This window comes from Chiloscyllium punctatum, chromosome 6, assembly GCF_047496795.1.
Source record: "Chiloscyllium punctatum isolate Juve2018m chromosome 6, sChiPun1.3, whole genome shotgun sequence".
Taxonomy (NCBI): Eukaryota; Metazoa; Chordata; class Chondrichthyes; order Orectolobiformes; family Hemiscylliidae; genus Chiloscyllium; species Chiloscyllium punctatum.
Window position 1 is genome coordinate 73,812,160 of NC_092744.1, and position 144,179 is coordinate 73,956,338.

The following is a 144,179-nucleotide window of genomic DNA, read 5'->3' on the forward strand; positions in this document are numbered from 1 at the left end:
GTAGATAAGGCATATGTAATATTTGACTTTATTAGCCAAGACATTGAATACAAGAGCAAGGAAGTTATTATGGAGTTATATATAGTGTTAGTTTGTCCACAGCTAGAGTATTGAGTGTGGTTGTGGCTGCCATATTTTAGGAAAGATGTGATTGTACTAGAGAGGGAGCAAATATACTCACCAAGCTATTGGTTTGTCTGGAGTGTTTCAGCGATGAAGAAATATCAGATAGACTGGCTTTATTTTTCTTGGAGCACAGAAGACTGAGGAGCAATATAATTGACATGTACAAAGTTCTGAGGGACATAGATATGATTTAAAGGGAAAAATGTTTTTTCGTTAGTAGAGGGATTAATAGACATAGGGCAATAGTTTGAGATATGAGGTAGGAGTGTAGAGGGAATTTGAGGAAAATATTTTTTCACCCAGAGCTGGGGCATATCTGGAAATTGCAGACTGAAAGATGATAGACAACATTTAAGAAATATTTAGATGAGCGCTACAAATCCCATAGCATACAAGACTGTGAGCCAAATGTTGGGAAATGGGATTAGACTACGAAGATATTGATGACCAGTGCAAACACAATGGGATGAAGGGCTTCTTTTTGCACTTCAAAACTCAATGGGCTGAACTTCACATTTTTTGGCTAAGTCTGAGTTGTGTCAGATTTTTTGGAAGATATCTCATTGTGAGTCCAAGCATATTCACTTTCCAAATCCTACCAAGCGCCTATGTTGTCTCTCTGACAAATTTCTGCCCCATCTCACCACATTCTGCTCCTGGCGCAACCTGCCCTTTTTTGCATATCATAGAATTCACCAGCATTGCTTGCATATATGTGCACCTGGACAAGTATTGCCCTGCGGTGATTTCTGACATTTGCCCTCGAGATGGCAGACAGGGAGAAGTTGGCAACCTACTGCCCGGGCAGGGATTTGGAGGTGCATCCTTAACAGGAGAGACCATGACAGCAGATCTATTCCGAGGTAGCCAACTGGGTTAAAGCAGTCTAAGCCATCTGAAGGAATGCTCAGCAGTGTAAGAAGAAAGTAAATGTCCTCCACTTTGCCAGTTACATTCCACCTTACATCTTCTCTCTAATACCTCACACACACTCCACCCCTGCCACTGTAAGAAGGGAGAAAGTGAGCACTGCAGATGCTGGAGATCAGAGTCAAAGAGTGGAGAGCTGGAAAAGCACAGCCGGTCAGGCAGCATCCGAGGAGCAGGAGAATCAACATTTCGGGCATAAGGCCTTCATTAGGAATCTAGCCATTGACCAGCTCCACACTTTTCGACTCTGCCACTGTATACATTTCCCACTGACACTCATGCTGTCTTCACACAGAGGGTAGTGCATGTATGAAATGAGCTGCCAGAGGAAGAGGTGGAGGCTGGTACAATTACAGCATTTAAAAGGCATCTAGATGGGTACATGAATTGGAAGGGTTCAGAGGGATATGGACCAAATGCTGGCAAATGGGACTAGATTAATTTAGAATATCTGGTCAGCATGGATGATTTGTTTCCATGCTGTATGGTCCTATGACTGTATGAATCTCCACTCTCAATACTGTCTGCAACATCTTCCCAACTTACTGTCACCCATTTCAACCCTGAAACCATTAACCTGCATACCGTCGGTGCTTCTCACTCACTCGCTCAGGGTAGCACACTAGCTACATCAGTAGCTGTGCCACCTACTTTCATCTCCTGTAATAACCATCTTCCTGTCATCCAGTGAGAAACACCGCCCACAACTGGTCACAAAGGGTTAAGACTGGCAGTGCACTGCCTGTAATTCAGCTGCTCACCATTAATAAGGAAAGGATTTTGGTTCTTGCCCACTGAACAGAGACTGGGCTGATTTTGGAGGATATCGTTGACTTTTGTGCCGGAGACACCCCCAAGTGAAAGCTAAAGCTATTCCCTTTGATTTGACGGTGTCCTGCTGTAAAACATGATGAGCCTTCTGGCTTTGTGTCTGTGCAATTGGTAGTGTCCAAGTAACAGTAACATCAGACTGCTGTCTCGGGTTTAAGGGACAGTGTACAAAAAGACAAGGAAAAACAGTGCAAGACAGGGACATCATGAGCATCCAGGCCAGGAAGGTTTGAATAAGAGTGATATGACAGTGAGTGCATAATCTGGAGACGCAACCTGGTCGACTACATGAGCTTCTGATGTTGAGATAGCCTCACTGAATTTCTAATTCTGCCACATCCTGTTTGAAAATACCACAGTCCGATATCTGTTCATTTTGAGCTATGTCACACTTTATTGATACAAGATATATCTTTTTGTGAGGTTTTGCAGTTTCTAAAATTTCTAAGTCCACGTCCCTATCCCACACTTTTCAGTGCACATTTACATGGTAGTCTTGTGGTTATGATATTGGACTTGAAACCCAAAGAAGTTTCATTCGTTTAACATATGACAGCAGTTGTGAAATTCTACTGGTCATCAAAAAGATTGACAGACCAAGTCAATTTAAAGATTGAGATTGACAGAATTTATTAGGTCAAGGTGTTGATCATGATCTAAGTGAGTGGTGAATTCTGCCCGAGAAAGACTCTGGTGTTTTCCTGTTCTGATATAGTTGAGACACTAACACTGCTGGGGATCATGATCTCTTACATTAACTTTCAAAGTAACAAATTTGGTATGCCACAGCTGGCTGCAATGAATGTATTCAATTTTTAGTTTTCTCATCATGTTGGACATTTAAAGTTTGACCTGAACAAAAACTGGGCATTGGAGGTAACTACACTGTCTGTGCTGTATCAAGTTGCCCTCTCTGTCCCCAACTCTTCAACTCCCCATAGTTTCACCCTAGTCTTGTTTTCACTTATAAACTGCCACGTCCACATAGATAATTGACATTTCCTATTTGAAATTGTCAATTTTTTAAACGAATAATGATGCCAAAGTGCTCGGATATATATTTTCAAACTCTTCACTCTGTTCCCAAGGTTTCAACCAATTACGTCTTCACCTTGCAAATTACAATGAGTTTAACTATTTAATAATAATAGTATAAAATTGATACATTAAAACAAAAATAACTGGAAATATTGTTTTAAAATCGTTACCAAATTAAAAGCTAAGTATTTCATCGCATTAAATTTGCAGACAATCTTTCTCTTGATTTCTTAGATATAATCCATGGGAGACTGATTTATATAGTATAAATGTCACATCCATTCCATTTATTTGTTCTAAACCACATTAACTCTGTTTATGATGACTACTTGGCTAAAACTAGTCTTAATGTTTTTGAACTATGTGACCATAGTACCCAGAAAAGACCAAACTTGAGCATAATTTTAAATAATTGTTCTGTCTTGTCTATCGTTACAATTGAACTTAGTAAACACTTAATACTTTAAAAAGTCAGTAAGAGCATAACTTGAGTTTTTGGTAAACACAAAAACTTCAACTGCTCTCAAAAATAGCCAAATCATTTTCTCTGTGCGTTAATGCAGAACAAAATTATAAATCTATTCTTCAAAATCGATTGCAATTTCATTATACATGATATAAGAGAAAATCTTTCCCATCTAATTTATAATGAAGTTTTACATTGCACACAGAAATTTAGTGGCTGCTTCATATCTTCTGTTTTATTTCCAGAATGGATGTCTATGACTTATTTATTTAATATCAGCAAATCACCTCTTTTCTTCTTCATTGGCTTTTTTGCAAGCATTTTCGCCTTCTGTTTTTGGGCTTCCGTGATGACAAAGCCTTTAAAAAGTAGCATAGTGTAATATATTAATGCAACTCAAAACTTTTGGAATAAGTTTTCAAATGTCTTTATTTTTAATAAGTACAAAGTAATCCAATTCAATCTGTTCTATATGCATCTGAGTATTTAATATTTAAACTAAGGTAAGTAATGGAAAGAAAGAATGTATCATTAATAACAATGTAATATCGAGCTAATTGTGTAGCTGGGAAATTTTCTGTAATTGTTGGGGTGGATTACTTACCACAGGAAGAGACTTTGTTACATTTTCTCCTTGTGAGTGACAATTTCAAGAAACAAGTGCGGGTATTCTTTATTTACCAAAGTGAATTCTGTTCCCTTAAATAATATTGTGGTTTTCAGCATCTCTTTCTCCAGTGTCTTTCTTCTGTCATTGTAATACACCTTTCTTTCACAGTCAGTATGGAAGGGGCATTTCAGTGCAGTTTAGATTACAAAATGACGATTGACTTGTGAAAGATTTTTGTGATTGGCTCATCATGTAATTTGTTTTGTGGATTCTGTCTTTATTTACATGTTAATCACTAACTTCATCAACCTTGGTAGATTGCTGTGTTTCTCCTTACAGATAATGTCGGGTGGATGTTATCTTGATCATGGCTACTGGCATTGAGGTAGGGGTTTTCTTCCAAATAAAAGAAAGTGGCTGGTACATTGAAGGAGTTGTTAAAGGTGCTTTGTGTTCTGTGTTTGTCAGAGTGAGAAGAACAAGACATAATAGAAGCTTGAGAGAAGTCTCTATCTTCACCTTTCCCATTCAGTTGATGCTCTTAGAGGTAAGGATGTTCCAAGATGACATCCTGAAAGAGACTGAAAAACACTGTGGCCTCGTGATGTTCTCCAATTTGTTGGTGTCTTGAACTATTATGAGCACACGATGAGTCTAAAGTCCAAATTATAATTAGAATTAGCTTTATTGTCACATGTACTCAAATGTATACAGTGTAAAGTTAACAAGTCGTCATTTACAGCTGGCATCTAGCCTCTAGTCCATGTCGGGTCTTGAATCCAGACCACACTGGGGTTACCTCGAGGCTCTCATGGTCACTCTGGAACCAGCTCAAGGCTGTATATCCACAGAGACCATCCAGGCTGAAAGACCACCACACCAGGCCACCGAGGGACTGCCATGCCAGGCCACCAAGAGACGGTCATGCTGAGCCGGGACACTGCCACACCTGGCTGTCAAATGGGGCTGGGAGACCACCACACTGAGCCGAGAGATCACCATGCCAGGTTTGTGCTGAGGCCAAGAGTTCAGGACGTCACTGAGAAGAAAGAAGGGAAAAAAACACAAATGATGAAAAAAAGAGAAAAGGAAAAATAATGGACAGAGTGGACAAGCTCCAGCTGAGGGCTCCTATTCTGTCACCATCTTGGAATCACTTTGTTGTGTTATTCATTCAGTGGTGAGCTTAAAACATGGATTGCCCTTTAAGAATGGTTTCGATCTCTGATCTATGTCTTTTCGGTTCCATGAAGTATACCATTTTCAATATCGTGCAATGTAAAAACCTCTCCACCAATCATGTAACTTGCAGAATTTTTAAAAAATTATATCTCTGCCACATGTTTTTTTACTGATCCTCATTTAATATTTCCATGAATCGCTAATACGATGTACACATTGATGAAGAAAACTGACTTCTCATTCCCTGTGAGACTTTTAACATTCAAGCATTGTAGCTTAGTTGCAAGTTCACTGTATTCATCAAAAACTGGACTGTTCATCGTGGGTTTGTAATCTATAACCTTGCCATCAGGTGTAATGAAAATAGCTTCCGAGTTGAAGTCTCTATAGTTCCAGCATGTTTAAAAGCAGAAATTTTATCATACTCTGCTGTAACGTCAGTGTTTTTGTGATGCAGTAAACGCATGCTCTATCAATCCGTACCATATGTTGATGTCTTCAAATTCTTTTCCATTTAAGGGATTCAAAAACTTTTGCCCATCAAATCTTTTGCTATATCAATTGTTGCAGCTTATACAAGGTTTTTGACTTCCATCAGCCAGGTAACAAATTTCTTCTCAATGAAGGTATTTTGATGCATTTTCAGACAAGACCACTGATTGCAAATAAGACCACGTTCCTCAAATTCCAAGACCAAGCCTGCATATTTATCATTTTTGCTTTTCAATTCTTCAAGTGGTGCTTTTTAGAGCTGTTCTGAGTTCAGGAACTGGAGGCACATCAGGAACTGTGTTGACCAGCCTGTCAAACTCATCTTGTCACGAATTCATGCAATCATTGTTTCCACTAACATGGATGTTGTTGAAGTAGAAATGAGGTAATGAAGAAGGAGATACAGTTACAGATACACCACTAACCTGTAATCCATAATATGGGTCAGTACTTGGGTCATGTATTCTAAACATAGGTTGGGTAAGAGTAATTGCGTGTGAAGATATCAGTGCACAAATCCTTCAAGTATTGGAAGCTTCAGTGTTGAGGAGTACGTCTCTTTGGAGTATGGAAATATTCAGTAAACAATGAAAGAGTGGTAAAGTCTCTGGAATATTTGTACACCTAACTGTAGTTCCCAATTCCTTACTCCCAATTCCTCCGCCTTCGCTGCATCTGCTCTCAGGAGGACCAATTCCACCATAGAATATCCCAGATGGCCTCCTTCTTCAAGGATCACAATTTCCCCTCCCAAGTGGTCAATGATGCTCTCCAGTGCATCTCCTCCACTTCCTGCACCTCCGCCCTTGAACCTCATCCCTCCAATCACAACAACGCACAGAACCCCCTGTCCTCACCTTTCACCCACCAACTTCTGGATACAACACATCATCCTCTGCCATTTCTGCCACTTACAAACAGACCCCACCACCAGGGATATATTCCACTCCCCAATCCTATCTACAATCCACAGAGACTATTCCCTCCGTGACTCCCTTGTTAGGTCCATGCTCCCCACCAATCCACCCTCCACTCCCACCAACTTTCCTTGCCACCACACCCACACCTCCATCCAAGACCCCAAAGGATCCATCCACATGCAACAGAGATTTACCTATACCTCCACACAAGTTATTTACTGTGTCCGTCGCTCTCGATGTGGTTTCTTCTAAATTGGAGAAACAGGAAGCCAACTTGTGGAACATTTCGGAGAACTTCCCTGGGACACACACACACCCTGTTGCTGAACACTTCAATGCCCCCTCCCACCCCGCAAAGGACATCTAAGTCCTGGGCCTCCTCCATCACCAAACTCTAGCCACCCAACGCCTGGAGGAAGAATACCTCATCTTCTGCCTTGGGACACTCCAAACACACAGGATGAATGTTGATTTCAACAGTGTCCTCATTTCCCCTCCCCCACCTTATCCCAGATCCAACCCTCTAACTAGGCATCACCTTCTTGAACTGTCCTGCCTGTCCATCTTCCTTCCCACCTATCCATTCTACCCTCCACTCCGACCAATCATCAACACCACCACTCCCTACCTTCATCCACCTATTGCATTCCCCAGCTACCTTGCCCCCCCCAGCCCCACCCCCCTCCCATTTATCTCTCAGCCCCCTTGCCCCCTCTCCCTCTCCCCTCCCACCCCACCCATTCCTGATGAAGATCTCATGCTTGAAACATTGACTTTCCTACTCTTCGGATGCTGCCTGACCAGCTGTGTCTTTCCAGCACCATGCTTTTCAACTCTTTTCCCATACTTGCAGTGATTAACAAACATGTGCCATTCTTTCTTAAGCAATTGCATAGCAAATGACGCTGTTGCACAAATCCACCATGGCACATTACTAAATTCCCATCTTTTTACATATCTTCAGAGTATGTAGTCACTACCTGTCACATACAATCAAGTATAACTACATTGTTTCTCTTTAGGAAGTGTTTTCAAAGATCAATCTTCCTTGCATTTGATACTTGCAGTCGTACATCAGTTTTGCCTCCGACAGAAAGAGCTTTGGAACCAATGCTGTTCCAATTTTTGCCCATAAACTCCACTCTGCCACTACTATCGCTCTACACTATATTTAGAAAGGCAGTTGAAATGTCTAATGTCACATTCAACCTTGGGAAAGACAGACATAAATTCTAGCTTCAAACACAACCATTTCTCTTTACCTGCTATACCATATAACATGTATATTTAGAGTTAACTTCTTGGCAGATCAATTGTTTTTGCTTTGAATGAATGCTTTCATCATGCAGCGCATAGGAATTTAAGAGGGAAATGATCGGTGCAGTGTAATGGAGTACAGTCGGTTCTGATATAAAGCATGTTTCTTCAGTGCAAATTGACTTTCACACAATTGAATCATTTAGACTGTTATTTGTAGAACGTGAACTTTCCTTACCTGTATGGGCTATAATACAACTCTGGCCCCATTTGTTTAAATGGCGTGGCTATTGCATGATTTTCTTATAAAGCAAGATCACACAACAATGGAACTATCACGTCATATCAGGACCAACTGTAACTTCCACCCTTCTCTCTATTGTTTACTAATATATTTTTAGAGCCACTAGTGTAACTAATCGGCCAGAAGACTCAGGAATTTTGCATAAGCAAAGCAATCAAAGTTACTGTAATAAAACATAGCATCTTTATGCAGAGCTACTTCTTGGGTTCAGACAGGCTTGAAAAGTTCATTCATGAGATGTGGGTTGTCAGGAGTTAGGCCAGCATTCATTGCCTATCCCCAGTTACCCTGGAGATGGCAGTGGTGAGCTGTCTTTATCAGCCCCATTGTACTTTGCTCAAAAACTGCATGAATTTATGTAAAACTCTGTTATCTCACTTTTTAGGTTAGAAACAATCTAAACATCATTGCATAGACAGAGAACACAGGGGGCCAACACCTTCAACATATTGTCTAGCTAACACTATTGTTAACAGCTAACCCGCGAATGCAACTTTTTCAAAATGAAAGAAGTGAAAATATCACTGTATTCTAACAGATGAAAGGCTTAACAGATAATCAATTTTTCAATGTATAATTTCAGTTACATCACACTTGTAAATTTTTGCTATAAATTCTGTGTTAGGATTGAGCCCTCCACTATCACCTGATGAAGGAGCGTCGCTCCGAAAGTTAGTGTGCTTCCAATTAAACCTGTTGAACTATGACCTGGTGTTGTGTGATTTTTAACTCTATCAGCCTCAGAGAGGATAGATCCATCAAATAGGATTCTTGTCAGTTCATGGCCAAAGTTAACCTTTTTGAGAAATCAAGAGTGACTTAGAGCTTGGTCTCATGTTAACCAATTATAGATTTGCTGCACAGAATCCCGTTTGCCATAGGCCAAACTACAAGTATTCTTAACTCAAGCATAAGACATATTTTACCTGATTCTTCATCATTTCTAACCAGTTTTCTTTCATCCTCAAAGGCATGAAGCCACAGCAGTTTCTCTGAAGATTTCTTTGCACAGAATAGATGCACCTCATCATCTACAAGCTTACTTTGAATTTTGAAAGCATTTTTAACCTTGACATTGAATTCCCAATCTTTTCCATCGTTTATGTCTACCACCAGAATATTGTCAACATCTATTCTGTTCTTGTAGTACAAGATGTCACGACGTAGAATATCCTATGAAATATGGTACACAATGCAATTGATTATTTAAAATCTGTTGATCTATTAAACTTGACAAGCATTAGCAACCAACAGCTAAAACCATTTCACAGAATCATAAGGCTAGATTATACACTGAGTATAGGCACCCTGAAACCCTTTGTAGATTTGGGGAGTTCTCATTTTGGCCAATTTTCTCCATTTTAATTTTCCGGATGCTAGCTCTTTAATTAGAACAAGCCACATTCGAGAGAGGAAGTTCCAACATATGGAGATGCCAGTCAATTGGAAGCCAGGCACCCCATCAAGATCACTGGACATATCTGGTATTGTAGGGAGTATCGGATGAAGAGGAATCATGAGTTCTCCCATACCTGGGCAAGTCTGGAATCTCTATGGAGCTTAGTTCGTAGATCCTGGAGAGAAGCAATGGGGTCTTGTTTGACAGAGCAAGAAGGGATAGGGTGGAAACTGTTATGATCTAACTGAGTTTACATGTGTTGACAATGGAGCCCCCTGTTTCATAAGTCATCACACAAACAACAGCACTTTAACAAGGAGGAATAAAGACAAAGGCAGTGACCACATAGGCAGCAACACAAACAGAGCAGGAAACCTACACTGCTGTCTGACCCAGCAGTAACATGCAGAGCTGCTGCCTTTGCTGTCTGGTTTCGAGTATCTCTGGACATCAGAGTTCCTTCTAAGAAAAATAATCCAAAAGTGAAATTCACAGCTGACCTTGGAAAAGGCTGTGTGTGGGAGCTCTCAGCTGGGGAGGAGTTAGGTGTGCTTTCAAACTGTAACCTTACAGTTATTCTTTTGTAAATCTACAATAGGGTTCGAGGTTTTTTTATTATATGTTATTGAAATCTGTCTCTTGATTAAACTTTAAAAATATAAAATGTAGGTACTAAGTTAGCCTGGAGTATTGTTTTTAGAGCAGTAAGACTATGCTATTTTCTTGATCTGTACATTCTTAAGGTGCAAAGATGGTGTTTAGTAGAATGGTGTGCTCTTCCTGTCAGATGTGGGAGGTTAGGGAGAGTTTCGTATTACGGATGATTATATCTGCAGGAAATGTGTTTGTTTGTGAATCCTATCAGATCTCATTGTTCGGTTAGAGTGACAGTTAGAGGCAATGAGGAATTTACAGGAGCTAGGGGCTGTGATGGATGGCAATTATAGGGAGGGAGATAAACCCCAGATAGTCAGATAGATGAGTTACTACCAGGAAAGGTAGGAGAGGGAAGCAGGTAGTACAGGAGTCTCTTGTGGTTATCCCCATCTGAAACAAATAGCTGTTCTTGAAAATGTACAGGATGATGGACTCTCAGGGGAATGTAGCACTGACAGTCAGGTTTCTTGTACCGAGATTAGTTCTAATGTAACAATGGGTAAGTCAGGTTCCAAACAATTAATTATGATAGGAACTCCAGTCAGAGGAACAGCCAGACGTTTCTGCAGCTGGCAGTGAAAAATCAGAATGGTGTGTTGCCTCCCTGGGTCTAGGATCAAGGATTTCTTGGAGATGGTGCAGAATATTCTCTAAGGGAAGAGGGACCAGCAGGAGGTGATTGTACACATTGGAACTAACAGCATAGGAAGGGAAAAGATTCTGAAGAGAGAATATAGGAAGTTAAGAAGGAATTTAAAAAGTAGGCTCTCAAGGGTAATAATATCTGGATTTCTCCCAGTGCTATGAGCTAGTGAGGGTAGGAATAGAGGATAGAGCAGATCAATGCATGGCTGAGGAGCTGGTGCAGGTGAAAAGGGTTCATGTTTTTGGATCATGGGAATGTCTTCTTGGATAGAGGTGACCTGTACAAGAAGGACGGATTGCAGCTGAATTGGAAGGGGACTAATATACTGGAGGGGAGATTTGCTAGAATTGCTCAGGAGGATTTAAACTATTTAGGGAGGGGGTTGAGTCCCAGGGAAATAGTGAGGAAAGAGCTCAGTCTGTGACTGGTACAGCTGGGAAAAAGAGTAAGTCAAACAGACAGGGCAGGCAGGAACAACGTCGAGAATGAGGTCGGACTGATAAATTAAATGACATTTACTACAATGCAAGAGGCCTGACAGGGAAGGCAGGTGAACTCAGGGCATGGTTAGGAACATGAGACTAGGATATCAAAGCAATTACAGAGACATGCCTCAGGGATGGACAGGACTGGCAGCTTAATGTTCCAGAATACAAATGCTGTGGGAAGAATAAAAAGGGGATCAAGAGAGGAGGGAGGGTGATTGTTTTGAAAGGCAATAACATTGTGGCTGTATTTAAGGCGGATATTCTCTGGAATATAACCAGGAAAGTTATTTGGGTGGAACTGAGAAATAAGGAAGGGATGATCACCTTATTGGGATTGTACTATCGATCCTCCCCCCAATAGTCATTGGGAAATTGATAAGAAATTTGTAAGGAGATCTCATTATCTGTAAGAATAATAGGGTGATTATGGTTCAGGATTTTAACTTTCCAAACATAGACTGGGACTGCCATAGTTTTAATCACTTGGAGAGGAATTTGTTAGATGTGTACAAACAAAAAGACCTCTGATTCAGTACGTGGATGTACCTACTAGAGAAGGTGCAAAACCTGACTTACTATTGGGAAACAAGTCAGGGTAGGTGACTGAGGTGTTAGTGGGGGAGCACTTTGGGGCCAGTGACCATAATTCTATTTGTTTCAAAATGGTGATGGAAAAGGATAGACTGGATCTGAAAGTTGAAGTTCTAAATTGGAGGAAGGTCATCTTTAACGGTATTAGGCAAGAATTTTCAAAGGTTGTTTCAGGTAAACAGACAGCTGGAAAATGGGAAAATTAGATAACGTGAGTCCAGAGACAGTATGTTCCTATTAGGGTGAAGGGCAAGACTGATAGGTGCAGGGAATGCTAGATGACAAGAGAAATTGAGGTTTTGGTCAAGAACAAAAAGGAAGTGCATGTTAGCTATAGACAACACATATCAAGTGAATCCCTGGAAGAGTATAAAGGCAGTAGGACTATACTTAAGAGGGAGGTCAGGATAGCAAAATGGAGACATGCTATAGCATTGGCAAATATGGTTAGGGAAAATCCAAAGGGATACTACAAACATTAAGGACAAAAGGGTAATTAAGGAGAGAATAGGGCACTTCAAAGATCAGCAAGGCTACCTATGCGTGCAATGGCAGGAGATGGGGGAGATACTAAAGGAGTATTTTCCATCAATGTTTACTGTGGAGAAGAATATGGAAGAAAGAGAATGAGGGGAAATAAATAGCAACCTCTCGAAAATATCCATATTACAGAGGAGGTGGTGCTGGATTCTTAAATTACATAAAGATGGATAAATCCCTGGGACTCGATCAAGTGTACCCTAGAACTCTGTGGAAAGCTAGGGAAGTGATTGCTGAACCCCTTATCATTGATAGCCACAAGTGAGGTGCCAGAAGATTGGAGGTTGGCAAACCTGGTGCCACTATTTTAAAAAGTTGGTAAGGAAAAGCCAGAGAATTATAGGCTGGTGAGCCTGACATCTGTGGTGGGCAAGTTGTTGTAGGGAATCCTGAGGGACAGGATTTACATGTATTTGGAAAGGCAAGGATGATTAGGGATAGTCAACATGGCTTGTTTTAGGAAGTCATGTCTCATGAACTTGATTGAGTTTTTTGGAAGAAGTAACAAAGAAGATTGATGAGGGAAGAGAGATGCACGTGATCTGGATGGACTTCAGAAAGGCACTCAACAAAGTTCCTCATGGTAGACTGGTTAGCAAGGTTAGATCACATGGAATACAGAGAGAACTCGCTATTTGGATACAGAACTGGCTCGAAGGTAGAAGGTAGACAGTGGTGGTGGAGGGTTGCCTTTCAGACTGGAGGCCAGTATTGCACCACTAGTATCAATGCTGGAGCCATTGCTTTTCATCATTTATATAAATGATTTGGATGTGAACATAGGAGGTATAGCTAATAAGTTTGCAGGTGACACCAAAAGTGGAGGTGCAGTGGACAGTGAAGAATATTACCTCAGAATACAACAGGATCTTGGTCAGATGGACCAATGGGCTGAGGAGCAGCAGATGGAGTTTAGTTTATATAAATGTAAGGTGCTGCATGTTGGAAAATATGTTTTCTATATTCTAGCTCAGGATTGCTCCAGTTGCACTGCTTTCACCAATCTGTAGCAAACTACAGCTCTGAGGGCTATCATCTGGTGGTTTTTCTTTAACTCAAAGATTCTTAATGCTACTCTGACTGAATAATGAAACAATTTCACTGCTCTGCCAGCAATATTTTTCTGTGTCACCAAAAATGGGCATCACTTGACTTTCCAAGTTGCAAAGCGTTTCTGGTATTTCAGTTATCTATCAATCTAGCTTCCATTCCAACTTAATGTCTAATAAAGCAGATATGTAGTCCCTTCCAATGCACAGAAGCCATGGGGAGGACATCCATTTCTTCAATTTCATTGACCTGCACTGGACAGGATTAACCACCCGATCTACAAGTTGGGTGTAGACACCTATCAGCACCTGTTAAATAAGTGATCTGGTTGAATGACCTGGTTCTCAGTTAGGCATTAATTGCGCAAGTAGGGGCCAGAATTGGGCCATGGAGAGGCAACCCATTCAATGGCTCCCTCATGCCTGTAAAATCATGGCAGGATACAGAAGAGTAGTGTAATGATTGTAACAAGGTCAGTCAGATAGACGTCAAAGAATATGAGTTCCCTGATTGGGCCTGTTAATCAATTGTCAGGTGTCCTGTTCACTCCGAGAGCTGACTCTGAGGAAGATGGATTAGTGTCAGGGATTCTCCATATGTTAATAAAGGGTGACTTGGACATGGTATACTGGCCTCTGTGGAGTTATTTCAGTGGTGATGAGAGAAAAGCACACTCCGGAAGAAATTCATGTGCAACAGTCAGCTTTGAGTTGGGTTCAGCATTTTTGTCATCATGCCATTGTTTGGGAGGCCTGACTCATTCGATTCTGACATCAAAGACTGGGCCCAGTATGTAGAAAGAATTTTTTTTTTGCTGGAAAATTTCATTGGAGCAGATGAGAAGCAACAAATAATTCCCTTGACAGCTTGTGGGCCCACAGCTTTTCAGGTTATTAGGAGCCTGACTTTCCCTGAAGCACCAGATACTAAAACCTTTCAAGAGTAGATGGATTTGGTTAAGGAATATTACAACTCCATACCTTCTCTATTCTGAGACTATCAGTTTTATTTGGCAATTTAAGAACCAGGGGAATCTGTATCGAGATTTTTGACGAGGTTAAGACAACTGGCAGAGGCATGTGACTTTGGTTTAATGCTTACTGAAATACAGAAAGACTGTTTGGTATGTGGGATTAATGATGTAACCATTCAAAAGCATCTACTAGCTGAAGCCCATCTGGACTTCAAACAGGCACCACAACTCGCTTTATTGTTGGGGAATGAGGCAAAAAGTTGCAGTTTATTCTGATGGAAATGGAGACCTCCACCTGTCCAGCTAAACTTGGGGAACATCACTTGAGTGTCAGCATTGCATAGCCTCACTCTGGACATGCCCTGAACACAGGGAGTCCTGGTCAGCCCACAGTAAAACCCCAAAACAAAGTCAAGCCTAGGCCAAACGGTTAAAGTTTTCTTCAGGATCTGGGCTGGAAAGCCATTGTGTTGCTGCCAGTATGCAGACTTGAGACAGCAAAAGAGTCCCACTAGATCTAAACTGAGTAAGAGAACTCATAGGCGGGTATCAAGGAGACTGCACACCATGGAAAGTCCATCTACATCTGGTTTCGAACAGTAGAATTGCTTAGCAACATCCAAATCAGAACCAATCAAAATAAACATCTGGTTAAATGGTCACCATTTCTAATGAAGATCGATACCAGCCACTTCAGTGATGACAAAAACAATCTTTAACAAACTTTGCTCTGGATTCCAACTCTGATTTTTGTGCAAAATCTCAGCTAGACTGAGAGGTTATACTAGGGAACCTTGGCAGATTAAGGATATAACTTTGGTTATGGTCTCTATGAGAAGTAGCTGGTTCAGTTCCCACTGACTATAGTAAAAGGCTTGGCCCCAAGCTTGATGTGGTGAAATTGGTTGAGATTCACCTCAACATTGGCTCAACATTTTTCGATTAGAAAATGGCTGCCTGAGTGAAGTCCAAATTAAAACACCAGAAGTTTTTAGGAAGTTCTAGGCACTATTAGAGGAGATAAGGTCACCTTGCGTGTCGACCAGGAAACAAATCCACGATTCTACAAGGCCATGCAGTACCATTTACCTACGGTAAAACTAGAGGCAGGAATCAGAAGGCTTGAAAATGAAAGAATCATCAAACCGGTTCAGTTTGCTGTAATACCGACTTTGAAGCCTAATGGGTCAGTTCGCTTTTGAGGGGATTTTAAATGAACGGTAAACAGCTTTTCACAGCTGGATCATTACCCTGTCCCTCACATAGAGGATGTATATGCAAAGCTGGCAGGGTCACTGTCTGTCACGAGGCTGGACATGAGCTATGCATACCTGCAATTACACTTAGACGGGAGTTCCCAGAAGTATGCTACAATTAATACCCATAAGGGTTGGTACCAATTTAAGAGGCTGCCATTTGGGTATCATCAGCCTGTGGAACTTCTCAGCAGATGATGGAGAGCATTTTACAAGATGTCCCCCTGGTCACCATTTGCATAGATGATGTGTTAATAAAAGGGAATAACAATAAGGAGCACTTAGAGAACTTGTATATGGTCCTTAGATGTTTCTCCCAGGCACATGCGTGCCTCAGAAGGGAAAAATGTGTATTCCAGGCACCCCAAATAAACCACTTGGGCTACAGTGTTGACAATACCAGGTTACACCCGTTGAGAGATAAAGGGCAATTAAAGGTGCTCCGGCTCCCATATCTGAACCAGAGTTGAGATCTTTCCTTGGGTTGGTGAATTATTATGGAAAGTCCATACATCACCTGGCCTCCATCCTGGCATCAACTCTTAAAAAAGGGTCAGCCTTGGAAAGGTCATGGCTAAGAAGTTGCTTTCAGGGAAGTGAAGATACAGCCATCATCCTCTAAGGTGCTGGCACACTATGATCCCAAGCGACATCTGGTATTAACATGCGATGCCTCCCTGTAGACCATAGGTGGTCAAATGGAGAGGAATGCCCGAACAGCATATGTATCCAGGACTTTGGCTAATGCAGACCAGAAATATGCCCAGATACAGAAGGAAGATTTGGCAGTCATTGTTGGAGTCTGGAAGTTCTAGCAATATGTTTAAGGATATAAATTTGTAATATCAGACCATAAAGCCTGCTAGGTCTACTTAATGAGCTGAAAAATGTGTTGCTGGAAATGCGCAGCAGGTCAGACAGCATCCAAGGAGCAGGAGATCGACGTTTCGGGCATAAGCCCTTCTTCAGGAATGAGGAAAGTGTGCCAAGCAGGCTAAGATAAAAGGTAGGGAGGAGGGACTTGAGGGAGGGGTGTTGGGAATGCGACAGGTGGAAGGAGGTTAAGGTGAGGGGGTGGGGGCAGAGAGGTGGGGAAGAAGATTGCAGGTCAAGAAGGCGGTGGGTCAGAGGATTGGGACTGAGATAAGGTGGGGGAGGGGAAATGAGGAAGCTGGAGAAATCTGCATTCATCCCTTGTGGTTGGAGGGTTCCTAGGCGGAAGATGAGGCGGTCTTCCTCCAGGCATTGTGTTGCCATGGTCTGGCGATGGAGGAGACCAAGGACCTGCATATCCTTGGTGGAGTGGGAGGGGGAATTACAGTGTTCAGCCATGAGGCTGTTGGATTGGTTGGTGCGGGTGTCCCAGAGGTGTTCTCTGAAACATTCCGCTAGTAGGTGGCCTGTCTCCCCAATGTAGAGGAGGCCACATCGGGTGCAGTGGATGCAGTAAATGATATGTGTGGAGGTGCAGGTGAATTTGTGACAGATATGGAAGGATCCCTTGGGGCCTTGGAGGTAAGTGAGGGGGGAGGTGTGGGCGTAAGTTTTGCATTACTTGCAGTTGCAGGGGAAGGTGCTGGGAGTGGAGGTTGGGTTGGTGGGGGGTGTGGACCTGATGAGGGAGTCGCGAAGGGAGTGGTCTTTCCAGAATGCTGATAGGGGAGGGGAGGGAATATATCCTTGGTGGTGGGTTCAGACATGGTTGGCGATGCTCTCCACCGCATCTCCTCCACTTTCCGCTCCTCCACCCTTGAGCCCCGCCCCTCCAATCGCCACCAGGACAGAACCCCACTGGTTCTCACCTACCACCCACCAACCTCCATATATATCGTATCATCCTTCGTCATTCCCGCCACCTCCAAACAGACCCCACCACCAAGGATAATTTTCCTCCCCTCCCCTCCCCTCCCCTATCAGCATTCCGGAAAGACCACTCCCTCCGTGACTCCCTCGTCAGGTCCACATCCCCCAGCAACCCAACCTCCACTCCCAGCACCTTCCCCTGCAACCGCAAGAAATACAAAACTTGTGCCCACACCTCCCCCCTCACTTCCCTCCAAGGCCCCAAGGGATCCTACCATATCCATCACAAATTCACCTGCACCTCCACACACATCATTTACTGCATCCGCTGCACCCGATGTGGCCTCCTCTACATTGGGGAGACAGGCCGCCTACTTGCGGAACGTTTCAGAGAACACCTCTGGGATGCCAGCAGCAACCAACCCAACTGCCCCGTGGTTGAACACATTAACTCCCCCTCCCACTCCACTAAGGACATGCAGGTCCTTGGCCTCCTTCATCGCAAACCATGGCAACACGACACCTGGAGGAAGTGTGCCTCATCTTCCACCTAGGAACCCTCCAACCACAAGGGATGAACTCAGATTTCTCCAGTTTCCTCATTTCCCCTCCCCCCACCTTATCTCAGTCCCAACCCTTGGACTCAGCACCGCCCTCTTGACCTGCAATCTTCTTCCCGACCTCTCCGCCCCCATCCCCTCTCCGGCCTATCACCCTCACCTTAACCTCCTTCCACCTATCGCTTTCCCAACGCCCCTCCCCCAACTCCCTCCTCCCTACCTTGTATCTTAGCCTGCTTGGCACATCTTCCTCATTCCTGAAGAAGGGCTCATGCCCGAAACATCAATTCTCCTGCTTCTTGGATGCTGCCTGACCTGCTGCGCATTTCCAGCAAAACATTTTTCAGCTCTGATCTCCAGCATCTGCAGTCCTCACTTTCTCCTAGGTCTACTTAATGAGATAAGCAAGTGCCACTCATAGCTTCAGGCCGAATTCAGCGGTGGGCTCTAATAGTAACTGCATACAATTACAAGTTGGAACACTGTCTGGGAGGCCAAGTAGAAAATGCAGATGCATTGAGCCACCTCCCGCTGGCAGATACACCACTGGAAGAGTCCATAATGGTTTTAAATTTTCTGGGCAGACTTCCAGTCACAGCTGACAAAATCAGGCTTTGGACACAGGAAGATCCGATCTTGACAAAACTAAAATAGCTGATGGTGATGGGGGAAACTGAAGGGTCTTCACACCAAGAAACCAGATGACTGTAGAGGATGGTGTTCTATTACAGGGAAACAAAGATGGTTATCCTGCGCAAGGGCCACTGCCAGATACTGGCTGAACTCTACCAGGGTCATCCAGGTGTTTCCAAAATGAAGAGATTGGCAAGATGTTATGTCTGGTGGCCAGGATTGGATGCAGACATAGCCATGGTGGTAGGGCAGTACCCAGCTTACCAACAAGGACAAAACTTACCACCAGCAGCAAGTTTTTTTTTAATTTAAAAAATGTACTTTAATCATAAATTATTTTTATATCTATAAAATTGGTGATGCCATACATACGTATACATTCCATTTCTTAACATACAGAGATTGGAATTAATCATTCGTATATACAGGTCTGTATGTTTACCATCCATATATTTAGCTGAGGTGTCAGCAGAGCCCACTTACTGAGTGGGCCCCATGTTCTTCTTTGGCTGGCAGACGTTACACGGTGGTCTTTCCCCACCGCTTCTTGGCGGCACCTGCCCCAAGCTTTAGCGCATCCCTCAACACGTAGTCCTGGACCTTGGAATGTGCCAGTCCGCAACACTCAGTCAGTGTCAGCTCCTTCACCTGGAAGATCAACAGTTTTTGGACAGACCAAAGAGCGTCTTTGACCGAGTTGATGATCCTCCAGACACAGTTGATGTTAGTCTTGGTGTGCGACCCGGGTAACAGACCGTGGAGCATGGAGTCCCGCGTCATGGAGCTGCTCGGGACAAACCTTGACAAACATCACTGCATTCTTCTCCAGACTTCCTTTGCATAGGCACATTCCAGAAGGAGGTGTGTGACAGTCTCATCCTCCCCGCAGCCGCTTCGAGGGCAGCTTGTGGTGCGGCAGAGATTCCAGGCATGCATAAAGGATCTCACAGGCAGAGCCCTTCTCACCACCAACCAAGCCATGTCTTGGTGCTTGTTGGAAAGTTCTGGTGATGAGGCATTCTGCCAAATGACTTTGACAGTCTGCCCAAGGAACGGCTCAACAGGATCCACCCTCTCCTTTTCCCAAAGGGTCTCAAGGACATTATGTGCTGACCACTTCCTGATGGACTTGTGGTCAAAGGTGTTTCTACCATCAGCAGCATCTCCACTTCATGGGAATGGCAGAGTAAACCCTGCACTCAATTGCACATCAACTATGCAGGCCCTTGCATGCGCTCAGTGTTCTTAGACATTGTGGACATCTACTCAAAGTGCATCGAGTTCATTCAGCAGACACAAGGACAATGATAGAAAAACTATGCACAACCTTTGCATTATACGGACTCCTGAAAATGTTGATCACAGATAATAGGCCATTGTTTACCAGCAGGGATTTTAAATATTTCCTAAGGTCCAATGGGTTTCGACATATAAGGACAACTCCGTACTGTCCAACTGTCCATCATCCATTATGTGACAGAAGGAGCAGTCCAAACTTCAAAGGCAAGCCTAAGAAAAAGCCTACAGCTTCACTAGATGCAAAACGGTCTCAGTTCCTATTTGATTATAGGCCCACTGCTCATGCAAAATCAAGGATAGCTCCAACAGAGTTGCTAATGGAGAGAAGATTCCACACCAGTTAAAATCTGATCTTCCCAGACATAGGGGAGAGGGGGAAACAGCATGAGGAAAGCCAGTGCCAAACTCCAGAGTCCATGAAGCAAAAGAGACAGTTTACTTCATGAAAGGAAATTTGTCGGAACTAGGGGATTAACTCTGCATGGATAAGAGGCATTGTCGCCACGAGGTCAGGTCCAGCGATGTATAAATTTTGAGTAGGGGCAACAGTCCTGACCATGTGAGAGTTTCAAACTCACAAATAGAGTGGGAGCAAAATGCACTTGGCTCCTCAACAGCCTTTCTGACTGTTCCAGAACTCACGCTTTCTCCCTGTGCATAAAGCTTTGAGGATATGTCAGAATCTGAAATGGACATGGCAGTGTCGCCACTTCAACACCTTTGCCACCAATAAACATTGAACATTACAGCACAGTACAGGACCTTCGGCCCTCAATGTGCCGATCTGTGAAACCAGTTCGAAGCCCATCTAACCTACACTATTCCATTCTCGTCCATATGTCTATCCAATGACCACTTAAATTCCCGTAAAGTTGGCAAGCCTACTACTTTTGCAGGCAGTGCATTCCACTCTCCCCCCCCCCCCCCCCCAACCCACTACTCTCTGTGTAAAGAACCTTCCTCTGACATCTGTCCTATATCTATCACCCCTCAATTTGAAGCTATGCCACCTCGTGCTAGCTGTCACCATCCAAGGAAAAGGCTCTCAACACTACCCCTGTTCTGTTCTGGGTTCCTGCTTTTCTCAACATCCAATGCCTTTCACTATTTTGCAAGCTTATATATGTCACATACATGATAAGTTCTCAACTGAGTGAAAGCAAGTTTTTAATTTACATTAGTTGATGCTATTTCTGGCACTTTAGAGTAATTCCTCACTGTCACAACATTGTTGACATGTTTCTATCTGACATTGTGTGTTATGGCTAATTGTCTGAAAAAATGATTCTAAGTAATTCGTGGCATCCAGATTTATTTGAGAAGACATATGTGATATGTCCAATGTGATAGTGACAGGGCGTAATTGGCTCTTCTCACCATCAATGGGAGTGCCATCGTTCAGGAGCAGTGGATAGTGTATAATTGAAGATTTCCTAATGAGATTCGAGGGTATAGTTTGGAACTTCTTTTGAGATTTACTGTGTTGAATTTTCTCATCTTTCATTGAAAGTTTACTATTGCTTCTTTTGAGATAGTCCACTTGAGATTAAAGAGGCATAGCTGATTTTTTGGAGTCTATTAGGACCTCAACACTCCTGCCCTATCAGCTGGCACTGTGGCTCAATGGTTAGCACTGCTGCCTCACAGCACCAGGCACCCGGGTTCAATTCTAGTCTCAGGTAACTGTGTGGAGTTTGCACATTCTCCCCGTGTCTGCATGGGTTTCCTCCAGAGGCTCCGATTTCCTCCCACAGTCCAAAGGTGTGCAGGTTAGGGTGAACTGGCCATGCTAGATTGCCTATAGTGTTCAGGGATGTGTAGGTTAGGTGCATTTGTCAGGGGTAAATATAGGGTAGGGAAATGGGTCTGGGAGGGTTACTCTTAGGAGGGTCGGTGTGGACTTGTTGGGCCGAAGGGCATGTTTCCATGCTGTAGGGATTCTACCCAACCCAACACAATCTAACTGCCACTGCCACCTTTACCACCCTCACCAACTAATTTCCCACCTCAAATACTTCAATGAGAGAGGCAGGCAAAACTGGAGCTTTTGATTGGGAGAACTAGATAGAGAGTTGTAATCTCTTTACACAGAGTGTAGTGAGGAGGCCAGAGGATAAATTCCCATCATTGGATGTTTGCTCATCATTCCTACCCCCGTATGTGACTGCATTTAAATAAATGAGGAAGGCTTTTCTGGTGATTGACCAACTTTGATGTTCATTCACATTAACCCAGCTTCTTTACCTTCTGCCTAGCTCAGCACTGTTTACCTTAACCTTTATGGGGATTGCCTGCAGAGAAGCATATTCCTGGTGACCAATGCTCCCTGTGAGCTGTACAGCCATGCAACTGCTTGGAAATCCACCACATTATCCTTCACCATATGAATGCCACTCTTGATTAAGTATACCATGCACAAAACTCAGAGGTCCAAGCAGGAACAACTAAAATGAGAGGTAACATTGCTGGTGACCCATTGTCCAAATTCTAATCACCAGCATCAATAGCCTAAAGCTTCATTGTAGAACGTGTATTTTAAAGCTATAAAAATGTTTTGCAAACTAACACAAATAACATGCAGATGACAGAAAAGGTGAACCACATTTGCATCCCTAAAAGACTCAAAATCTTCTAAACCCCTCTACAAATTTTTATGACTATTCATAAGTAACACTGATGGACAGAATTTGCTCTTAAGCAAAGATTATTGCCTGGCTGTGATTTTACCTTCTTACATAAGATTGCTTGATGGTCAAAGAGGAAGACTATCATGTCTTTGCTCTTGCCTTGTGGCTTCATGATCACAATTAATTCACCACTTTGGATTAGTTCAGAGCTACGTTCCGTAAGATCTTCTCCCTAACAGAAATAAATCTATGAGGACCACTTTCCCATTATAGTTAGCACACAACATGTCATTTTACATTGAAGAATAGAGACTGAATCAACCAAAGGTTTCAACTAAATGCATATTATACAGGAGAAAGTTTGTAAAATGATTTTGAATTATTTGTATGATTTTTTTTCAAAATAGTAGGGTCTAAATTCAAGGATATATTGTCAATGTTAACTCTAGTGCTGACATAAAGTCTTACAAGTCATGAATGTGAGGTATGAATTGCATCTCTGTCTCTCGCAGGCTTTTTCCTCTGGATGAAATGGTTGTTGGCAATCACCAACAATTTTATCATCATTGCTAAGTAAAAAGTGAAGCATTAATTGGAAAATAAGGAGCCAATGTGAATGTGTGAGAAAGTGATTGATGGCTGAGGAAAATACGGATGCCTGAGGTTGCAATGTTTTGGTATTTATGAAGAAGGAATGCAATGTAATAATTAATTAAACAGGTGTCAAAAGCATGGCTAAGAATTTCAGTGGCACAATGATCAAAGGTAGAGAATATTTAATAGGATTAGGCTTTCTCGACAATATTCAAGCTCCAGCGGGATACCAAGGTTAACATCTCTTTATTTACTCTGGGGAAGTGGTAGGAGAGGGAATTGAAGCATCGACAATTGATCACAGTTTGTGTTAATGGCCTAAAACAAAGCTTTGATATTCCCAGTGTTAAGACTTGAAGGATGTTGTGACACATCCATGTTTTGATCTCAGTAAGACAGTCTGGTGACACGGTGTCAGTTACCAGATTAGGAGACACAGTGGAGGAATAGAACTAAAGTGAAATAGCATATTAGGTAAAGAAACAGGTCGATAGAAGTAACGTGACAGACATTGAAAGGGATATTTCAACAAACACAGATCGCATTCATTCCAACAAGAAAGAAAAAGTCCAAGGAAAGGACCCACTATCCAAGGTTAAATAAAACATTTAAAAGTAATACCAAGCCAGAAGAAAAAGCATGTAATTATGCATAGAACTGTGGCCAGTCAGAAGATTGGGCAGTTTATTTTAAAATAAACAATTGGCTAAAAAGTTATGAAAGCACAGCGGTGTAAAAAAACACTTAGTAATAGTTACTACAAATACTTAATAAAGAACAGTTAATAGAATGAATGGGGGTCTGAGAAAAAAGTGAGTTTGATAAATTTATAATGGAAAATGAGGAAATGGCAAATGAATTGACAAGATATTTTGAACTAGGTTTCACAATAGGGGACCTAGCAACATCGCAGAAATAGCTATAAAACAGAAAATGGAAGGGAAGGAGGAACTCAAAAAAATTACAGTCATTGGGGAAATGGTACTGAGAAATTAGTTGTGTCTGCAAGGTTAAAATATCCCCCAGCACCCTGATGGACCTCATCCTAGGCATTAAAAGAAGTGACTAGTTAGACAGTTAATGCAATGGTAATTTTTTAATTACCTGGATTTTGGGATAATTCCATTAGAATGGGAAATAGGAAGTGTAAGTCCTTTATTGAAAAAGGAGGGAGGCAGAAAGGAGAAAACTACAAGCCAATAGTTGAACATCTGTCAAAAGGAAAAAGGGGAATCATTCTCTCTACCATACATAGACTTCCAGAAGGCATTTTATAAGGTGCTACATCAAAGGTCGTTGTAGAAAGTAGAAGCTCATGGTGTAAAGATAATATTTGATATGGATAGGAAATTCTCTGGCTAATAGGTGCCGAGAGTATGTGTAAATGGGTCATTTTCTGGTTGACAAATTGTGTCACATTCCAGTGCTATGGCCTCAATATATTTCAATTTCTACGAGTGATTTGGATGAAAGGACAGGGAATAAGGACAGAAGAACATCTCATCTTCTGCCTTGGGACCCTCCAACCATACGGCATTAACGTCGACTTCACCAGTTTCATCATCTCCCCTCCCCCTACCTTATCCAACCCTCCAACTCAGCACCATCCTCTTGAACTGTCCGACCTGTCCATCTTCCTTCCCACCAATCTGCTCCTCCCTCCCCCCAACCTATTACCATTACCCCCCACCTGCATCTCTCTCTCTCGCCTTTCCAACTACCTTCTTTATCTCTCAGCCCCCTTGCCCCCCCACATTGCATTCCCGATGAAGGGTTTATGCCCAAAATGTCGATTCTCCTGCTCCATGGTTGCTGCCTGACCTGCTGTGCTTTTCCCGTGCCAATAACACAATAATAAATGGGAAAGGTATGAAGACAACATCAGGACACTGCAAAAGGGTGTGGTTAACTGAATCGGTAAAGGTGTGGCAAATGAAGCATATTGTAGGAAAATGCGAAACTGTCCTTTTTGGCAGAAAGAATTGGAAATAAACATATTATGTATGAGAGATAAGAGATTGCAGAGCTCTGGAATGCAGAGGTGTCTGGACATCCTAGTGTGAAAATCATATGAAGATATAGAAGGTATTAAGTAAAGCTAGTAGAATGGTATTTATTGTAAGGGGTGCTGAATACAAAAATAGATGTGAGGCTTCACTTATATAGGTCATTCTTGAGAACATATCTAGAGTTCTGTGCAATGTATTGATCTTTTTTTTAAGGAAGAAGGTAAATGTGTTGGAAACACTTCAGTGAGCATTTATTAGATTAATATCTGGAATAGGCAAACTGTCTTGTGAGGGAAAATTGGTTTGTATCTGCTGGCATTTAGAAGAATAGGAGATGCTTTATTCAAGGCAAAGTGGTTCCACAGAAGTCTTCAAAAGGTGCATTTGGAAAATATGTTTACAGGATCTAGTTGGCTGATGGATGCATCATAATTATGTTAAAATTTACAGTCTTCAGATCTGTGGGAATTAAGATAGTGACTATAACAGTAGTAAAAATAGATGTAGCATTGAAGAATGGTAAATTTGCAAATTAATGAGAGATCTAATGTAAAGGTTTTGTGAGTATGGGAAGGCAAAGCAATGTGATTGGTATTAGATGGTGAAGAAGACTTTTCAATGATTAGAGTTTGGGGGTGATTGACTGAGTCACTCTGCATCTGTGTAAAGAATCTTTTGTAATAGCGAGAGTGACTGTCGGAGGTAAAAGAAATGAAAGGAGAGGGGATTGGTTGAAGTTAATAAATGTTTGCAACAACAATTGATGTTGAGGTAAAAGATGGATGTCAGGGTTACCAAGTTGACATGAGCCTTCATAGGAACATGAAATGGAGTTTACAAGGTTGACTGAAAGGATAGTTAGCGAAAGGTGATGAAAGGTGTGATTTGGTGATAGTTATAACTTTGTGACTGGTGCCATGTTGGAATGTTAAATGTTGGAAGGTACACCGATTCAGTATGCTTGAGGATAAGAATAAAATATGGGACACATGCCATGTTTAAGTGATGATTAGTATATCAATAGTTCTTCCTTTGGTAAGTTTGTGTATTTGCAAAGGTTTTATTCAGTTTGTCAAGATGGAGGGAAGCAGTCAATAGGAGCAAAGGTGAAGGCCTTGAAAGAGTTGAGTAGGATAAGGAAAAGTTAGACGTGACTCTGAGGAATGTGCTGGATGAGATTTTCACCTGGAGTAACAGTGATTGTGAGAGTCAAATGCCATTTTCCAAAACAAATGATAGCGAAAGGCAACAGAAGCCAGGGGATCATTGGGAAGGTCTTAATTCTTAGGTGGTGCTAACAAGGATGATACATATAAGGAGCAATCGGGGCAGCTATATTATCTGAGAGAAGGCATTGATTGATTGATGTTAAGCAAGTGGGAAGCAAATGAATGATGAACATGCAGTTTTTAGTCCTTGATTCAGTCAGGACTGAAAAAAATTGAAGAAGTGTTATTACAGATTATGAAATTAGATTAATGTAGATTCATGTATATAAAGATATTGATTAATGCGCACAATAATCTCAATGAAAATGAAAATAAATGCATTCCTATAGTATTAGTTATATACTAATTTATAAAAGGGAAATAACAAAATTAATCTTACTCAAGAGAAGGGATTAAAAAGTAGAGAAGATTAGGAGGAGCAAGATTTATTGACTCATCCCAGTTAGTACCTTCCAGTTCATAACGGTATTCTGCCACCTTGGGAGCTTTTCAAGATTTTCAATTCGTCTCTTGCGTTCATTAATCACATTGGCAATATTCTTCATTGCTGTTGTGGCAGAACCTACGTTTTTGTAATCCCTCAATGAATAGAGAAGTGACAATTAGCATATTGTATGTCTCAGATGTTGAAAGTATTTTTATATTTATGGATAATGTGAAAAAATGGACGATATTGAACTGTTTGGACACTTTCTGATGTCACATCTTTTCAGAAATGAAGTCTACCTTTTAATTTGTGCAGTGATCTACCTGCTGATTACTGACTTTCAGCTAGTTAAGAGTTGAGTGTTGATGCCCTTAATTGCTGGAAAGCTCAGCTTTGTAAAAATATACTTTGGGGGCCTATATGCAGGTGATTGCCTAACAAAGCTTTTCTGTTTTCAGAGACTTAGACCTAGAAAGAAAGAAAACTTCAGAAGCTGCAAATCCTTTTCTGTCTCTCTAAATTGAAGTTCATAGAAATCTGAGAAATGTTTCTAAATATCAGTACTTCTGAATACTTTATAAACACTGAAAAGCTGAACTGTGACCGCTTTCCAAAGATATGGATCAGGCTTGATTTCATTTTGGAACTGAAGACCTTCATCAGTCAATAACTATCAAGCATTTGCTATCGATGACAAGAAACCTAATGGACTCTCAGAATTCATCAAATTCTATCCTTTGTTTTTGGACCTATGACCAACAGAGGTTTACTTTTGACCCTTTTTCACATTAAATTAACTGCAGAGTCTGTGGTCTTTTGTGTTGTGTGTCTGTATGAGATTAAAAGGATATAATTTTAATCCCAAATTATAATTTAGATATTAACCATTGTTTTACACTTGCTTTTAGAGATAGGTTTTGCTTTATAATAAACAGATTATTTTGAGTTCCTTTTAAAAGCCACATGAAAGTCACTTTTATCCTGGATAGTAGTACAAAAGGACAAAAAAAAAATTGGCAGCTGTTTTGGTGATTGAATCAAAGCTTTTATCCAAATGGTGAGCCTGGGAATTGTGGGGCTTGATTGTAATAAACATTTTGAAAAACAAATTGAGTGACAACAGTGAGGTAGACAATTACCTTTACATCTACTGCACAACAATGCCCGGAATATTGAGAAACTAAACAAAGCAGTGTCAAATTTGACTAATTTAGTTTGGACTTGCGTTGGCAGATCATGGGAATTGGCACTGGTGTAACACTTTCAGTCTTTGGAATAGTATAAATCATGTTGTTCAGTACAATGAAGATTTTCATCAATGTACGGCATTTGATTTTTTAATACTTTGCTTTGATAAAATCTGCTTGGTTCAATTGAAGATGTAAGTGATCAGGAATGCCAACATTGCTTTGCTGAATGCATCCAATGATTGTGGTCAGTTCATATTTGTTAAATAAAGCCTGAGCTACAGTAGACAATCCAGTCACTTCAAAGGTAAAGGCATGATTTTTGGTATTTGTCATTTTTTAAAATTCATTGCCGAGGTAACAATAAAAGCCACTGATCAAATGAATCTTTATTAATCAGTTGATCTACAGGTTCCCAAGCTGTGAGACTGGTAAGCACAAGCCAAACATGATTTTGAGCCTGTTGCTTTGAAATGAACAGGTCTGGCCTGTTGGATAATGGTAAATCCCATTATATTAATGCATTGTGCACATTGTCAGTGATGACTGTTGATGAGTATATTTAGAACCAGAAACGAGCTTGTATTGCTCTGTGAATTGCCCTCTCCTACCCCCCATGTGAATAATCAATAAGAGATTGTTGCTCACCAGCATGAGGATAGATTTGCCTTTTTATTTAACAACCTCAGCATAATCTCTTTAAATGGCCTGCACTGTCTTTCATCCATTGGTCATCTCTGAGAGCACCTTGACCTTAAGGCTGAGGTCATATATGATTATGTGGTAAAAATGGAACATCTTACTGTTCCTTTTTAGAAGTTCCATCCAATGTTGTGAAAATAAGCAAAATAATAGGACAGATTTAAATGATCGTTCATAAAATTGGATTGAGAATCAAAAACCTAGCTGTTAGATTGAATACAAAATTGATTACATGGGACTATTCCTTCTGCTATGATAATAGACTAATGAGCATTTTGATGCTTACATGTGACAGGATTCGGTGGCCTTTTGTAGCTCCATCAGCTGCAACGGGTATTTACAAATTTTCTGCACTGGCATTATCAGAAAAGCATCCAGTGAAAGTTTCAACATGTGCTGGTGCAGTCGGCAGGTCTCAAAAAATAAGGCATAATCTTGTATCTTCATGAGTTTACTGACTTCTGAGGCAGCATAAGGGTGGTTGTTGCAGTAATCAGAATAGATCAGGAAACCTTGAGCCTGCAAAACCAAGAAGAAAGTAACAAACCAAGGCAAACTCAATTAAAGGAAAAATCTTAGTTGTTTGCATTTAGTGTTGAGACAAACTAAGTGTGAACGAAATGCAGTCTTGCTGTACACTACAAAGTTGGTTACATAGTGTAATTTGGCCTTCACTGCATATACTTGGTACTTTCTGATGTCTCTGAGAGATTCTTAAAATTGATACATTGTGACGTGTTTGATCAAACTGAAGCAGTAAGAACAGAGTATATTTAAATTTTTGCTTTTCTTTTCAACTTACAGAGATCAAAGTCTTGACAATATTATTTTACCAAGGGTTTCATATAAGCTATAAGCTCCTAGCTATTTCCAGCTGCAACTCCTGTCACTTAAATTGAGTTAAATTTTAAAACTGAAGTGAGCAGACAGTGAGATGTAAGTCAGCCGTTCTGTGTCATACATGATTTACATTTCCTTATTGTCTTGTTTTGAGTGAGACAAAGCCCTGTACTTTTTATTTACTGTTAAGATGGAATTTGCAATGAATAAAAGTAAAGCCAATTTCTCACATTATTGTTCTGTATATGTGACTGATTGGAAACTTCTAAGCAAAGAAAAGTACGTTTTGCTAGCGCCTCCCTGAAACTGCACTTGATCAAACATGGCATCATGGAACCCAGGCAAAACTGGAGTAAATAGAAACTCCCTGCTGTTGGGAGTTATATCTGCCATGTAGGAAGGCGGTTGTGGTTGTTGGGGGTCAGTCACCTCAGCTCCAGTACACCTCTGCAGGAGTTGGTCAGGTGAGTGTCTCATGCCAAATCGTCTGCAGTTGTTTCATCAACGGCCCCTCCCTCTATCATAAGGTCAGAAGTGAGGGTGTTCACTGATGGGTGCACTTTTAGCATTACTCATGACTCCTTAGATTCTGGAATTTGTTGAAATATTCCTATTTGTCTGGATGAGTACAGCTCCAATAAGACACAAGAAGCAAATGCAGCAAGACCTGAGCAATATCCATGTTTGGGCTGACAATGACAATAAGCATTCATGCCATACAAATGCCAGCCAGTGACCATCTCCAATAAGTGACGATCTAACCTTGACATTACCTTCATTGAATCACTCACTATCAATATCTGAGGGTTACCACTGACCAGAAAATGAACTGGACTAGCCTTATAAATATCATGGCTTCAAGAGCAAGTCAGAGGATAGGAATCTTGCTTCAAGTAACTCACCTCCTGACTTCCCACATCCTATCCACCATTTACAATGCACAATTCAGGAGTATGTTGAAATATTCCCACTTGCCTGGATGTGTGCAGTTCCAACAAGACACAAGAGGCTTGACACCATTCAGTACAAAGAAGCCTGCATCATTGGTATAATATCTAAACATTCAGTACCTCTGCTATCAATATCAGTAGTAACTACAAAGATGCACTGCAGAAGGTCACTAAGGATAACACCATCAGATGCTTGAGAACATCATCATCTGCAAGTTCCCCTCTAAGCCATTCACCAACCTGATATGGAAGTACATCACTGTTCCTTCAGTGTTGTTGGGTCAACATCCTGGAGCTCCTTTCCTAACAGCATTGTATGTGAACCTCAAAGCAAATGGGCTGTGATGGTTGAAGAAAGTAGTCACCACCACTTTCTCAAGGACAATTCAGGATGAATAACAAATGCTGGCCCAGCAAGCAATGCCCACATCCCATGAGTGAATTAAAAGCATGGAATAAACTCACTGCTGCATGAAACCAAACCAAAAGAAAAAAATGGATTCTTGATAATCCAAGACGGAGGATGGGAAAAAGTTGTGGTGGTAAGAGCTGCTCCTTTTTGGAGGTATTTTAAGTGTTGGAGGTGATTTCAGGAGCAGCAATTACTATATTTTATGCTTTTGCATTATTTTGGAACTTTGGGAAAAAAGTCAACACAACGACACTTTTAAAAGGAAGACATACAGATAAAGGCATTGAGCACATGGTCAGGAGGAAGAGAGAGAAAGAAACCTACACTGCTAACTGACACAGCAGTGAATCTGCACAGTTACTGCCTTTGCTGTTTGAGTTCATGACATTGAAGTGCATCCAGAATAAAATTAACAAACAGCAAAATTCACAGCTGACCTTAGAGGATCCTATGTGGGACAGATCACAGCACAGGAACAGATAAGTGCATAGTTTTTAACGTGTAAGTCTGCAGTAGTGAAGAGAGTGGGTTCTTTCTTGATTATGTGTTTTATTGAAATCTGTCTCTTGATTTTTTAAAAAATGTAAACCATAAGTACTAAGTTAGCCTGGAGCGAATTTTTTTTGGGCAAAAGGACAGTGCTATTTTCTGGGTCTATAGATTGTGAAGGAGCAAAGGCGGCTTTTAGTTGAGTGATGTGCTCTTCCTGTCAGATGCAGGAGTTTGGGGAGAGTTTACATGTTACTGTTGATAATGTTTGTAGTAGGTGTGTTTAGATGTAAATTCTATTGGACCACATGAATCTGTTGGAGTGACAGTTAGAGGCAATGAGCAATTTACAAGAGTTAGGGGGTGTGGTGGATGGCAGTTAAAGGAAGGGAGAAAACCACAGATACAATCACAAAGATGGGTTAACTCCAGGAAAAGTAGGAGGGGTAGGCAGGTAGTGCAGGAGTCTCCTGTGGCTATTTCCATTTCAAACAAGTATGCTGTTTTGGAAAATGTAGGGGGTGATGGATTCTCAAGGGAATGGAGCACGAACAGCCAAGTTTCTCGTACTGAAAATGGCTCTAATGCAATCAGGGGTATGCCGGGTCCCAAACGATTGATTGTGATAGGGGACTCTGTAGTCAGTGGCACAGATAGACATTTCTGTGGCCAGCAGCAAAAGCTCTGAATGGTGTGTTGCTCCCTGATGCCAGGATCGAGGATGTCTCAGAGAGGGTGCAGAATGTGCTCAAAGGGGAGAGGGACCAGCAGGAAGTGATTGTATACATTGGAACCAACAACATAGGAAGGGAAAAGGATGAGCTTCTGAAGGGAAAATGTAGAACATTAGGCAGGAAATTAAAAAGGAGGTCCTCAAGTGGTAATATCTGGATTATTCCCGGTGCTATGCGCAAGTCAGGGTAGGAATAGGAGGAGAGAGCAGATGAATGCGTGACTGAGGTGCATGGGAGAGGGGTTCACATTTTTGAATCATTGGAATCTCTTCTGGGATAGAAGTGACCTGTACAAGAAGGATGGATTGTACCTGAATTGGAAGGGGTCTAATATACTGGCAGGGAGACTTGCGAGAGCTGCTCGGGAGGAATTAAACTAGTGAGATGGGGGCAATTCAGGGCAATAGTGAGGAAAGAGATCAATCTGAGACTGGTACAGTTGGGAAAGGGAACAAGTAAAATAGTCAAGGGAGGAAGGAACAAAGCAGAAAACATGGCAGGACTAATAAATTAAACTGCATTTACTTCAATGCAAGAGGCTGAACAGGGAAAGTAGATGAACTCAGGGCATGGTTAGGAACATGGGACTGGGATATCATGGCAATTACGGAGACATGGCTCAGGGATGGACAGGACTGGCAGCTTAATGTTCCAGGATACAAATGCTACAGGAAGGATAGAAAGGGAGGCAAGAGAGGAGGGGGAGTGGCGTTTTTGATAAGGGATAACATTACAGCTGTACTGAGGGAGGTTATTCCTGGGAATACATCCAGGGAAGTTATTTGCGTGGAACTGAGAAATAAGAAAGGGATGACACCTTATTGGGATTTTACTTTAGACACCCTAATCATCAGTGGGAAATTGAGAAACAAATTTGGAAGGAGATTTCAGTTATCTGTAAGAATTATAAGGTTGTAATGGGAGGGGATTTTAACTTTCCATACACAGACTGGGACTGCCATGGTGTTGGAGAGGAATTTGTTAAGCGTGTACAAGAAAGTTTTCTGATTCAGTGTGTGGATGTATCTACTAGAGAAGGTGCAAAACTTGACCTACTCTTGGGAAATAAAACAGAGCAGGTGACTGAGGTGTCAGTGGGGGAGCACTTTGGGGCATGCGACCATAATTCTATTAAAGTTTGTGAGAAGATTTGTAGCGCGGGTGCTTGTTGTTGTGGTTCTGTTCGCCGAGCTGGGAATTTGTGTTGCAGACAACTGGAAGCGGCAGAGACAAACCACAATAAATGCCTGAGGAAAGATCACAGAAGCACTTCACAGGAGGCTCCCAAACACTGAAGATGTCACCTAGACAGGGGACGAAACATCTGCAACACAAATTCCCAGCTTGGCAAACAGAACCACAATAATTCTATTAGTTTTAAAATAGTGATGGAAGAGGAAAGACCAGATATAAAGGTTGAAGTTCTAAATTGTAGAAAGGCTAATTTTGACAGTATTAGGCAAGAACTTTCAAAAGCTGATTGGGGGCAGATATAAAGGGATGGCTGGAAAATGGGAAGCCTTCAGAAATGCGATAACGAGAGTCCAGAGACAGTATGTTCCTGTTAAGGTGAAAGGAAAGGCTGGTAGGTGTAGGGAATGCTGGATGACGAGAGAAATTGAGGATTTGATTAAGAAAGAGTGGGGAGCGTATGTCAGGTATAAACAGCAGGGATCAAATGAATCTTTAAAAGAATTTAAAGGCAGTAGGAGTATACTTAAGAGGGAAATCATGAGGACAAAAAAGTGACATGAGATAGCTTTGGCAAATAGAGTTAAGGAGAATCCAGAGGGTTTTTATAAATACATTAAGGCTGAAAGGGTAGCTAGGGAGAGAATGAGGCCCCTCAAAGATCAGCAAGGTGGCCTTTGTGTGGAACCGCAGGAGATGGGGGAGACAATAAACAAGGAATTTGCATCAGTATTTACTGTGCAGAAGGACATGGAAGATATAGAAAGTGAGGAAATAGATGGTGGCATCTTGAAAATGTCCATATTATAGAGGCGGAAGTGCTGGATGTCTTGAAATGCATAAAAGTGGATAAATCCCCAGGACCTGATCAGGTGTACCCTAGAACTCTGTGGGAAGCTAGGGAAGTGATTGTTGGACCTCTTGCTGAGAAATTTGTATCATCAGTAGTCACAGATGAGATGCCAGAAGGCTAAAGGTTAGCTAATGTGGTGCCACTGTTTTAAAAAGGTGGTAATGACATCAGTGGTGGGCAAGTTTTTGGAGAGAATCATGAGGGACAAGATTTACATGTATTTGGAAAGGTAAACACTGATTAGGGATAGTCAGCATGGCTTTGTGTGTGGGAAATCATGTCTCATGGACTTGATTGAGTTTTTGAAGAAGTAACAAAGAGGATTGATGAGGGCAGAGCAGTGGACATGCTCTATATGGACTCCATGGGAGACTGATTAGCAAGGTTAGATCTCATGGAATACAGGGACAGCTAGCCATTTGGTAGAAGACAGAGGGTGGTGGCAGAGGGTTGTTTTTCAGACTGGAGGCCTGTGACCACTAGTGTGCCACAAGGATCCGTGCTGGATCCACTACTTTTCATCATGAATATAAATGATTTGGATGTGAACATAGGAGGTATAGTTAATAAGATAGCAGATGACATCCAAATCGGAGGTGTGGTGGGTTACCTCAGATTACAGTGGGATTTTGATCAGATGGGTCAATGGGCTGAGGAGGGGCAGATGGAATTTAATTTAGATAAATGTGATGTGCCGCATTTTGGAAATGCAAATCAGAGCAGGACTTATTTGCTTAATAGTAAGGTCCTTGGGAGTGTTGCTTAACAAAGAGACCTTGGAGTGAAGGTTCATAGTTCCTTGAAAGTAGAGTCGCAAGTAGATAGGATAGTGAAGAAGACATTTGGTATGCTTTCCTTTATTGGTCAGAGCATGGAATATAGGAGTTGGGAGGTCCTGCAGCTGTACCGAACATTGGTGAGGCCACTTTTGGAATATTGCATGCAATTCTGGTCTCCTTCCTAATGGAAGGATGTTGTGAACTTGAAAGATTCAGAAAAGATTTACAAGGATGTTGCCAGGGTTGGAGGATTTTAGCTATAGGGAGAGGCTGAACATGCTGGGGCTGTTTTCCCTGGAGCGTCGGAGGCTGAGGGGTGACATTATAGAGGTTTACAAAATCTTAGGGGCATGGATAGGATAAACAGACAAGGTCTTTTCCCTGGGGTGGGGGTGTCCAGCACTAGAGGGTATAGGTTAAGGGTGAGAGGGGAAGGATATAAAAGAGACCTAAGGGACAACTTTTTCATACAGAGAGTGGTGTGTGTATGGAATGAGCTGCCAGAGGAAGTGTAGAGGCTGGTACAATTGCAACATTTAAAAGGCATCTGGATAGGTATATGAATAGGAAGGTCTTTGAGAGATATGGGCCGGGCTCTGGCAAATGGGACTAGATTAGGTTAGAATATCCGGTTGGCATGGACAGGTTGGACTGAAGGATCTGTTTCTGTGCTGTACATCTCTGTGACTCTATGACTCTAAGTTTGTTTTTAAAATGTAAACAATGGGGATAATATTTACCTTTATCATTGGGATGTTTAACGCTTTGAGTGAATCAACTATCCATTGCAGCAGCTGCCCGATTTCCATTCCAACTGAATCAAAGCCAATTGAATTGAGAATTGGCCTGGTTCGATAATGGGCTGGCATGTGCATGTCCAATTTGCCATTTTGTTATAAAGTTAAGAATGATATCCCAGCCACAATTAAAACAAAGTATAAAGTTATTTAATTGTTAAGAGCTTTATTTACATAAGAAGCAAAAAAAAGTGTTTTCCATTCTGCATATAGTATCATTTCTATTTAGCTTCACACTTGTACAATGAATTTATTTGTCTATTTGCATGTTCTGCTGATGAGTGAATTTTTGACTTAGGGGAGGGAATTTTGAGTTGAAATTTCTTCCAAACTTGACAGGTCATCTTATTTTTTGAGCTGCAATTTTCTGGAGGTGTAGATTGACATCAGGGATGTGAGGTCAGTATGGTAAGTGAACGTTGAACATTGGATCCAACGGTCTATCTCATAAATAATGAAATTTAAGGAGATTCAGGATTGATAAGAATTAGATGGACAAAACAAAGAGAAAAAATAATGCATAGTGGGAGGGGAGATAGTTGAGATAGAAAAATTAACTTGAAAAAATCATTCAGAAAGGCTTGGAGACAGATAATGAACTCTTGTGAGAGTAATGACATGCAATGATTAAACAAATCAACTTGTATTTTGAAGCAATTGATGCATGCCTCTTTCTCACACAAAATATCGGTCTTCATCATGGATTAATGACAGTGGATGCTGTGAACTCCCAGATTAGGTTCCCAAAAATTGCGAGGATTTTCCACAAATATCTCCAACCTCAATGATGGGGGAGCCCAGTATATCAGAGCAAATGATAAGGCTGGAGCATTTGCAGCCATCTTCAGCTAGAAGTGCTGAGTGGATGATCCATCTTGGCTTTCTCCTGAGGTCCCAGCATTGCAGGTGCCAATATTTCAGTCAATTTGATTCCCTCGTGAAATCAAGAAATGGTTGGAAGCATTGCAATAGGATTGATGATATGGACTCCAAAAGTAACTGTAGTCCTAGGTAAGCTGTTCTGTCCTTAAATAAAAAGCAGTATAGTTAAAATGCAAAGATTGAACAAATTGACAATTGCAGTTTGAGAGTTTTGTCATACCTGAAATAGTGTTTTAAGAAAGGAAGTACCTGGGAGATAGTACAGCAAAGAATCACTGGATTGGTCCCTTTGAAGTGAGAGTTGGCCTATGATGACAGGCTGAGTACGTTGGTTGATAAGTTCATGAATTTAGGAAAATGATAGTTGATCTCATTGAAAAATGTAAGGTACTGAAGAGTCTTGACAGGATAAATAATGAGAGTTCAAGAGTCTGTGGTCTGGGGAATCTCAAACACAACATCAAGGTCTCAGGCTGAAGGGTCAATAATTTGAGACTGAGATGAGGAGTGTGAATATATGAAATTCTTTACCTCAGAGGGTTGTAGCTGTGCCATCATTGAATACATTAAAGTTGTGATGGAGAAATTTTGGGCTCTCAGGTAATTGAGGGAAGTGGGGGGCAAGTAGGAAAGTGAAGTTAAAGCCCAAGATCAGTCATAAGGTGCATACATGCCAAGCCATATGTTCTATTCTTGCTCCTACCCCTTGCATAATCTCTTGCATAGATTAGCAATGGTGCATCCTGAAATGGGCTTTATTCACTAATGAAGTGAGGAGAAGGATATATTGAATACATGTTCATCAAGAAAATCAGATTGTTTCATGAACAATTTGAAACTGTTCCATTTCTTCAAAATATTTCCTGTGGAGGAAAATAGATGGATTGCAGATTTTCATGGAATAATACTTTTTACCTCTCTTGAGAATTTTGCACTTTTAACTTTTGTCATTTTAAGTAAGTTCTTCATTTCAATAATTAATTCTAAATAATATTCTGGATTCAAAATCCTGAATGCAACTTAGCAAAATCCAGTCAAATAATCAGAATACTGTGTGTGTGAGATAATTGTTAATAATCGGGGGTACACGTGTATGTTAAGGACAGTTAATTAGGAAATTATAGCTTTTGAACTGCAGGAACAAAATATGCTCACAGAATTTATTTTGAGCTGCAACAGAGGTTTCATTAAAACTCTAATTTGTAATTATTACTGTCAAGTGATGGGAGGTGATATCCAAAGACTGCTCAAAGGTTGAATTAAGTCAACAGAAGTGAAAACATGAGAGCATATTTTAGAATCTTTGTTTGTTCATAGTTAGTGTTGTTTTGTAACAAAAATAATATACATCAATCCAACACTAGTGTTAACTTCATTACATCAAATCAAGCTGACAGTTGAATGTCATTCCTATGCAAGGATACAGGCAAATAAGCACAACTTGGTAAAGGAACAGTATCTCTTCTGACTTGGTTAAAAATCACACAACACCAGGTTATAGTCAAACTGATTCAATTGGAAGCACTGACTTGAAACTTGATAAACTTTGGTCAACAATAGTACAAGTTCTGTTATCATGCATTGATATATAGTATAGGGGTGGGGTGGAGGGGTGGGGGGGAGGTGCTCTTTCAGACCACACTGCAAGTTTCAATCCTTTGCTAAAGCCAAATAGCTCCAATCCCCCACTTTATTCCATTGCTCTGCAAATTTTTCCAGTCCAAACATTATGATCAATTTCCTTTTCAACATTGTCATTGAATTTACTTCCAACAATGTTTGAGGTGGTACATTCCAGATCACAATGATATGCTATGTTAAAAGAAAATTCCTCATCTCATCTTTGGTTTTGAATTAAATTCATTTATTTTTAGTTTAATGCAGATGGGAAGTACCTCAGAAAGTAAAAGTTACTGAGCAACTAAATTTGATATTTTATTCTGTATGTCCAGCTTTCAATAGAAATCAATGGCTGGTCTAGATCTAGATTTAGATTTAGATTTTATTGTCACATATGCTCAAGCACAAAAGTACAGGAATATCATCAAAAGTGTACAATATCACCACACATAGTACAATCTTAGGTACAACTATCTAGGTACAAAATCTTAAGAACAGAATAGAAAGAATTAAAGAAGGAAGTTAAAAGTTAAACATCACGGTCATTCTTTGTATTAAGTAGTAAATAAAGAAATAAAGATGATAGTTCAAAAGTTACAGTCTTTCTTAAGTGCTTAGTCATGCTGGGCTATTGGCTCTGTAACAAAAGATCTATTGGCTCTGAAACAAATTGTCAGATAACAAAGACTTCATTGTCTACTTTTGATAATAGTTGAGAGCAGCTCAATCATTGAGACATCAACTCAATGAGAAAGAACGTGCAAGAATGCTTCCAAAGATGGAAAGTTTTTTTCTCATGACTGTCACTTCTGAAGCAGTCTACACACAGGGAAACCGGCAACAGTGGATGTGCTCTCCTGAGCGACCATCCAGAGAAATCAAGTCATACACTTGGTCCACAGTAGCACAACAGCCAGCAAATCACAATCAGTGTAGCCAGATTCAATAAGAATGAAAGAGAGACCACGAATGTCTGCAATTCTGGTGACATTGCACCAAGAGTTATTTGCATAGCTGCTTCAGTGGGATGTGGCCAAGAAAACATATTTTGAGCACAGGAATAGTTTTAAAATTGTTAAACACCTGCTTGTGTATGAAAAACATCCCAGCTTCAACTGGAGAAGAAGTTTCGGGGAAGCTTCATCAAGGACATCTAGGAGTCACCAAATGCGATCTATTCAGTTTACAGTGTGGTGTCCTGGGATCCTCAGCAATATTAAGGAACTTATTACCATTTGTGAGACATGCACCATTCACATGCCAGAGCAAAAAGAATTATTAATATCAACCAAATGCCGAACAGGCCTTGGGATCTCTTTTTATTTGACAGGAGATCTTATCTGACTGTCATTGATTAATTACTCCTGATCGATCGAGGTTAAGAAATTGAATACAACAACTATGTAAGCAGTCATCTAAGTCTCACATATGATATTTCTGATACGTAGAAAGTTATGTTTGTTTCACACAATGCATTGAGTGGTTCAGCAATTTTGTAGCCAGTTCTGGATTTGATGTCATATCCTCACCATTTTGCCCACAATTGAACATAGGGTCAGAATGGTTAAGTCATTCTTGAAGAAGAATTCCAATTTCTATATCGTACTAATGAATTGCAACATATTCCAGCACCATTTGACTTACTGATGGATAGAAAGGGAAAGATCCAACTTCCTATCCTTTCCAAGAAAACTGGATTCACAAAAGAAAAGAAAACAACAAGTTGGGTTTGGGGTCATATCTGAGCCTGGGTAAGAACATCTCTGAACAGGTTAATTAACATATCTCTAGGTGCTAAGTTTGAAGGGTTCCAATGCTGCAGTAGTGGTATGTCTACCTCTGAACTAGGAAGTATGCATTAAAGTACAAAATTAAAAATCACACAACACCAGGTTATTGTCCAACAGGTTTAATTAGAAGCACACTAGCTTTCAGAGTGCCGCTCCTTCATCAGGTGATAGTGGAGGACACAATTGTAAAGCACAGAATTTATCGATAACGTTTCCATTGTGATGTAACTGAAATGATACATTGAAAAATACCTTTATTGTCTGTTGAGTCTTTCATCTGTTCGAATACCATGATAATTTCACTTCTTTCATGTGTAAATCACAAAACCTTTTTTTAAAAGTTGCATTTTCAGGTTAACTGTAACAATTGATGTTAGCTAGACAATATAGCCTAGTGTGCTTCCAATTAAACCTGTTGGACTATAACCTGGTGTTGTGTGATTTTTAACTTTGTACACCCCAGTCCAACACCCGCATCTCCAAAACATTAAAATACCACTTGCTCCAGAGGTGTGTAATAACAGAGTGATTTGAAGATATCTAAACACATTAAATGCATTACCATTAATTGGCTTGTGTGTAATTTATTTGGAAAATGCAGAATATACTGGTGGTGGTTAATAGGTGAAAATTGCCACAGCAGATTTGGTGCTGGAAAAAGCCATTCAGTTGTGTGTGATAAGACTTCTGGATATAAAAGAAAAAAGAAAAGAATTGAATTGGAGGGCTGTTGTGGTGCATTGGTAGTGTTCTTACTTCTAAGCCAAGTTCAAGTTCCATCTTCTCCAGAGCTGTATAAAAACAATGCTTAACATTTTGATTCAGAAAAGTCTTGGAGTTGAGTTACACGCCCTTGGAGATGGGTTAATAGTAAACGCTGTTATATAAGCTAGTATAAAACAATATTATTTGGAAAATATAGAGATGTTACATGGATCTGAAAGGATTAATACTTGCTTCAGTGCAATAAGCACCTTGACATATTGCAAACTTGGGGGAGAGAAAGAAAGGAGAGAAAGACTGTCTCCCCCAACAGTCTTCATAGAAATGTAAAGCCTATTTTTATAACGTATAAATTGTTGTGGAGATGCAATAAACAGCATATTGTTTACAACGCACTGCTCTTTAGAATACAAGATGGCTACCAGTTACATGAGACCATTTAACCTCCTAAAGAACCCCACACTTGACAGATACAGATCTACAATAAGGACTGGGAGGAGGAAAAATGCATCCACTCAATGTTGAGATTATCTACCCCAAAGATATTTATTTGTTAATCATATTCAAAAACAGTTGATGATAGATTTTGAATGCAAAAAAAAAGTCAGGAGCTCTGGTTGGGAAAGGGTAATTTAAGTAGAAGTTTAGTTATGATCTTATTGAATTGTAGAACAGGCCATTACAGTAATGTGACTGCTCCTGCGCTTAATTCTTATGTACTGCTGATGCTAAAAGTGAGATGTATTAATCCATAGATCAATGTATCAGATAAAAACATATTTTAAGAAATATTTATCAAATCTAACCCATTCAAAATCTATGTATGACAATTTCACGGTTGGTGATTTGCAAGTAGTGGCTCACAGTATCACTTGTAGAACCAGGAGGAGCAGCTGATGTCATCTGGCTTCTCAGAACCAAAGAAAAGATAATTGTGTGGAATGTGTTCTGATCCAGGAACAAAATAACTCAAAGCAGGAGAAGTAGGTGTAGTATTAGCTTGGTCCATTTACTGGTCCATTAATTAACAGAATTTGTTTGATAAATGTCCTGTGAAGCACCTGGGATATTTTAGTACATTCAAATTGTTATATAAATGCTTGATGCTGTTATTAGTTTTTTAGAATTTAGAATACAGTTTTTAGAATCCCTACAGTGTAGAAATAGGCTCTTCGGCCCTACAAGTCCACACTGACCCTCCGACATTTATCCCACCCAAATCCATTCCCCATTACTCTACATTGACCCCTAACCTACACATCCCTGAACACTATGGGCAATTTAACATGGCCAATTCACGTAACCTGCACAACTTTGGACGGTGGGAGGAAACCGGAGCACCTGGAGGAAACCCACGCAAACATGGGGAGAATGTGCAAACTCCACACAGACAGTTGCCTGATACTGAAATTGAACCTAGGTCCCTGTCGTTGTGAGGCCGCAGTGATAACCTTGGAGCCACCATGCCATCCTTTTGATTCGGATCTTCCAACTGCTGTTAGGACCCCAACTGTCATAATACAAATCTTTTGTTCCTTGAATCAGGTCGGTGCCCTGTAAATCTAGAACTCACTTTTTTCCAAGTTGGATTGTGGGTTGATATGATGGAGTTTAATGTAATTGCGTTGAGGGACTGGGGGAGAATTGTACAGTGCTGTCACTGTAGGACCTCAAGTTAATTGCCTAGTCCACAAGATTGCATGAAAATAAAAAAGTTCTGAGATGGTCTGTTAAATAAGTGAACCTGTTATAGACTGATAGAGTCACAGAGATGTGCAGCACAGAAACAGACCCTTCAGTCTCATTTGTCCATGCCAACCAGATATCCTAAATTGATCTAGTTCCATTTGCCAGCACTTGGCCTATATCCCTCTAAACCCTTCTTATTCATATAGATGCCTTTTAACTGTTGTAATTGTACCAGCCTCCAGTACTTCCTTGGGCAGCTTATTCCATACACGCCCCATCCTTTGTGTGAAAAAGTTGCCCCTTAGGTCCCTTTTAATTCTTTCCCTCTCACCCTAAACCTACGCCCTCTAGTTCTGGACTCCCCCACCCTAGGGAACAGACCTTGTCTATTTATCCTATCCATGCCCCTCATGATTTTATAGACCTCTATAAAGTCACCCCTCAGCCTTCACCACTCTGGAGAAAACAGACCAAGTCTATTCAGCCTCTCCATATAGCTCAAACTCTCCAACTGTTATTAGATTGCACATTTTTATTGGTCCCTACTTAATGTTCTAACAGTCAGTTGTGGTTAAATCTCAATGTATGTGAGAGATAGAATCACACCACTGTCTTTCGTTCCCCAAGATTCATGGGTTTTGCACAACATAAGTGCTGTCATAACCAGTCATCATCAGTAGCAGTGAGGAATCCTCTAAACAGTTTTGAAAAAAAAACTCAAATTAAAAGAGCTATTGATCCTAAGGATCCTATTGATCAAAGGAAATTTAAATAACTACTCACATAATCGAGAAAGCAGAAGCCAAACTCAGTCAAGTATGGTTGTTGTAAATTGTATGCCCTCTCCAGACATTTCAGGAACTTCTTCTGGAATTTGTAAATGCTTTCAATGTTTGCAAAGATGGTAGTCAGTCGATCCTGTGAGAACATTTCAGGCTTTTTTTGACACTGCTTGTAGTAACCCTGAGGGTTAAACAAGCAATAATTTATTTCAATATTCCTTTTGCAACTTAGCTATCTCAAAGCAAAACTGACTGAAGCAGGAGAACATGATCAAATATTTTGTTGAGTGATTCTGTCATACCCAATTTACTGACCTCAAATAATGTAACAAAATTATTTTGAACATCTGACTGTTTACTTTTTATATCTCTGCTGTTGATACATTACCAGGAAAGAAACTATATTAATAGTTTAACGTTAAGGACAGTATTTACTAAATTCTTAATTTTTTCAAAATCCAATTGGAATATTTTCCATGAATATTTTTGGGGAGGGCATGAATGTTCTTGCTTATGAATTTCATGGAGAAATGGAAAGGATTTATTTTCTTCTCGTGCTCCATGCACACAAACACTTACAGATTTTTTTTGTGCTATAGATTCAAATTCTCCCAGAAATGTCAGCAACTCATAACTGAAAAGAATAGCTGTGATACATCATCCTCACACTTCCTTGACCCTGCTAAATGTCTTTGAGTGCTCGAACTGTGATCTACAAAGGCAAGTATTATGCTGTGGATTGTGGTTACTGAGAATAAATTACTGACATAATTTATTTATGCCTGAATAGCAACTAGAAGAGAATTTTAATTTCATCTAGATTCAAACAAAGAGCCTGGAGTTGTCCTAACCTATTACAGTACGTAGTACCCAAGTTAATATTACTTCCGGTATTTTATAGAGATAAAGCTGAGTCCTCAGAACAAACTAAAGTATTTTGCAACCTATGAATAATCTTAAATTGATTAATTAGCAAACACCAAACAGCTAATGAGTAGCAGGAAGGTTCTCCAACCCATAAGTACCATGCTATCATATTCCTCCTTCCTCAAGGGGTCTATTCATGGCAATAGTTATATATCTTGTTTTCACATGCCTATGTTTTCACTGCATCATTTGTAAAATCTGCTGTAAGTTATATAGTTTTTTTTCCCTGTGATCTTCCTTTACATTCCTCCCATCACCTCTGAGCAATCCTACTTCTTCTTTACTATTTTTGTCGATGTTTTTATCATTTTCCTGTTCCCATTAATTTATCCCATTATGTCGTCACCTCTCATGTATTGAGCCTATTTTGCTCATAATTAACATCAGTTTTGTTTTCAAGTCCATCCATTTTGAATTACAGTTCAAACTTAATTTATCCACACAACTCTATATTTTATGCAAATGCATTTACTCTATCCTTTTTGTAATGGAAATATTTCCTATTGAGCCATCAATCATTTTGTCCAGTTAGCTTGGGTCAGATGTTTTCTCATCTCACTGATCTTCCTCTATATTGTTTGCAGCATCCTTATCTTTGTTATTATTACATTTAAACTATATAATGGTGACTATTTCCCATATTCTCTTCTTGCATCAATTATTTGTTCCATTTAATTTCTCAGACTAAAATCAAGCAACGTTTGTTTCATTGCTGAATGTGAGACATATTGAATGAGGAAGTGGTCCTGGATGTTGTCTAAAAATGTTTTCCACTTGGATTATGTGCATTACTTTTATATCAACTGACCTTGAGAAACTTGAACTGTCTGGTATTATTACCCTATTTTTAAATATCCCTATTTGCAGAAATTTCTCCCAGCACATCTTCACAGGTTGCTAACCTTGTAACTGCACACCAAGGACTCACCTACTTCCCCTCCTGTAACTAGCCTGATCTACTTAGGCTGAGATTTTTCCAACTGTGGCCATTCATGATGCCAGAACCAGAATGTTGTTGTTCCTTTCTTTGTTCTTTACTGATGTGATCATCATTCAAATTTTATGTGCCAACGTTGTGCATGCAAAATACATTTGATTCAGTGTGGGTATAACCAACTTTTGTCATGCACATGATACGAGTGAATGGCAAACAGCATACAGATTTAACATAATACACTTTGGCTTGGCTCTAACATTACTGCCATCTCTTGTGAAACATTGCTCCATCTGATTTTCCAGCAGTGCTTCATTGCTTTTCCCTTTTCTATTTTTAATCAGTTTTAGTATCAATAAAACAGCAATAAAAATATTAACATTAAACTAACTTTGTGTATTATGCTTCCATATTCACTTCTATTAACAGTGAAAGGAGGCTGCCAGACAAGCCAAACTCAACTCTGTTCCCATCTCTAAGCTGTGTGAAGTACCAGTGGCTGTGCTGTTGGCTGTATGAGTCAGATCAATCTGTTAAACCTCTTGATAAATGTTATGCAGATGTTCGCTCTCCTCCTTAGGCAGCTGTTGTTGCTCAGGAGGTAGTTCCTGAGTATCTGAAAGCAGGAACTCAGAAGAGGAAGGTCAGAGTAAAGGAATGGATGGAAATGTGAGCTAGTGGGCCGTGGTGACACCATCAGCTACTTGTTCATCACACTTAATAGCTGGATGGGAAGAGCAGCACGGTGGGGCGGCACTGTGGCACAGTGGTTAGCACTGCTGCCTCACAGTGACAGAGATCCGGGTTCAATTCCCACCTCAGACGACTAACTGTGTGGAGTTTGCACATTCTTCCTGTGTCTGCGTGGGTTTCCTCCAGGTGCTCCGGTTTCCTCCCACAGTCCAAAAAATGTGTGGGTTAGGTGAATTGGCCATGCTAAATTGTCCATAGTGTTAGGTGAAGGGGTAAATGTAGGGGAACGGGTCTGGGTGGGTTGTGGGTCGGCGTTGGGCCGAAGGGCCTGTTTCCACACTGTAAGTAATCTAATCTAATCTAAGAAAGCTGATGAGGGACCTAAGACAGGAAGACTTGTTAGCCTCAATGTTCCCACTACAGTCAATACAATGGGCCCATTGTAACTTGTACAATAATGCTGAGAGCTATCTGGTCCCTATGAAATCCCAATGTCCTTTCCTTCCCTCATACTCTTTCATTGCCTTCCACTGTATGCTACCTTGTTCTGCAAGAGACAATGTCTATGGTAGTATTTGGATAATGTGCTGGCTATTTGTGAACACCTTTATGTATATGTAGGCAGAGAGAAATGGCAGATGAGACTGATGGGTGAACAAAATTCGAGCATTTGGCTGGTATTCATGGGTCTTAAATGTTGGCTAGGGCTGCTGGGTGAATATTGGTCTTTGGTGCATAATGCAGCATGAGAATTTGATGTTGTGATGTGTAATATCCTGCAAAGAAACAGCGGGCTTTGGTTGCCCAGGTGGATGTAATGATTGTAACCAGGTCAGCCAGGTGGATCTGAGGGGTGAGCTCCATGAATGGGGCTATTAATCTGACCAATCAGGGAGCCCTGGCTGACAGATATAAACAGGAGTTTCAGAGGTTCTATTCATTCTGAGAGCTGGATCAGTGTCAAGGGCTCTCCAAGTGCAAATAAAGGGTGTCTTGGTGATAGGATACCAGCGTCTGTGGAGTTATTTTCAGTCGCAATGAGACAAAGGCATGGTCCTAAAGAAACTCACTTACAACAGTCATTGTTGAGTTGGGGTAAGCATTTCTAGCATCATGTCATTATTTGGGAAGCTTGACTTATTTGATCCTGCCGTCAAAGACTGGGTCCAGTATTCGGAAGGAATGAGCTATTGTTTTCCGGGCAAATGTCTTGGGACAAATGCAAAGCAACCTCAAGTAATTTTCCTGACAGCTTCTGAACCCACAGCTTTATCAGTTATTAGGAGTCTACATTTGCCTCTGGCATGAGATACTAAAACGTGTCTAGAATTGATGGGTTTAATTAAGGAATATTATGACCCCAAGCTTCCTCTAATTCTGAGATGTGATCAGTTTTACTCAGCAATTTGATAAACAGGGGAATCTGTATTGGGATTTTTGACTAAGTTAAGATGACTGGCAGAGGCTTGTGACTTTGGTTTAACCCTTAATGAAATGCTGAGACTCCATTTAGTATCTGGGCTTAATGATGTAACCATGAAAAAGCACCGACTAGCTGAAGCCCAAATGGACTTCAAACAGGCACCACAACTAGCTTTATCATTGGAAAATGCCCACAGGTCAGCCCACAGCAAAACCCCAAAACAAAGCCAAGCCTCGACCAAGGGGCTAAAATTTCCCAAGGTCCAGACCAGCAAGCCATTACTGCCAGTGTGCAGACTCAAGACACAAAATCCCACTAGACCTAAATGGAGTAAGAACTCATCGGCTGACATCCAGGAGAATGCACACCCTGGAAAGGCCATCTACTTCTGTCATGGAACAGTTAAATTGGTAAGCAACATCTAAATAGTACCAACCAAAATAATGTTTGGTTAAATGATCAGCTAGTTCTGACATAGGCCAAAACTGGCACGTCTCTGCCTGTGATTGTGGAACTAGTCTTTAACAAAATTCGCTCTGTACACCAGCCCTCAAGTTTGCGCAATATGTTGGCTAGACTGAGAACCCATACTCTTTACAGATTAAGGGTATATCTTTGGTTCCAGTCTGTTATAGCAGGCAGCTGGTTCAGTTACCATTGATTATTGTAAAAGTCTCGGGCCCAAGCTTAGTGGGATGAAATTGGTTGAGAAAGATTCACCTAGATTGGCTCAACATTATCGATTAGAAAATGGCTGCCAGAGCAGAATCCTAATTAAATATCAGGATGTTTTTCAAGAAGGTTTAGAAGCCAAGGCCACTTTGCATGTTAACCAGGAAGTGATTCCACAATTCTACAAGCACTTTCTAGTTCCATTTGCCTTATGTGTAAAAGGGGAGGCAGAAATCAGAAGGCTGGAAAGTGAAGGCATGATCAAACCAGTCCAGTTTGCAGAATGGGCAGCACCAGTCATATCGATGGGAAGCCCAATGGGTCATTTCACTTCTGTAGGGGTTTGAAACAAATAGTAAACCACTTCTCACAGCTGAATAAATACCCAGTCCCTCACAGGGAGGATTTATTTGCAAAGCTGGCAGGGGTGCTCTCCTTTACAAAGTTCTTCTAGTATCTATATGGATGAAACCCTGTTCGGTCTACTGAACAAGGACAAGGCTGTTCTGCCCACGGCTTCAATCCGAATTCAGTGGTGGGCTGTAAGACTAAGAGCCTATATTTACAAGTTGGAATACTGTCCAGGAGGTTAAGCAGCAAATGCGGACACATTGAGCCACCTCCCACTGACAGATACACTGCCATTGGTACCAATGCAAGAAAGCATAATGGTTTTAAACTATCTGGACACATTTGCAGTCACAGCTGACAATATCAGACATTGGATGCAGAAAAATCCGGTCCAGAAAAAACTGAAACAGCTGGTGGTGATGGGGGAAACCAAACAGCCACCACAATCAGAATGTAAACCTTTTTGGATCCAGGGAGACCAGATCACAATAGAGGTTGGCATGTTGTTATGAGCACTGAAAATGTGTTGCTGGAAAAGCGCAGCAGGTCAGGCAGCATCCAAGGAACAGGAGAATCGATGTTTCGGGCATCAGCCCTTCTTCAGGAAAGCCCTTTCCTGAAGAAGGGCTGGTGCCCGAAACGTCGATTCTCCTGTTCCTTAGATGCTGCCTGACCTGCTGCACTTTTCCAGCAATGCATTTTCAGCTCTGATACTCCAGCATCTGCAGTCCTCACTTTCTCCTCCATGTTGTTATGAGGAGCAGGGTGATTGTTCTGAGTAAAGGTCGCCGCCAGATATTGGCTGAACTCCACCAGGATCATCCAGAAGTTTCCAAAATGAAGATGTTATGTCTGGTGGCCAGGATTGGATGCAGACGTGGCCACATTGGTGAGGCAGTGCCCAGAGTGCGTACAAGGACACAAATTACTGCTAGCAGTTCCTCCACATTAATTGTAGTGGCAGGGTAAACCTGGATTCAATTTCACATCGACTGCGAAGACCCTTTCATGGACTCAATATTCTTAGTCATTTGACACCTATTTAAATTGGCTGGATGTGCATAGAGTTCATTTATCAAATATGGGGATGAGGATAGAAAAACCGTGCACATATTTTGCAGTTGATGGAGTCTCAGAAGTGTTGGTCACAGATGACAGGCCATCATTTACCAGCAGGGACTTGGAGTATTCCCTAAAGTCAAATGATATTGGTTATGTAAGGACAGCTCCATACCACCCATCATCCAGTGATCCAGCAGAAAAAGCAGTTCAAACATTGAAGGCAAGCTAAAAGAAACAGCCTACAGAGCGACTAGATACCAAACTGTCTCAGTTCCTATTTGATTATAGGACGCCCCTCATGGAACCTCAGAAATAGCTTCAGCAGAGTTGCTAATGGGGAGAAGACTCTGAACTGGGTTAAACCTGATCTTCCTGGAACTGGGGGCTGCATGAAACAGCATTAGGAATTCCAGTACTGGATACAAGACTCTGCTAAGCAAGAGAGTCAGTTTACTTCAGAGGAAAAAGTTTAGTGTAGGAACCACGGGAATGGCCCTGCATGGGTAAGAAGCGAGGTTGGTGCAAAGTCAGGTCCAGTAACATAAGAAGTTGGGTAAGTGAGGCAGTCCTAAACAAACAAGTGCATCACCTGAAAGTTTCTCCCTCACAAACAGTGCAAGAGCAACACATGACCAGCTCCTCAACAGCCTTTCCGACTGTTCCAGAACCCATGGGTTCTCCCTTTCTATTAAGTGCTGAAGCTACCTCAGAATCAGAGATGGGCATGGCAGATGTCACCAACTCAACACCTTTGCCACCTGAAGAGGAAAATTAATTTCTACCAAGATGCTCCTGGTGGAAGAGGGGAGCTACTGGGTGCTACATGTCGCCTGCATCAGAGGCAGAGTTGGAGAAATGTGACCTGGTGCTGACACACCCGAGGAGTAGCTTCGAAACAGAACCACCCTTTGTCCTCATACATGGCTCTTGAGGGATGTAACAATTGTAATGGGGTCAGCCAGATGGACCTTATAGAATATGAGATCCCTGACTGGACCAGGTTAACAGCCCCAGTCAGGGAGCCCTGGCTGACAGATATAAACAGGAGCATCAGACATTCTGTTCAATCTGAAAGCAGGCTCTGAGGATACTGGATTAGAGTCAAGAATTCACCATGTGTAAATAGAGGGTGACTTGGCAATGGGAACTGGCCTCTGTGGAGTTATTTCAATTAGATCATTAGATTTCCTGTAGTGCTGCTCCAGACTTCAGGAGGTCATCTCCCAGGTCATCTACTGCCAGCTTATGTAAGGGTGATCCTACTGGGTCCTTTTGCTCTCATTCCCCTTGCAACCCTAGCATCTCTCCCACTGGTAACATGAATATCTCCAGCTTGGCAGCTGTCACTCTGGAACCCTTTGCCTACCCTGATGCTCATGGTGAAAGATTTCCCATTGCTGCAATGTTTTTGTGCAGTTTCCCTTTCACATTGCACCTGCCTTTAGGAAGGCTCCACAACTGTTCTGCAGACCCCTGTCATATCCATGTGTCATAGGCAGGTTAAAGGAACAAACGGCAACACAAGAGTCGCATGGGCAATGCTATGTTCATGCAAATTAAGTAAGAACAAGTATGTTCCATTATGCCCATCTCAACCTGAATGGGTGCACACAGATGTCAATCTGTTATCCCTATAGTTAAAAGCAGGGAAATCCCACTATGGGCTCTCTGAATACAAATTAGGATCTAACAACATCATTAGGATTTCATGGTATTTCTGGTCTAAATAATGAACACTACTGTTGTGGTTCTGTTCGCCGAGCTGGGAATCTGTGTTGCAGACGTTTCGTCACCTGTCTAGATGAAATCCTCAGTGCTTGGGAGCCTCCTGTGAAGCGCTTCACAGGAGGCTCCCAAGCACTGAGGATGTCACCTAGACAGGGGACGAAACGTCTGCAAGACAAATTCCCAGCTCGGCGAACAGAACCACAACAATGAGCACCCGAGCTACAAATCTTCTCACACACTTTGAATGAACACTACTGTCTTGTTTTATTTAACATCCACAAGCTGTGTACATGATGAAGGGCACCCTCAGAAAAAGCTTATGATTATTCATCAGAGCTGAATCCTGGGGTTAACATTGAATTAAATCGTAACAGCAGCTACAAAAAAACACGGCAGAGGCTGGGAATTCTGCTGCAATCAATTCATCTTCTACCTCCCCAGTGCAACATAACCTTTATTTAAGGAAGGATGTAAATGTGTTGGAACCAGTTTGTTTGCTGTACTCCAGCTTACTGCAGCCAGGAATGTCTGTACCTTTGCTATTACATAGGATAGCAATATCATCAGTCAATTTCCAGTCTGTGCTTCCATAAGAGTGATGATTGATTTCTTTCTAGCTAGGGAAAACACATCCCCAGCTTTCACCATGAATATCTGAACACAGAAGAACATTGCTGTCAGGTTGTACATTTTGGAACCTAATTTCTGAAATTCAAGAGATGTACCCAACTTCAGACTACACAATCATCTCCATGAATTGTAAAGAATTTCTGTCTGTGGGTTAGCAAATAAAATGTGATGTCTAGCAGCACAACATTTAGTTCCTTGCTTGTTTCTCAGTCATGCATTTATATAGCAGCAGGCCTGCAGCCCCATTATTCACACTGCACAACCTGTGAGAGGCTGGGTGGTGGTGATGATTATGTTTTATCAGTTGAACTATTTGATCCATGAATCAACTTGACTTACAAGCAGACTCCTGCAAATATCAGGGAGCAATTCAGATCCCTGTACAGGTCCCATGACTTAGTGCAATGCAATCCAAAAAGACTCCTCCACTACCTTAAATTTTCAAAATATTTATCAAAAATGCAGCACTGGACGAGTGGGCATTTTCTCCAGCTATGTATTAGGAATTGACTTTAGTATCTACCGCAGCATTGGCACCGCAGATGTTAACTATACCCCTCACCCTGTCTGAGGCTGAGCAACTTTGGTGTCATCATATTTGACCCCAAGATGGGCTTCAAACCCCATATTGTTGTGATCCCAGCTACTGGTAAAACTGGACAGACCTGATCCCAAAGCAAAGCCTGCCTTATTAGACTATTTATTTTATTTTAAGAATTTACCTACCGTAGTGGTCGATCACTAAGCATATCATGAATACATGAACAGGGAGAAAGAATAGGTAATTCAGCCTCTTGAGCCCTCCTCACCATTCAACAAAATCATGGCTAAGTTGATTATAACCTCAATTCTACATTCTCATCATTCTTAAGCTTTCACCCTTTACTTAACGATTTCTATCTCTGTCTTAAAAAAATATTCAAGGTTCTGTTTCCATCATCTGTTCAGGATGAGCTCCAATAGCTCACGATCCTCTGAAAAAGCAAATTTTACTATCTCAGTTTTAAAGGGTGACCCTTGTGTTTTAAACAGTGACCTCTCACTCTACATTCCCCCACAAGAAGAACCATAGACCTACAGTGCCAAGACCCTCTAGAATCTTTTATGTTTCTTACTCGTCTTAACTTCAGTGGACACAAGCCTAGCCTGTCCAATCTTTCCTTGTAAGACTACTCACTCATTCCAGGTATTAGTTTGGTAAACTGGTTCCAACACATTTACATCCTTCCTTAAATAAAGAGACCAATACTGTCCACAGTACTTCTGATATGGTCTCACCAATTCCCTGTATAATTGAAGCATAGCCTCCTTACTTTTGAATTCAATTTGCCTTGAAATAAATAGTTTCATAATTAGCTTTCATAGTTTAAGCATTCACAAGAGGCAGCCAATGTCTTTTTAACAGAAGCACATCAATGTTTATTACGTTCAAAAGGAAAACAACACAAACTATTATAGACTAGAAAAGAACAACATAAACTGAATATATTACAAACATCAGAAGCATAGATTCAACCCTTTTGCTTTCACCAACAATTTTAGAGAGACTTGAACTTCAGGGAAGAGATAATCTGAATCCATTTTGGATTTCCTTATTCAGTGGGCATGGATGTTACTGGATTTTATTTGGGAAACTTCTGCATTTATTTGATGTGCTTTCTTGAGACTCATAAAAAAGCTGCTAATACAGCTCAGTATTAGCATGGGTTCTTTAAATCAGTCTTCCAAAGTTTTTTGTTTCTGCAACTTTTCTCTTACAAACATTAACCACTCCGGACTTGTTTCATTCTGTCTGGCTGTTTTGGAGAATGCTAAACATCATTGCTACTGTTACAAGATTTTTTGTTTTCCCTATGAATGATTCTCTCTCTGGAAGAAATCTGTACATTCACCTGTCTTCTGGATATTTCTGGTTTTCCGAAAGAAGACTTTTATATCTCTTTCTCTCTGGCTCATAGGGCATTTTGTGACTTGGCAACAGCTCTTATTTCTCTCTTTTCTCCCCTTGTTTGTAAGGCACTGAGGTATTCACCTCAAAAACGTTAAAAATGTTTCATTTAAATACATGTAAACACATTTCCCACACACATTGACATCACTCACAGAACTGAAAATACAACTAAAAATAATTTCCTCTTTCTAACACAGACAGGATATATGGAAATATGAATCAAATTTAAAACAATTCATTACTTTTCTTGTCATTACTTTACTTGTCTACTTTAGAAGCCAAGTTTCAAAGCAATAATGATTATTATTATTATTTAACATGAGCCTTCATTTCAATATCCACCTTTAACTAAGACTCTAGCTCACTCAAATGTCTGTTGTCTGATTTGATTTGACTTATTTATCATCATGTGTACCTAAGTACAGTGAAAAGCTTTGTTTACAAGCAGTACAGGGAGATCATAAGAGGCAAGGACATATAGATCATGGGTGAAAAAAATCTTAGACAGAGGCAGACAAGTTACACCACACAGAGCATGTGCTAGCCAAGATCAATAGCAGCAAGGTCAGCATTATTTGAAGCTAGAGTTCACTCGTCAATCTGATAACGTTGGGAAGAAACTGTTCCTGAACCTGCTGGTGGGTGTATTGAAGCTTCTGTATCTTCTGGGAGCTGGAATGAGTCATAGGTGAGTGTTACTGGGGTGCGGAGTCTTCAATGACACACCACCTTCTGTAGTTTCTGACTATCCTGTGGATGACAATTGCCATACCAGTTTTGCACCTGGACAGTATTCCTTAATGGTGCATCTGTAAATGTTGGTGAGGGTACTTATGAACATGTCAAATTCTCATTTGAATTAAGCCTCATTCACCCATTTCTCATGTACTCAATGACCTCCATGGGCACTTATTCTAGCAATGCCTAGATAATTTGATCATTTTCATCCATATACACAAATCCCTTTCTGGTCTCACCTCTTTCTATTGTTATGACACGGGGTAAACCCCTCTGCTAATTTAAAACCCGTAACACAAAAAAGATTTATCCCGTGCTGTAATCTGTGAAAGTTGGAGAGGTCAAGAACTATTTAAAGTAAAAACTTTATTTCTTAAAGTATAACAGAGAATAAATACCCAACAACTATTTACAACTCCTTCTTCCAACCTATCTTTTACCTTCCCTTCTATAATACTAGTCCAATAAAACTCCTGATTAAAATTTGCAAAACAAAATTTGTTATCTGAAAATCCGGCAGCTTTCAGTTCTTCACTGTATTCCTGACTTCTTTTCTTCTTCTTGGGGATTCAGTTTAACAAGTTACTGATCAATAAAGGTGCCTTTTAAGAGAGCTAATCTCTGGGCAGTCTGCAGATGCTGATGGCTTGACAGTTCTCCTCCCAACTGTTCAATTTTCCCTTGTCTTTTAACACCGACACCCCCCCCCCCCCAAAAAGCATTGGATTATGTCATTGTCTTTTAAAATTGTCAATATACTAAATTCAAATTTGGTATTTGCGGGGTATAATTTAAACTGATTGGCCAAATTCAAATATATTTTTGTCTCAGAGCAACTCAGCCAGTGCTATCTGTTCTGAACCAAATGCTACATTGTAAATTCTCCAGCACTCTGTGTGCTTGCCAAGTCCTTCATTCTCTTAAAGGCACAGTACACTTCTACACCTTCATAACATCCCCCACCATAAAGAAAAAAGATGGCTTCATTTCTCTTCCTATTCTATAAATGCATTACCCTAAAATACAGATAACTTTAATCTAAGTTCACCTTAACTTCTTCCCATATAACTGTATATAAATAAAATTAAATGAATACAAATCTCATCTAAACTTTATCAGGTAAGTCCATGATAATGCACCTGCAGTTACATTCTTACAATCCGCAACATGTATGATTTTTAAATTAAAAGTCTGTAACATAAGACTCCAGTGAAATAGTCTCATATTCTTGTCTTTAAACCATCCTAAGAATGAAAGTGCACTGTGATCCGTGTACACAACCAAATCCAACACATTGTTTGTGACATACACATTAAAATGTTGTAAGGCCAGTACCACACTCAATAGTTCCTTTTCGATTGTGGAGTATTTCCTCTGGTGGATGTTGATATTCTTTGGAAAGTAACCAACTGGCAGTTCAATCCCATCCTCATCTTCCGGTAGGATTACAGCTCCAACTCCTATGTCACGAGCATTGATGGCGACTTTAGAAAGGTTTGGTGTAGCTAAAACTGGTTTGGTGGTTAATATTGATTTCAAATGATCGAATGCCTCCTGGTATGGTTCTGTCCACTGAAACTTTGTGTTCTTCTTCAGCAAATCGGTTAATGTGCAACTACACTGCTGACGTTTGGAACAAACTTCCTATCAAATCCATTGAGTCCTAAGAATCGAAGCACCTCTTTCTTCGAGGTCAGTTGTAGAAATTCATTGACGCCTTCAACTTTGCGTTCCATGGGATCAGCCTTCCATGACTGATGTTATGTCTCAAGAACATCACCTCTGTTTTCGCAAATTCCATTTTAAGTTTATCTCCAGTTTTGTTTCTCGTAGTCATTCAAAGAGCCCTGCCAACTGTACCATGTGATCTTTCCAGGACTTACTAAAGATCACTACATTGTCCAAATAGACTGCACAGGTTGTTAACCCAGCCATAACTCTGTTGATGAGTCTTTGGAATGTGTTGGGTGTGTTCTTCGTTCCAAAGGGCATCACTTTAAACTGATATACGCCATTTGGGTTTACAAACGTAGAAATTTCTTTCGCAACCTCTGATAAAGGTACCAGCCAGGAACCACACATTAAGTCCAACTTGGTGATGTACCTGGCTTGTTTGACTTTCTCGATACAGTCCTCCAATCTATAAATTGGATATGAGTCCAATTTTGTAACAATGTTGACTGTTTGATAATCCATGCAGAATTGTTGACTCCCACCGGTTTGGGAACTAAGACGATCAGCGAACTGCATTCACTCTGGCTCGGTTTGATGATGTCCTCGTTGAGCATGGCCTCCACCTCCATCTGGACCTGTCTGGCTTTGAAAGGATTAAGCCAATAGGGATGTTGTTTTATCAGAGCAGTATTCCCTACGTCTACTTCATGTACAGTAGCATTAGTCCTCCCCATTTGATTCTTTCATATGTTCTTATATAGTAGTAATAAATTTTTCAACTGCATTCTATGCCCCTGAGACAGATAGCTTACTAACCTATCCCACTCCTCAAGGACTTCTTCATTTTTTAATCTATTTTGAGGCACCTCAAAATCCACATCATCTGGATTTGATTCCACACTCTGCAGGGCAGTAGCTCCAGTTCTCCAGTTCTTTCTCTCTTTTTAATACATGTTCAGATGACATACTTGATACTGTTTTTTTCTATCTGGCATCTTTTCTCGATAGCTCACCCTGACTCAACTTTGTCTCGATTTGGCAGGGACCACTAAACCTGGCTTTGAAGGGATCTCCTATCAATGGTGACAGTACTAACATGTTAACCCCTCCAGAAAACAGCCAAGTCTCAGAGCTTTTATCTGCCACCTGCTTCATTCTATACTATGTCTTCTTTCGGTGCTGTTTAGCTAACTCACCTACTCGATTTAGTCTCTCCCTCACCTCTGATGTGTAATCTAAGTGTGAGATCTCCAACTTTGGTCCAGTCAATTTTTAAAAATTAATTTCAAAGGGCCTCTCACTTCATGACTGCATATTAACTCGAAGGGAGTGAACTGAGTAGATTCATTTGGGGCATCGCTAATGATAAACAATATGAATGGGATACTTTTATCCCAATCATTCGGGTAGTTCTGACAGTATGCTATCAACATGGTCTTCAAAGTTTGATGCCACATTTCTAAAGCTACCTGGGATTCAGAATGATATGCACTGGATTTAAAGTGCTGAATACCTGAGCTATCCATAATCTCCTTAAACAGCCTAGCAGTGTAATTTGACCCTTGGTCTGACTGAATCTCTTTGGGTAGCCCATACTGTGTGAAGAAAACTACTAACCTCTCTCTCACCTTTTTTGCCTTGATACTCTGTAATGGAATTGCCTCCAGAAAATTTGTAGACACATCCATTATGGTTTACAAGTACTGGCTCCCACCTTTAGTTCAGTCAGTTACAACCAGTGCGAAAGGTTCTTTAAGTGTGGGAATTGGCAACAAAGGTGTTGGTTTGTTTGACCTGTGGCTGGCCTACTATTTGGCATGTATGACACATACAGCAAAAATTAACCACATCCTAGTGCATTCCAGGCCAATAAAAATGTCTTTCACATCAGCCTGAGTCTTTTGTACCCCTAGGTGACCTCCTACAGGTAGTTCATGTGCTACCTGTAATAGCTCGTGTATGTATGCTACCAACAACACAGTCTGGTGAGCTTTGGTCCACTTCTCCTCTGCACTAACCTGCCGTGGTCTCCATTTCCATCTTTGGATTCTATCGTTCAGGTAATAACCCTCTGGAATATTCTCTGCTTCCTTTTCGGAGTATGCATCCATATATATTTTTTTTATTGCCTTATCTTGCTGTATCTTAGCCTTTCAGGAGTGAACACTTCTGTCTGACCTCTGTCTGTTCAGGTTTTTCCTGCACCATTACGTCAAGAGTATCTGCTAACTGAACCTCAACTCTATCATATTTCCCTTTACTTTAAGCTTCATGCTGTGACTTATGATAGTGGGATCTGGTTACCACACAGTCTGGGAAAATACCACTCAGTTTCTTGGTCTTCCTTGAGCTTCTCCACAACAAGGGGTTTTACTCTCACCTTGGATCCTGCCAAATCATTTCCAAGAACAAACTGAATTCCTGGAACTGACATTCTGTCAATCACTCCCACTATAACTTCCCCAGTCTTGAGTTGGCACTCCAACCTGATCTTACATAGGGGAATGCTAAATTTCTGTCCATCTATCCCACAAATTACCACACTCTCGGGTAACAGATCAGAAAGAGTGCATAATTGCTCATCTCTTACAATCGGCCATTGGTTAGATTCTGTATCTCTCAAAATTATGACTTCTTGTCCTTCTCCCCCTGTTCTTTCTGATTAAACTTTACCCATAAAGGCGAATTCTTTGTCGAGATCAGGTACTAACTCCACACCCAGCCCCTGCCTAGGCTGTGCACTCTCCTGCAGCTCCTTGGGTCTTCTTGGGGTCTCTTTTACTATCTTTGCTAATGCCACTGGTTTAGCTTCTTCTTTAAGCACATCTTTTCCCACAGTGCCTGTCCTTAACGACCAGCACTGTGACTTTACGTGTCCCACTTTACCACAGTGGAAACACCTGAGACTTTTCACTTCCTGTCCATCCTCTTTTTTATCTTGTGGTAAATTCTTACCAGTGCTTTCTACTCTTGGTTTCATAGTGTAGGATTTCCTCTTCTCCCAACTTCTATATCTCACAGGACAAAATTTTGGCTGGAAGCTTGACTTATATACTAAGATGTACTCATCTGCTAATTCTGTCAATCTCACTTCCTGAACTTTCTGTTCCTCCACGTGAATTCTTACCCTCTCTGGAAGAGTGTTTTTAAACTCCTCCAGCAGAATAATCTCTCTTAGAGCCTCAAAGGTCTTATCTATTTTCAAAGTACTCACCCATTGATCAAAATTACTATGTTTAATTCTTTCAAAATCAACATTCTTTGAGTTTATGAACTGCTATCTATATGCTTCTGGTGCCAATTCATAAGCACTTAAAATAGCCTGTGTAAGCTCTTCTGACAGCGCAGCAAATACATCACTAGCTCTGCCACCAGTTTAGAACAAGCATTACCCATAAATCCTCAGACCACTCCATCTGCCCAGCCAATTTTTCAAATGAAATAAAGAAGACTTCAACATCTTTCTCATCAAAATATGGCAGAAATACACACACACTACCACCTTCTCTTTTAATCTCTGTTCTGTTATCTTGAATTTGCTGTCTAAGTCGCAACTTCTCAAGTTCAAATTCTCTCTCTCCCTCCCTTTCTTCCCTCTGTCTTTGCTCAGCTAAGAACCTACTCTCTTGCTCTTTTTCCTCTATCTTTCTCTGTCTCTCTCTCTCCTCTCTTTTTCTCTTTTTCTCTCCCTTTGTTTATCTTCTATCTCCATTTTCCTCAATTGTAATTTAAGTTTTTCTACCTCTACTACACTTGTTTGTTTCTTTAACACACCTTGGTGTTTGATTGGTTACAACTTTGGCTTTACTTTTGGCCTTGATTAAACCCAAATCTAATTTATTTGCTAATTCAAAAAGTATAGCCTTTTTCTTTCCTTCTAAACTTTCTAGGCAAATTTGAGAATCATCTTCAAATCCAGAAACATTTTAGCAATTTTAAGAACCATTTCTCTCACTTTTAATTTAATCAGCCACACGTCACCGAAATTAAACAAATTCTCTCACCTATGTTTTATTTAAAGATCTAGTTCACTAACCCGCAAGTGTTTAAAACTGCTGAGATTTTTCGTACACCCAAATCTGTTCAAATCTGTCTAAAACAGTTCCATTCCCAATGACGAGCCCCCAAACTGTTAAGACATGGGGAGAACCCCTTTGCTAATTTAAAACCTGCAACACAGAAAAGATTTATCCCATGCAGTAATCTGTGAAAGTTCGAGAGGCCAAGAACCATTTAAAGTAAAAACTAAGAACTTTATTTCCTAAAGTATAAGAAAGATAAGTAACTAACAACTATTTGCAACTTCTTCCTCTAACCTATCCTTTAACTTCCTTTCTATAATACTGGTCTGATAAAACCCCCGATTAAGATTTACAAAACAATACTTCTTATCTCAAAACCAGGCAGCTTTCGGTTCTTCTCTATATTCCTGTCTTCTTTTCTTCTTCTTGGGGATCCAGCTTCACAGGTTACTGTTCGATAAAGATGCCTTTAAGAGAGCTATTCTCTGGGCAGTTTGCAGATGCTGGCTTGGCAGTTCTCCCCCTAACTGTTTGATCTTCCTTGGTCTTGTACCCCCAAAGCATCAAATTATGTCATTGGCTTTTGAGATTGTCAATATACTAAATCAAACTTGATTCGAATCTGGTCTTTTCAGGGAATTTCCAATTTTAAATGCCCTACCATGGTGTGCAGACTTTCTCAGCCTTAAAATCTAGAATTACCACCCTCTTTTTTGAACTCTCTACTTCTACCTTTTTCTTTCAGATATTATTCCAAACTTTCTTGAGCAAGCTTTGAGTCATCTGCCAAAATATGTCTGCTGTGCATTGGGGTCAAATATTATTTAATGTCAAGCTCATGAAGTGTCTTGGAACAATTTTACTTTATTAATGGCACTGTTTTATTCAAGCTATTGTTATATTTGATACGATTTGACTCATTTGCTGCAAATTGCTTAATTTTGCTCTTCAAGGAGAGAAATCCATAAGCTGCTATTGGATGAAGTTCTCTCAACAGAGTGAGGGGAGAGGGAATTCAACAAAATGAAAGGAGCCAAAGTTTTGCAACTTACTCTCCTTGGCAGAAATTCACTGAACTGAACCGAAATTGCAGAATTTGCATTCCCCTCATGTAACAGTCATTCCAATATCTGTCCCAGTCCTTCAAACCTACAACAATGCCAGCCACATATCCAAACTGATCTGCACATTATTCAAAGTTGCAAGATCACTCGGAATGTTCTCCATATGCAAAGATTTTAAATAACAATTTTTAATGAGTTGCAGAAAGACTTGCATATTAATTATCACTCAGTTCCAGATAGCCATTGCAGTTTGAGGCACTATTTCCTGTAGTGTCTCTGTCAGGTGATTGCTCTTGTCTGCAGCACAGAAGGAAAGAGGGTGCTGGAGATCGCCCAAGTGTTTGTGAGATGCCCTTGATTTTGAATGTGGGGCCAAAACGAATCTAGAATGGGAATGCCATAATTCAATGTCTCCTGAGTAGGCCTAGCCTCACTAGTATTTCCATTGTGTTGCTGCCTGTGTTATCAGTAAGTCAGTAATTTCAAGGGAGTGAGTTCTCCGAGATCAGTGATCCATGCTGGAGAGGTTAAGAGCAATGGCAGATTGGGGGAGTGAGTAAAGGATTAAGCCTTCAGGATACCACTTATATATTTGAGGGAGCAGTATTGTGAGCATGATGTGTGCTCCCTTTAAGGCAGCTCGCTGATTAGGAGATGAATGTCTGAACATTACTGAAGGTGATTATGGGCTTGGTCAGACCTTAGAGCGGAGCTGCACTCTTTTCTTGCCATCACGGGAAACATCATTGTGAAACTGCAGGGTGATATCTGAGAGCAAGTACAGACCTGACCAGGCTATGAGTTTTTTTCAAATTCAATCAATGCAAGGGATAGCATCAAATTGTCTTGGACATTGAGCAGTTGCCAAAGCAAGTAGGTGGATGGACATTGTAGGACATTGCACAATATGTGGATGTGGGCCATACTATCTCTAGAACATGACCCAAGTGATGAGTGGAATCCAATAATCTCACCCACCACCAACTCCCACCACAAGACCAAAATTCTTCTCATACCCTTTTATGGCAGAGGACAGAAAAAGTGGCAGAAATAAAGTCCCTCTCTCCACCCCGGAGGCTCCCTGAGTCATTCCTGATGAATGGCTTTTGCCCGGAACATAAATTTTCCTGCTCCTCGGATGCTGTCTGACCTGTTGTGCTTTTCCAGCACCACTCTAATCTAGACTCTGATCTCCATCATCTGTAGTCCTCACTTTTGCCTCGGAATAAAATCAGTGCAATCTCACACATAAAAGAAACCGCTCCTTACCTCATAGATGTCCTTTAAGTTCTTGACATAGTCTCGCTCTTTGGTGATGATCTCATTGATAACATTGGCTCTGTGACGGTTTCTTTTTTCCTGTTCTGGAGAAGTAGGCACTTTTGGAGCTGACACTGGGAGAGACTCACTTTCACTATATTCTCCATAGAAAACATAATCGTTCTTCTCTTCGTCATATCCTAACTTTAAAAACAGAGGATAAGTTCACTTTAACGTCTATAATAAATATAATCCTCTTGAACCAGATTCCTCATGAGACCAGAGAATGCACTGAACATTGATTATCCCAATGGTTTATGATATTACAAACAAAATGGCGCACATGGAAATTTGGCACTTGCAGTTCCCAATGTGTGTTACTAACAGGTCTTCCACTTAATCACCAGTTTAATGAAAACAGAACTCCATCCATGTATGCTTTCAATGGAATATTCTGCCATTTTATTGGGACCTGCACTCCTAACTGCTCAAACAGACCATGTTAAGAAATGTTCATAGTCTCACATTTACGTTATTTGCCCATCTGCCAAATTTTATCTATTAACAAATGTTTTGATAGTATGATAATAATTTGGAGGCAATGCAGGGGAATTTTTCAGATTTATTGACACTTTGAGGTGTAACATCATGTTGGAACAAAGAATAAAGAACAGTGTAGGCCCTTCAGCCCACCAAGACACTGCTGACTCATGTTGCCTTTCTAAACTAAAAACCTTTCTCTCTACATGGCATATTCCTCTTTGCCTTGTCTATTCATATATCTATCAAGATGCCACTTAAACATTGCTATGTATCCACCTCCACCACCACCTCTGGCAACACATTCCAGGCACTTAGCACCCTCTGTGTAAAACATTTGTCTCTCACATCTTGTTTAAACTTACTCCCTTTTACCTTAAACCTATGTCCCCTAGTAATTGACATTTCTACCATGGGATAAAGATTCAGACTATTCATTCTATCCATGCTTCTCATAATTTTGTAAACTTCTATCAGGTTGTCCCTCATCCCTCGACATTTAAGTGAAAACAAACCAAGTTTGTTGAATCTCTCCTCATAGCTACAACCTTCATGTGGTTTCTATGTACTCATTTTTTAAATCAGATTTCAAATTATTCATTTGTCACTGGTTCTTACCATACCTCTGCTAATGTGAGCCCATTCATGGGCTTTCCTTTCATCTACTATTTTACACACACATTGACCTCAATTCCCATGTCTCCTCCCTTCTCTGACTTTACCCTTTACCACCTGTCCTGCCTGCACGATTCACCTAACCCTGATATTTCTATATTGAGTCTGCAATCACATGGACTCCCCATGTTTAAAGCTTCACCTCCCATACATTAATATTTTCATAAAGGAAACAGCATAAAGAGTTGAAAAAGGAAAATGTGAGTATATGAAGAAAAGGCAGTGGAATGGGGCTATGTGAGTTGCTCTTGCACAGCACTAACATCAAGCCAATGCCCTGAATTGTCTGTTGTGGTGTTCCTGTGTTACAAGAGTGACTACATTAATAGAAATTCTTTGCATCATCATGATATTGGTGAAGATGCTAAATAAATGTTCAATAATAGGACTCTAGGGAAGTAGCTTGTGGAGATTAATAGCTGAGCTGAATGTAAACATGTAGGAGAAGGGTAAAGAAAAACTGAGTTCAATTCTAGGTGCCTAACTTCAGGATGTAAGACCAGGAAATGCAAATAGAATTCAATAACCTGGAGGGGGGAAGAGACGTATGTTACAGGAATGAAAATAATAAAGAATGAACACAGAGATAGTGAAAACCACAAAATTAGTGCAAAGATAGAATTCCTCCAGTGTGGAAGCAAGCCATTTGGCCCATCAAATCCACATTGACCCTCTGAAGAGCACCACAACCAGAAACACCCCATCCCTGTAATCCTGTATTTCTCATGGCTAACTCATCTAACCGACACATCCCAGGACACTATGGGCAATATATCCAACTTTGGACGGAGGCAGGAAACCAGAGCACCCAGAGGAAAGCCTCACAGAAATAGACGGAATGTGCAAACGCCACACAGACAGTTGACCGAGGGTAGAATTGAACCCAGGCCCCTACCGCTCCTGCCGCTGTGAGGCAGCAGTACTAACCACTGAGTCACCACTGTGCTGCTCCTGTCAATTACCCACTCCTAGTCCTATGTCTTATGATCATATAAATCTGATAAGTTGGTCATAAATTACTTTAATGTCCACATGGATGTAATCAATAATGTCCTACACCTTCAGCAATAATAGAAAAACCCAGTGTTGTCTGTGCCTCTGTGTGTATTACAGTTGCGAAAAAAAATTTATCCAGCTCTAACAATTAGAGCATTAATGACATGTGAGATGGGGCAAGGAAATCAAATTCAGGAATTATGGAGCCTTCTGGTCTAAATCATGCTCCATCCTCAAATACTCAAAATTTGTGATGGTTTTCCTCTATACATGCCCGAAATTGGTCAATAGTTTCAGTCTCCAAAGAACTGTTGACCCTCCTTCAAACTGCCCTCAATCTCCCCTCCTTCCCTTTTACACTACCATTATCTTCCTACTCCATTGCCCAAAACAGTTGCATATTTGCCTGTTGAGGTGACTAGCAAACATGAAGCATGCAGAGTTGGCAGACCACAATGAGTATGAGAGGTTGGAGGGAAGCAGTTTTTCTCTGTTGATACACCATATGAAAAACTCCCTGGGAAATTGATATCTTGCTGAAAGAGAACATATGAAAAATACTTCAGCTTTCTCTGGAAACAATTTTTTTTATCTTTCACCATATTTTTGTTTCTTAAAAAGAGCTTATTCTCAATCCTTTTAATAAAGGTGGTGTTTTGTCAGAGGGATTTATCCTCTGACCTGCTAAGAAATTTACTTGAAAACCGACAAGTATAAATTGCATGAAAATAGTATTGTCAACATGGTATTTATTTTACCAGTGGCAGTACTTACAAATGAATTCAACCTCGATTTCACAAAGCTTATTGGTCCAGCCATTCTAATTCGTAGTCAGAATTGATAGAGAAGGCTCCACCTCCACACATCAGGCTTCCATTTGTGTGTCAAATCAGTAAATTGTTGTTTTATGTGAATCAGCTTTGGTTGAACTTTGCTTAGTGGCCAACTTTGACTGAAATTGTATACTTTATGTACAGCTACAACCCTGAGTGAATGGCTTGTTGATAAATTGTGTCATAATTGTATCATACAATGGCTGATAGGTCACTTCTGTAACTTGAGGTAAAATGTTGACCCATCATAACCTGAAAACCGCAGCAATAGCAATTTCTTATACATCCAGGCTCCGTTGATTTCAAAAATGAATGAAGTTCACTTGTTTGGGTTATGAATTTAATTTTGTATTACAATACCACTGTTTTATTTGCAGAAGGCTTCTTGGAAGAATTTTTTTTGCTTGACAGAAAGCCCCTACTAAACGTTTGGTTGAACTGTTCTAATTAAGTACACAGACTTACACGGTACAGCTTGGATAGAATCCAAGGTAGCATTCTTATTGTCAAGTTCTAATGATGTCACACACAACAGGTCCTGAGTCATTTGTCCAGTGTCTATCTTATCCCAGCATTTGGAATTTGATTAATTGCTGAATCAGATGTTCGGTTGTTACAAACACATTTTTTGAGTGGAATTATAGATCTAGCAGGATCCAATAGAATGATGGAACAGCTGAAAGGATTGATTAGGCCAGTCCTGTTCTTACTCTTTCTGAATAAAAATCTTAGTGAATAAGTTGGTAGATGCATCTTTAAAGTGTTGTATAAAGTAATGGTTGTGAAAGAATAAATGTTGAAGCTACATAAAGTGCCCACCCAGTCTGATGATGGTGAAGAGAATGGATGGTCTCACATGAGGTCCTGATGGAGATAGATGTATCATTCTGGCTCCTGGTAATCCTTATAATCATATCTAACTAGTCAACATTCTTGTACCCATTGCTGTCACCCAATAAACTACACCTTGTCATTAAGATAGCTTTGCTTTCACTTCAAAACGCAACAATCATTAATCCTCTACCTAAAATAAAAATAATAGCATTGAGATGCCACAGATTTAAAACAGCGTTAAAAGAAAACCAATAATCCTATTAAGAAGAAAGTGTGTTTAAGAAAAAACGCCATGAAAACTTAATTAAGAAATGGGCTGAGCTGGACAGAACATAAGACTGGACATTTTGGAGTAAACCAAGATCAGTTTTGAAATTGAACAAGTAAATACATTATAGTATTCAATAAGTCCTAAAGCAGATGATGTCATCATTTGCCAAAATCTAAAAGCAATCACAGTTCTGACAGCATCTGATAATTATTTAACTTGGGAACAAACAAAATTCTTCAAAGACCAAGATTTAACAGAAGAGTTCAGCATCCAGAGAAATCTGGATAACTTCATTAAGACTGTCTCTAGATTAGTGAAAACCTGTGAACGTTGTGGTTTGAAAGCAGAATTTATAAGAGGCAGTATTGATAATATTTTTGACAGATTCATTACAGTTCCCAGAAGATTTGTTTTGGGAAAAGCTATTCAGAATTTGTTGGCAACTAAAACCTGGAAGACACAGACAAATCCTGAATGAAGGATGATATTGCCTTAGAATGCAGAAAAAAACCTAGGCATTTTATTAGGTGACACAATGGACAAGCCAACACTAAGACGAGGTCAACTAGTCATTTGTTAGTAAATGCTGTGCAATAAAAAAGAATGCCTTAAGGACACAAACAGTGCCCAGCTATGACAATAGAATGCTACATTTGTAAAACAATAGGTTGCTTCTAGATGTTGTGCAGAAGTTTGAGAACAGCAAAAGTAGAATCAATATGGTAAAGAATCACAACTAGAAAATATACCAAAAGCATCCACAGGGGAAATTATTGATTCATCTGAACTGACTCTGATAGAATCTATTCACATCATAAATATCTCATTATTTTTAAGCTTAAATATCACTGCCCTATAAAATTAAATACCATGGCTGAAGACACCGAAGTAACAGCCCACAAAGGTGAGACACAAAGCTTTGTTCAAAGCTTGAAACCCATTCTTTCTAGCCTGGAAATGGTGCTCAGTTACACACTTAGGGATGCAACCATGTGTTGACGTCTGGTGGCTGATGTTGCAGCTTACATTATAGTACAAGCAGTAAACAGCCAGTGTCTGAGTTCCACAGTGGTACCTCAGGCATCTGTTCTCACACCCTGGTAAGCTCTTGCAACTGTTCAGCAATCTGTCTTCCAGCAAATCAACTACTAGCATTGCTGAGCGGCCCAGTGGAGCATGAACCTGTTGTTCTCTCTTGGTCTGACAGCATTAATCATCCCAACAGGGCCACCCCATCAGTACCCTTCCCATTGCCTAGCAGTCAGTAAACCCAGACTTCTGTTCCCAGAGCTGCAACTGGACCTTCAAAACCCAGTGTAGAATAGAATCCCTGCAGTATGAAAGCAGCCATTTGGCCCATCAAGTCCACATTGCCCCTCTGAAGACCATCCCACCCAGACCCACACCCCTTCCCCTTTTCCTGTAGCACTGCAGGCTAAACTACCTAACCTGCACATCCCTGGACACTGTGGGCAATTTACTATGGCCAATCCACTTAACATACTCATCTTTGGACTGTGAGAGGAAACCAGGAAACCTGGAGAAACCCACACAGACATGGGGAGAATGTTCAAACCCATACAGACAGTTGCCAAAGGATGGAATTGAACCCAGGTCCCAGATTCTGTGAGCCACCATGCCACCCAGTGTAGATTGAGATCATCGGCAATATCCACTGCTGAAAGTCAGAGGAATCGATCAACCATGATACTGCTATTGGGACAGCTTTGTGTATGAGCACAAAGAAAGGTCTTGGCAGACAGAGCATAAACATGAGGAAATGAAGAAGGCTGTTTAGTTGACTTTTGAGTGCAAATCAGAATGATTTAGTTTGATTATAAGTTGGTTTGAAATCTTGATTTTGTGCTGACTTTTATTTTTTTCCATTGTGTCCAAGTGGATTCTGTCAGATGGAATGGGGTACTGGAGTTGCAGTTACTGTCATCACATTTGTCCTGTTCATCAATGATCAGACTGACCAGGATTAGATTAGATTAGATTACTTACAGTGTGGAAACAGGCCCTTCGGCCCAACAAGTCCACACCAACCCGCCGAAGCGCAACCCACCCATAACCTAACATTTACCCCTTCACCTAACACTACAGGCAATTCACCTAACTTGCACATCTTTGGACTGTGGGAGGAAACCGGAGCACCCGGAGGAAACCCACGCAGACACTGGGAGAATGTGCAAATTCCACACAGTCAGTTGCCTGAGGTGGGAATTGAACCCCGGTCTCTGGTGCTATGAGGCAGCAGTGCTAACCACTGTGCCACCGTGCTGCCCACGGTGTTTAGATTGCCCTCTCTTATTCCCACTTTTCCATGTTCGTGTTTCTGTTCTTCTTGCTCCCCCGCATGCCCCTTGGCTTCTCACAATAAAGCTGGTGGTAGTGACCATTCCTTCATCATGGTGAGATGATGCAACAAGCAGCAGACTATCATGAATCAGCATATGAAGTCTATTGAGTATGGCAGAGTAATCCAGACAGCGGATATGCTGTTATAGCACCCCATTAGCCTGCTCAAAAAGCATTTCAGGCGATAGGTTTGGTTCTTACTATACGCTTGTTACGTACCTTTCTATGGGTTACACACTGGAATTTTTATCCATGTGGTCAGGAAATAACCCTTGTCACTCATCTTGACTTATTGTGATGATTCCAATGCTGGTGTTGTAGATTACGACAGAACGATGGCATGCTAGTCACTAAAAGGATACTCGGCCCTGACCTCCTTGGTTTTGTAGTTGCATACTCTCCAGACATTAGAGAATGGAATTCCTTTTGATTATGCCATAGGGTAAAGTTGACATGCAGTGTCAATCAAGTGATGTATGTTGGCACCTTTTAACAAATTCATTTCTGTAATTCTAATGAAGCAACATCTAACTTTGCCCACTGTCCCACAGCAAGAGAAAATGAAATGTAATTAGTTCTTAATGAATTGAGAGTATTAGCGATCTCCCTCAGATGACAGTGGACAAAAAAAACTGGCGAGATGTATATACAGACTTGGTTTGAAACGTTCCTGACACATAAACATTCTCGCATACTCTCATCTTCAAAGCCACTAGCAATGCAGGAATCAACCTGGAGCTTGCAACAGGTGGCAAATTTTGCTTTATGTTCTGGTTATGTCCACTGGAAGCATCTGGGATGCCATTTGGTTTATAGTCTGAAATCTACCTTATTAATATTAGTCTAAGTTACAAGGTCAAATGGGAGATGATGTTCATTCAGTGCTTTCAGCAGAAGTTTGATCATTTTTGATTAACACTGTAGGATTAACAAAGAGAACTTAACAGCTAGTTACATTACATCAAAGATATTTGAGAATCCTTGGTAAGACCTTCGGCTACACTTTAGAATAAATGCATTTTATTGCTCATGAAGCATTCTGATAACAACTTAGAGATATTTTAAATTGTAAATATCTCATTCCAGGAACAGTGCTTTATATCCTGGTGGGGAGCCCTTATCTCATAACGTCATTAACAGTTTCCAGTACTGTCTTACATAAGAGTTCCCACAAAAGCTTACTTCGATTATTAATTCTTTTTCACAACTATGTTTCAAATATGGAAAGAAAGTTTATTAACACTCAAGCTTCTGACTATGCAATCCAGGTCAGCTTGGTAGGGTTGAAAGTCTGTAGCTTGTGGATGTAACATTCAGGTTCAGTTTGTTTGTCCACCTGAACCTTGGCGGATCTTTGTAATGTTATTTCTAATGTCCTTTGCAAAAGAATGTGTTCTGGTTTTTCAATACCACAACATTCATCTCCTTTGGAGGATCTTTAGTTTCCTCAAGACATATCACAGAAGATTACTTCTCTGAAAGAAGTAATACTCCCTTTTTATGTTGTAATAAGATTCTGTTGCAATGGTCCTTCCATCCTCACAGTTTTTTTGGATAACCTCATTATTTTATCAGATTCAGTCATTGACAGTAAAACTGACTATGTTCTTTTGTTACTGCATCTTCTAAATATCTAAATTGGCAGTGTCATATTCTACTACCCACTCTTCATTGTTGTGGCATTCGGGATGTCCAATGATCATATTTTAATGATTTGTCTGATGTTGAAAGACTGTTAAATTCTTCCTTCATACCTGTAAAATTATTAGTATCTTCTGATCTCTCAATTGTGAAGAGTTACTCTGCTAGATTGATTTTGAGTGGTGCATATTTTGTCTTAGCTTTCGAGAGCATACTTCTGCAAATGATGAAGTTTTCTTCTTGATGAGTAAATTTACATTTATCAGTGGAATTTGACTTCTCAGCTGGTTGAGATTCTTCAACATACTGAGAATTTTAAGAGTGAAGCTCGTGTTTCTGTTCAGAGGTGAGTGGTGTTGGTTTCTGAAAATATAAAGCTGTCCCAAATAGTATTTGTCCCTGTATTTTAGGAATACTCGCAGCATTCATTTGATTTTAACTGTTGTTCTGCCTACATCATACAGTTCTTTTTCAGACTGTTGTAGTTGAATTTCCTTCAATGAAGGAATTTTCTCAAGTAATACAAAAGTGTTCTCATTATGATGGTTAGTGTTACGATGCTGTCGCTTTAAGAAGTTATTTTGTCCTGAGTTTTTTTTTGAAGAGCGGTTTTAAGGCAGAGATGCTGAGTTGGCTAGTGAAGACCCATAATGTAAACAGCTTGTGAGGCCTTGGCGTTTTTCTTTAAGTTGGAATAATAGAAGCAGGCTGGGTAGGTGTGGCCAGCTCTCACAGACCAGGATTTCGAGTTTTCTTTTAGTTTTTAGGTTTAGTTTTAAGCAGTTGCTATGGGAGTCTCAACAGGGCAGAAGCTACTGGAGTTTTGCAGAAGTAGAAGTTATCTTTTCCCTCTCTCAATTATAGCCAGAAACTGGGGCTTCTCTCTGGTGCTGGGTTACCTGTGAAACAAATCTATTTTTCTGAATTTGCTTTTTGCCAAAGGGAATGTTTATGGGATGTTCCTATAATGGAACAGTAATTAGTTGTAGTTATTTTATCTATTATTCAGTTAGGTTTTTCAATACAGTTAAGTTATTCTAAGTTCTTTCTTTTGTTGTATTTTAAGCATAGAGGTTAAATAAATTGTGTTTTGCTTAACATCGAATAGTTTAGCCAGTCGAATTGCAAATGGAACTCAGCGCACTACATTTGCCTTTAACATAAGAAAAAGTTAAGATCTAGGCTACCTTCTTAAAATATCTTGAGAGGGGTCTCGACTGGTTCATAACATAAGTTAGTTCAGTTGCTTAGTATCTGGTGCTAATAATGCCAAAGCATATAATCTTTGTCCACACTCTTTCTGGGGTAAGCTATGTTGTTCTTGTCTCTGTTACAGAAGAATGCAGGTTCATTGTTCAGACTAGAACTCAAACACAAAAGTTGTGGCTGATATTCCAATATAGTAGTGATGATGTATTGCACTTTTGGAGGTGGTATATTTTAGATGAAATGTTAAATTGACACCATGCTTATAGTCTCAAGGGTAAAAAAATTCTATGACATAATTTCAAAAAGATCAGAATGTCATTTGAAGTCATGGCCCATATATTTGGTTCTCAATCATCATCATAAGAAGAGATTACCCGGTCATTTTAACAATGCTATTTTTGAGAACTTGCTGTGTGCAAAATGGCTGCAATGCTTCCTATACCTCAATGATGACTAAAGTTCAAAACTATTTCACTTGTGTGCTGTGCTTTGGAATATTTTACAGTAGTAAAAATTGGCATACAAGTGCAAGTCAATTTCCTTTTCATTAGATTATATTTCCGAGAAGAGGAACATATTAAATACTTTTCATACCATGACTATTGCAGTCGTGAAGGTCTTAATCATGTCCTCTTTATCTTTCAGAAATCCAGTTGAAAAAAGTTCATTACATCAAAAATCCCTTTGTTGCTATAACATTGCACTGATCATTGTGACAGACTGTATCTTGCGCATTGTTTTCTCTTTAGTCAATGAGAGTGAACATGGCTTATTCTTGTGCTTCACAAAACTTGTAGGGTTGATTTTTGTGATTTGCCAAGATTGAGAAGGAGTTGGGTGAGCATCTCACCAATTGATCTCCATGTTTGAAATCAGACCTAAATGCTGGGCACCCATTACCAGTGATTTTCACCCTGCCTATAGGAAGCCCAGTGACGTTGGGAAGTTGAGAATTCTGCTGGTGCAGAAACTGAAGTAGATCTGTAGAAATCCAATAAAGGGGAGGAAAAGAAGAAATGGCATACTGAAATGGATGGCAGATAGAAACAGCAGCAAAGATATAAAGAACCCAGACATTGAAAGTTACCATTGAATTTTATGATTAATCAGAAATCATTGTTATACTGACTTTAAGCATTATCTGTCAACATGATCCCATTAAAAGCAGTAAATGGCTACTTCTCAATCAGCGTCATATATGGTTTGATGGGTAATATGAGGAAGCAATGGTACCAGCATTAATTGATGTGAAAATGGTAATTGGTTCCTAAAGGCATTTTAGGATTCTCATTTTACTGTATTACAGCACCAAAAACCAGCAGCCAACCTAACCACCAGTCCACAGGTTTTAGATTACAATGTAAAGTGCTGTTTTTCTAATATTAGATTTGTTCAAAAGTCACAAGTGGGCCCATGATAATTGGTCTCTAATTATATCCTGCTACTGCCCCAGCAAAACAGGAGATGATCATCCACTCCAATGCGTTGAAACCCCATTTCTGGGAAATGAGCACACACTAGGTGAACACTGCATCGACATCATTTGTATGAGACATTATTGTAGTATCACCTAGATATGTATTCAATCAAAGATAGTCTCCAAAGAAGCAAGTTCTCCACATTTTCTGACAAACATTTCAATCAGCATCATGAAATACAAAGAGGCTATCCATCTATTTGTCATGTTTGCTTTTTGGGCCATTTTGCTCTTTGCATGTTGGCTACTGAATTTGCCTACATAACAAAGCCGTTACACTTCAAATATCATTCATTCCACGTTTTGGAGCAGCCTGATTGTATAAGATACTATATTAATGCAACATCCCACATTTTTAAAATTGTATTTTCTCCTTAAATATTTTATGTTACCTGATCTTCCTGTGTATCAATAATCTCTGTTCTTAGCTTCAGGATGTCTCTATATGACACGATTGTTTCATATACAGGTTCTTCTTCCCAATTCTGATATTCTGCTATTGTATTATAGATGTGTTCTTCATGCCAATCTGAATCTTCAGCAACTGGGTCATATACATGTTCTTCAGGTTTCAGCTTCAAGAACAAAAGCAAGACAAGTATTTAAGTCTCTGAAATTACTTCAATTTATCTCGCACAGTTGCTTTTATAGTGAGATCTTGGTCCACCCCCAAGTGCTGTTTGCACATTTTAGCAGGAGCTACAAAGTAAAGATCAATATGGAATTCTGGTTGTTATAACATGCTTCTAAAGCAGCTACATAATTGCTCAGAATGGACTTCCTTCAATCTGTACATGCCACTGGATGAGTCAAAACCTGACCTACCTAAATTGAAAATTAATGTTTAAAACCTTATAGACACACATAATGATCCACAGTGAAGTGTTTATTTTCCAAAATAACTTTCAGTGAAGTTAGTGTCACCTTGTGAAATATATTTTTTGTAGATGCAGTTATAGGATATAGCATGATATAGAACAAAAGACTATTCATCACTCTGTATTTGTATTCATTCAATTTATTGCTCTACAATTTCTTCAATTTATCTCTTCAAATTATTGCTCTACTCTGCTCTTCCCCCATTGCCCTATATATTCCTATTATTTAATATAAAATGTAGAGGACCAACATAAACATCACAGGATTCCACTTGTTATATCCTGTTAAATAGATAAAGATCCATTGATGCATACTCTGTTTTCTGCCAGTCCCCAGCCAATCTTCTATTGGCTACCTCCTACACAATTATTTTCTAAATTAACCTTTGATTTGGCTTTTTATCAAATGCCTTCTGGAAATCCACGTACAGTAAGTTTAAAGATTTTCATTTATCCACAAAGCAATGTTACTCTTTCAAAGAACTCCCAAGAAATTGGTTAAATAAGATTACATTTAGTCTAAACTATAATGATGCTTTCAGATTGCTTTGTATGTTTCGAAGTGCATTATAATAATCTTTTTCATGATTAATTGTAACACCTTCCCCATGACAGATGTCAAACTGACAGGCTTATAATTTCTTGTTTTCTGCACCCTCTCCCTTTTTGAACAGGATGGGGGTTATATTTTCAACTTTCCAGTCTGATGGAAACATTCCTGAATTTAGGAAATTTTGCACCAATGCATCCATTACATGACCTCATTAACAACCTCCTTTAATAGCCAAGGGTGAAGTCCACCATGACCTGGCAAAATTGTCATTCCAAAGCTCTATCAGTGCCTTCATCAGTTCCTTCCCCAGTGATCATGACTTTGCTAAGTTCCTCTCTCCCTTCTACCTACAGTTTTATAGCCATTACTGGAATGTTTTCTTGTGCCTTCTATAGTGAAGACAGAAGCAAAACGTTTCCTTGCTTCATTTGCGATTTCCTTATTATCTATTATTAACATCCCATTCTCACTCTCGAAAGGACCAACACTCACTTTACTTACTGAATTTCTTTTTAGCCGTCTGCAGAAATTCTTGCTATCTGTTTATACATTCCCACCTAGTATCCTCTCATTCTCTAAATCTTTCCTCTGATTCACATTTTAGTCATTCTATACTGTTCTTTATGTTCTGATTGTCTGACCTGTTGCTCATCTTTACTCAGTTACATTCCTTTTCGTTAATTTTGATCTTCTCCCTAGTTACTTTTGATAACCACAAATAGTGGGGTCTTCCCTTTCATATTTTCCTTTATAGCAGGAATATACTTATTCTGAGTATTTTGAAATATGCTCTTAAATACTTGTTATTGTGTGTCTCTATTCATCTGTCCCACAGGCTATTATGTCAGTTCACTTTAGTGAGCTCAAGCTCCATGCCCATATAGCTGCCCTTATTTAGGTTTGAAAAACTAACCTTGGACACAATATCTTTTCTTTTTCCAACTACATGTAAAATCCAATTATGCTGGTGGTTGCTGCTATCTTGGAGCACATTTACTCTAATGTAATCAATTAATCGTGTGACATTGCAGGATACCAAGTCTAATATAACTTACTCTCAATACGCTTCCAGAATGTGCTGCTGGAAGAAATATCTTGAAATCATTCAATAAGCACATCATCTAGGCTGCTACTGCCAATCATTTTCCAATATGTAAGTTAAAATCACCCTTGATTATTGCCATTCCTTTAACACAAGTATCTAATAGTTCTTCCTGTATACATTGTAAATGTTGTTAGGAGGCCTGTTGACAACACCCACTAGTGATTCATTTCCCATTCTATTACTTATCTCATGCAGACCAATTCTGCACCCTGATCTCTTACAGTTGAGAGTGTAGTGCTGGAAAAGCATAGCGGGTCAGGCAGCATCCGAAGAGCAGGAGAATCAACATTTCAGGCATAAGCCCTTCATCAGGAATCCTGATCTCTTAAACTAAGGTCAACTTTAAATATGGTACAAATGTCAACTTTGATTTACACTACTACCCCTCCACCTTTACCTAGCTTCTTATTGTTCTTGAATACCATATAACCTTTCATTCTCAGGAATCCCCTATCTTTATCATCCTGCAAACATATCTCCATAATGTCTATCACAGCACATTTATTGATTTTAAGATGCACTACTTTTATTCATGGCTTCACATATTCAGATACAAATACGTTAGTTTAATTTTTTTATTACCTTTGTAACATCTAGGTTTTTTTTCTTCCTTTTTCTACCATTCTCTCATTTCCTGTATTGCTATTTTCCTATTAACTTTGTTTCTACTTTTGATCCCATTCCCCAACTCTTTAGGTTAAAACTCTCTCAACTTCCCTAGTTACATGGTTCACAAGAATATTGGTCCCAACACAGTCTAGGTGTAGATCATCTCACTGGTACAACCCTATTTTCCCCAGTACTGTTACCAGTGGGAGAAAGTGAGGACTTCAGATACTGGAGACCAGAGTTGAGAGTGTGGTGCGGGAAAAGCGCAGTAGGTCAGGCAGCATCCGAGAAGCAGGAGAATCGACGTTTCGGGCATAAGCTCTTCATCAGGAAGACATCAATTATCCTGCTCCTCAGATACTGCCACCTGCCGTGCTTTTCCAGCACCACACTCTCGACTGTCACCAGAGGCCTATAAATTGAAGCCTACATACTGGAATCCACTTCTCTTACACTAGTCTTTGAGTCACATATTCATTTCTCTAATTTTGTGTGTCCTATCCCAATTTGCACACAGCTCTGGTAATAAGTCAGAGGTTATAATCTTTGAATTTATGATTTTTAATTTAGAGAGTAATTTCTCATACTCCCTTTACAGAATCTCTGTTCTAGTTCTCACTATGTTGTTGCTCCCTCCATGGACCATGAGCACTGGATCATCTCCTACCTGTTGTAATTTCCTTTCCATCTCTGAGCAAATATTCTGAAATTTGACACCAGGCAATAGTGCAACCATCTGAATGCTCCCTCTTTGTTGCAGAGAATGGTGTTAATCCTCTGTAACGATTATACTATTCCTTGCTGAATCCATGATCAGTTTGGTCACAGATTCCACTCTCAAAAAAAGCTGAGAGAATTTCAAACATATTGAATGATTGCAGGAGCTGATACTCCTGCATTCTGGTTCTCCTTACCACAGTCACACTCTCTGTCGCTGATCACTGACTGAATCAGAGACCATATTGTAAGTCATGTGATTGCCGCCTGGTACAAAGAATGCAGGTAATGTCATTCCCTGACACATTGCAGTGTTCCTGCACTTCTGTAACCTGATGTACAATACTTGCGATCATTGGCCTGAAAACAACAATCAGGAATGATTTTAACGTGAAACCATTCCTTTCCCTTTATAGTTTAACAATGCTATGTTATGTATGTTATGAAGATTACTCACTACTTATCGATCACAAATAGATAGATCAATGAAAGTCTATTTTCTGCAATATGAAAGTTTAGTGAAACAGGAGGTAAGGGTTTCTTACACTAGTCCAAGTACATAATACATACAGAGGACAAGGTGGTTAGGAGATAAGTTCAAAGTACAGAGTGCATTTTGCATTTAGAGTCTTTGAGTCATAGAGATGTTCAACATGGAAACAGACCCTTCAGTCCATCTCGTCCATGCCGACCAGATATCCCACCCCAATCTAGTCCCACCTGCCAGCACCCAGCCCATTTCCCTTCAAACTCTTCCTGTTCATATACCTATCAAGATGCCTTTTAAATGCTGTAATTGTACCAGCCCCCACCATTTCCTCTGGCAGATCATTTCATAACCGCACCACCCTCTGCATGAAAATATTGCCCCTTTGAAATAACCTTATAAATAAAGTGCGCAATTTTTACTACCCTCTAAGTTTTTCCACATTGTCAGTAATTCTCTCTGCCCTCATCGTGATGCCATTTTTATTTTCATGGATTTGGTTAACATTATGTAGAATATCATATGTTGATGACTCGAATGACTACATGACTTCATGTTTGACGTTAATACTATCTCCTACAGGATATATACACCTGGCTCCTTTTTCTGTTTATCTTTTTTTATTCATCTGAGCTGATGGTTTGTAATAAGATATTTCGATTCTATTAGTGCTTTGCCTGAAGGCATCTACATGGTTCAGAGTCTGTACCCTTCGCTGCTTCATCACTTCTTTCTGTTTTTCTACATGGAAGTGATTGTGGGTTTGGATGGTGCTGTCTGACAAATTTTGGTGAATTTCTGCAGTGCATCTTGTACATAGTCACACTGCTTCAACTGAGCGTTGGTGGTGGAGGGAATGGATTCTTGTGGATGTGGTGCCAATCACGTGGACTACTTTGTCCTGGATGGTGTCAAGCTTCTTGAGTGTTGTTGGAGCTGCACCCATCCAGGCAAGTGGGGAGTATTCCATCACACTCCTGAATTGTGCCTTGAAGTGTTTTGCTTTCTTTTTAAGTGGTAAATTTAGAATTGTCTTCTATTTTCAAGGAAAGGACAAAGAGGCAGGATAGAGAGCATGTTCTCTATCAAATTCATATAAAAGTAAAGAGCAATTTTTGTACAGTTTTTTTTCTCCCTTCTGGCTTTCAACAAAGAGAGAGAGTAAACTTCATTTCTTTTACCAGCAACGCAGGGATAACCAGGATTTTTTCTCAACTGTGACCCTCACAGCACACACTTTCAACAGCTAGCACATGCAGGCTAGGGTTAAAACTGACTTTTAACCTCTGTTCTTGTGTTTTCTTGAAAGGGGAAAACACAAACATGCCTTTCTTAGACTGCAGTCTTTTCTCACATTATGTTCACAGTCTCTGATAACACATTGGAGATTGTATTTGGTTTGCAATGTCTTTCTCCCTATGAAGTCCTTCATTTTGGAACTTTCTTGACATCTATTAGGTGTGAAATTATCAGTCTTCTTCAAAGCTGAAGATAATCCACAAAAGTCTTCCAGTCTGTCGATGAATTATCTTGGTCAAAATTTACACTCTTAGTCATTTTTGGCTCTGACATCCTTTTAAAGAGCACTTGTTGTGAGGAAAAGTTCAATATATCCATAGATGATCTGGGTTACAATCCATGGTCATCACAATAGTCAACTTACAGTTTTATAAATAACCAAGAATGCTTTTTAAATTTTGAACTGGTTTTTCTGCAGGTTTGTATTGTTTTTGTAAGTGCAGTTTGCCTGGAATTGGCCAAATGTAGGCAAAACTCACAGAACATTAACTGTAAATTATGATCAATGCCACTTGAATTTCTGAGATCTTTCTTATTAGTTTAAAAACATAAGGTTTAACCAGCTTCATCCACCAAATGGGACACATCTTAGTTTAAATTATTTTAAATTACTATTATCATTATATTGCAAATAGTTTTTGATAATAAACCCATTTTCAGAATGATTAATGAAACTGCATAAATTATAACTGTTAATATCAAGGAAATTTGAAAAGCAATATTTAAAAAGAAGCTTATTGTACTCTCATTTATTACTCTATTGCTCTGGACTCACAATAGATTTTGCTTCTGCTGTTTTTCGAATGTGTTTCAGGAAATTTGAGGGAGACAAATGGTTCTTTTAACTCACACAACTTTCAGCATGATTTGTTCTTGGATTGGTTATTGAATTCAACAGCACAAATTCTATTGAACATTTGATAACTAATTTCAATATATGTGTATCAATGTCTGTTTATTTTTCATTTCCTCTGTCTCACAGCTACTAATATAATGATTTTTATATATTCTATTAACAACCTGCAGGTAATGTTCATCAGAGCCTTTCACTTTAAATCTCAAGCATCAGAAAGGAATTAACAACTTGATACTGCAGATGCTGGAGATTAGAGCCAAGATTAGAGTGGTGCTGGAAAAGCACAGCAGGTCAGGCAGCATCCGAGGAGCAGGAAAATCAACATTTTGGGCAAAAGTCCTTTAACAACTTGAATTAAGTCATGAAAATATGCAGCCTATCTTGTCTCTTTCTCTGTTGGTGTGTGCATATAGACGTCCGTGACTTTTATCTCTCAATCTCAGTTTGGTACAGTTTCTGAAATATAAAAATAACTTTAACATTGATATTTAGCTGAAGGTCTGCTCTAATTAATCTGCCAATTCATATTTAAATCATTGTCAAATTTACACATTTTGAAATAACATTATTCAGGGACACAATCTGAATTACCACTGAGAAAATAAATACAATGCCTTAAATCAAGAAGAAATAAAAATTCTAAGGTGTGTAAATTCATCTTCTAATGTTTTCATTGACACCTACAAAATACTCTAAGGGATAGTTGAGATAGATGCAGATGGGTTGTTTCCCCAACATGGGGAGTCTTGGAACTAAAGGGTATAAATTAAGAATGCCACATTGGGCTGAACTGTAGACACTTATTTTCTCCTCAGAGGGTTGTGAATTTTTGGAATTCTTTACTCCATAGTGACGTGGAAGTTGAATCTTTGAGTGTGTTCCACAAAGGATTGATAGATTTCTAATTAACAGTGGGGTAAATGGTGATGGGGTACGTACGGGTAAGAAGCATAGAAGTATTTGAAAACCAATGATTGTACTCAATTATGGAACAAACTTAATAGGCTGAATGGCTACTGCTGTTCCCGTGTTCTTCATCTAATTATGAACAACAACAACAAAATAGACACAGATAACTTCTGTAAAGGTTAGACTAGGTGACTGACTAAATGTTACAGAGTCATAGAGATGTACTGCACAGAAACAGATCCTTCGGTCCAGCTATCGTAACCTAATTTAGTTCCTTTTGCCAGCACTATGGCCTCTTCCTATTCATATACCCATCCAGATGCCTTTTAAATGTTGTAATTGCACCAGCCACCACCACTTCCTGTGGCAGCTCATTCCATATGTGCACCACTCACTGTGTGAAAAAGTTGCCCTATAGGTCCCTTTTAAATTTTTCCCCTCTCACCCTAAACCTATGCCCTCTAGATCAGGACTCCCCCACCCCAGAGAAAAGATCTTGTCTAGTTATCTTATCCATGCCCCTCATGAATTTATAAACCTCTGTAAACTCACCCCTCAGCCTCCGACGCTCCAGGGAAAACAGCCCTTGCCTATTCAAGTCTCTCCCTCTAGCTCAAATCCTTCAACTCTGGTAACATCCTTGTAAATCTTTTCTGAACCCATTCAAAGTTCACAACATCCTTCCAATAGGAGGGAGACCAGAATTGCATACAACATTCCAAAAGTAGCCTAACCAATGTCCTGTACAGCAGCAACATGACCTCCCAACTCCTATACTCAATGTTCTGTCCAATGAAGGAAAACATACAAACATCTTCTTCACTAACCTATCTACCTGTGACTCCACTCACAAGGAACTATAAACCTGCACTCCAAGTTCTCTGTTCAGCAACAATCCCCAGGACCTTACCATCCTGCATTGATTGGCCTTTCCAAAATGCATCACCTCACATTTATCTAAATTAAACTCCATCTGCCACTGCTTAGCCCATTGGCCCATCTGATCAAGATCCTGATGTACTCTGAGGTAAACTTCTTCGCTCTCCATTACACCTTCAATTTTGGTATCATCTGCAAACTTTCTAAATATACCTCCTATGTTCATATCCAAATCATTTGTCTGAATGTCAAAAAGTAGTGGACCCAGCACCAAACCTTGTGTCACTCCACTGGTCACAGGCCTCCAGTCTGAAAAGCAACCCTCCACCACCACTTTTGAGCCAGTTCTGTATCCAAATGGCAAGTTCTCCCTGTATTCCATGACATCTAACCTTGCTAACCAGTCTCCCATGGGGAACCTTGTCGAACGCCTTCCTGAAGTCCATGTAGATCACGTCCACCACTCTGCCCTCATCAATCCTCTTTGTTACTTCTTTAAAAAGTGCAATCACATTCATGAGACATAATTTCTCACGCACAAAGCCATGTTGACTATCCCTGATCAGTCCTAGTCTTTCCAAATGATGTAAAACCTGTCACTAAGGATTTCCTTCAACAACTTGCCCACCACCAATGTAAGGCTCACCAGTCTATAATTCCCTGGCTTTTCTTAAATAGTGGCAGCACATGAACCAGCCTCCACCTGTCACTATCGATGATACAAATATCTCAGCAAAGGGCCCAGCAATCACTTCCCTAGCTTCCCACAGAGTTCTAGGGTACACCTTATCTTTCATGCATTTTAAAATATCAAGCACCTCCTCCTCTGTAATGTGGACACTTTTCACCATCTATTTGCCCACATCTTTCTCCACAGTACACACTGATGCAAAATACTCGTTTAGTACCTCCCCCATCTCCTGTGGTTCCACACATAGGCTGCCTTGCTCATCTTTGAGGGACCTTATTCTCTCCCTTTGTTACCCTTTGCTCTTAATATATTTATAAAATCCCTTTAGATTCTCCTTAACCCTATTTGCCAAAGCTATCTCATGTTCCCTTTTTGCCCTCCTGATTTTCCTCTTTAGTATACTCCTACTGCTTTTATACTCTTCCAAGGATTCACTTGATTTCTGCTGTCTATAATTGACATATGCTTCCTTCCTTTTCTTCACTAAAACATCAATTTCTCTCATCATCCAGCATTCCCTATACCTATCAGCCTTTCTTTTCACCCTAACAGGAATATATTGTATCTGGACTCTCATTACCTCATTTTTGAAGGCTTCCCAATTTCCAGTTGTCCCTTTACCTGTGGACATCTGACCCCAGTTAACTTCTGAAAGTTCTTGTCTAATACTGTTAAATTGGCCTTCCTCCAATTTAGAATTTCATCTTTTAGATCCTGTCTATTATTTCCGTCACTATTTTAAAACGAATAGAATTACGATAACTAGCCCCAAATTGTTGCCCCACTGACACCTCAGTTTCCTACCTTGCCTTATTTCCTAAGAGTAGGTCAAGTTTTTGTCCCTTCTCGAGCAGTACATTCACATACTGAATAAGAAAATTTTCTTGTAAAAACTTAACAAATGCTTCTCCATCTAAACCCTTAACACTATGGCAGTCCCGGTCTATGTTTGGAATGTTAAGATCCCCTACCATAGTCGCCCTATTATTTTTAATGATAACTAAGATCTCCTTACAAGTTTGTTTCTCAATTTAGCACTGATGACTGGGGGGTCTATAATACAATCCCAGTAAGGTTATTATCCCTTTCCTAGTTCTCTGTTCTACCCAAATAATGTCCCTGGATGTATTTCTGGGAATATCCTCTCTCAGTACAGCTGTAATGCTACCCCTTATCAAAAACACCACTCCCCCTCCTCTCTTGCCTCCCTTTCTGTCCTACCTGTAGCATTTGTATCCTGGAACATTAAGCTACCAGTCCTATCTATCCTTGAGCCACATCTCTGTAATTTCTATGCTATCCCAGTCCTATGTACCTATCCATGCTCTGAGTTCATCTGCCTTCCCTGTTAGGCATCTTGCATTGAAATAAATTCAATTTAATTTATCAGTCCTGTCTTGTTCTCTGCTTTGTTCCTGCCTGCCCTGACTGTTTGACACTCTCCTTTTCCTAACTGTACCAGTCTCACATTGATCTCTTTCCTCACTATCTCCCTGGGTCTCACCTACTCCCCCACACTCCCACCTTACTAATTTAAATTCTCCCCAACAGCTCTCGCAAATCTCCTTCCCAGTATATTAGACCCCTCCATTTCAGGTGCGATCTGTCCTTGTACAGGTCACTTCTACCCCAGAAGAGATTTCAATGATCCAAAAATGTGAATCCTTCTCCCATACTCCAGCTTATCAACCATGCATTCATCTGCTCTGTCTTCCTATTTCTACCCTCACTAGTTCATAACACTGAGAGTAATCTAGATATTACTACCCTCGAGGGCATACTTTTTAAATTCCTGCCTAACTCTCCATATTCTCCCTTCAGAAGTTCATCCTTTTTGCTTCCTATGTCATTAGTTCCGATGTGTACAATGACCTCCTGCTGGTCCCTCTCCCTTTGAGAACATTTTACACCCTCTCAGAGACATCCTTGATCCTGGCACCAGGGATGCAACACACCATTCTGATTTTTCACTGCTAGCCACAGAACAGTCTGTCTGTGCCTCTGTTAGAGTCCTCTATCACAATCAATCGCTTGGAACCCAACGTACCTTTCATTACGTTAGAGCCATTCTCGGTACCAGAAACTTGACTGTTCATGCTACATTGTCCTGAGAGTCCAGCAACACCTATATTTTCCAAAACAGCATACTTGTTTGAGATGAGGATAGCCACAACAGACTCCTACATCACCTGCTTCCCTCTCATACCTTTTCTGGAGTTAACCCATCTACCATATTTTCTGCGGCTTTTCTCTCTTCCAATAACTGCCATCCATCACACACCCCCGCTCCTGTAAGTTCTTTATTGCCTCTAACTACCGCTATAACCAATCCATGTGTTCTGATAGAATTTACAACCAAAGACACTTCCTGCAGATATAATCATCAGCAACACAGAAACTCTCCCTAAACTCCCACATCTGACAGGAAGAACACACCACTCTACTCAAGGCCATTTTTGCTCCTTCACAATCTATAGACCCAGAATATAGTATTGTCTTATTGTTCCAAAAAAATCAGTGCTCCAGGCTAACTTAGTACTTATAGTTTATAATTTTAAAATTAAATCAAGAGACAAACGTCAATTGAATAAGAACCCACTCTATTCACTATTGTAGATTTACACTGATCCTGTGCTGTGAGCTCTCACACACAGGTTCCTCTAAGGCACTCCAGTGTCCAGAGATATTTGAACTCAAACAGCAAAGGCAATACCTGTGTAGATTCACTGCTGTGTAAGATGGCAGAATAGGTTTCTTTCTCTGACTATGTGGTTGCTGTCTTTGTTTGTCTTTCACCTTTTTTAAAGTGCCATTGTTTTGATCTTCTTTCCCCCAAAGTTCCAAAACAATGGAACAGCATATAAAACAGCAATTGCTGCTTCTGGAATTTGAGGAAATCACCGCCAACACCTAAAATACTCAAAAAAAAGAGCAGCTACAATTTTTTCCCATCCTCCATCTTGGATTACCCAGAATCCTACTTAATGCCAGAATTCTGAGAAACTCTGCATGACACATGTGCATGATGGCAGCATCTGCCCTTAGCTACCAGAAATGCAACTGTAGAAAATTAAGTCCGAGCCTAAATAGAGAAATGAATCACTTTAAGTCAAAATTTTAATCATGCTATTAGAACACATAAAAGACAATTCAAGGAATTTAACATAATCATAATTGTAATTCGAAAAAACAGGAAATACAATTTTTTAGGTCTTTGTTAGAGTTTATTTGATTCTTTATCAGGGATCCTGTCAGATTGAAAAGCTCCTGCAAGGTTCAATGCTCAGTGGCAAAGGCTGAGCCATTAAAAGATTCTTATTTATACTCTCAGCATCTGGTGTATAACATTTGCATTGCTTTTTAATTGAAAAGCAATTTCAATTTTATGGTAAAAATGCAGCTATATTAGATGACCCAAATTTTTAAAAATAGTTGTAAACTAGGCATTAAAATAATTTGTACAAAAGAAAAGAACAGGATTAGAGTATTGGGCATTTTGCCTTGTCACCAACACCTTACTGTCAATTAATGTTTCATTCATCTCTGTTGCTGATGAAAAATCATTGTTCTTTACCTGGACTGTGTGTGGTTCAGGTTTCTTTGGTAAGTTATGTCTAGTTTTTTCTTTTTTCTTAATGTTTTCATGTTGCTTTCGCTCATATTCCAGCTTCAAGAACAGAAATAAATAATTTTATTAACTGAAATAAAAATAATTCACTCATTAATAAAACTCAGCTGTGAAAAGTCAGAGAGAATACTTTCCAGACTTCTTTTTTAATTATTTCTACATGTGAAATGAGATTTGCAGCATGCATTTGCTGCCTATCCCAAATTAGCCTTCAGAATGTGGAAGTGCTGGTGTTGGACTGGGTTGGACAAACTTAAAAATCACACAACACCAGGTTATAATCCAATGGGTTTATTTGGGTGTACAAGCTTTCAGAATATTGCTCCTTCACCAGGTAACTGGTGGAGCAGGATCATAGGACACAGAATTTATAGCAAAAGATCATCGTGTCATACACTAATGCAATATACTGAACAAACCTAGATTGCTGTTAAGTCTTTCATCTTTTAGAATGGATTGCAAGTTTTGATTCATTAATATGTTAATCCCAGAATTTCTTTCAAGTCACATTCCTGAGATAAATTAAGGTTTTATATAAAAAGGTGACATCTCAGCTCAGGCAATGTATTAAAGGTTTGAGGTTAGAGTCTGTCTGTATTCCAACCTTGAGTCAGACTGGTTCCATTTCCTAAGTAGGAACTTATAAAATGTCACAAGGATTATATAAAATATTGACTGCCCACAGATTGTGTGCTTTTTGAACAAAACCGAATGTATCTGCAAATACAATTCTGCAAATGCAATTTCACCCCATCAACATATCTGTGTGTGTGCGTGCATGTGGCAGAAAGAGAGTGAGAGAATGTGTGTGTGTGTGTGTGTGTGTTTTTGTGTGTGTTTGTGTGTGTGTGTGTGGCTCTGTGTGTATGTGTGTGTGAGAAAGAGAGAAAGACTGTGAGTGTGTGTGTGTGTGCGCTTGCACACGTGAGAGTGTGTGTATATGCGTGCTTGATAGAGTGTGAGCGTGAGTGTGATGGAGTATATGTCTGTGAGAGGGTGGGCGCAAGGGTATGAGTGTATGGTGTGTGCGTGTGTGTGCCTGAGAGAAAGTATGTGTACGAGAGAGGGTCTACATGAGTCTGTAAGTATGTAGGAGTATGTGTGAGAGTTTATAGTGTGCTGGAGTCACCTGCAGTATGATATGAACGTAAGATCCCAGTTGAGGCCATCCCTATGAGAACCAAACTTGGCTACCAGCCTCTGCTCGGCTACTCTGCATCATTGCACATCCCAAAATCTGCCTTGGAGGATGATCAGACGAAGATCCGAGCCAAATGTACCTGACCGCTGAAGTGTTCCTTAATTGGGAGGAACACTCCTGCCTGGTGATTGTTGCACTGTGTTCATTCATCAGTTGTTGTAGCATCTACTTGGTCTTGCCATTGTACTTTGCCTTGGGGCATCATTGCCTGCTGTACATCAGATAGACAATGTTGGCTGAGTCACACGTGTGCCTGCCGCGTACATGGTGGGTGGTGTCCCCACATGTAATGATACAATCCATGTCGACATTCTAACATATCTTGCATTGATTACCATGACCACAAACCCACAGACAACCTCACAATGCTACACTTCTCCAGTTTCAATAGACAATAGACAATAGGTGCAGGAGTAGGCTATTCTGCCCTTCGAGCCTGCACCACCATTCAATATGATCATGGCTGATCATTCCTAATCAGTATCCTCTTCCTCCTTATCTCCATAACCCTTGATTCCACTATCCTTGAGAACTCTATCCAACTCACAGCGCCAGAGACCCGGGTTCAATTCCCGCTTCAGGCGACTGACTGTGTGGAGTTTGCACATTCTCCCCGTGTCTGCGTGGGTTTCCTCCGGGTGCTCCGGTTTCCTCCCACAGTCCAAAGATGTGCAGGTCAGGTGAACTGGCCATGCTAAATTGCCCATAGTGTTAGGTAAGGGGTAAATGTAGGGGTATGGGTGGGTTGCGCTTCGGCGGGTCAGTGTGGACTTGTTGGGCCGAAGGGCCTGTTTCCACAACGTAATGTAATCTAAAAAAAACTAATCTAATCTAATCTAATCTAATCTAAAATCTAATCTATTCTAATCTATAAAAGCTAAAATCTAATCTAATCTAAAAATCTAATCTAATCTAATCTAAAAATCTTAAATGAATCCAGAGACTGGGCCTCCACTGCCCTCTGGGGCAGAGCATTCCACACAGCCACCACTCTCTGGGTGAAGAAGTTTCTCCTCATCTCTGTCCTAAATGGTCTACCCTGTATTTTAAGCTGTGTCCTCCCTAAACATATTAAAACAGCCATCCCCCACGGACAAGCTCTACACATATACGAGATCTGTTCAGATGAGGAGGAACATGACAGACACTTGAAGGTCATGAAGGACACTCTCATAAAAACAGGGTATGATGCTCAACTCATCGATCGCCAGTTCTAATGTGCCACAGTGAGAAACCGTAATGACCTCCTCAGGAGACAGACCCAGGATGCAACTGATAGGGTACCCTTCATTGTCCAGTAATTTCCGGGAGCAGAGAAACTATGCCATTTTGTCGCAGCCCACAACACATTATCAATGAGCATAAACACCTCGCCTATGCCTCCATTTCTCACCTTTAAACAATCACCATACCTTAAACAGACCATTGTTCGCAGCAAACTGCCCAGCCTTCAGGACAACATTGACCACAGCACCACACAACGCTGTCATGGCAACCACTGCAAGACGAGCCAGAGTGCCAACATGGATACCACCATTACACGTGGGAACACCACCCACTATGTACACGGCAGGTACTCATGTGACTCGACAAATGTTTTCTATCTGATACATTGCAGGGAAGGATGCCCCGATGCAAGACCAAGCAGACGCTACGACAATGGATGAATGGACACCATGCAACAATCACAAGACAGGGATGTTCCCTCAGAGTCAGCGAACACTTCAGCAGTCAAAGACATTCTGCTTCAGATCTTTGGGTGACCATCCTCTAAGCTGGACTTCGGGATATGCAACAACATAGAGTGGCTGAGCAGAGGCTGTTAGCCAAGTTCGATACCCATGAGGATGGCCTCAACTGAGAGCTTGGGTTCATGTCACACTTCAGGTGACCCCACCACACTATACACTCTCACACACACTCACACAACAAGCCCACATAAACACTTACACACACACTCATGCAGATCCTTTCTCATTCACACACACTAAGGCACACACACATACACCACCCACACTCACATCCATGCACACATGCATATATTACATCACACTCACGTGCACATTCTATCAAACAAATGTGCATGCACGTACACACACACACACGCACATTCTTTCACACTCCCACTCTCTCACATGCACGCACACACATAAGTCCATGGGGTGAATTTGCATTTGCAGAATTGTATTTGCAGATACATTTTATTTCGTTCAAAAAGTACACAATCTGTAGGCAATTTTTTTTTATAATCCAAATGACATTTTACAAATACCTACTTTGGAAATAGAACCAGTCTGACTCAAGATTGGAATACACCTTTAATTGAATTACGCCTTTAATCACAGGACCTTTCCATGCTATCACAGAACGTGCAACACATGCCCGTTTAGATTAGATTTTCTTAGATTAGATTCCCTACAGCGTGGAAACAGGCATTTCGGCCCAACAAGTCCACACCAACCCTCCGAAGAGCAACCCACCCAGACCCATTCCACTACATTTGCCCCACACTAATGCACCTATCACTACGGGCAATTTAGCCTGGCCAATTCACCTGATCTGCACATCTTTGGACTGTGGGAGGAAACCGGAGCACCCAGAGGAAATCCACGTAGACATGAGGAGAATGTGCAAACTCCACACAGACAGTTGCCTGAGGTAGGAATTGAACCCAGGTCCCTGGCGCTGTGAGGCAGTAGTGCTAACCACTGAGTCACCGTGCTGCCCTTCTTCCCTCCTCACTATCCTTAGCTCCAGACACACCTTGTAAGTGAAGCAGTAATTTTTACCTGCACTTCTGTCAATCTAGACCACTGTACTCTACTCAATGTAGAGGAGATAAAACACAGACTTGACGATTACTTTGCACAACTATGTTCTCTCTGCAAAAATAACCCTGAGTTTCCAGTTGTCTGGCATGTCAGCGCAGCACAATGTTTTCTGGCCAACATATCTCCCACTGGCTTGCTGCCATGATCCAGCTCAGCAAAGCTGGAGACCCTGCAGTCTTTAGGTCTCAATATTAATTTCAACAATTTTTAGAACCTGAATGCCTTTTGCTACACCCATTCACCACCCATAGGCCCTGTTATGATGTGGACTTCTTTCAGCACAGCCAACTCATTTTCCCCGGTTAGGGTCCCCATTTACAGCTTTTTAGATTACTTACAGTGTGGAAACAGGCCCTTCGGCTCAACAAGTCCACACCGACCCGCTGAAGTGCAACCCACCCATACCCCTACACTTACCCCTTCACCTAACACTACAGGCAATTTAGGATGGCCAATTCACCTGACCTGCACATCTTTGGACTGTGGGAGGAAACCGAAGCACCTGGAGGAAACCCACGCAGACACGGGGAGAATGTGCAAACTCCACACAGTCAGTCGCCTGAGGCGGGAATTGAACCCAGGTCTCTGGCGCTGTGAGGAAGCAGTGCTGACACTTTTCTCCTTTCCTGGCTGAAGATCATTCAATTCTTTGACTAACTATCATTCTTTCTCTCTGGGATCCATCTCTACCTACCCACTCAGTCCTTCACTACCCCACACACCTCCTGACATCATATATTTTCCTAGCTATTATCAGTTCTGAAGAAGGGTCACTGGAATCGGAACATCAACTTACTTCTGATTGTATATTGCTATGAAAACTCATCGTGTGGCAGGTCACCAAGTGCTGATGGTTGTCGCTGCATGTAGGGCATTGAGTTTGAGTGAGTTTGACTACATCAGGTGTTGCTTGGCTTGTCCATTGGACAGTTCTTTAAATTCTAGCAGAAGTCCCCAGATGTGAGTGAAGATGACATTTCAGAATGAATCCTGCACTTCCATTTCCCATGCATAGGCCAATACCAGTGCCTCTCCCAGTTTTATTTTAATTGTAGAATAGGGTATGGCATTTGAATATACATTCACTGACCATGACAATTTATGTGAGGTCCACAAATGTTTTGGAATGCTGCATCTAGGTTGTTGGGGTAACTCTTGGCATTGCCCATCATGACTATCTGGTCTGAATCTGCAAATTAACTGACAGCCAGATGTGTGCCTGCTGACTGCATTAGAAGCAACGGATGTGGATTATTTACACAATCAGATCCTTGTACCTATTTTTTGACCATTTAGTAACCAGAATATTTTGAAGCTTTTTCTGCAATGTTTTTGATTAAGATCTCAAGTTAGTAGTGAATTCTATCATAAATATGCAAATATTGTGCTTTGTGAATTGCTGACTGGACCACATATTTTACATACACCTTCAAATTTTTATTACAGTCTCCTCCATTCATCAGAACTACTGTTTACCTTTCGGTCAGACACTTCAGGTTTCTGTTCATCTTTAGTTGTGGTTCCCTTTTTAATCAGTTCATACACATGGTTCTTATATGCCATCCGATAAGGATCTTTTGCAGTTAATGGCTTCAAGAGAAGAAACATGTGCTATTTTCAAATGTAAAACAAAATATAATTCTACCACCATCAGATATCATCAAAATTACAACAAGATAATCCCTTGTTGCTTCCTAAGATATTTTGTCAGTCAACAGCAAATTATAATAGTAACAACTAATGCAAATAAAGAAACTGGTTGTGAAGAAAGAGCCAGTAATTATATATTCAAAATAATGGCGGGGATTTGTTTCATTACAAGCTTCAATTAAATATGGATTAAGATTTTGGTTAGAAAAGCAGCTTATTTGATATCCTAGTGTAACAAAATTGTTTATTTATGTACTTAAAGTGTGTTCAGAATGGAAATCTGGAGGATAGGCAATCAAATTCTAGAACAGTATTGCACAGGGTAAAGTCATTAGCTTCATCATCTTGACACCATGGGAGTTATAAAATTATAATTTTTTTTAGAATCCCTACAGTGTGGAAACAGGCCCTTCGGCCCAGCAAGTCCACACTGACCCTCCAAATAGTATCCCACCCAAGCTCATTCCCCATTACTCTATATTTACCCCTGACTAATCCACCTAATCTACACATCCATGAGCACAACTGGCAATTTACCCTGCCACATTCACCTAACCTGCACATCTTTGGATTGTGAGAGGAAATTGGAGCACCCGAAGGAAACCCATTCAGACAGTGAAGAATGTACAAACACCACACAACAGTTGCCCGAGGCTGGAATCAAACCCGGGTCCCTGGCGCTGTGAAGCAGCAGTGCGAACCACTGAGCCACCATGCCACCCCTTACGCATTTCCCATAGCTTGTTTTATGTTTCACCTTCACTTATTTCGTCAATTTAAAGATTATCATTGACATTGTTCCCAACACATTACCAGGCAGTGCAGTTCAGATCAGAATAACTTGCTGTGTAAATTACTGTGTTTTCATGTCACAGATGATTCTTTTAGCAAACATTTTTGGCACTCTCTGGTTACCAACATATCTAACACTGGAAACTTCTCATTTCTTCTGCCATGTGTGATTTTGGACAGTGCAATCAAATCTCCTCTTAACTTACTCTGCTCTGAGTAGAATAATGACAGGCCATCCAATTATTCTAAGTAATTGTAATCCCTCATTCCTGCTTCAATTCTAGTGGTTTTCTTCTGCACCCACTTTAAGACAATGATATATTTCATAAAATGCTAAATAACTAATTTTTTGGAAAAAAATTAAAGGAGACAGAAAACAAGAAACTGTCAGCTGGTTAGCTTCACATCTTTCAATGGGAAAATGTTTGAAGTTATTATTAAAGAAGTTCTAGCAGTACACTGAGAAAAAGCCAAGGAATTAGATTGGATCAATATGGTTATATGAAAGGTAAACAAATTGGCTGGTGTTGTTTGAGATTGTAACATGTGCTGTTGATAAAGGGGAACAAGTGGATATACTGCATGTAGATTTCAAGACGGCATTGGTAAAGTGCCACATCAAAAATCTCCGAGGAAAATAAAAGCTCCTGTTATACAGGAGAACTTATTGGCCTGAATGAAGATTGGCTAGCTCACAGGAAGCAAAGCATATGTGAACATGAAATATTTTCCAGTTAGCAAAATAAAGTAAGTGGTTTGCCACGGGGTTGAATGCTAGGGACTCAATGTTTTATAATTTTTCTATATTACTTGGACGAAGGGACCAAAGGCATGTGTGGTAAATTTTCTGATGCCACAAAGATGTAGGAAAGTAAATTATGAAGGAGAAATGAAGAGGAGAAATGAAAAATTTCCAATTTTCCTGTCTGATACCTGGAATGGGTGTATTGTCTTGTTATGAGGGAAGAACGGACATGCTGAAAGGATGTTTCCTATTCTGAGAGAATTTAGAACCAAGTACCTAATATAAGGTGTCATTCATTTAAGATAACGATAAGGGGAAATATTTTCCCTCAGATGATTGAGAGTCTTTGGAGCTGTCTTGCTAAAAAGGCAGTAGAAAGAGAGTCCTTGAGTATTTTTAAGACAAAGGTCGATAGATTCCAAATGAACAAGTTAGGAATAGTCAATCAAATGTAGGTGGGCATGTGAAGTAATCAGATCAGCCATGGCAGAGCAGGTTTGAGGGGCTAAGTTGCCTATTCCAGATCCTAATAAATATGTTCATGTATGGCACTCAGGTTTAAATAAAGTATTTTAGCTAAGGTTGGACAAGTGATTTATAAAATTGTAATATACACTCATTGTTTTTGTAGGTCAATAGTCCATAAGATTTTGTTTCACAGTTTGTTTAATTTATTGGTTTGCCTTCAAAGATTTTGTGAACACATCCCAGGTTCCTGCTCTCCATTCTAAATTTAACCATTCAGTCAGTTCATATTTTTTTCCTTGTTCTTCCTACCAAAATGTATCATTTCTCATTTTGTGTTGAATGTCACCTGCCATTTGTGCGTCTATTTTGATAATCTATGTCCTCCTGAATCGTCACTATATATGAGTATTGTCTCATCTACCATGTTTGAAATTTCACTGTGTATATTAAAGTCAGGATATTAGGAGGTATTAAAGTGAACAGTGTTCTGAATATCAATCCTTCAGTCTGCAAAATAACTAATGTTCACCATTACTCTTTCCTTTCTGCTTCTTGACCATTTTTGTATTCATATCACTTTAATCTGAGAGGTTTGATAACGACCATTAAGTGATACCTTGTCAAATGCTGTTTCAAAGTTTATGAACATAGCATCAACTTCATTAACTTCTCCCTTACTTATCATTATGGGAAGAGGTTCATAATTGGCTATAAAGGTCAAGGAAATCTCCAAATCTTTTTTATTTTGCAGATAGTACCATCATCCATTTCAGTAGGAAGAATAAGGAGGTCATATACACTTTGGCAAATAAGAGTATAAATGGTGTAGAAGAATGATGTGGTCTGGATTACAGATAAATAAATCACATAAAGTCAGAATGTAAGTGAAGGTTAGATAAAACATTAAACAAAGCATGTTGGATCTGACAACAGGAATAAACAGATCATTTTCAGTACTCCAGGAGTGTTTCAAGAACCCAAGCTATGTCAATGACTAGATGTCTATGAGGTGGCTGGGGAAATTGAAATATGGAATGTGACGTGAGCAAGTGTGAAATTAGCCAACTCGTTAGGAAGAATAGAAAAACAGAGTATTTTTTTTAAAATTGAGAGATTTAGTATATGTTGAGATTCAGAACAATCTGTGAGAAAAAGCAAGCACTTGGGAAGCTAAATGGCATTTTAGCATTTATTGCGCAGTGATTAAAGTATAAGAGTAAAGAAATCTTGCTGCAATCAAAAAGGACTTTGGTGGCACCATCGCTGGAGTACAAGGTTGGTCTCTTTACCTAAGCAAGGATATAATTGCTAAAGTGGAAGAGCACTGAAGGTTTAGCTGTTTGATTCTGGGTTGGAGGATTGAAGATTAAGAAATAATTGAGTAGAATGGACTTGGGTTCTCTGGAATTCAGAAGAATTAGAGGTGATTATGTTAAAATACATGCAAGTCTTAAAGTGCTGCCTCAGGATAAGTGGTCTACCATTTAAAACTAAAATGAGGAGAAATCCGTTCAGTCAGAGGCTCATGAATCTTTGGAACGCTCTCTGCCTGAGATGTGTGCATGTTTAGTTGCTGATTATATTTAAGACTTATATCTATAGATTTTTAAGCAATATGGAAATCAAGAGCTATGACATAGGACAGAAGAATGGAATTAATATAGATATTCCATCATTAACTTACAGAATGTTAGAAAAGACCCAAGGTTAATATGGTCCATTCCTGCAGCTATTCCTAATGGTCTTATGTTCTTCCTGCTTTAAGAGAGTATTATTTATTATTGCTTTACGAGTAACCTTTCCTCTCTTTTGTTTCTCTTGGTATTGGATGTATCACTTGCATTCTTTGATTATGCTCTGGTTTTATTGGGCTGCCCCTACTCTTAGTTCCTCACATCCCTGGTTCATTCTTATGTTAGAATGAGGCTCTCTCTCACTCTCTGTAATATAACTATCTTTATTTGTACCTGTATATCTTTGCACGTTACCAAATAAATCTCTCTGCTTTCTTCCTCCAGCTCCATGACAGGTTTCTCTTGAGACTCTCTCATTGTGCTCCGTGTACAGCTGATAGGAGAAAGTGAGGACTGCAGATGCTGGAGATCAGAGTCAAAAAGTGTGGCTCTGGAAAAGCACAGCAGGTCAGGCAGCATCCGAGGAGCAGGAGGATCGAGATTTCAGGCATAAACCTTTCATCATGAATGTGGGTGGAAGGGGACTGAGAGATATATAAGAAAGTGGGGATCGGGCTGTGGGGAAGGTAATTAGGAAGGTGGGAGGTAGGTGATGGTGATAGGTCAGAGAGGAAGGTGGAGCTGATAGGTGGGAAGGAAGATGGACAGGTAGGAAAATTCATGAGGGCGATGCCAAGTTGGAGGGTTGGATCTGGAATGAGGTGGGGGGGGGGGAGAGGGGATGAGGCAATGGTGAAATCAACATTAATTCCATGTGGTTGGAGGGTCCCAATGTGGAAAGTGAGGGGTTCTTCCTCCAGGCGTGAGTCTCTTGGATTTGGCGATAGAGGAGATCCAGGACTTGCATGTCCTTGGCAGAGTGGGATGGGGAGTTGAAGTGGTCAACCTCAGGGTGGTGTTCCACAAGTTGGCATTCTGTCTCCTCAATGTAGAAGAGACCACATCAAGACCACTCCGAATACAGTGCATTATCCTCTGCCATTTGCTCCATCTACAATCAGACCTCACTACCAGAGATATATTTCCCTCCCCACCCCTATCAGCATTCCGCAGAGACCATTCCCTTTGTGACTCCCTCTTTAGGTCCATGTCCCCACCAACCCACCCTCCACTCCTGGCACCAAAAACCTGTGCCCACACCCCGCCTCTCACCTGCATCTAAGGCCCCAAAGGATCTTTTCACATCTGGCAGAGATATTCCAGCACATCCAAACACCTCATCTACTGTGTCCATTGTTCTTGATGTGATCTCCTCCATATCGAGGAGACAGGACATTAACCCATGGAATGTTTCAGGGAACATCTCTGGCACACAAACAACCCCACTGCCCTGTTGGCTGACCACTTCAACTCCCCTTCCCATGTACAAGTCCTGGGCTTCCTCCATTGCCAAACCCAAACCACCTGATGCCTGGAGGAAGAACTCCTCATCTTTCACCTTGTGACCCTCCAACCACACAGCGTCAAAGTTGATTTCACCATGATTCCTCATGTCTCCTCCCCTCACCTTATCTCAGATCCAACCCTCTAATTTGGCAATGCCCTCTTAACCTATCCTACCTGTCCATCTTTCTTCCCACTTATTTGTTTAATCCTCCCCATCACAATCAAACCCCACCTACATTTACCTATCACCTTTCCAGCTATTTCACCCCTCACCCTGCTTTCTATCTCTCAGCCCCCTTTCCCCCTCCAAGTTCCTGATGAAGGGCTTATGCCCAAAATGGTGATTCTCCTGCTCCTTGGATGCTGTATGTGCTTTTCCAGTGCCACATTTTTTGACACTGTATACAGCTGAAGTCAGAGTACCTTCATCAGGTACATAGTCATCATTAACGTATTAAATCCCATGTGTTCTTCTTTCTAATGGCATTAAATTGGGAAAGACGTTACATGAAATTGGAATAAACCATACGAGAGCATGGTGAAAAGTTCTAGACCCCACATTGCAGACAAAATATAGTGGCTATTTGGATGTTGTATTATTGTTATTAATTATTATATATTGTTATTTATTGTAGCTATTTATTGTGTCTATGTGGGATAGGGGTCTTAGCTTTCGAACATTTTCCGTCCTAGTTTGTGCCATCCACCCTGTTCATTTGGTTTACTGTCATAATCTAGCTTGATAAACAGAAGAGAATTTTATGTTAGCATCATAATAATATAAATTTTCCCAGAAGGAACTGTCTTTTGAAGTCAGGGAAAATACAGTTGACTATAAGTTTGTTTACTCTTGCAGCGAGTATCACACACCAAGCATGTGCTGGAGTCTGGAGGTGGAATGCATGTTCCAGTTTGAGCCTCGGAACTCATTCAAACACGGCTGGTGATCTTTTTGTCCACACAAAGGAAGCTTTCTGGGTAAAAAGGACCAAATTGATCCAAATGTCTTCCTGTTGTAAATTCTAGGATGGGGAAGGAGGGCACAGCAGCTCAGGTCAGCAATTCTGTTTCCCTACCTGTGCCTCCATTTTAAGAGAAGTTTTAAAAACTACACTTACCATTTGGATGGAAAGGTTTGGAACGTTTGTTAGTCCACATTCAGAACCAGGGCATTCCACCCAGCACCAACACATTTCTGAGAAAGATCCTCAAACAAGTGTCATGCTAGTGGCTTTATTTTTAACCTGTGATTTGTTGCATTGTTTCTGAGGGTAAATTCACTTTGTGTATTTATGAAATATGTAGTGCACCCAACAATGTGTGAGAATACACTTGAAATTGAGAATACATTGGAGGTGTAAGAAAGCTACCTGCATTACAGTACTGAGCTCGTTAGTCAAATATGTTTGCTCACTTCTATAGGGGAAGTGGTGCTATTGTGATAACATCACATGATGAGTAATCTAGAGTCCCAAGCTAATGTTACAGGAACATGGGTTTGAATCCCATCATGGAAGATGGTGACATTTGAATTCAATAAAATCTGAAACTAAAAGCTAGCTTAATTGTGGCCATAAAACCACTGTCAATTATTGTAAAAAAAACACACTTCATAAACATCGTTTAGCAAAGGAAATATGCCATCTTCCCAAATGTGACTCCAGATCTACTGTGATATGGTTGCTATCTGCAAAGGCCTAGAGAGACAGTCAGCTAAAGGCCAACTATGGGTGGAGAATGAACGCTGTTCATATCAATGATGCCCACATTCCATGAAAGAAATCTTTAACCAAACTTCACACCTTCATCACAGTAAGTCAACCTGGACCCTTTCTTTAAGAACCAAACCATCCAGCTTTGCCATCAGGAACAGAAGAGCCCATTTGACTTTTTAAGCCTGCTTTGCCATTCAATTTGGCTATTCATCTAACTCAGAACCTTGTTCCAGCTTTCTTCTTGTATTCTTTGACCCCTTTAGCCCTAAGAACAATATCTAATTCCTTCTTGAATTTGTGAATCCAAATAACAAACATTAAGGGTTCCAGCACTAAAACTTGGGGTATACCACTGGTCACAGGCTTCCAATTTCAAAAACAAATCTTCACCTTCACTCTGCCTCCTATTTGTAAGCCACATTTGAATCCATTTCACCAACTCGCCTTACAATGTTTGAGTTGAAACAGGTGCAATGTGTGTGTTCTTTCTGCTTACAAAGAACAGTGCCTTGAGTATTAATATATGCATCTTCCAATACATACAAGTACACTACACTGCAATCCTAAATTGGTCATCAGTGTCATTCTTTGCAACCTCAGGATTATCCAGAAAATGTTGTTCACTTGCAGAATCACATCTAATGTTGGGATATTGTGTCGAACATAAACCTCCCTTCACTGGTAAGTTTACACATTGGGATTCCAACCATTCCACAGCTTATAATAAAAGCCTCTTAGGCAACCTCATAAATAGTGCCCAAGCCATTTGTTTCCCATGCAATCCTGATGCTGAAATCAGGCACATAAATGTCAACCTATGGAATAATGGCTACCCTGATCACGTTTTGCTCGGTAACACCTAAAACCAAGAAATGCCCTAACAGCGACACTCATGGTACTGAAAAGTACCCAGTCTACTTTCAGATTACACAGGAAGTGTGAAGAATCTCAAATGTTTAAGCCAGCTGCTTCATGCTGATACTATGTAGTAGCAACACAAGTGGTGTTTGTCACTGACCAGATCCTGACTTCAAGCCAAAAAGATCTCCTACTCAAGGTACAAATCAATAATGTGGAAAATGAACTTCAGTGCTGTTCTATGTCTCAAAGACTGATGGATTATATTAAACAGCATAACCCTTCCACTGTTCACAACAAGCAACTGACTATATCCAGCTAGATCAGATCTGACAACCAGATCAGCATTAATTGTGCATTCTCTATGGCAGCACCTTTAACAATCAGTGTACACTTGCCAACTAATCAACAGTCTTCTCACGTACATTATTAATGATGTTTTTTTCTCATTAAATTGATATTCTTGTGAATTGTCCTGATAAGTGCAAGGTAAACATTCCGACAAAGTGCGTCTTCTTTCAGCAATATTTAGCATTAATTGTTCTGGTGGAGTACACTGAGCAAATTAATGGAAGAAAGCTCCAGTGACACGTGATAATGTAATTTCTAAGGGGTAGCTTATCACGTTAGCGGATTATCCATTTGTGTTAATCCGTCATCCAAGATGGTGGACATCTGATACATGTGTCACTATATATTGCATGTGATAATACATTTTATTATCAATTTTTTTGTGTGTCTGTGGGCATGACTGTTTACCAATTTAAAAATCAAAAATGAGAATTGCAAAATCTTTCAACTTGTTTTTATTTGTAAAGCTGATATGGATTTGTTAGCTTTGTATATCTTTCAGCCAATTAATAAATAAATCATATTACAACTTCTCTAACCCCTTCTTCAGTACATTTTTTCTGCCTTCAGCAGTGCTATACATTTTTGTTATTCAGATTTATCATTTAAATCACACCTGTCATTCCTTTTCCATCCCTTTTGTTTTTCACCCAGACTTTGTCCCACCTCAACAATTTTCCCAAAACCTGTCACCTTTGTAGTACTTTCTAGTTTTGAAGTTCTTAGCTTGAAAATCTGTTTGGTTTTCTACACATACCTTTGAAGATTTTCACCATGTATTTTGGTTATATTTCTGATTTATAATGTCAGCAATACTTTGCATTTTGAGCCAAATAGTCATGGAACAATTGAGCTAAAAGAAAAACATGTTATAAGTAATTTAGATCTGTTTGGACAGGTGCAATTTTATGATTTGTCCCTTATATTATCAGAGTAATGGTATCATTACCTGTTTTCCAGAGTGTTGCATGTTTGGTAATGGTTCAACTGGGATCTCATTGAATATGTCAGAGGTTTCCTGTTTTACTTCTTCAGTGATTGTCTTAAAAAAAGACTAAGTGATGTTTTATTTTCTGAATTAAACAGGGTCCTGTTTCGAATGATACCTTTGGTAAAATCAGAACTCAAGAGTAATTATAACACTGAATCAATAAAATTAACTCATTAACAATTCCGTTCATTCTTTAAATGGTTGTTTGTTTCCAATACTGTGTGTGTACAGATCCTGTGGCCTACCTTTTCCTTTTGGGAGCAAAGGTAGGTGCGCAGTGACCTTTTTGGAAATCAATTCCTGACTGTCAGACCTGCAATCTCTCATTTAAATATCGAATAAGATCTGGGATATCTTGAGAAAATTTGCAATCACCAATTCTTCCTGCTGTTGTTAGCCTTGCATAGGATGGGAAAGGAAGTCCACATGATTCCCTCGGTAGAGGATAGGCTCATTCTCCTTGAATGATAAGTAGGGTTTATTGCATGTTACATAGCTAGTTACATTACATCTATAACAGACAATTGTCTTTTGTGAAGCCTTAGGTTCAATTAAGAATACATTCAGATTATTATTTTTCATTCACAATGTTCACACTGAGAACAAATCAGGAAATGCTTAGCTGCTTCCAAGAACAATCCTTTTTTTTCTTGATGGGCAGAGCTTTTCTTGGGATTTCAGTTAACTCTTTCAGGTCCAAACTGTCAGAAACAAGATCTCAGACTTTCTTTTGAAATTAAGGAACATTGAATCAGCATTGCATTTTATGTGAAAGCCATCAGGTCCTGATCAGAGATGGGGATCACAACAAATTGCATTACCACTATCAATGTCAATATGAAAGAGACTGGTTTCAATATCATACACTCTGATTCACTGCATGTATCACCAAACAAGTTAGGCTATCAAACTCCTGCAATTCCATTACATTTTGCATGAGAATTTTCAAGGACTTCTCTGTTGCACTATTTCCATTATGCCAGTTCTCTTGTGTCTGTTTGTTATGCTTAAACATGCAGTTTTCAATCAAGATTATTAATATATCTACCTTTAATTGTTTATTTCTCTTTTTATGTGATTTGTATTTCTTGGCTAAGATACTGCTACAACTAATTTCCTATAAATTATTACAGCAGTGACAATGGAAGCCAACAATACTTGAGGTGGTTGTGTTTAAGATAATGGCTTGTAAAGAGTTAATATCCTATTTTTTGCATTAGCTCCGCTCATTCTCTCCACTTATGTCACACATGCTGTGTGAACAGAGAAAAAGAATTCAACTCTAGCTTTTGGAGGGAGTAGATATGACTCTATTAAGATCCTACAGTGATATGCCTGACAAAATGTGTTTGTTTTTTGCAATCATACAATGATTTTCTTAGAACCATGTAGATACTCGATGGTAATGTATTCTCTATCCCGAAACAGACCCAAGATCAAGCAAAAACAAAAGAGGATTAATGGGAATGAACTACCTGCAGCAGCCATTACCCAGTTCCACATACTGGAGGTGGTGGCAAATACCACAAGGTGCTAGCAGTGGTCATTTGCTAAAACACCACTGTGTTGCTGCCTAATCTAAAGCTTCACCTGAAAGAAGCTTTTAAAATTTGTTCTTGCTTTTGTTCTTTTAAATTCTCTTGCATTCAATGGATTAATTACTCTTTGAAGGACCACTGTGCAGTCTTGCCTTCATTGGGTCTCTTGTAGCCTTGCTGCATGTTTCTGACATACTGTTTCATGAGTTTTCCACCTCTCTATCATGACCTAAGCTGTTTGGCCCTGGTCTGTTATTAAGTGACCCATCCTCACTGAGTTGTTTTAGTACCTCACCAGCTGCTGGGATTTAGCCATGAACTAGCTTTATATTTTAAGGTATCAATTGGGTCAAAAATTGACCAGATAATAAATGAATAGCATATTCTCTCACTTCCTTTCAGCAATGTCACCACGTATTGCCTTTAAAAGGTGTTTAAAAGGTCTGATACAGTCCATGCCATATAAATGTGTTAAAAAGTAATTAGTAAATGCTTTTACTCCCTAAATACGTCTCTCAGAAATTTCTTTCCAAATTATGTACTCCATTGCCAGTGCTTTTCCTAGCAACAGTTTAACATCCAACTCACAATGAGAAACAACACAGGAAATCTGAAGGGCAAGAAAGAAGTTTACCACATGAAGATCAACTTGTAACTTACCCATGAAGTTAATCTTGATTAAATCAAGTTAAGTCTTTTTTCCAACCTGAGTTGTAATTCAAAAGGTCTTGGTTTAACACATTGAGTTCTAAAGTGGGCAACATGGGGATGTAAGTGTTTATTCTAACATGCCAACAGGAAGTGATCTCAAGACAATCGGGCAATCCATTGACTCAAGGATTGCAGTTGCGAACATTCCGTGTCACAATGCCTCACACAAATACATTGTGAAGGTCATATTTGTAACCTGAGGAACAACAGTTCACCAGCTGTGGCCTGAACTTTAGTATAGATTTTAAGTATACTAAAACAACACCCCTTTACTAGTAGGTCAATGATCTTTGGTCAAAACAAGATTAACAAAAAGTCATTGACCCGAAAAATTAAATTTGTTTCTCTCTCCAAAGATTCTATGCGACCTGTTGAATATTTTCAGTAGCTTTGTATTCTGTCAAATTTCCTGTGTCTCCAGTAGCTTTTTAATATCATTTAAGTTGGCTTGAGCTTTGGTTTCAGCAATATACTCAGATACCAATAAGAAATATTTAAATTTCCCAGTGATAATTGATAGTCTGGTATTATTAGTGGTAAAGGTCATCAGTGAATGCAATTAGAACATAATTGTACTGAATTGCTGGGCCCACACTGTTTATCTATAGTCCAGTAGGATTGCCATCAGGGCTGTAGATGGATCATAAAAAAACACACTTCGATAATGTGAGAAACAAAGCTCACAATATAATAAATTTCAGTCTGAGTCAAATTCTGAAGCAGCCAATTTTATTGAAACCTTGTTGCAAGGACGGGTGCTAACAAGTAGGCACACTGATCCAAAAATTACTCCACAACTTATACAGTTTAATTGAGTCTCTCTCAGTACTTCCCCAATTACCTCATTGACCTTCAAACCTATCAATATTCCTTATTGTGTTCTGCCCCTGCCGAACTGCTCTCCGCCCTTGTTTACTTCTCCCCCTACTCCTCCCTCTTATTTACCCTGTCCCTTATTTGTAAGTGACGGCTCATTTCAGTGCCTGCATGAGGGCAATGTGCCAAGTTTGGCATAACTTGATGTTCTTTTCACCTTATCTGTTTGTCTGTGACATCTTCCATTGTTTTCAGGCACATTTCATTCCTGTATGCACATTTCAGTTAATGAAAAGCAATTATGTATTTCTTTCACATAGTTTCCATTTTTGGTGTTAGTTCCTTTTACCTTACATAAACAATTATTAATTCAGCTTTTGGCTGATACTAGTGTTAATAAGCAATTGTTGGTTTGGCTGAAACAATTATATACTGGTGTTAATAAGCAATTATGGTTGCAGAAGTAACACTGTTTTACCTTTATCCCACAATTTCCCCCTTTTTCTTTAATTATCATTTGTTATCTTCTGCATCTTTCTTATATGTCGCTTCCAAAGTAAGCAGCATCTTTTCCGAAATTTCATTTATTTTGAAAATTTTCCCGAGGTCACTTATTCCCTTATTGTTTAACAGGTAGAGCTCTTCCCCCCGATTGCTCTTTAGGGGCATTTGTGTGGCCAAAACTGTTTCAATCAACCTTTGGATTAACCCCTGTGCGCAAGGTATGATACAACATCCTACTGCGGTTAGTACTCCCACCATTACAATCAAAGAGGTAAGGACTGAAACCACCACACCCTTCCACCTTCCAAACCACAATTAGATTAGATTACTTACAGTGTGGAAACAGGCCCTTCGGCCCAACAAGTCCACACTGCCTCACCGAAGCGCAACCCACCCATACCCCTACATCTACCCCTTACCTAACACTACGGGCAACTTAGCATGGCCAATTCACCTGACCTGCACATCTTTGGACTGTGGGAGGAAACCGGAGCACCCGGAGGAAACCCACGCAGACACGGGGAGAATGTGCAAACTCCACACAGACAGTTGCCTGAGGCGGGAATGGAACCCCGGTCTCAGGCACTGTGAGGCAGCAGTGCTAACCACTGTGCCACCATGCCGCCCATTCTAGCCACCTGGTGAGTGATGTACTGATTCCTGAATTTTCAGCTAGTTCTTCTGCTAGTGTTGTTAGACCTTTCAGGGCTCGAGTAATAGACCCATCTGGGGTTGCGTTATTTGGAATAAAGGTATAACAGCTCCCTCCTAACATTACACACACACACTACACATTACACATCCTTTTTCTGCTGATCATATCTAGGGCCATTCTATTCTCCCATGCCATTCTGCTGGTTGCATCAAGTTGTTCGGCCCTTTAATTGTGTGCCTAGTGTAATTGATGAACCTTTGCTGATTATAGAAAATATAACTTAACCAGTCCACATTTTTGTTGACTGTTACCACCAGAAGAGGGCTGATTCAAAATCTGCCATGATCTGGTTACGAGCCTTGAACTCATCAGGTACCCCTCTTGGGACTCCTATAGAGTCTAGATATACCTGATCATCAAACAAAGTACCCAATCGTGATCTCTTACTTTACTATCTCTTTCTTTTCAAATGCCAGGGTGAACGGAATTGCCAATTGTACAATCGCACACATGCCCCTCCAATCTGGAGGTAGGTGCGTCTCAATATTTTCCCTCCGTAGTACCACCACAGATCTGCTCGGAGAATCCTTAATGCTGAATAGTTCCCTCCCTTTTCTGTCACGTACTCAATTTCGGTACATGATTTCAGCTGCCCCAGATATCTGGACTAATTTGTTTCTTGCCTGTTTACACATGATATGTGATTTCCGACCACAGCTGAAAACATGGCAGGGAGGGAGGCGTCTTTAAACCTTCCTTCTTTAAAGGAGGGAACTTTAATAGAAGGGGCATACAATCTTTATTACTCCATGCAGTCTCATCCTGATACATGCCCCTCCTGTCTCACTTCCCCCCGAGCGGAAAGGGGACTACTTGGGCCTCCCAGAGGCACATGCATAACAATTACTTTTATTCAGACTTTTCACAGTGTACTTTAACCATTCAACCCAGGTATTTGTATCCCCATATCCTGTTTCTACTTCAATGGTCTGCTTTAAGTCCTTTACCTCTACAAGTTTTATCACCTTAGGGTCAGAGTAAAGGACTCTACTATTCCTTTCCCCTACTCGGGTTCTGTCTTTCACCTGTATTTTTAAACAACGTCCCAGGAAATCCTTTCCATCTGCTTTCGTCTCTATCCCAAATATTTGGTCTAATTGGCTCTGATAGGTTTCTCCCCCTAAAACTGATTCATACCGTGAAGTTTTCTTTATTGTTAAATATATTGGGTTATACTTTTTATCGGGACAGTCAAGAGCTGGCCGGAAGGGGCCTCGGTGTACTGTAATGAGTGGATTAATCAAGAGATGACCTCTGAGGCTTTCCTGCCTCCGCTACTCTTTACATTCTTTATTCCAAAGCTATCCCTTACACTTCTCTCTCCGGGACACTTTCCTCCTGTTAGTCCTGCCCCATGCTCCCCTCTCGGGACCTTTCTCATAGAACCTAAGGTGTATCTCTGAGTTACTGTATTGCCTTTGATCTCTTATATCTCCACAATCCACCAGACTGCAGGCATCCGTTTCTATGACTTGTGGATTTATACTTTTGGAACCGTTACCACTAAGTAAGACGACAACACCATGGCCTGACAGAATCCTAAGACTAGAAAAGCTAATATAGTGTACCTAAACATTCTTCCCATTCGACAGTGGTATTGAAGTACTGAGAGACTTAGCATGCAATACTACAGAAACTATCCCGCGCTTGCACCGTTACTGTATAATCATTTATTTAAAGTCTTTTCAGCTTAAGTTTGTCAATTTAGTTGTCCAGACTTCTGTCTCAACTGGAGATTCCACTGGCCCTTTAATCCAAGTGTAGTGAGTTCAGCCTTTCTCTGCCATTCTTATCACTGTTTCAGTGGTCTGGAGTGCTTGGTACGGCCCCTCCCAGACTGGTTGCTATTTGGTCTCAGTCCATGATTTGACTAGGACCCAATCCCCCGGTTGGGTCGGATGGATGGTAAATTCAAGGGGTGGAGTCTGTGCCAACAAACTCTGTTTCCTGAGGAAAGACAAAGAGGAGGACAAGCCCAGTATATACTTCTTTAAGAACAGATCTTTAGTTTCCCTTTCGTTCCCAGATAGGGCAGGCCAAGCAATATCTCATAAGAGGACAGCCCCATATCTTTCTTTGGGGCCGTTCATACCCGCAAAAGGGCTATAGGTAAACACTTAGTCCAAGGAAGTCTGGTTCCTACTACTAATTTAGATAACTGCTTCTCTCAACTTTTCCAGATGAAGGTGGGTGCCAAGGGGTGTGGAATTCCCAAGGGAGTCCTAACCCCTTCATCACTCCCTGGAGTACTCTGGAAGTAAAATGAGTTCCCTGATCGGAATCTAAACACTCCATCTGGGGATTATGTGTTCGAGTACTATCTTGGACACCCCACTTGGGGTGGCAGTGGTTAAAGGGTAAGCCTCCACCCATCCAGGTAGGTGATCAACCATTACCAGCATATACCTCAGTCTTCCTACTCGGGGGAATTTGGTATAATCTACCTGAATGCCTTGAAATGGTCTTAGCCCAGGTTCTCTCCATCCTGGGACTAGTTTCCTTAACACCTTGCTGTTCGTTTTTTACGTTATGCATCCCTCGCATATCTATTTGGCTATTGTATTTATCCCTTCGCATCCATATTTCCTTAAGACTAAATTACACATTGCTTGCACTCTCCAGTGACTCCCCTGATGTAAGACAGCCAGAATTTCTCGCATCGTCAATTTATTCAACATTTCCCTCCCATCAGGTAACATCCAGCGCCCATTCACTGTCTTTGTAGCTCCTAAATCTTTTAGCTCCTTTTCTTCCCTTGCAGTAACCAACAGGGCACCCTGAAGATCTGGAATTGCAGGTATTAGGCAGTGTATCACTACTCCCTTGTGGATTCAGGGCTGCTTCTTTAGCTACCTCATCGGCCAGTTTATTTCCCCTTACTTCCGGTTCATTCCCCTTCTGATGTCCGTTTATATGAACTATCGTTATTTCTCTTGCGAGTAACAGAGATTCTAGCATTTGTTTTATCAATTCCTCATGTGCTAGTTCTTTTCCTCTTTCTTGCCAAATTTTTCCAAAGGTGTGTACCACTCCAAACACATATTTGGAGTCTGTATACACTGTTCCTTCTTTGTCTTCTAAGACTCTGAGAGCTCTTTCTAGGGCATAGAGTTCACAAGTTTGGGCTGACCAGCCATTAGGCAGTCTTTCAGCCTTAATAACACTTCCCTGTATCCCGTCTATTACAGCATATCCATTGTGCCTTTTACCCTCAATCACCTGGGAGGACCCTTCAATCTCTCCACGCTTCAGGCTCACTGCCTTTATTCCTGATGAAGGGCTTTTGCCCGAAACGTCGATTTCGCTGCTCGTTGGATGCTGCCTGAACTGCTGTGCTCTTCCAGCACCGCTAATCCAGTATTTGGTTTTCAGCATCTGCAGTCATTGTTTTTACCTTGTTGATTTTAACCCTACTGCGAATCCTCTTGCAAGGATGCCTGCCTTGAAGAAGTTTTCCTCCTCCCTCTACAAGAATCTCAGGGAGTCCCTCTCCCACTGCAACTCCCAGGTCATTTCCTCTGCTCTGAAGCTCTTCAACCATGTTGTGAAACAAACTCAGTACCACAGCCACATTTGCTTCCTCAGTGCCTGCCTCCGTAACCAACTCATCCCACACGGACTCCAGACCACCTTTAAACCAGCAGAGTTCGGACCCAAACAGGACAAACAGGACCCTTCAATAAACAACCGAGCTGCCACATGCAACGGTACGTCCCTTAAGTCCATCCACACTTTAGTTTGATATTTAATAATATCAAGGCAGTCGTGTTCTGTATTGCCAAGGGCCACCCCCTCTCCCCGCCACAGAAATGCAGCTGAATTCAAGCAACTGTCTGTGATTAACAGAAGGTCATCCTGTTCTATTAAGATTGTCTCATATTTCAAGATCCTAAAGTCTGTGAGCCATCGTCCTGCTTTCTGATTTAATATGGTCCGTACCTGATGTAGGGTGCTGACTATTAAGGCTCCCCCAAAAGTAAGTTTCTGACTCTCCTCTACCAATAAGGCTGTTGCTGCCACTGCCTGCACACACTCTGGCCAGTAATGTACCTTTCCATTCTTTAATTAACAATGAATTAATGCAGTCATGTTCTAAATTAACCATTAATCAATATAGCAGATCACTGAGAATGTGTGAAGGAATCATGCCAGTCAATATTGATTCAGGCTAACACAATTGATTTATTATAAATATTAATTATTAATTAGATATTGTATAATGCAGGGTGAAAACGCAACAAGTGACTAAAACATTTTAAAAACTGTAATTGCGCAGTTCTGTTTGTTTACCAGTCACTTGTGACTTCTCATTCCGTTTCTGTAATTGTTTTGCTCGAGCACATTCATTTTTAAGAATCTCAACAGATTTCACAGCACCATTAAGGGCGGCACGGTGGCACAGTGGTTAGCACTGCTGCCTCACAGCGCCAGAGACCCGGGTTCAATTCCTGCCTCCGGTGACTGACTGTGTGGAGTTTGCACATTCTCCCCGTGTCTGCGTGGGTTTCCTCCGGGTTTCCTCCTACAGTCCAAAGATGTGCAGGTCAGGTGAATTGGCCATGCTAAATTGCCCATAGCGTTAGGTAAGGGGTAAATGTAGGGGTATGGTGTGGGTTGCGCTTCGGCAGGGCGGTGTGGACTTGTTGGGCTGAAGGGCCTGTTTCCACACTGTAAGTAATCTAATCTAATCTAATCTAATTTGCAGTTAATTCAATCCCCAAATTGGTGGCAGTATCTTGTCATGAGCGCAAAACTGATTCTTCGTGCCTCTCATCACAAAACAGTCGCCATAATCCAATTAACTCTTTCGGTCCCATTGCCTTGCGCTTAAAATTTAAGGATGACCTTGCTACCCTCATATTGACTAGGAAAACCACGTCCTCTTTGTAAGGTCCCACCTTTAAATTTATCAAGGGTTCCTGGTGGGTTCCCGGGGGCAGGAACCCCTGACACCCCTATTCTTCATCAAGGTTCATAAACGGTACTGCCTTTGCTTCCATTTTCAGATCTGGACACTCTCTCTTAAAGTGACCTGTCTTTCCACAGTAATAACATCCCGCCTGTGGGGATTTCTACTTCGATCCTTGTTCCTGTCTACCAGACCCCTTAACACCTCCTCCCCGATCTCTTCTCCTCCCTTTATTTTCAACATGCTGCCCACCACCATTCTGGTTTCCTTCTCCTTTTAGGTTTGTCCTTTTCTTTATTACCTCATCAACCGTGGCTATCATTATTTTGCCTTCTGTTTCTGCTTCTCATGTTACATTGCCAGATCAATTGCTGAGCCGATTTAACCAATTGAACTGCTTTAGGGCCACCTAATGGCCATTCTTCATCACCCAATGTTTTGTTTAGACCTTGATTTTTTTTTAAGAAATATTGCAATATTTCTTGCTCCCTGTAACCTCAAATACCAGGAGCCTCTGCTCCCTGTAACCTCACCCTGTAACTTCAACTACCAGAAGGCTCTTTCTCCCTGTAATCTCAAATATCAATTTATCAATTTATGCTTGTCTAACTTTAAAGCCTGTTCATAACTATACATTTTGGAAACTTACTTGTAAATATATATTTATATATTATAAATTCATTTATTCAGTATTTAATATTTAAAATGTAAAATGCATACAGTTCCCTACATTGAAATCCACTATAATTAAACAGTTTTAGTCCCTTAATTTAAATCCAAAATTAGTTTTCTTAAGTAGTCTTGACCAGTCATTGCTCAATTATAATGCTATAGGTCGTGAAATAACCAGCGCTGCCTTAAAAGGATTTGTCTATTCAAGTTAAAAAAAACTTCTAATGCATGAATAATGGCTGAATCCATGGTAACCAATATTAACCATAGGAGTTTTTTTTTGATTTATTACGATCTAATGTTGAACTGAAACTTCAACTGTCCTCCGTAAATCGCTTTTGTGTAAGGATAAAAGAGATTAGTTAAAAAATGATAGTAAGGCAGTCATGACCTGTAAAAAGAGCAGGAGTTAACATTTTATTTCATAATCATTGTAAACTTGTTAAACTTAAAAGAAATTATGTTAGGTTTCCATAATAGAAATCAGATTCAAAACAGTCCCGGATCTCAAGCTGCAGGGAACAAACCACAAACATTCAATCACCAACAAACAAATGTGCATTCAAACAGTTTCTATTAGCTGTACAGCTCTTTTGTTTCTCTCTCTCTAACACACCCAGCGTATTTCACGGACACTTTCTGAGCTTCCCGCAACGACTCCTCTAGAGGCTTCTCGCTTCACCACTCTATCTTTTGAATCTTTTTCTGGATGTCTGGCCATGACTTAGTTACAAAGTGTACCTTCAGTAGCCCTTCAGATACTAGCCCTTTCAATACGAAGCATAATCTGATCCCTCCTGACTGTAAGGCTGTTTTCTGTTGACATATAAATTCAAATATTTACAAACCTAGTTTTCGTCTGACCTGCACTTTGGCCAGAAGACGGCGGGACGAAGAATGGATTCCTTAGTTCATACAAAGCAACAATATTTCATCATCTTATTCCTATCTTTTCACTTGTAATCATCTTTTTCCTATCTTTTCCCCTCTATCTTTTTCCTATTCCACAACATCTGGTCCAACAGACTTTCTGGAGGGATGTTGTCAGGGACCCCGCCTCCATTTCCATTTTCTTTTTCCCAGAGGCCTCTTCTTTACCCACAGCACAGCCCATATTGAGTTCCTTTGTTAGTCCCTTATTAACTACTAGAACTCAATCCCAGCCACCAAGGCAGTACTTAAAAGTCAATTTTCCTACCTTAGTCCATGCACGGAGTTGCCTGGCTCCCAGTGCCTACTTACAATCTTTTGCCTGTTTCAGATAGAGTCTCATCAGATCTCAATCAGTCAACCAGAAGGGGGAACCCACCGCCAAGGAACACAGGACCATTCTAAAAGGAACGGAACGCATCTTCCCAGCCATCAACAGTGCCTATTCCACTGGTGATGATGGACACCCCAGACGAGTGTCCAAATTGTGAGAAACAAAGCTCGCAATATAATAAATTTCAGTCTGAGTCAAATTCTGAAGCAGCCAATTTTATTGAAACCTTGTTGCAAGGACAAGTAGGCACCCCGATCCAAACATTACTCCACAATTTATACAGTTTAATTGAGTCTCTCTCGGTACTTCCCCGTTTACCTCATTGACCTTCAAACCTATCAATATTCCTTATTGTGTTCTGCCCCTGCCTAGCTGCTCTCCGCCCTTGTTTACTTCTCCCCCTACTCCAAGCCAGGCAACCCTCACTCTTATTTACCCTGTCCCTTATTTGTAAGTGACTTGGCTCGTTTCAGTACCTACATGAGGGCAACGTGCTGAGTTTGGCATAACTTGATGCTCTTTTCACCTTATCACACCTGTAAAAAGAACAGGAGTTTCTACAGAAATGCAGGAAAGCAGGAAAAATCCCAAAAGGGTTACGGATCTCCACTGCGACCTAGATATGAAAGAACTAACACCAAAATGTTCATTCTAAAAGATGAGAGACTTAACAAACTACCCAGGTCTTTTTCAATATATAATTTCAGTTACATCAAACTGTAAAGTTTTGCTATAAATTCTGTGTCTTAAGGTCTTATACTCCACAACCACCTGATGAAGGAGCAGCACTCAGAAAGCTGGTGCTTCCAAATAAACCTGTTGGACTATAACCTGGTGTAGTGTGATTTTTAACTTTGTACACCCCAATCCAACACCAGCATCTCCAAATCATTTAATCCAATAGTTTGTGTGCATTCTTGAGGCTAGGAGAAAATAAGATTGTTTTTTCTTCAAAGAGAGACTTGTAACTGTTTCTTTCATTTTGATCAAGTTGATGAAGTTTTTAATCAAACTGTGACAGAGCTGTAAGCTAAAAGAAAAAGACAAATATTAGTTGGCAGCTAATACTTCCTCACACATATAAGTCCATTCTCTCACACTGGTAGTTTTTTTAACCATCAGGCCACACAGTTTACCTCTTCTTAGTAATATCCCTTTTAAACACCCTCTTTACATCACCACTTTTCTGATTCAAATTGCACTGGAGACCTATTGTTTGTGGTCATCCAGAAGGGAACATCACATATAGGCAAGTAATGGGACAATTCCAAACAGAAGCTTTTATTTGCAGACGGTGAAAGTCAATACAAACAAAACAAATAAAGGCTACAGTTTGCCGACATAATGCCAACTAAATGCTGGCACTATGACTAACGACTACTTTATATTTCATAGCAGACTGCTGCACCCAATTCTTATCTACTGAGAGTAGGACCTGAGGGCACAGCCTTAGAATAAAGGGAAGACCTTTAAGGACAGAGATAAGGAGAAACTTCTTCAGTCAGAGAATGATAAATCTATGGAATTCACTCCCACAGAAGGCTGTGGAGACCAGGTCATTGAGTATATTTAAGACTGAGATTGATAGATTCTTGAGCATCAAGGGATCAAGGGTTATGGGGAAAAAGTGGGTGAATGGGGTTGAGAAACTTTTCAGCCATAATTGAATGGTGGAGCAGACTTGATGGGCCGAATGGCCTGACTTCTGCTCCTATATATTATGGTCTTATGGTCTACTGGAGATGGGTGTCAATCAGCTCCTGGCTGGCTTCTAGCACCTGACGCATCTGAGCTCCGTCATGTACATGGTGAGCTTCTTCCTCCCTGGTGTCCTTGTCCTCCTCCACCTTCTCCTCCTCAGAGGGCTGCTTCAATCCCTCCAGTTCCTTAGCATCTATCACTTTGCCTATTGTTGCAACTGGGCAGAGCACAGCATGCCAGGATGATGCAGCACACTCTGTCCAGACAGTACTGGACGACTCTCCTCCCAGAACAGTTCAAGCTGTGAAAGGGGAGTTCAGTAATCCCACCATCTGTTCCACCGTGGCACTTGGTCCCCCTTACTGTCAATAGCCCACACTGATCATCAACGCCACCCTCACAGGAATCCGATTCACTAGAGAGGAAGAAAAGGACAACCAACTCCCATTCCTAGACGTGAGGTTAAAGAGAACGCCTAACGGAGAATTCACCACAAAGGTTTACAGGAAAGCCATACACATAGACCAAGTCCTGAACTACGAAAGCAACCACCCCAACACACACAAAAGAAGTTGCATCAGGACACTATTCAAAAGGGCCACAACACACTGCAGTACACCAGAACTGCAAAAAGAGGAAGAAGAACACCTATACAATGTATTCGCCAAAAACGGATACCCCCGCAATTTCATCAACAGATGCCTAAGGGAAAGACAACAGAACGAGGAAATGCCACAGCCCAAAGGACTAGCCACACTACCATATATCAAGAGCATTTCTGAACTGACAGCCAGACTACTGTGACCACTAGGACTCACAACAGCACACAAACCAACAGCCACTCTCAGACAACAACTCACCAGGACGAAGAACCCAATACCCAGCATGAGCAAAACCAATGTAGTGTACAAAATCCCATGCAAGGACTGCACAAAACACTACATATTACAAACAGGAAGACAGCTAACGATCCGCATCCATGAACACCAACTAGCCACGAAACGACACGACCAGCTATCCTTAGTATCCACACACGCAGAGGGCAAGCAACATGAGCTCGACTGGGACAACACTACTATTATAGGCCAAGCCAAACAGAGAACAGCCAGGGAATTCCTAGAGGCTTGGCACTCATCCACAGATTCAATCAATACGCACATTGACCTGGACCCAATATACCGACCACTGCAGCAGACAGCTGGAACTGACAACCTGAAGCGGCAGATTCAAACCACTACAAGTGCCGGAGGAAAGATCACAGAAGCGCTTCACAGGAGGCTCCCAAGCACTGAGGATGTCACCTAGACAGGGGATGAAACGTCTGCACCAGAAATTCCCAGCTCGGCGAACAGAACCACAATATTATCATCTGTCTTTCCTTGCTTTATAAATTGCTTCTTCTTCTGCACCAATTTAACTGGAATTTCATTGAACTTCTTCAGAGCACCAAATCAAATGGAAAAACAAAAGATATGTTTGCAATTATAATGGACAGCATTTGTCCACGTTATGTTACAGGTTGCAAGGAGACAGAGATTTTGGGATCTTTGTGCAAAAATCGTTGAAGTTGACTGGGCAGGTTAACAAAGCAATAAAGTATATGGGATTGTGGACTTGCAGATGTAGAGTGCAAATCAGGAATTTAGGCCAAACCAATATGATATCCTAAGATCTGGAAAGAAAACTCACAAAATCTACGAATGCAGAGCAGATCTGTCAGCAACTCAAGCAGAAGAAGCTAAAGTTTACCAACACACTTCATCCATCAAGGCCACTGATAAGGCATAATTATCAAAGTGTTTAAGTAAAGCTTGAAGGCAAAATATAAAGTCTTCAGGTTGGGAGATCGCTACTTGCCAAAAGCTGGACCCCGATCTGCATCTGTTTATTAGAAATGTAAACAGTACAATATGCATAACAGCATTTCTCAGGAAAATTGCAGACAAATCCTTAACAAAGCATCATGATACAACTATGATTAGATTAGATTAGATTAGATTAGATTACTTACAGTGTGGAAACAGGCCCTTCGGCCCAACAAGTCCACACCGCCCCGCCGAAGCGTAACCCACCCATACCCCTACATCTACCCCTTACCTAACACTATGGGCAATTTAGCATGGCCAATTCACCTGGCCTGCACATCTTTTGGACTGTGGGAGGAAACCGGAGCACCCGGAGAAAACCCACACAGACAAGGGGAGAACGTGCAAACTCCACACAGTCAGTCGCCTGAGGCGGGAATTGAACCCGGGTCTCAGGCGCTGTTTGTGTTATTCATGGATTGTTACAATACAAGATTGCATTTATGTTTAAAATGCTGCGAATAAAGAGCCATGGTGTTGGGCAAAGACACTTTCACATTCTGATAAAAAAAGAGAAATTTCCACATGTGTGTTCCACATTGTGTTTAGGTCGCAACATAGAAAACACTGTGGCAGGTAAATAGCAATAGCCAGCCTACTGTGTTTTCAAGAGTCACAAAGCTCAGGACTGGCTGACTTTGTATTTGAGCTGGAGAAATCGTTGCCTGCAGTTATCTGGACAATATGGAAGAGAAGAAAATTCAGTAGTAGGTCTTAACACTTGATTTCCCACTTATTCAACCATCATCACACTAGGTTTGATATAGTGAGATAGCAGATAGATATCCAGGTCAAACATTTTTCCACGTTAATTTGGGCAGCACAGTGATTTACCACCACTATTTGGAAAGTACTTTGAAGATAAATCAGTCCACCTCTTGACTTGGGAACAATCTATTCAATGGTGTTTAAATAAATAAATAAATAAATAGAAATAAATAAATAGATCAAGGATTCTTCATTAGAACACTCATTCAGCAGCAGTATTGAGTCCAATTCTGGGGACCATATTTTGTGAAGAATGTGAAAGCTTTGAACAATTGTCAGAAATGATTTATTAGAATGATATCGAGCATGACAGGATTACACATATGTAGATAAATTGGAGAAACTGGGTTTGTTCTCCTTAGGCTATAGAAGGAGATTTGATAGAAGTGCCTTAAAATCAAAAAGGGGTTAGAAATTAAAAGGGAACTTTTTTTTTCAGTAACTGCAGGATTGATAGTGAGGACACAAATTTAGGAGAATTGGCAAAAGGATCAAAGGCAACATGGAGGCAACATTTTTTATTCAACCCTAACCCTACAGCCAGTTAGGATTTGGAATGGATTGCTTGGCTGGGTGGCAGAAATATATTAAATAGTAGTCTTCTAAAGGAAATTAGATAAATGGGGGAAGCACAAAAAACATTGCATGAACATAGTGAAAGAGCATAGGAATGGGACTCACTGGAGAGATGTTTGAAAAAGCTGATGAGTGAGCAAGGTGGCTAATAGCAATTATAAAGCATAACCTGTTCCTCATTTGACAGCTACTTTTATCAATGATTTGATAAGGTGGAGCAATGACTCTATTAAAAAGGAAGGAGAGGATACAGATGGAAAGACCATTCTATGGTTTCAGGCTGTATCACAGTGAGAAACATCCTGTAAGACTAGAAATATAGAACCAACAACAGTCTGTATATAGTTATAGTGGGACAGGAGTTAGTCCATCAATGTCAGTGCAGCTACAGCCATACAGCAAGATAGCATTGCACAGGCCCCTCGTGATCCCATTGTCCCTCTTCCTAATTAATCTGAATTTTCATCCTTCTACTGATGACCTCTGAAATCCTTCTACTTTGAATGGTTCAACTGTCCCTCCAGTATCAAACAGACAAGAGAGAACATGTCACTTTAAATCTGTTCAGAATGCCACGGAGCTGGCAGATGTTGCGAAAAGCTCAGCAGAGTTACTCTGCACCAAGTGTTAAGCCATCGCTGCTATGTTGATTGGGTTACAATATAACAATGAAGGGAAACTGCCTGTGACATTGTCATACCTCACACCGTGTATGTATGAGATGGAGTGTACTTTGTGACATCACAGAAGCTGGGCAGGTTTGGTGATGTTTCTTGTTTAAACATTTGGTTATTCAAACAGCATCAAGGGATTCACATTGTTGACTCAAAACTTGCCTTAAAGGACAGCAAACTCATCAATATGTCACACAAGGAGTGAAGGTAACAGTCATCGGAAATTCAACTCGGTGAGAAACATTTCTACAAAATGGTACTCAAGGAAATTTGTGGCATCTTCAGTAGCTGAGACTAAACAGCATAATGTCAACAGAAGTCTGTTGTATCATGAGCTTACAAGTATTTACGTACAAGAGCATTGCTGAGAGAAAAACTACATAACTAAAGCTTTAAAAACAACATATATTAATTCACAGAGTTCACACTGTTCTTTGCAGACAGAATATGTACACACATTGCATCTGTTTCAAGTTAAGAAAGTAGGTGATAAAAATTCTTTGGTTTGTTGTTCAGAGCAATGACTTCCCCAGTTTGATTCTACCTGGGGCAACTTTGTTCAGAGCTAGGCAGTTAACTGTCAGTTATCATCTAGCTTGTGCATTCTTATGGTAATGCATCTACCAACCAGAGTCCACTTGTCAACCAATCGGCACTCTCATCATATTCAGTATAAAACATTTACATTAGGCTTCTTGCAAAGTCCTACTGATTGCAAGATTTAAAGCTTTGGCAAAATGTGTCTTTTTTCAGCAATTCTCAAATTCCTTATCACCAATCAACTATTTATTTAAACACCATTGAATAGATTGTTCCCAAGTCAAGAAGTGGACTGATTTATCTTCAAAATACTTTCCAAATAGTGGTGGTAAATCACTGTGCTGCCCAAATTAACGTGGAAAAATGTTTGACCTGGATATCTATCTGCTATCTCACTATATCAAACCTAGTGTGATGATGGTTGAATAAGTGGGAAATCAAGTGTTAAGACCTACTACTGAATTTTCTTCTCTTCCATATTGTCCAGATAACTGCAGGCAACGATTTCTCCAGCTCAAATACAAAGTCAGCCAGTCCTGAGCTTTGTGACTCTTGAAAACACAGTAGGCTGGCTATTGCTATTTACCTGCCACAGTGTTTTCTATGTTGCGACCTAAACACAATGTGGAACACACATGTGGAAATTTCTCTTTTTTTATCAGAATGTGAAAGTGTCTTTGCCCAACACCATGGCTCTTTATTCGCAGCATTTTAAACATAAATGCAATCTTGTATTGTAACAATCCATGAATAACACAAACATAGTTGTATCATGATGCTTTGTTAAGGATTTGTCTGCAATTTTCCTGAGAAATGCTGTTATGCATATTGTACTGTTTACATTTCTAATAAACAGATGCAGATCGGGGTCCAGCTTTTGGCAAGTAGCGATCTCCCAACCTGAAGACTTTATATTTTCCCTTCAAGCTTTACTTAAACACTTTGATAATTATGCCTTATCAGTGGCCTTGATGGATGAAGTGTGTTGGTAAACTTTAGCTTGTTTGCTTATGAAAGATAGGAGCAGAAATATCAAGTCTATTCCGCTATTCAAAAATTACAAATGATATTATTGTTGCCTTAACATCACTTTACCTGTCCCCCATCACTCTCCTAACAATCAAAAATCTGTCCAAACAAACTTTGTATATTTCAACACAGAAAGTGAGGACTGCAGATGCTGGAGAGTTAAAGTTGAAAAGTGTCCCACTGGTAAAAGCACACCAGGTCAGGTGACATCCAAGGAATAGGAGAGTTGACATTTTGGGAATAAGCCCCACACTTCCAACTCTTGTATATTTTAATGACCTGATCTCTACTGCTCCTAAGTTCATAAGGTCATAAGATATAGGAGCGGAATTAGGCCATTTGGCCCATCAAGTCTGCTGTGCCATTGAATCATGTCTGATATGCTCTCCAACCTCATTTCTTGCCTTCTCTCCATAACCCTTCAACCATTACCAATTTAAAACCTGCCAAACTCCTCCTTAAATTTACTCACTGTCCCAGCATCCACCACATTTTGGGGATGTGAATTCCACAGATTCACAACCCTCTGGGAGATGTAGTTTCTCCTTAACTCTGTTTTAAATTTGCTGCCCCTTACCTATGACCAAGACTTCCTGTCCTAGAATTCTTCACAAGAGGAAGCATCTGCTGCAAGTCTATTTATCCATACCTTTTATCATCTTGAATACCTCAATTGATCTCCCCTCATTCTTCTGAATTCCAGAGAGTATAAGCCTAAACTCTCCAATCTCTCATCATACGACAAACTCCTCGTGTCTGCTCTCTGGACAAAAGAATTCAATAACCTAACAATTTTGTGAGAGAAGAAATATATTCTCATCTTTACCTTGAATGAGAAACTCTTTATTTTTAAGCTGTGCCTACTAGCATTACATACCCTGAGAGAGAAAGCATCTTTTCAGTATCTACCCTGTCAAGATTTTTATATATTTCAATAAGATCATCTTTCCAAATCTTCTAAACTCCAATAAGTCTCAGCTCCACCCAAATAACTTCCCTGGATGTACTTTCGTGAATATCCTCCCTCAATACAGTTGTAATGTTATCCCTTGTCAAAAATACCCCTCCCCCTCCTCTCATACCTCCCTTTCTATCCTTCCTGTAGCATTTGTATCCTGGAACATTAAGCTGCCAGTCCTGCCCATCCCTGAGCCATGTTTCTGTAATTGCTATGATATCCCAGTTGCATGTTCCTAACCATGCCCTGAGTTCATCTGCCTTCTCTGTTAGGCCTCTTGCATTGAAATAATTTATCAATCCTACCTTGTTCTCTGCTTTTACCCTGCCTGCCCAGATTGTTTGACTTGCTTCTGTTCTCAACTGTACCAGTCTCAGATTGACCTCTTTCCTTACTATCTCCCTGGGTCCCACCTATTCCTGCCCTCACTAGCTTGTAGCACCAGGAGTAATCCAGATGTTACGACTCTCAAGGATCTCCTTTTTAAATTTCTGCCTAACTCTCTGTAATCTCCCTTCAGAATCTCAACCTTTTCCCTTCCTATATCATTGATTCCAATGTGGTCAATGACCTCTTGCTTTCCCCTCTCCCCCTTGAGAACATGCTGCACCCTCTCTGAGACATCCTTGATCCTGACAACAGAGAAGCAACACACCATTCTGATTTTTCGCTGCTGGCCACAGAAACATCTGTCTGTACCTCGGACTCGAGAGTCCCCTAACACAATTGATCTCTTGCAACCCGACGTACCCCTCATTGCATTGGAGCCAATCTCAATACCAGAAACTTGACTGTTCGTGCTATGTTCCCCTGAGAATGCATCACCCCCTACATTTTCCAAAATAGCATACTTGTTTGAAATGGGGAGAGCCACAGAAGACTTCTACACTATCTGCCTATCTCTCTTACCTTTCCTGGAGTTAACCCATCTATGTGATTGTATCTGCGACATTTCCTCCTTCCTATAACTGCCATCCATCACATTCTGCTGCTGTTGCAAATTCCTCATTGCCTCTAATTGTCTTTCCAACTGATCCATTCGATCTGATAAGATTCACAACCAACAGCATTTATTGCACATATAATCCACGGTAACCTGTAAACTCTCCTTAAACTTCCACATCTGACAAGAAGAACATATCAATCTACTAAAGGCCATTTTTGCTCCTTCACAATCTACAGACCCAGAAAATAACATCATCTTATTCCTCTACAAAACACTGCCCCAGGTTAAATTAATAGTTATGGCTTATATTTTAATTTTAATCAAGGGATATATCTCAAAAAACATATAATCAAGAAAAATCCCACTCTACTCACTACTGCAGACTTTCTGTAGGCCACACTGAAAACTATAGACTTATCTGTGCTGTGCTGTGACTTTGCCCAAACAGTTCCTCCAAGATCAGTTTTAAATTTCACTGTTTATTGATTTTCCCAGACACACTCCAGTGACCAGCGAATTCAAACAGCAAAGGCAGTAACTGTGTAGGTTCACTGTGGTGTCCGTTTCTTCCTCTCTCTCTCTCTCTCCTGCACTGACCTCACCATGTGCTTCCTTTGTCTGTACCTCTCCCTTTTAAAACTGCTGTTGTTTTGACTTTTTTTTCCCAAAGTTCCAAAACAATGCAACAGCATATAAAACAGTAATTGTTGCTCCTGGAATTCAAGAACAATAGGAGCAGCTGTTACAGCTAGAAATTTTTCCTATCCCCCATCTTGGATTACCCAGGATCCTGTGGCAAAGGACATGGTAGATATAGAATGTAGAGAAATAGATGGTGACATCTTGAAAAATGTCTAAATTACAGAGGAGGAAGTGCTGGATGTCTTGAAATGCATAAAGATGGATAAATCCCCAGGACCTGATCAGGTGTACCCTAGACCTCTGTGGGAAGCTAGGGAAGTAATTGCTGGGCCTCTAGCTGAGATATTTGTATTGTCAATAGTCACAGGTGAGGTGCCAGAAGACTGGAGGTTGGCTAACGTGGTGCCACTGTTTAAGAAGTGTGGTAAGAACAAGCCAGAGAACTATAGACCAGTGAGCCTGATGTCAGTGGTGGGCAAGTTGTTGGAGGGATTCCTGAGGGACAGGATGTACATGCATTTGGAAAGGCAAGGACTGATTAGGGATAGTCAACATGGTTTTGTGCGTGGGAAATCATGTCTCACAAACTTGATTGAGTTTTTTGAAGAATTAAAAGAGGATTGATGAGGGCGGATTGGTAGATGTGATCTATATGGACTTCAGTAAGGTGTTTGACAAGGTTCCCCATGGGAGACTGGTTAGCAAGCTTAGATCTCACAGAATACAGGGAGAACTAGCCATTTGGATACAGAACTGGCTCAAAGGTAGAAGACAGAAGGTGGTGGTGAAGGGTTGTTTTTCAGACTGGAGGCCTGTGACCAGTGCAATGCCACAAGGGCCGGTGCTGGGTCCTCTACTTTTCTTCATTTATATGAATGATTTGGATGTGAACATAAGAGGTACAGTTAGTAAGTTTGCAGATGACACCAAAATTGGAGGTGTAGTGGACAGCGAAGAAGGTTACCTCAGATTACAACAGGATCTGGACCAGATGGACCAATGGGCTGAGAAGTGGCAGATGGAGTTTAATTTAGATAAATGTGAGGTGCTGCATTTTGGGAAAGCAAATCTTAGCAGGACTTATCCACTTAATGGTAAGGTCCTGGAGAGTGTTGCTGAACAAAGAGACCTTGGAGTGCAGGTTCATAGCTCTCTGAAAGTGGAGTCGCAGATAGGTAGGATAGTGAAGAAGGTATTTGGTATGCTTTCCTTTATTGGTCAGAGTATTGAGTACAGGGGTTGGGAGGTCATGTTGCAGCTGTACAGGACATTGGTTAGGCCACTGTTGGAATATTGCATGCAATTCTGGTCTCCTTCTTATCGGAAAGATATTGTGCAACTTGAAAGGGTTCAGAAAAGATTTACAAGGATGTTGCCAGGGTTGGAGGATTTGAGCTATAGGGAGAGGCTGAATAGGGCTGGGGCTGTTTTCCCTGGAGTGTCAGGAGGCTGAGGGGTGACCTTACAGAAGTTTACAAAATTATGAGGGGCAAGGATAGGATAAATAGGATAAGACAAAGTCTTTTCCCTGGGGTGGGGGAGTCCAGAACCAAAGACATAGGTTTGGGGTGAGAGGGGAAAGATATAAAAGAGATCTAAGGGGCAACTGTTTCACACAGAGGGTGGTACGTGTATGGAATGAGCTGCCAAGGAAATGGTAGAGACTGGTACAATTGCAACATTTAAAAGGCATTTGGATGGGTATATGAATAGGAAGGATTTGGAGGGATATGGGCCAGGTGCTAGCAGGTGGGACTAAGTTCGGTTTGGATATCTGGTCAGCATGGACAGGTTGGACTGAAGGGTCTGTTTCTGTGCTGTACATCTCTATGACACTATGACTCTAAGTCCATGCCCAAAATGGCTCAAACTCTTCCCAAAAGACAATTACTTCCTCACAGAAGTCAACCTTCTCTGAAATATTTCCAATGGTCCATATCTCTTCTTAAGTAAGGAAAACAAAGCTGTGCATCATAATCCATTTTCACAAGATTTCCCTACTTCATTAATATAACATCTTGCGTTTCATGTACAATGAGACCCAGCTCTCTCCATTTCAACAATATTCTGCTTTCCTATCCTTCCTGCAAAACAGACAGCCTCACATATTCCCATATTATACTCCATTTGTCCACTTGCTTAACCGACCTATGACACTTTCTAGACTCTTTGACCTGATAATTCATGAGAATGGAACAGCTCCCCCTGATCTGCTCACCGTGAAACCCATGATTTTTGTTAGAAGGATGCAGTGGAGGGAGGAAAATTTGAATGGGAGGAATTTCCGTATTTTCCTTTATGTCTTCCTCCACCCGCTCCCAGCTTTCTGCTGTCAATTTTCATTATTAAGGTTTTCAAAACACATCTTTTGACATTTCAGGAACTATCATCCTTTTGAGATGTATGGTATCCTTTTGGATAGACGCTCGTGCCCATTTTGGGAAGGGTCACGTACCCTTTTACGAAAAATCTATTATCTTTTTGAGAAAGGTGAGGTGTATTTTGGGAGATGTTCAGATATCCTTTGAACCCCTTTGGGTTTTTAGGGATAGGTATGTGTTAAAAGTGGATTAAGTCTGTGTCAAATTGTCAAGTGTCAGGTCATTTAAATCTTGAGCATTTTAAGTCTGATAAAAACATTGAAGTTGAGAAAAATAGCATTGAGATAAGTCTGAGTTACCATTTCAGATTTGGTGCTGCTTGACTTTCTCCACAGGCTGGAAATTTCACAATGAGGGTTGAATGTTCAAATTTGATTGACAGCTTGTTGTGGTTGTAAATAAATTATCTATCTTTGATGTAGGTTATGAGTACAATGTTTGATTTTACATGGAATTAAATAATTAAAGGAAGTGTTTACCTTTTTTGAAAGAATTTAAATGTATTGTTTATGCTTTTATTAGTGAAAATGTTTTCTTGTATTATTGTTAACTGGCATGGGTCCTAAGGTGAATGCTGGATGAGATGATAGTTAGAACGTAAGGGCAAAGGGTAGTGGGTGAAGGTCATGAGTTGGCATGAGCTGGAACTACTGATATGGGCACTATAAGGGCTCCAGGATGAATGGTGGCTCAAGGGTAGACATAATTTGAAGGTAAGTTGGCATGGAGTATTTGAGAGGCTATATGGGATGGATTGAAGGAGATATATTGGCATGGAGGAAATGAGGGACCATGGGGGTATGGATTTAAGCTGAGTAAGATGACATGAGCTGGCATGGATGGGGTATGGAGAGCGTACGGACGGTAACAAAGTGTGAGGGGTGAGGGCGTAGTTATAATTTTTGGTTTGCTGGTTTTATTACAACTGGGTTGAAGTCCCAGAATACCAAGGCAGGGCTTCCATCCAGCTCACCTGTATACCTGCCAACCCTTGTACTTGCACGTACACTGTTTCTGGTGGGGCCATCCCCAACTCCAGTTAGCAGCCTCTTCACATCCTCTCCCCAACTCTGGAAGACAAATCACACCATTCAAGACACAAATAGAAATTGATACACTCTACATAACTTAATTTGGGAGTGAAAATTCTGCTCTTTGTATCCTCATCACAATTTGCTTCCCTGCCAATCTTTAGATCAACAGCAAAATTGGTTACAATATAGTTAGTTCCTTCATCCAATCACTTTGTAATTGAGCATTCACCATGGATGGAACACCTTGTTACAGATCACAACTTGTTACAATCAGGGAGCTTACAATTTTCTGTTTATTAAAATGAATTAAGCTCATGGCTTGCTGGCCTAAGAGTTTGTTGTGATTTGTGAGGTTTCGGGATGGGGCAGAGTGGTGGCAGTGCAGGAGATGGAGGCAGAATTGATTTTCAGAATCATCTCAAAGAAACAGTTGCTTGGCAAGAAATTATGATCCCTCTAACAGATATCACATTGGCCAGAGGTGAAATTAAATCAATTTGGAAATGTACTGATGTTTCCGTTGTTTATCAAAATGAATCGCTGATGTTTTGAAGTTAAGAAAAAGAATTCTCAAATCAACCTGTTTGAACATATTCCAGCATATCTCTGGAGTAGGTGGGACTTGAAACTTCTGCCTCAGAAGTAGGGTCACTGCCATTACACCACAGAAGCCCTTAATCCTTGCTTTCTACATGTTAGAGAATAATTGAGGGGATTAGTTTGTAATGAGCAATCATTGGGCATAAATTGATCAACTTCAAATTGTGCTGGTAAGGTTGAGAGATGATATGATTGTTCCTTTCAAGATTCTAAAAGAACTAGATAATGTAATTGTAGCAAACTCTTGTAATTCGTGATATGATAAGCAGCAGCTGCTGCATGCTTGGGAGCAATAAGGTAACTTTTATCCTGTTTCCTAACATTTTTTTTTGGTGTAGTGATTTTTCTCTGTCTGAGCCAGAAGGTCTGGCTTTGAGTCCTAAATGCTACATAGCTGATTCACAACTGATCTAAATAGATCCATCAAAAGTAAAAAGGGTCTGGTAGTGCAGATATTGATCATTATAATTACGCGACAACTCCATTATTGTTGTATCATGTTCGTAGACAGAGAACTAGTTGGAATTTTTAATTAGTCTCACGTTCCTGTAAGTTTCTAAGTACCGTTTATTTTTATATTGTCATAGACATAAGTGTTTGCTGACAAATCTCACATGATTACTTTCAATCAATTGCAGATGAAGTATTGGAGTATTCTTTTCTTGGCAGATATAATCCTCTCTATTACTCGAGCTGGTTGAGTCAAGGTGGCAGCAGAAGGTGTTTCTTTCATGGATTTTGATATTTGTATTTGGGTGGTAAACAGTCAGCAGTTAGAATAGGGTTTGCTTCATCCTGAGGTTCAATTTAAAATGTGGAACGAAAGTAAAAATTGCTGGAAATAGTCAACTGATCAGGTAGCATCAGAAAGAGAAAGTTAACCTTCTGAGATTCGAATTTTTATCCAAACTACAGCATTTTCTGTTCTTGTTTCAGAATACCAGCGCCATGTTAAAATATGGACTATATTTCCTTTAATGGTCATAAGCTCTTTCAACCTCTGATTATAGCTACCCTGTCTATGCATTTGCTTGCACATGATTGTGTCTGTATCATAAATTGTTCAGTACTGATTCATCTGTCTGAATTGAATTGAAATATCTCTGACATGGCAGTTTAACTCGTGGTGCCTTCACTGTAATAGCATTGCTTGATTATATCAAACTTAGACAAGATGTAAGTGAAACATAAACATTTGCTTCCTTGGCAATTCAACTGGTTAAGCCATTGGTCATCATGATTTCCTCATTATTCTCTAAGTTGCATATTAGTTATTTCGCCCATTTTAAATCTTAGAACTAAGTCAAATGCTTGCTATATTGTTGGGGCCAAAAACAAACGGTCTCACTAGCTTGTTCTCAGCTGTTAGTATAAGTTTATAGCATTCTTGTTTTTTTTATATTTGAGTCAGTTGGTTAGGGGTGTGCTGCATTGTTGGAGATGTTACATGTCCTTTCAGGTGGATGCGAAAGATACAATGGCACTCTTCAAATAAGAGCAAGTTATCCCTGGCATCTAGTTAATATTTATCCTTTGATCAACATCATAAAAATGAATTGAATTGTCATTATCACATAGCTGTGGAAACTTGCTGTGCATGTGCTGGTTGATGTGTTTTCTACATTACAATAATGTCTGCATTTCAAAAGTATAGTGGGATGTCCTGTACTTGGGAAAGGTGATATGAAGATGAAGGGTTTTTTTAATCCATTTTAGCTCCTCTAATCTCAATGCTGGCCTCGTTCCAAAAAGGGTTTTTTTCTGCTTAGATGATATACATTACCTGGAAATATAAAATAGGAGCAGGTCATTTAAGCCTGCTCTGCCATTTTACCAAAGTAATTTCAGAAATGAATCAACTACTTTTCCACCCAGCAATACTCACTTCATGCTTTCTGTCTAATTTTAGATAATTAACATCACTCAGCTCTATCACCCCTTAGTTTGTTCGACACTTCAGTGTGCCTGAAAATAAACATCTCTATTCCTATTGATTCCATTCTTTTTAAATTCCTTGATGGAATGTGGGTAATTAGGAAATTGTTGTCCATCCTTGTCCTGGAGAAGATGGATGGAGAACCACTACCTTGAATCATGCAGTCTGAGTGGCATATGTAGCAATTTGGTACAACTGCTTAACTTGCTAGGCCATTTCAGTCAGTAGGTATGAGTTAACCACCTTGCTATATGTCTCAAATCACATGAAGGTTAGACTGGGCAAGGATGGCAAATTTCCTTCCCTCAAAGACATTCAGTGAACCAGATGGGGTTTTTAGGACAATTGATAGTAGTTTCATTACCGTTACTGAGACGAGCTTCCAATTCGAGTTTGGCATTAGCACGATCGCTGGTTTACTAGTCCAATGACATTATCAACAGACCACTCTCTCTGCCAATATTGTAATATGTAGACAAAACTGTATTAATTCTTTCTTTGACTTTTAATTCAATCCATTCTTTCTCAATGCAAGCATTCCCACCCACCCCCCCCCTTTAAATTGCAATACACACTGTACAAAAGATTTAAATGTTGCAGATTTTCTGATTGTTAAATATATGATTCCATTAGTGCAACTATTGAATCCATGCAGAACACGAGGCTGTAGCAAAATATTTGTGTAGAAATAGAAACACAAAAAATTAGCCATTGTCTGATCCTACAGTCCTCACTTTCTTCTCATTGGCTGATCATGTCTGCACCAGCTGGGAAAGAATGATCTAGCTTAATTTGAATTTACCAAATCTTAGAACCCTGCAAGTTATCCTACTTCAAGTTCATTTGCAATCAAATTTTAAATATGATAAAGCTTTTTTTCTCTTGATCACTTTTCAAATTCATCCAGAGGTCCAGGCACCTATCACCATCTTTGCGAAAGAAATTTCAAGCCCACTAATCTTATCAATTCATTTAAATCTACCCCTCTGGTTACTGATCTCTCTTTAAAGAGAAGTATTTCATTCTTATATTTCTATCTCAGCCTCTTTAAGCACTTTGTAAAATTCAATTAAATCCTTCTTGCTTCTTCTGTTCCAAGGGAAACAACCCCAATCTTTTCCCCTTAAAGCTAAAACAAACTTTCATAAATCTCCTCTGCACTTTCTCAAATGTGATCACATCCTTCATGTAACTCATTGCTCAAAACCTCTAGCTCTGGCCTAAATAGGGTCTTACATCATGCTAACCTCAACTCGTACATCCAATACCTAGCTAACAGAGGAAGTAATTAAATTCAAGTCTTTTCCATGCATATTTATTCCTTTGTAGCGCTTCCAGTCTCTGCACTGGTTTAATTCTTTAAAAAAGTTGTTTTTTCACTTTGACGACATACAATACTTGGAAAATAAGAAGTAGGAGCAGGTCACTTGAGCTTATTCTGCCACATTACCAAGGGGATATGTAGATCAGAATCAGGAACTACATGAGGAACAAGCAGGTACTCTACCATTGAGCTAAATCCCCTTGGTGCTATCTGGCTAAATTTAGACAGTTGAGACAATTTACATATCCTTTCTTAGATATCTTGTCTACTAGCATCCTGCAACCTTCAATTTTTGTGGACATGTGCTGCAAGATACCTCTGTTCCTCTGCATGTTTCAGTATTTTACTGTTCATTGTAGATTCCCTCGCCTTGCCCTCACAAATAGGTTATACACTATATGTATCTCTGGATTGAATTCCATTTGTGCATTCCATACTCGCTTGACAAGCCCATTAATAACCTTGTGCTATCTACAGCATTCTTCCTATCAACCACACAATCAATTTTTGTATCCTTTACAAACTTCTGAATCATATTCACTGCACTTCTGTCTAAATTCATTGATGTATATCTATAACCTGGAAAGCGAGGCACCTGGCTTAGACCCCTCTGAAATCCCACACAAACAGACTTCCAGTTACAACATCCATGTTGAATACATGGATACATTGAATATAGTAGTTGGGAGGTCATGCTGCGGCTGTGTAGCACTACTTCCATTGGCCCGCCTTGTTAAAATAATTGATATTTCTAATGGATGGAATTGTCTTCTCTCCACACAACAACTCACTGTTGCAAATCTGCTGCTATCAACTTTTTAATGTGGTAATTATAGATACAGTAGCTCTGCTAAGTGTTCCTGTGATGAGTTCATCCATGCTTCAAGTCCTGTTTCTCAGTCTGACATCATTTAAAAAAACACTTTTGAACTCATGTCTATTTGAATTCTATGTATTTCAAGATTCCTTATCAGTTTCTCAGTCAGATGTTTGCATTTTAACACTTTAGTTTCTAAAGGTAAAATGTACATTCCAAACATAGAGTCATAGAGTTGTACAGCACAGAAACAGACCCTTCAGTCCAACTTGGCCATGTCGACCAGATATCCGAAATTCTTCTAGTCCTATTTGCCAGCACTTGACCTACATCTGTTGAAAAGCTTCTCAATCATATCTGGATGGGTATGCCTTTTACATGTTGTAATTGTACCACCCTTCACCACTTCCTCTGGCAGCTCATTCCATTTACATACCACCCTCCGCGTGGAAAAAAGTTGCCCCTTATGTCCCTTTTAAATCTTTTTCACCTTAAACCTATACCCTTTAGTTTTAGACTCCCCTACTCTGGGGAAAAGACCTTGGCTATTCACCCAACCAGTGTCACTCATGATTGTATAAACCTCTATCAGGTCACCCCTCAACCTCTGATGTTCCAGGGAAAATAGCGCCAGATTATTCCGTATCTTCCTAGTCCTCAAACCCTCCAACCCTGGCAACATCCTTGTGAATCTTATCCGAACCCTTTCAAGTTTCACAACATCCTACTTTATAGTAGAGAGACCAAAATTGCAGGAGGTATTCGAAAAGTGGTCTAATCAATGTCCTACACAGCCGCAGCATGACCTCCCAACTACTATATTCAATGCATCTCAATTATGAACACATTTTTGCAACACCTAAAGCCAATTATCATAGTACGGCTACATTTTGTTTTATGGACTTACGTCTGGCATCTCAGATGAAAAGTATACCATTCAATCATCACACTAGTTGCTGTATCAAAAGTAAGCATGACTTCTGTGAGCTGCTCAAGTAGTCACAGGCCTTTAGCTTAGTGACATTTACCATCTTGCAGATTGTTACTGCATCTGTATTCTAATGCCATGGTGAGCATTTATGTCTTGAACCTGAAAAATCCTACAGTATGGTTGGATCTCCATATGATAAAATGAAACTGTGTAGGAACCAGTAAATGTACACTCCCTCCCATTTTCTCTTTGCTAGTCAATCAGTATAGGAACAGGCCTTTAAGGCCCTCCAAGCCTGTGCCAGCACATTTTGCCCTTCCATGCTGAAACACTTACAGGATCTGTATCCAACAATTCCTTTCTATTCATGCATTTTTCCAGGTGTTTCTTGAGTGCTACTATTACATCTATTTCCATCACCACCTCTGGCAGCGTGTTCCAGGCACCCACATCCTTTGTGTGAAAAACCTGCCTCGCACATCTTTTTTTAAACGCCCCCTGCACCTTCCGCCCCTTTCTGCACCTTGAACCTTTGTCTCCTTGTAATTGACTCTTCCACCCTGTGGAGAAAGCCTCAGACTTTCCATTCTATCCATGCCATTCACAATCTTTTAAACTTCTATCAGGTTGCCCCTCAACCTCCTGCATTTCAGTGAAAACAAACCCAGTCTTATCGACGTTTATTCACCGCTAGAATCCCCTATACCAGGCAATATCCTGGTAAACCTTTACTGTACCCTCTCCAAAGCAGCCACATCCTTCTGATAGTATGGTGACCAAAACTGTAAGCAATATTCCAACTGTGGCTTAACTAAAGTTTTGTAAAGCTGCAGCATAACTTGCCTATCCTTATACCCTTTCAATGAAGCTGAAAATGTGTTGCTGGAAAAGCGCAGCAGGTCAGGCAGCATCCAGGGAACAGGAGAATCGACGTTTCGGGCATCAGCCTGAAGAAGTCTGATTCCTGAAGAAGGGCTGATGCCCGAAACGTCAATTCTCCTGTTCCCTGGATGCTGCCTGACCTGCTGCGCTTTTCCAGCAACACATTTTCAGCTCTGATCTCCAGCATCTGCAGTCCTCACTTTCTTCTCGAAGACCCTTTCAATGAAGGCAAACATGCCATAACACTTTTTTATTACCTTATCTACGTATGTTGCCACCTTCAGTGATCTGTGGATCTGCGCACACAGATCCCTCTGCATTTCAATAGTTCAAAAGGTTCTGCCATTCACTTTATAACTTCCACTTGTACTTGACCTTCCAAAATGTATCACCTCACAGTTATTGTGTTTTGAGACTTAGAAATATGCCGAGGTGACATACCAGTTTCATTTTAAAGCTCCTGAATAAAATCTGTTCACACAATGCCTTCTTTCACCTTACAGCTGCTTGTCTATGATTTAGTTTCTCCTATTTTTTAGTGACCACACTCAAGATTACCAAATCCTAATTAATGACTAAATAGTTGTGCAGTATAGTCATGTGTGTAACACCAAATGAAAACGCAGCTACTTGTCTTAGTGTATCTCGGTTGGTGTGTGTTATCTGGATAAATGTTGAGAGTGCATTCTGAATGTGTGAATTCCTCTAAGGAATCTTCACCCTCCTCTGCACCACCACTTCAGAAGTCTTCATGTGTCTATGAGAGATGAGATAAATTAATTTAGTATTATCAAAGTTGGATGATCTTAAATGAAAGATATGACTCCACATTTCTGTTGCCATCCCCTTAGATTTCCAGTCACACCTTCTTACTGTCATAGAGTCATTGAGATGTACAGCATGGAAACAGACCCTTCAGTCCAACCCGTCCATGCCGACCAGATATCTCAACCCAATGTAATCCCACCTGCCAGCACCCGGCCCATATCCCTCCAAACCCTTCCTATTCATATACCCATCCAAACGCCTCTTAAATGTTGCAATTGTACCAGCCTCCACCACTTCCTTTGGCAGCTCATTCCATAAACGTACCACCCTCTGCATGAAAAAGTTGCCCCTTAGGTCTGTTTTATATTTTTCCCCTCTCACCCTAAACCTATGTCCTCTAGTTCTAGACTCCCAGACCCCAGGATAAAGATTTTGCCTATTTACCCTATCCATGCCCCTCATAATTTTGTAAACCTCTATAAGGTCACCCCTCAGCCTCCGACGCTCCAGGGAAAACAGCCCCAGCCTGTTCAGCCTCTCCCTATAGCTCAAATCCTACAACCCTGGCAACATCCTTGTAAATCTTTTCTGAAACCTTTCAAGTTTCACAACATCTTTCCAATAGGAAGAAGACCAGAATTGCACGCAATATTCCAACAGTGGCCTAACCAATGTCCTGTACAGCCACAACATGACCTTCCAACGCCTGTACTCAATACTCTGACCAACAAAGAAAAGCATTTTTCACTATCCTATCTACCTGTGACTCCACTTTCAAGGAGCTATGAACCTGCACTCTGAGGTCTCTTTGTTAAGCAACACTCCCTAGGACCTTACCATTAAGTGTATAAGTCCTGCTAAGATTTGCTTTCCCAAAATGCAGCACCTCGCATTTAGCTGAATTAAACTCCATCTGCCACTTCTCAGCCCATTGGCTCATCTGGTCCAGATCCTGTTGTAATCTGAGGAAACCCTCTTTGCTGTACACTACCTTGCTAATCAGTCTCCCATGAGGAACCTTATTGAACACCTTACTGAAGTCCAGATATATCACATCTACCACTCTGCCCTCATCAATCCTCTTTGTTACTTATTCAAAAAACTCAATCGTTTGTGAGACATGATTTCCCACGCACAAAGCCATGTTGACTATCCCTAATCAGTCCTTACCTTTCCAAATACGTATACATCTTGTCCCTCAGGATTCCCTGCAACAACTTGCCCACCACCGAGGTCAGGCTCACCGGTCTATAGTTCCCTGGATTGTCTTTACCGGCCTTCTCAAACAGTGTCACAATGTTTGCCAACCTCCAGCCTTCCACCACCACACCTGTGACTATCGATGATACAAATATCTCAGCAAGAGGCCCTGCAATCACTTCTCTAGCTTCCCACAGAGTTCTCGGGTACACCTGACCAGGTCCTGGGGATTTATCCACCTTTAACCATTTCAAGACATCCAGCACTTCCTCGTCTGTAATCTGGACATTTTGCAAGATGTCACCATCTATTTCCCTACAGTTTATATCTTCCATATCCTTTTCCACAGTAAATATTGATGCAAAATTTTCATTTAGTATCTCCCACATTTTCTGTAGTTTCACACAAAGGCCACCTTGCTGATTTTTGAGGGGCCCTATTCTCTCCCTAGTTACCCTTTTGTCCTTAACATATTTCTAAAAACCCTTTGGATTCTCCTTAATTCTATTTGCCAAAGCTATCTCATTTCCCGTTTTTGCCCACCTGATTTTCCTCTTACATATACTCCTACTTCCTTTATACTCTTCTAAGGATTCACTTGATCTATCCTGTCAACTGTTTCCTTCTTTTTCTTAACCAAACCCTCAATTTCTTTAATCATCCAGCATTCCCTATACCTACCAGCCTTTCCTTTCACCCTGACAGGAATATACTTTCTCTGAATTCTTGTTATCTCTTTTCTGAAGGCTTCCCATTTTCCAGCCGTCCCTTTACCTGTGAACATCTGCCTCCAATTAGCTTTCGAAAGTTCTTGCCTAATACCATCAAAATTGGCCTTTTTCCAATTTAGAACTTCAACTTTTCGATCTGGACTCTCCTTTTCTATCACTATTTTAAATCTAATAGAATTATGGTCACTAGTCCCAAAGTGCTCCCCCACTGACACCTCAGTCACCTGCCCTGCCTCATTTCCCAAGAGTAAGTCAAGTTTTGCACCTTCTGTAGTCGATACATCCACATACTGAATCAGAAAATTGTCTTGTACACACTTAACAAATTCCTCTCCATCTAAACCTATAACACTATGGCAGTCCCAGTCTATGTTTGGAAAGTTAAAATCCCCTACCATAACTACCCTATTATTCTTACAGATAGCTGAGATCTCCTTACAAGTTTGTTTCTCAATTTCCCTTTGACTATTAGGGGGTCTATAATACAATCCCAATAAGGTGATCATCCCTTTCTTATTTCTCAGTTCCACCCAAATAACTTCCCTGGATGTATTTCTGGGAATATCCTCCCTCAGTACAGCTGTAATGCGATCCCTTATCAAAAATGCCACACACCCCCAACCCCCTTTGCCTCCTTTTCTATCCTTCCTGTAGCATTTGTACCCTGGAACATTAAGCTGCCAGTTCTGCCCATCCCTGAGCCATGTTTCCGTAATTGCTATGATATCCCAGTCCCATGTTCCTAACTATGCCCTGAGTTCATCTACCTTACTGTTAGGCCCCTTGCATTGAAATAAATGCAGTTTAATTTATTAGTCCTACCCTGTCCCTGTCTGCCCTGATTTTTTGACTCTCTTCTGTTCTCAACCGAACCAGTCTCAGATTGATCTCTTTCCTAGCTATCTCCCTGGGTCCCAACTCCCCCAATCTTACTAGTTTAAATCCTCCCGAGCAGTTCTAGCAAATCTCCCTGCCAGTATATTATTCCCCTTCCAATTTAGGTGCAATCCGTCCTTCTTGTACAGGTCACTTCGACCCCAAAAGAGATTCCCATGACCAAAAATGTGAATCCTCCCATACACCAGCTCCTCAGCCATGCATTCATCTGCTCTATCCTCCTATTCCTGCCCTCACTAGCTCGTAGCACTGGGAGTAATCCAGATATCGCTACCCTTGAGGACCTCCTTTTTAAATTTCTGCTTAACTCTCTGTAATCTCCCTTCAGAATCTCAATCTTTTCCCTTCTTATATCATTGGTTCCAATGTGGACAATAACCTCTTGCTGGCCCCTCTCTCCTGTGAGAACATTCTGCACCCTCTCTGAGACATCCTTGATCCTGGCACCAGGGAAACAACACACCATTCTACTTTTTCTCTGCTGGTCACAGAAACATCTGTCTGTACCTCGGACTACAGAATCCCCTAACACAATTGAGCTCTGGGAACCCGATGTACCCCTCATTGCATTAGAGCCAGTCTCAATACCAGAAACTTGGCTGTTCGTGCCACGTTCCCTTGAGAATCCATCATCCCCTACATTTTCCAAAACAGCATACCTGTTTGAAATGGGTATATCCACAAAAGACACTGTTTGTTAATTTTTTTCTTTGACTGGTATTTTCTCCTTTGAACAGGGAAGAGTATATTCCTTTATATATTGTCAGGTTTAGAGAGGCATCTATGAACTGAGCAGGTTCAAATTTCCTTTTAAATAGTTCAAAATGAAATAGACTCAGGAGTGTTGTTATCATGCCAGCTGATGTAATTTTTAAAAATCTATTCATTGAATATCTGTGTGTCTGATGAGGTCAGCATTTGTACTTTTTTAAAATCATGACTGAAGCAATTATTACAAACACAGACAATAGAAACTTGGATCTGAGGCAGTCTTTTTTCAATTCATTCACAGGATATGGACATAACGCATGGACACTAGCCTAACTCTGCATTATTAGTCAAACAACATTATCTATATGCCATCTGGATATCCGATACAAATGCAATTGCTGTGTTAAACTGTCATTAACACATTCAAGTTCCCCTCATTATACCAGGCTCCCAAGGCCAGGGTTCAAAAGGATAAAACTCCACCCCCTCTGTTCAGAATTGTTGATATGTTTATAAAATTTCAAATACAGCGCCCACAAATTGACTCAAAAGCATCAAGGCATAAATTGTATTGCTCACTAAGGAAAGGGAAAATGTTTTGAAATATTGTGGATATACCAAGTAGTAAGAAGTAGAATTTCAGTGTGAGAAATATTCTGCTCTGATTTACATGCCTAGAATGGAATGTATCACACTTGCTTCCTCTGCCATGACTTGAGTTTAACATTATTTTTAAAATGCAATATTAACCAGAATACCTTTGGGTTTGCACTTTCGTTGGACCCGGAGTTGTGTTCCAATTTGCTTATCAACATTCCCTCTGCCAGTTTGCTGGGAAAGTACTTTCTTTTTAAGGGACAGATAGAACTGTGGATGCTGGAAATCAGCAAGTTCTCCACTGGACCCAAGGATGTTTACCATGTATTTTTTTTCTCCACAGGTTGAGCCAGACCTGTTGGGTTTCTGTTTTTGTCCTGGTCCTACCATCTGGGTGGATGCTTTCCAACTATCTCCAGAGGGTGGGACTGTTTTGAGAGTTTAAGACTGACTTCAGTCTGGGTTAAGTGAGCTAAACCAACTGACTTCCTTGTGGACGCAATGTCCCCAGCCTCACTGGGCATGCCAACCAATTGAGCAATGCTGTTTTGGAGACTTTTTGACACCCTACAACAGGTTTCTTTTTACTCTTGAGAAGTATCACTCACACCTAAAGCAAATTGGAATCTGTAGTTGCAACAAAAATCAATTTTGAGCCAGATAGGTCACAATCCACCAGAATTCCAAAAGGAATATTACAGCTATTGAAATAATATAATAAAAATCAATCATTGTTTACAGAGAATGGAGGGCTGGCTTTACGCTGAGTGCCTAAATGACTGAGGCATGTTCTCAATAAATGTTAATGTAAAATGCCCATATCATAAAAAAACCTCAAGTATGTACATTGCACAATATAGCAAAGAAAACATCAAAATAAAAAGCACAAACATTGAAATTCAATGTCCAGAAATGGTGTAATTAGCACACACATTTATTGACAGAGCAATGCCATATGCCACACACTTGTCTTCTACACCTCATACTCCAGAAATCTCTCCTTTTAACTCCTTTTTAATCTTCTTGTTTTTAAGTGTAATCTGAAAACTCACTTTTTTGAATGAGCCCATGATTCAGATTTTATCATCCGTTATGTGATTTAGATTTGTTTTCTCATTCTGCATCTGTGAAATGCTCAGGATGTGTTAACATATTAAAGGCAGTGTATAAATATAAGTTGTTCATTATTTCAGATCATTTGTCCGTATACGGCTAGACTGTGAGAACTTGTTTTGCCTTAAAAAAAATGGTTATGAGAGAGAAAGAATGTATTTTATTACCATCGATGTTTCTGTTTTATTGAAGCTGTGGTACCACTCGTAGGAAAGAATCATTGAAGGAGGCAGAATTTGTTTTATTTGAGAGCATGCTACTGCTCCCCAGTATTATATATGTTATGGTTACATTCACCTGAGCCATCTGGGATACCTTGGGTCGACTGAATGTTGCTAATCTTTCTTGTTAGTATGAGTCTAAGCTACTGTTAGCATATGTAGACATGCATATTTGAAAGAAAATTAAGGTTCATTACATGGTACTTAATAGCTATTTACACTACATCTGAAATACATAATTGTTCATTTAACTAATTGGCTTAACTAATAGTAAGTACGCATTAACGTGACTGAAACACTTTCACACCAAATTGGTAACAAACATGCAATACTGGTACCCAGTTGATTAGCTTGTTCCATGATCAGTGCTTGAGGGGTGGACCTTATCTCACAATATCAGGTTAACAATTTCAGACAGTAATTGTTTTGCACAACAGAACTTATATTGTATGAAGACTGCAAAATAGGTTCAGCTGGTGCCACCTATTATACACCCTTCACAATTTCCCTATCCACTAAAGCCCAAGGAAAAAAAAAACAATCAATATTTGTACAGGGCACCACATCTTCTAATCTTTATTTTTCGACATTATGGAAGTTAAATTTCTCCCTAACAGACTTTTAATAACCCATAGTTAAGTTTCATTGCAGCTTCTTCTGTGCGTGTCTGACAACCTCTCATTGTAGGACAACAAAATGTTTTCTTTGCAACTTAATCCTGTACAATTTAATTTAATGCAATATATTTGACCAATATCTCCTGAAGACTTGACAAAATTACATTGTAATTCCAAATCTACATTCAGTGCTTGATTAAACAACATTTGGGTATAAAAGTTATTATCATAACATAGGTCTTGATTCCAATGAAAGACACGTTAAACAGCAATGAGTAGAAGTCTTGTGATGACCTTGTTTTATAGTTGCTTTGTTGCTTCCCAGGGATGACACATGACAAACAGTGGAGAGTATCCAATAGAAATCTATAATCTCTAAAGATACAGGCAGAAATTTCCTCTGGACAGATGAGACTCTAACAAACTGTAACTCGAACAGACTTCATCTGTGGTTGCACTGGTCATAGAACATGCCCAGTCCCTGCTGAAATTACCAATATGCTATGGCCTTTGCTAGAATGCAGATTGAGCAAATGTTCTTTGCAAGTGGAACAGGCTGGCAAACTGCTCCTTGGAATAGTCTGGTCACTCTTTAATTGTCGTTGGTTTATTCTCAAATTTGCGCCAGAAGCTTGATTGCCTGCGTTTAGGTTGAGCCAAAAAGGACAACTGTTCCTGGGTGACAGTCGAAACGTTCAGTGCTGGAAAGTCATAGTAGCTCTCTTCTGCAATAGGGAAAAAGGCGAAAAGTTAAAAATGTCATGGAGAAGTTACAAAGGATTACTAACAACAATAGTTACAATGCTCTTGTATCTGGTTGTGGACAACTAATCCCTCTTGTTGCTGGCATTTTCTGTCCATTATTGTAGCAACCATTTATTTCCAGACAATAAATAAAGTTTTCCTAAGCAAAGAGAGGATTCAATGATAAGATTTCAAACTCTTCTCTCAATCAAGGTTGCATAAAGTCAAGGGTCAGACTTACTTTTCTTGTACGGACTATGCCTCATCCCAAAATTATTTGCAAAGATTATTACTTTGACCTGTTAGTTGAAGCTCTCAAATTGTTACAGTGACTTATTTTCCAATTTTGTGATCTGATCTCATTAACTCTTTAAGCTCATTGACCATCTGTCCTTTAACCATACAATATACAATATATTGCATAAAGTTAAGACTTAAATAAAATTAGAACTTAGAATCCCTACAGTGTGGAAACAGGCCCTTCGGTCCAACAGGTCCACACTGACCCTCTGAAGAACATCCCACCTAGATCCATTCCTTTATTTCTCTACATTTCCTCGAACTGACACATCTAACATAACAAACAATTTAGCATGGCCAACCCACCCAGCCTGCATATCTTTGGATTGAAGGAGGAAACTAGAACACCTGGAGGAAACTCACACAGACACAGAATGTGCAAACCCTACACAGACAGTTGCCAAGGCTGGAATCGAAACCAGGTCCCTGATGCTGTCAGGCAGCAGTAGACTAATCACTGAGCCACCATGCTGCCCCACAATTAATATGATCCCAAAATATAATATGATCACAACTCAAAGTGTTTTCTCCAACCTCCAAGCATGCTACTTTAATTTACATTACATCAGTACTGTAATGGTAGGTGTGTTCTGCTTGAAGGAAGATTGTCAATTCATTGTCTGTTCTTGCTTCATCCTGAGCCACTCCCTTGTCAGTTCCTTGGCAGTGGTTGATTTGCCACTGCCATCTATGCAAGGAGTGAGGAGGCAGGTCCTTGATCAGCTTTGGCCTGAATGGGAATTGAACCTAATACCTTTGGTATTATTCTGAGCCTCAAAGCTAATTGACTAACTAGCTCAAATCCCAAGTCCATCATTGCAAGTTTGATTTCTCTGTCTGCAATTAAGCTGATCTTTTGCTGGGATAACAACAACGTGACAAACCACTTATCAGAGGAGTGAGGTGTTAGATCAAATCTGACTGTATGCACTGATTCAGAATTTTTATTCTATAAATCTCTTATGTATACATCTAATCACAAGAAAGAGGAAGTAGCAGTTCTGGTAGACTGAGGGAATAGCTACCTAATGGCTAGGAACATTTACAAAATCATAATTTTGACACAGTTTTTCAATTGCAAATGGCTTTATGATATAAAAAGGAAAATAAGCATATTTCTACTATAGTTGAAACCTATAATGTAAACTAACTTCAAAACAAATATGACTAGTGTTGTTCCCATGATTCCAAATTTGCTACTTCCAAGAAAGGTACAAAAGATTTGCTTTAAGAGCAAATGACATTCAGAGAAACTCAAATTTACTTATTATTTGTAATTACTTTAAAATCTTGCACTGGCCAAGTTCCCAGGGTATAATATTTAGTTATCAATGGCAGTTTTCATTATTTGTATTCATTTGTAAGCTTTAGAGGAAGCTTAAGCTGCAAATTTTGGGTTCACATACATAATAGGTAAATTGGAAAAGTTTTTAATGCTTTCTTTAATAAGGCTAAGTGCAGAGCGGATGATCCACATTGACCTCTTCCAGAGTTCCCCAGCTCAGAGCTCATCAACCCAATTCACTCCACATGATATCAAAAAACAGTGGAGGCAATTAATACAACAAAGGCAGTAGGTCCTGAGAATATTCTGGCAATAGGACTGAAGACTTGTACTGCAAAACCCCACGACCTTTGCCAAGCTGTTTCACTACAGCTACAAAACTGGCTGACAACATAGAAAATTGCCCTGGTATGTCCTATCCACAAAATCCAACCCAGCCAATTACTGCTCTATCAGTACACTCTCAATCATCAGTACAGCGATTGGAGGTGTCATCAATAGTGCTACAGATAATACTTGCTTGACAATAACCTGCTCGCTGACATTCTGTTTGGGTTCTTCAAAGTCATTTCAACTCCTAGCCCCATTACAGACTTAGTTCAAACACAAACAAAACAGCTGAAGTTATGAAGTGATAAGAGTTACAGTCCTTGGCATCAAGTCTTCATTTGACTGAATGTGTCATCAAAGAGCTCTAGCAGACTAGAATGAAAGGGAATTGGGGGTAAACTCTCTACTGGTTAGAGTCATATCAGGCATAGAGGTTGTGGTTGTTGAAAGTCAGTCATCTCAGCTCAAGGACATCTCTGCAGGAATTCATCGGCAGAGTCTTCAGCTGCTTTATTATAAGGTCAGAAGTGGGCATGTTCACCAATAATCGCACAATGGTCACTATCATCCACAATTCCTCAGACACTGAAGTAGTCCATGTTCAAATACAGCAAGACCTGATAAATATCTGTAGGCTTAGGCTTTGATTGACAAGTAACATTCATGTCACACAAGAGCCAGGTACAGTAGCGCCTCGACATACGAACGACCCCGTTCACGATCAAATCAGTTTACGAACGGGATTGTACGTAAAAGTTTGCTTTAACGTACGTATGAAATTCAAGGTACAAACGCAAAAAGTCCGTGTGCGACCACATGGTTTCATTGTTCTGCTTTGCTATGCGCTTGTTGAATGTAAAAGCTCTCGGGCCCCGCGTGATCTCAGTCAGTTCGTCTTTGGCGCGTGCACTGTGAACAGCGTCCGTTACTATGTCCAAGCATTCTTACGCTATCCAAACAATGGGGAAAATTGATTCAGTTCACGAACTGTTCGGTTCATGAACCAGGTCCCGGAACAGATTAAGTTCGTAAGTCGATGTGCCACTGTAATTGTTTTTCAAAAATAGGAACAGGAGGCAGCCATTCAGCCCCTTAAGCCTGCTCCACCATTCAACAGGGTCATAGCAAATCCAACATTCCTCACATCCACTTCCCTGCACTTTACCCATAACCCTTGATTCCATTACCAATTAAGAAACTATATATCTCAGCCTTAATGACCATTTCCCACAAGATAGAATCTAACCATTGTCCCTTGAAATTCAATGGCATCACCACCACTATCAACATCTTGTGGATTGACCGAAAGCTAAACTGAGTTTAGATCAGAGTGGTGCTGGAAAAGCACAGCAGGTCAGGCAGCATCCAAGGAGAAGGAAAATCGATGTTTCGGGCAAAAGCCCTTCATCAGGAATAGAGGCAGGGAGCGTCCAGGGTGGAGAGATAAAAGGAGGGTTTGGGCTGGGGAGAAGGTAGCAAAGAGTACAATAGGTGAATGGGGGTGGGGATGGAGGCGATAGGTGAGAGAGGAGGGTGGAGTGGATAGGTGGGAAGGGGGATTGGCAGGTAGGACAGGTCATGAGGACAGTGCTGAGCTGGAAGGTTGGAACTGAGGTAAGGTGGGGGGAGGGGAAATGAGGAAACTGGCAAAGTCCACATTGGTGCCTTGGGGTTGAAGTGTTCTGAAGCAGAAGATGAGGCGTTCTTCCTCCAGGCATCGGGTGGTGAGGGAGCAGCAGTAGAGGAGGCCCAGGACCTGCATGTCCTCAGCAGAGTGGGAGGGGGAGTTGAAATGTTGGGCCACGGGGCAGTGTGGTTGATTGGTGCGGCTGTCCCGGAGATGTTTCTTGAAGCGCTCTGCAAGGAGGTGTCCAGTCTCCCCAATGTAGAGGAGACCGCATCAGGAGCAGCGGATACAATAAATGACATTGGTGGATGTGCAGGTGAAACTTTGATGGATGTGGAAGGCTCCTTTGGGGCCTTAGATGGTGGTAAGGAAGGAGGTGTGGGCGCAGGTTTCGTAATTCCTGCAGTGGCAGGGGAGGGTGCCAGGACCAGAAAGTAGTTTGGGGGCGTGGACCTGGACTAACCTTACAATCACTGTGGCTATAACAGCATTTCAAGGGCTAGAAATCCTGCTGCAAGTAACTCGCCTGCTGAATTCCCCAAAGCTTGTCCGTCATCTATGCGGCAAGAGTCAAGATGGAATACTTGCCATTTGCCTGGTTATGTGTAGCTCAAACTACACTCAAGAGGTATGACACCATCCAACTCAAACAGCCTGCTTCATTAGCATGACATCCACAAGCAATTTCTTCTTTCATCACTAAAGTTCAGTAGCAGAACTGTGTACCATTGATGAGATACATGACAGAAATTCACCAAGCTCATTAGACAAACCCACATCCATAACTGTCTTAGAAGCAGTAGGACAGCAAATACATGGGAGCACCACCTCCTACAAGTTCCTTTCCAAGCCACTCACCCATCCTGACTTTGAAAATAATTACCTTCAGGGTCAAAATCCTGCAGCTCTGTCCCGAGGAGAATTGTGGGAGTGCTTACACCAAATGGACTGCAGCCTTCAAGACGTCGGCTCAGCGCCACTTTCTCACTTCACATGAATGAATAAAATAACTAAGCAGACTTCAGAAATGCCTCAATCTGACCAGAAATAGTTTCATATATTTGTTGGAGAAATCTGGTGGCATGTGTGGAGGGAGTTGTCCAGGCCAATATTACTCGTGTGTCAGCTGCAGAAGGAACATCCATTCATGTATTTGCTACTACTGCTACAACAGATGATTTTCAGTTCAGATGTGACAACATCCCAAGTGCACATTGCTCACAATATGAAGGAACTACTTAAAGAGTGTCTGTATTTTAAGAAGAAGACCTTTATTTACAGACATCAGTGAGACGAGAGTGTTTCTCCCTGTCTGTAGCAGGAGTGAGGAAAGAACAGAGAGTAGTGAAAGGCAGCACAAATGTACTGAAGGTCTGCCTTTGGGATTTGCAGTTTGGAAACAGTCATGAGAGAGCTGATGCATTCGAGGGAAAAGGAATATGAAGAGAATAGAATAGAACATGAAGAAAGCACTGGTTCAGCAGGAGCACTGTACAAACAGAGTTTAGAGGGAGTAAGAACAAGGAGACAGCAGAGTATAGAGAAAGCACAAACCTCGAGTGATAATGAGTATGGATAGAGCGTTGGAAGAACATGGGGTGCAGAGTCAAGACAATCTGGAAGGGCAGAGCATGCCTCTGTCAGCTTTTTAGTTGCTTACATCTGACCAGGATTCATTGGGTGGTTGTC

At 40.4% G+C, this 144,179-nt stretch overlaps 1 protein-coding gene across 1 annotated transcript; it reads right to left on the bottom strand.

The window, feature by feature from the left end:
- Positions 1-3,652: 3,652 nt before the first annotated feature.
- Positions 3,653-95,672, bottom strand: LOC140478433 (rho guanine nucleotide exchange factor 4-like). The gene is made up of 11 exons (XM_072571698.1): positions 95,589-95,672; positions 91,443-91,556; positions 85,881-85,973; positions 73,716-73,898; positions 62,496-62,690; positions 43,359-43,538; positions 29,113-29,345; positions 26,960-27,089; positions 22,779-22,910; positions 9,083-9,329; positions 3,653-3,750 (listed from the first exon to the last, which is right to left on the bottom strand). The coding sequence occupies exons 1-11, from the start codon at positions 95,670-95,672 to the stop codon at positions 3,653-3,655; spliced, it is 1,689 nt and encodes a 562-aa protein (XP_072427799.1).
- Positions 95,673-144,179: the final 48,507 nt, after the last annotated feature.

Coding starts and splice junctions, on each gene's coding strand:
- LOC140478433 (XM_072571698.1), bottom strand. CDS start 95,672: ATGAGAGAGTCTCAAGAGAAACCTGTCATGGAGCTGGAGGAAGAAAGC. Junction 91,557..95,588: donor TAACGTGCAAAGATATACAG/GTACAAATAAAG, acceptor CTTCTCTTGAAG/CCATTAACTGCAAAAGATCC. Junction 43,539..62,495: donor ACTTAAAGGACATCTATGAG/GTAAGGAGCGGT, acceptor TTTAACCCTCAG/GGTTACTACAAGCAGTGTCA.